General features: G+C 45.7%; 3 protein-coding genes across 5 annotated transcripts in view; 2 read left to right on the forward strand and 1 right to left on the reverse strand.

The window, feature by feature from the left end:
- The first annotated feature begins 427 nt into the window (after nt 1-427).
- On the forward strand, nt 428-38,699 carry gnmt (glycine N-methyltransferase). The gene is made up of 6 exons (XM_056296050.1): nt 428-826; nt 17,086-17,213; nt 24,230-24,343; nt 26,039-26,181; nt 35,244-35,365; nt 38,118-38,699. Exons 1-6 carry the CDS (start codon nt 618-620, stop codon nt 38,287-38,289), a joined length of 888 nt encoding a protein of 295 aa, XP_056152025.1. The 5' UTR covers nt 428-617; the 3' UTR covers nt 38,290-38,699.
- Nucleotides 38,700-52,149: 13,450 nt separating this feature from the next.
- syt14a (synaptotagmin XIVa) lies at nt 52,150-106,056 on the reverse strand. The gene is made up of 9 exons (XM_056295469.1): nt 106,029-106,056; nt 99,430-99,582; nt 93,945-94,172; nt 81,904-82,175; nt 71,524-71,973; nt 69,517-69,719; nt 65,170-65,174; nt 58,880-58,936; nt 52,150-52,562 (listed from the first exon to the last, which is right to left on the reverse strand). Exons 1-9 carry the CDS (start codon nt 106,054-106,056, stop codon nt 52,249-52,251), a joined length of 1,710 nt encoding a protein of 569 aa, XP_056151444.1. The 3' UTR covers nt 52,150-52,248.
- A 28,867-nt stretch (nt 106,057-134,923) lies between these two features.
- Nucleotides 134,924-144,179, forward strand: part of LOC130126329 (glucosamine-6-phosphate isomerase 2) — a 30,558-nt gene continuing 21,302 nt past the window's right edge. For all 3 annotated transcript variants that reach the window (XR_008811720.1, XM_056295796.1, XM_056295797.1), the window contains exons 1-4: nt 134,924-135,197; nt 135,319-135,420; nt 140,250-140,432; nt 142,606-142,790. Coding sequence is in view for 2 of the 3 variants with exons in the window: in XM_056295796.1 (XP_056151771.1) it covers nt 135,074-135,197; nt 135,319-135,420; nt 140,250-140,432; nt 142,606-142,790 (594 nt within the window). In the remaining variant the exon portion in view is untranslated. The remainder of the gene's footprint in view (nt 135,198-135,318; nt 135,421-140,249; nt 140,433-142,605; nt 142,791-144,179) is intronic.

A 144,179-nucleotide genomic window follows, 5' to 3' on the forward strand; every position in this document is an offset into this window, starting at 1 on the left:
TGGACGGCTGAGACCGGGTGGTACTACCGCAGCCTGGATAGCACCAGTTCAAGCTGACTTCACCTCCCCTCGGACGGATGTACCTCCGGCGACCGGCTGAGCCGGCCGGTCGCCGGAGGAGGTGCTGGTTGCGAGGAGGCCACGCATGTGAGCCGCCCATGAGGCGCAACGCCGACCCGAACCCCCACTTCTCACGCGAGACCCCTTATCCGGACGCACGCCATTAACTCGCGGCGTCGGCGTCGCCGCACCGAGTCGGCGCGGCTTCCGTAGGCGGGGCCACCGTGTTTCAGGGCGGGGCTTGCGGTGTCCCTTCGTGGCCACGCGGACGGTAAATCCGGCAGCGGGGGCGTCTGCCCAATCAGAAAGGAGGCGGATGAGTGTGCGACGCCGTGATTGGCTCGGAAGTTTGCCCCGGCCCCGTTCCCGGTATAAATAATAACAACTAAGGGTCCGGGACGTTCATGTCGAGACGCTCCTGCTCGTCCGCTCCCGCCGCGTCCGCATTCGCACGACGACGTTAGTCGCGCTTGAGGAAGTGGAGTTCGGGACTGCGCCGCCGCCGCCGCCGCCGCCGCCGCTGTGGAGAGTCGAGGCCAGCAGACAGACGTTGCATCATGTCGGTCGACAGCGTGTTCCGGACCCGGTCCCTCGGCGTGGCCGCCGTGGGGCTCCCCGATCAGTACGCGGACGGCAAGGCGGCCAAGGTGTGGCAGCTGTACATCGGGGACACGCAGGGCAGGACGGAGGAGTACCGGAGCTGGGTGGTGTCCCTGCTGAGGCAGCAGGGCGTGCGCGACGTGCTGGACGTGGCCTGCGGAACAGGGTAATGCCGCGCGGCAGCTGTCCGTCACACTAACTGACACGTCAGGCGGCCCCGCGCCGGGGTATCGGTTACCCCCCGCAGCGGGCTTTATTTCGGGTTGTGGTTTTGAACCAAAGAACACCGCCGGTTTCACCCACATTAGCTCCCCCCGCAGTTGCTCGAGTTTCCATTTATTTCGCCTTAGTCCAAATGGGGGGATTGCAGCGGTGTCTCTCGGCACGTGCAGGGGCAAATTTGGGTGGCTGAGAATGTTTTGCAGCGCGTGTTCACGCGGAGCTCCCTCACACGTCCCGTAGTCACGGGTGGAGGGAAAGTTGTGGCTTAGCACGAGGCCGCTTATCAGTAACGCTGCTCTGCTGGCACCGCCAGCACCACCGGCTACAGCACCCAAACTCAACATCAGTCTAACACCAACCCCACCCCCACCCCATGCGGCCTGCGCTCTTCCTAACCTTCTGCTGCCCCAAACTTCATCCACACGAGGTCCGGCTACCCCTCAGTGCAGGAGGAAGATGGTGTGGTGGATGGGTCGTGTTTAGATGGCGCCTCTCTAGCTGCAACAGCCACTCAAACGGCTTCGCCGCGATCACTGAACGCCTGACAGTCACACCCACGCACACTGGCGGCGCGTCACGCTGTCAGCCACGCACACTGGCGGCGCGTCAGCCACGCACACTGGCGGCGTATCAGCCACGCACACTGGCGGCGCGTCACGCTGTCAGCCACGCACACTGGCGGCGCGTCAGGCTGTCAGCCACGCACACTGGCGGCGCGTCACGCTGTCAGCCACGCACACTGGCGGCGTCAGGCTGTCAGCCACGCACACTGGCGGCGTGTCAGCCACGCACACTGGCGGCGCGTCACGCTGTCAGCCACGCACACTGGCGGCGCGTCAGGCTGTCAGCCACGCACACTGGCGGCGTGTCACGCTGTCAGCCACGCACACTGGCGGCGCGTCAGGCTGTCAGCCACGCACACTGGCGGCGTGTCACGCTGTCAGCCACGCACACTGGCGGCGCGTCAGCCACGCACACTGGCGGCGTATCAGCCACGCACCCTGGCGGCGCGTCAGGCTGTCAGCCACGCACACTGGCGGCGCGTCACGCTGTCAGCCACGCACACTGGCGGCGTGTCAGGCTGTCAGCCACGCACACTGGCGGCGCGTCAGCCACGCAAGGCACCAACCAGCTCATCAGGAGCAGTCGGGCGTTAAGCGTCTTGCTCAAGTACACATAGACATTTTTGCAAGGGGGAGCCGAGGATTGAAATGGCAACCCTCCCGTTACCGGACGACCCACTGCACCGCGTGAGCCACTGTCGCCCCCTTTGAGAAGCACGCTTCTGATCTCGTCCTTGTTGAGGTTTTGGAGTGTATAGCTACCTTGTGTATTTGGATGCTGGATTGATGTGACCTCGGCTCTTTGTGAACGTGTGTTACTCTGAGATTTGGTCACATAAGCTAACCATAGCTGGTCGTCAGGAGTATACCACGACCCAGATAGCACACACATTTGGGCCTAATCTGGGGCACTTTTGGTACGTAGGGCTCAGTTACGGCACTGACAACTGTTTTGTGGGCCAGATGTGGCCCAAATGTCATAAGCCGGGCCTGACTTGGGTTACGGCAAGTGTTATGTGGGCCAGACATGGCCCAAACGTAATGAACCGGGCTTGACTTGGGTTACAGCACATACTGGCCCAAATTTAATGTGGGCTGTGGCTGAGTTGAGGCAGCCACACTCACCCTGAGTCAACGCCGTCATTCAAGGCCAAATGTGGGCTGTAAGATAACTGCAGGTGTGGGCCATATTTGGGCCAAAGACTCTTTGCTATCTGGGAAGGCTGCTTTTTGCAAGTTTTAAATCCGCTGCTGCATCTTTGAAGGTATGCACATGATCCCCGAGGATCTCCGTAGTCCCGCCGGTGGAGTAAAATGTTAAGCCGGGGTGAAACAAGTGTTTGAATGCAGTATTTTGACAGCCTGTGCGGTGTGCAAGTGCAGCCAAGAGCGCCATCTTTGACCTCAAAATCACCAGCGCAGGCCAAGGTCACACATGTGGCTAACATCAGAATGCACAATATTGCCACGCATTCCACATGCTTAACAAAGATGAGACGAGAGACGCCGTTGTCAAATACCACCTTGTGCCTGTTCGTAGGGGAATTACAAAATATGACACCCAGTAACTTCTAACTAGCGGCTGGTCTCAGCAGTGAATAGGTGTAGAGACAGAAACAGTGTTGTGTGAAACTGACTTCTGTCAGCTGTTAACAGTCACTACATTAAAGGTGTAGTCTGTAATTTGTAATATTAAAAATGGCCTGTTTGATACCTTTCCCTGCTGGCATCATTGCAGCAGCAGCCATTCAGTGTATTAGCATGTGTGACCCGTCCTTTATTTGCTGTTTTTCACACCCAGGATGTGTTGAGTCTGCCGCAGAAGTAAAGGAGGAAGAAGGAACTTGCGTTTTGAGTGCAGAAGGGCAAGTGATAGGCGCGAAAATACAAAGCTCAACATAATCCAACTTTTAGCGAGGCTTAATAAGGCTGTAAATGTTTGATATGGCTCGACGTGTTGCTCAGTATTACCATGTCCTCTGACATTGTCGATCAGACTTCATCCTCCAAAATTGGCTAACTACAACTGGATGATCTTTGCAATGCACTTGTACTGCTATACCGCGCAGTCAAGCAAACCTTGCCAGCGTTGCCAAAATGTGGGACCATGGAATATTGTGACCCACATGTGAACATTTTCTGTGCGTTCAGGATCACGTTCGTTTCAGATGGAACTGTGGTGGTCCCCCAAATGTTGCCAAATCCACCAACGGTGAAGAAATTAAGGATTACCGATTTAAGGTTGATTATGATTAATACCAAGCATCAGTAAAGTGTGTCAGTGTATTTGCTGCCATTTCAACAAAGCAAATATTGGCCATTATATGGCTGTATTACACTGATGAGCCAAAACATTATGACACCTGCCTAATATGCCGTTGGTCCTCCATGTGCAGCCAAAACAATGCCGAACCGCAGAGGCATGGACTCTATGAGACCCCCGAAGGTGTCCTGTGGAATCTGGCACCAAAACATTAACAGCAGATCCTTCAAGTCCTGTAAGTTGTGAGGTGGAGCCACCGTGGATCAGACTTGTCGGTCCACCTCATCTCAAAGATGCTCAGTTGGACTGAGATCTGGAGAATTCAGGGCAACATCTTGAACACTTCATCATGTTCCTCAAACCATTCCCGAACAATGTGTGCAGTATGGCAGGGTGCATTATCCTGCTGAAAGAGGCCACTACCATCAGGGAATGCTGTTGCCATGAAGGGGCGTACCTGGTCTGCAGTGATGTTTAGGTGGCATGTGTCAAATTGATGTCCACATGAACGGCCGGACCCAGGGTTTCCCAGCAGAGCATTGCCCAGAGCATCACACTCCCTCCACCGGCTTGTCGTCTTCCCACGGTGAATCCAGGTGCCTTCACTCCCCCGGGTAAACGGTGTACACATACACTGCCATCCACGTGATCTAAAAGAGATCAGGACTCATCAGACCAGGTGACCTTCTTCCACTGCTCCAAGGTTGAGTTCCGACACTCGCCGGCCCACTGTAGGCATTTTCCATGGTACACAGGGGTCATCATGGGCACTCTGACCGGTCTGTGGCTACACAGTCCCATAGGCAGCAGGGTGCGATACACTGTGTTGTGACACATTCCTGCCGTGACATCATTAAAATGTTCTGTGACTTGTGCCACCGTAGACCTTCTGTCGGTTCGGACCAGACAGGACAGCCTTTGTTGCCCTCGCGCATCAACGATCCTTGAGCGCCCGACAGACACCCTGTTGCTGGTTTGTGGTTTGTCCCTCCTCGGACCACTGTCAGGAGGTACTCAACGTTGCTGACCGGGAACACCCCACAAGCCTTGCCGTTTCAGACATGCTCTGACCCGCTCGTCTGGCCATCACAGGGTGGCCCTTCTCAAAGTCTCTCGGGACTTTACTGCTGTTCAAGTCCCCTGCATCCAACACGGTGACTAGCAAACCGATTGCTCACTCACCATCTAGTCTACCCCGGCCTTGGCATGTGCCCTTGTTTGTAGATGACCAGCGTTATTCCGTTCAGCTGTGGGCGGTCATAATGTTGTGGCTCATCAGGTATGTCGCTAACTAGTATGCAAAACGTACCACTATCAGAGAAATATGAAGACTGCTAAATGCTACCGATTCCCACCACTCTCAGAAATCTAGGCAAGGCTAACCAAATAATGCTGTCTAGCTTCAACACCACTACACTACCTGGCCGATCACTTGCTGTGCTACGGGAAAATCAGAAATTACACAACAAAACTAATATGGTATGGCGGTAACGGAAATGTACACTAACAAATATTTCAAAATAGATACGTCCTAGCTAGATTAGTGTATACTGCTGTGCCTCACTCGGCACGGTAAAGGTCTTCTGACAGTTCTGCACACTGCTAGAAAGTTACCTATTGGTGAAAACACTAACCAGGGGAAAAGGGACTGCTAATTATTCTCAGCTGAAGAATTAATTAACCCACTGAAGTGTAATGAGCCAGGATGTAACCAACTGCAAATAACCAATCTAACAGCAAAATAACCCATGGAAAGGAGTGCTAGTTAGCTATATATACATGTCATGAGGATGATGATGATGATTATATATATTATATATGTTTTATAAATGAAAACATGGGGGGGAGGGAAGTAAGTTCTCTGATTCTTTACTCGCTGCCATGCAACGTAGCGTGAAATAACAACAGAAGCGTCCCTGTCTAATAGCACGTGCAGCGTGTTCCTGCAACAGAACGTATACTAGTCCCTTATTCCCCTGTAGGCTGTACACTACCCTCCTCCCTCTCATTTAACTAGCGCATCAACCTTTTATTTATTTTGTTTTTATGGGGCCCTGTACTTTAAAAGAAGCCCCCAGACGAAGTAGTTTACCCTTAACATACAATTACCTACTTACTAATAAGACCCATGTAGAACTCAGGTCTATGGGGAGGTCTTCTCTGCCTCTCTATTAGATATTGGAAATAAAATAATAATCCAGTGAGTCAAGGGAATTCTGTATGAGACACAGTACAAGCCTGTTTCATGCCATACGCATCATCAGCTGCTTTAGCTTTATTGACTCACTGGATTATTTTGCTCCTTATTTGTTGAGCACTTTCCCTACTTTTGAGTGTTTCTTTTAACAACGCTATATATATATATGTGTGTGTGTGTGTGTGTGTGTGTGGATGTAGATATAGATGTATAGATATAAAACTTCTCTGCCTCTGTGGGTGATATATATATATATATATACACACACACACACACACACACACACACACACATATATATATATATATGTATTATCCTTACCTAAATCTGACAGTGCAGAAAAAGGCAACAGTACACACTCCCATATGAATATTGAAACATACCTCAGTGACTTGACACCCACATGTGTAGCGATTTGTCCTCATGTACAACCGCTGCAGGCTTTGACTGCTGTTAACCAGTGAGTGACTTAACTTCCTGCTTTCAGCTGTCTCCAGAAATTCCTGCCTTACTTAGAAATGCTTAAGTACTTTTGCCATTAAAGCCCCAAGCATGCACTCTAATGCTGCACTGTAATGCTGCATTCTAATGCTGCACTCTAATGCTGCACTCTAATGTTGCACTCTAATGCTGCACTCTAATGCTGCAGTCTAGTTTTCCATCTGTGCTGCTCTGCCTTCACTTCTGGTTCAGAATACCCGAACACCTTCCCTGTTCATACCTTTTGTCTTTATACCTTGTGTTTTCCCGTGTTTCCACCACCGTGTTGCCCGTATCACCGTGATCTTAAGAGAACCCGCAGTGCAGCATGGCTCGATCAGAGCAGCAGGCCCAGTCTCAGACTTGCACCGACTAATACTTGTGGGACTGCCAGTTGTTTGATCAAATTCCTGTCCACTCTTGGCTGCCCTAAAATATGCTCCCCCCCAAAATTCTATAATCCTAATCCTTTGTCATTCGCCGCTACCAATGCTATTGGGCATCTGGGTGGTGTAGCGGTCTATTCCGTTGCCTACCAACACATGGCTCGCCAGTTTGAATCCCCACGTTACCTCCGGCTTGGTCGGGCATCCCTACAGACACCTGTCTGCAGGTGGGAAGCCGGATGTGGGTGTGTGTCCTACTCACTGTACTAGCGCCTCTTCTGGTCAAACAGGCTGCCTGTTTGGCGGGGGAGGGGGAACTGGGGGGGAATAGCGTGATCCTCCCACGTGCTGCGTCCCCCTGGTGAAACTCCTCACTGTCAGGTGAAAAGAAGCGGCTGGCGACTCCACATGTATGGGAGGAGGCATGTGGTAGTCTGCAGCCCTCCCTGGATCAGCAGAGGGGGTGGAGCAGCAACCAGGACGGCTCGGAAGAGAGGGGCAATTGGCCAAATACAATTGGGGAGAAAAAGGGGGGCAAAAATTACATTTAAAAAAAACCAATGCTACTGTGACGGTTCCTGTCAAGTATTAAATTCTTTTCCAGCAGCCTGCTCTCGACTAATGCTACAGCTAACACCCGGGCTTGCCAACGTGTGCATCTGCTATGGGCAAGACTCATAGAATGCCCTGGCAGAAACTGCCGAGGTCTAACTGGGCCTGTACACAGAATCTGCTGAGGTCTAACTGGGCCTGTACACAGAATCTGCTGAGGTCTAACTGGGCTTGTACGCTGAGGTGTAACTGGGCCTGTACACAGAATCTGCTGAGGTGTAACTGGGCCTGTACACAGAATCTGCCGAGGTGTAACTGGGCCTGTACACAGAATCTGCCGAGGTCTAACTGGGCCTGTACACAGAATCTGCCGAGGTGTAACTGGGCCTGTACACAGAATCTGCCGAGGTCTAACTGGGCCTGTACACAGAATCGGCTGAGGTGTAACTGGGCCTGTAAACAGAATCTGCTGAGGTCTAACTGGGCCTGTACACAGAGTCTGCTGATATGTAACTGGGCCTGTGCACAGAATCTGCTGAGGTCTAACTGGGCCTGTACACAGAATCTGCTGAGGTGTAACTGGGCCTGTACACAGAATCTGCTGAGGTGTAACTGGGCCTGTACACAGGAGTCACCCAGGGTCCTCATCTTCCCAGTATGTATGTTTTGAGGAAATGGTAAAACATCAAGGGTTGCGTCCCACAATGATCCAACATAGTTTGCATCCATTTCCTGCAGTTCTACAAAACTAAGTATTTCCCTCTCTACACTTTACAATTCTTCCACTAACCCCCCCCCCTTTTTTTTTTTTGACACCGACACTTCTTCTGTCAGTATCTTTGCTCCACGGCCACATTTGTATTGCTTGAAAGAGCTTCTCATCCCTGTAACAGCTGTAAAGTGTGTCTTGTATGCACTCCTGAAGCTCCCTGTAGGCTAAGATATCTAGCCTAAAATGTGACTCTGCCTGAGCGCTGACCCTGTCTGTTAAACCGCTTCTCCCAAGGTGCATTTCTTCCCTATTCATATAGTCACGGCCACTGACCTCACCGCCATGTCTGTACGATTGGGTTGGAGTGACACTTGGGTAGGTTGGTTGGTGCACCCGCCTGCTGCTGCACATTTAGTGTTTCTTCAGGCAGGTGGTAGGTGTCCACAGAGCCCCTTGTAATAAACACCGCACTACTAACACGACCGCATCTCTGGTGAGTGAGCCAACCAGCCTCGCTGCTTTCCCTGTTCCTGGTATTCCTGCTGGTGTTCCTGGTATTCCTGCTGGTGTTCCTGGTATTCCTGCTGGTGTTCCTGGTATTCCTGGTATTACTGCTGGTATTCCTGCTGGTATTCCTGGTATTACTGCTGGTGTTCCTGGTGTTACTGCTGGTATTCCTGGCATTACTGCTGGTGTTCCTGGTATTACTGCTGGTCTTCCTGGTATTCCTGCTGGTATTCCTGGTATTACTGCTGGTATTGCTGGTATTCCTGCTGGTATTCCTGGTATTACTGCTGATGTTCCTGGTATTACTGCTGGTGTTCCTGGTATTACTGCTGGTATTCCTGGCATTACTGCTGGTGTTCCTGGTATTACTGCTGGTATTCCTGGTATTCCTGCTGGTATTCCTGGTATTCATGCTGGTGTTCCTGGTATTCCTGCTGGTATTCCTGGTATTACTGCTGGTGTTCCTGGAATTACTGCTGGTGTTCCTGGAATTACTGCTGGTATTACTGCTGGTGGGAGAGGCACCAGTACACCATAACAAGTAGCATGCCAGTGAGTACCAGCCCAGTTCCAAACTAAAACTTAAACATGAAATCAATAATTTTGATTCTTTTCCAACAAGTCTACTACAACTATTACTACTAGTAGTAGTATCATTACATATAGTAGAGTATTATTACATATAGTATGGTAGTAGTAGTATTATTGTTTTGATACTTAATAATTAATTAATACTTAACAATTTCGTAGTAGTTCTATTTTCCAACAAGTCTACTACAACAGTTACTAGTAGTAGTAGTATTATTACATATAGTACAGTATTATTACATATATTAAAGTAGTAGTAGCAGTAGTAGGATTTTGATAATAATTAATTAGTAATGAATACTTGATAATTTAGTGGTAGTATTATGTTCCAGCAAGTCTAATGTTGGAACATAATACTACTTTGTTTGGTTTTTGAGCCCTTTGCAGCAGCTCTTTTACAGAACGCTGCACGTAAACCCTCCCAGACGGAGCAGTAAGAGGAGTGAAACCACAGGAGGTCAATCAGTTCATCTGGACACAACGATTACTGAGAGAAACTTTCTCTTCAGTCTCACCTGACCGCAGGTATCTCCACCCTTATGAACAATGTCCCCCTCTTACAATGCTGTGATCGCAACTATTCCCCAGCCCTCTGTGAATAGTACACATGGCCACGATAAGTCCAGTTAACGGTCGCGGTAATTTGCATTTGAAACTGGTCGTTGGTTTGGGTCGTTATGCCACTGTATTGTTTATAAGGGTGGGACACCTGCGGTCAGATGAGGTCACTTAGGGCCCTGAGCGTCTGTGACCCACACCGTCGGCACCAGTCGGACCCCTGTCGGACCCCTGTCAGCAGCTTTTCAGCCAATTCAGCATGTTGAATCGGCTGAGCCCGTCGGTGAAAGAGATCCCTCTGATTGGCTGTTCAGTGTAGTGAATCAGTGCAGAACATACATGCTAGTTGGCTGTTGGCTGTAGTCTTGGCGATGTGTTCAAGTGTTACTTTTTGGCCCAGATGGCAGGCGACATGAGGCGATGCAACGGTCGGCCTTTGTTACGGGTTTGGTGTGTCTGGGACCGTAGATGATGATGAAACATATCTGTCAATACACGTTGTGTCCAGATGAACTGATTCAGCTCTGTGGTTTCCTTACCTGGACTATTGGGCATGCATCAAGATGGTTCCAATCACAGCATTGTAGGACAGTGACAGATGTACTCTTAGCCCCCACCTCCCGGTTCAGGGATGGTCGTTTCCTCTTCACATAGTTGCCCTCTTTGACTCCTCGTTCAAACCAGCGTTCCTCCCGATCAAGGATGTGCACATCCTCATCCTGGAAAGAGTGGCCACTGGCCTGTAGATGGTTTCAAACTGCCTGTAGATGTTCACTGGCCTGTAGGTGGTGTAGATGGCCTGTAGATGGTTCCTCTCAATACAAGTTGTGCCCAGATGAACTGATTCAGCCTTCTGTGATTTCCCTACCTGGATCACTGAGCATGCGTCAAGACAAGGGGGGTGAAAACACAGAGTTGCAGGAGACTTACTCCACCAACTTCATGTTTCCACTATAATCAGTAGTGTTGAAATGTTATGAAAAACATCCCATTCTAAAATGTTATTTAAAAGCTTTGAAGCAGCAGTTACAAATGGCCTTTGTTACATCACTTTTTGCAATGTTATGCTCAGACAAAGCTCATGCAACCTGTAAAAGTGGTATTCTCTTCTTGTATTTATAATGAGTAATGATACAGGAGGAACACCGGTTAAGATAGGGCCATCCATCATCCAAGCTGCTTATCCCAATTGGGGTCACAGGGATGCTGGAGCCTATCCCAGCAATCACAGGGCGGCAGGCGAGGAGACACCCTGGACAGGCCACCAGTCCATCACAGGGCCAAGACAGGGCCACTGTGTGCTAAATATGCATTTATTACTCAAAAAACCTGACCCAAATCAATGGGTATCCCGTCCATAGGCATAGAGGATGCTGGATGAAGTAGTTAGCATGCTGTTCCCTAGTTGGCGGCATGGTGGCGCAGTGGTTAGCGCAGTCGCCTCACAACAAGAAGGTCCTGGGTTCGAGCCCCAGGGTAGTCCAACCCTTGGGGGTCGTCCCGGGTCGTCCTCTCTGTGGGGTTTGCATGATCTGCGCGTGTCTGCGTGGGTTTCCTCCGGGGGCCCCGGTTTCCTCCCACAGTCCAAAGACTTGTAGGTCAGGTGAATCAGCCGTACTACATTGTCCCTAGGTGTGAATGTGTTTGCGTGTGATGGCCTGGCGGCCTGTCCAGGGTGTCTCCCCACCTGCTGCCCAATGACTGCTGGGATAGGCTCCAGCATCCTGCGACCCTGAGAGCAGGATAAGAGGTTTGGATAATGGGTGGATGGATGGATGGATGTTCCTTAGTTCCGTTTGCCTCAGTTGTTAGCGTGCTTATTTTTTTCCTCACCCACATCAAGACTATAACCTGACGTGGGCAGATCATTGTGTTTTCCCAATTCAGCCCAGCGTTCAGCTGAACTCACTACAATATGTATAATAATAATAATAATAATAATAATAATAATAAGGGACACTCATGCTGATGTCCAACATTCAGTAATAAATGTAGACAATACACGTAACACTGAACACTACTACTACTACTACTACTACTACTACTACTTTCAGGCTGCTGCCGTTAGGGGGCGCCACAGCGGATCATCCGTTTCCATCTCTTCCTGTCCTCTGCATCTTCCTCCGTGACACCAGCCACCTGCATGTCCTCCCTCACCACATACATACACCTCCTCTTTGGCCTCCCTCTTCTCCTCTTCCCTGGCAGCTCCATATTCAGCATCCTTCTCCCAGTATACCCAGTATCTCTCCTCCACACATGTCCAAACCATCTCAATCTTGTCTCTCTTGCTTTGTCTCCAAACCGTCCAACCTGAGCTGTCCCTCTAATATACTCATTCCTAATCCTGTCCTTCTTCATCAATCCCAATGAAAATCTTATCATCTTCATCTCTGCCACCTCCAGCTCCACCTCCTGTCTTTTCATCAGTGCCACTGTCTCCAAACCATATAACATAGCTGGTCTCACTACCATCTTGTAAACCTTCCCTTTAACTCTTGCTGGTACCATTCTGTCACACATCACTCCTGATACTCTTCTCCACCCACTCCACCCTGCCTGCACTCTCTTCTCCACCTCTCTCCTACACTCCCCAATACTTTGGACAGTTGACCCCAAGTATTTAAACCTCATAACACTGAACAATTTGTTAGAAACCATTTTCACTTCAGTGGACAAAAAATAAAATAAAGAAACAGGATGTTTGGGATACTCAACATAAAAAGTGGTAGCATTTAGCGGTAATGTTTGACTAAATTATTTAGCATTACAAGCTGGACCCAGCAGGCCTCACACTGGGAGGTACTAGTTTGGCTTGAACGTTCATGTGCCTGTCAACCGAAGTGACTGCTGCCAAAAATCCCTTTTTACAATACAAGTTCACCGAATCTTTGGTGATTCTGAACTAAACCATAACGGACCAGTGAAATGTCACGCAGCATCTGAACAAGTGTAAAAAGAACTTAAGAGCTCTGGTCCCCGGTAAACACATGGCATCTCATCATGGAAACTTCTCTTTGTTCCAAACTGTTTTGTACAGACGGGTAATAATCATTTCCGGTCCAATACAAAAGTACTTTACTTTGCTGTCCCTTTTGGTTGATTCTGCAATCGTTCACATTTTAGAAGCGAAGTGGTGAAACCTGAAGCCACTGGCCACTAGGAGTCAGTGGTAGAACAAGGAGGTAGTGAGGAGTGGCCCTACTATTTTAGTTCTCTGAAAGCAACTGTCATAAGATCCAGTGACACCTTATGCAAGACCCTAAGAAGATCTGTCTCTCTCTCTCTGTCTCTCTCTCTCTGTCTGTCTCTGTCTCTCTCTCTCACACTCTCTCTCTCCATCTGTCTGTCTCTTTCTCTCTCTCTCTTCTTGTCTGTCTGTCTGTCTCTCTCTCTGTCTCTCAGTTCAATTCAACGATACTTTATTGGCATGACTGCATTAATTACAATGTTGCCAAAACAAAGAGGTCAACAGAGAAACAAAACAAAACAAAAACAAAACAAAACAAAAACAAAGGAAAAAGGACATTTAGAATCTGATTTTCAAATGTCTCCTGGTATTTTCTCTTGTGTTCTGGAATTTCTCACAATTTAGCAGGAAGTGCATATCTGTCTCGACCTCACCGTACAGTCACCACATATTCTTTACTCTTTTGGTAGCCAAGATTTTTGTGTGTCTGCCCTTTTCAGTGCTAGACTATGGTCAGTGAGCCTGTACTTGGTAAGGATGTGTCTCTGCTGACTGTCTCTGACAGTGGACAGTCAGCCAGTTTGTCTTCTCTTTTTAGGGCCCGGTAACATTCTCATTTGTGTTGTCATTTGGTTTCTGTGTCCCAGTGTTCCACATATGAGTTGTTGCATTGTGTGATGGTGTGGTTTACTCTAGTCTGTGGTTGGTTAGCAGTGCTGGTCTGAAACTCATCTGTGTCAGTGGTTACGGGGTCAGTTAGTTTCACAACCAGCTGACTGAGGGGACTCTTTCTTAGCTCTGTGGACTGCTTTAAACTGCAGTGTGTGGTGGGGACTTGATTTAAGGTGCATCCAGGATGTAAGTGATCTGTTTGGATATTTATTATCAATGGGAAACGGCCTAATTCTGCCCTGCATGCATCTGTTGGTGTTTTCCTTTGTACATTTAGCAATCTTCAACAGAATTCTGCTTGCAGGGCTTCTATTGGATGTTTGTCCCATCTAGTGTAGTCTTGCTGGCTGAGTGGACCCCATACTTCACTTTCATATACTGCAATGGGCAGGATGACACTGTCAAAGATTTTGGACCAGATTTTAATTGGGTTGTCTGTTTTATAGAATTTTCTTTTTGTTGCATAGAAAGCTCTTCGGGCTTTCACATTAAGTGCATGCACTGCCAGACCAAAGCCTCCCGAGGCACTGACCCTCAGTCCCAGGTCATCATAATTTAATGTGTGCTCTAGGGCGGTGTTACCTAGAGTAAATAAGTGTCTACTTTCCTGACACCTGGGCATCTTCTGAAAGATCATAATGTTTGTCTTTTTTAAGTTTACTGCCAGGGCCCAGTTCTGACAGTATTCCTCTAGCAGATCCAGATGCTGCTGTAGACCCTGTTCTGTGGGTGACAGCAGCACCAGTTCATCTGCATAGAGCAAAAATTTAACTTCTGTGTTGCTTAGGGTGAGGCCAGGGGCTGCAGATTGTTCCAGTAACACCGCTAACTCATTGATGTAGATATTGAACAGAGTTGGACTCAAACTGCAGCCCTGTCTCACCCCTCGCCCTTGAGTGAAGTAGTCTGTTCTTTTGCCACCAGGTTTACTCCGCACTTATTTTCCAAATATATAGATTTGATTATGTCAAATACTTCACCCCCTACGCCACTTTGGATGATTTTATGATATAAGCCATCGTGCCAGATAGAATCAAATGCTTTCTTAAAATCAATGAAGTATGCAAATAGGTTTCCTTTATTTTTTGGTGAACATGTTGATTAATTAGGGTGTGTAGGGTGTAGATGTGATCTGTAGTGCCGTGATTTGGTAGAAAGCCAATCTGACTCTTGCTCAAGACACTGCTCGGTAAGGACGGCCAGTATTCGGGCTTTAATAATACAGCAGAAGACCTTCCCCAGGTTACTGCTCACACAGATGCCTCGGTAGTTATTGGGGTCACATTTATTTCCACACCTGTATATTGGGGGTATAAGCCCCCTATTCCAGGTGTCAGGAAAGCAGCCAGCTTGTAGAACCAGGTCCATCCTGATGCTGTCAGGGCCACAGGCTTTTTTTAGTTTGAGACTTTGGAGTTTGTCTGTTAGTTCTTCTAGTGACATTCGGTAGTCAGTTGGGTTCTGATTGTTTTTATAGTTGAGGCCAGTATTTCCAGCTTTTCTTTTAGTATATGGTTTTGTTCAGATGAGATGCCTTCTGGCAGTATTTCTCTGTATAGAAAAGAAATACTCTCTCTGTCTCTGTATCTGTCTCTCTCTGTCTCTCGCTGTCCTCTCGCTCTCTCTGTCTCTCGCTGTCCTCTCTCTGTCTCTGTCTCTCTCTGTCTCTGTCTCTCGCTCTCTCTGTCTCTCGCTGTCCTCTCGCTCTCTCTGTCTCTCTCTGTCTCTGTCTCTCACTCTCTCTGTCTCTCGCTGTCCTCTCTCTGTCTCTGTCTCTCTCTGTCTCTGTCTCTCGCTCTCTCTGTCTCTGTCTCTCGCTGTCCTCTCGCTCTCTCTGTCTCTCTCTGTCTCTGTCTCTCGCTCTCTCTGTCTCTGTCTCTCTCTGTCTCTCGCTGTCCTCTCGCTGTCCTCTGTCTCTGTCTCTCGCTCTCTCTGTCTCTGTCTCTCTCTGTCTCTCTCTGTCTCTGTCTCTCGCTCTCTCTGTCTCTCGCTGTCCTCTCTCTGTCTCTGTCTCTCGCTCTCTCTGTCTGTCTCTGTCTCTCGCTCTCTCTGTCTCCCTCTCTCTCCCTCTCTATGGGTCTCTCTCTTGCTCTCTCTCTCTCTCTGAAAATATTGAGCTCCAGTTCATGGTAAGGGAGAAGGGTTTCACTCATTTAATTTTTTTCCCTTTTCAGTGTTTCTAGTCCGAAGTAGAAGATTTGGTACAGATTTACAGCTCAGTAAAGAGCAAGTTCAGTTCATCCGAGGTGTGAGGCACAACCAATAAAAGATTAAGGAAGCAAGCAGTCGAATAAAGGCTAATTACATATGTTTAAAACCCAGGTCTTACTTTCATAGTCTTTGCCATCATGCTTATAAGTTATGATATCATTTTGCTTCATTGTGCAGATTTAGGACAGGGAACACTGCTGGACACAGCTTTACAATGCTGTCTTATGGGGCAACTGAACATGAGCCGTACACCAGTGCCAACAACAACAACAACAACAATAACGACAATGACACCAACAACAACACCAACAACGACAACAACAGTGACAATGACAACGACGACAACTACAACTGTTGCCTCAGTTAGACTGTATATATGATTTCCCATTATCTTTTTTTATTTCATTTTTTTATTTTTCCTCCCCAATTAATTATACTTGGCCAATTACCCCACTCTTCCGAGTCATCCCGGTTGCTGCTCCACCCCCTCTGCCGATCCGGGGAGGGTTGCAGACTACCACATGCCTCCTCCGATAGACGTGGAGTCGCCAGCCGCTTCTTTTCACCTGACAGTGAGGAGTTTCACCAGGGAGACGTAGTGTGTGGGACGCTACCCCCCCCCAATCCCCCCCACACGAACAGGTGCACTGACCAACCAGAGGAGACGTTAGTGCAGCGACCAGGACACATACCCACATCCAGCTTCCCACCCACAGACACAGCCAATTGTGTCTGTAGGGACGCCCAACCAAGCCGGAGGTAACACTCGGATTCGAACCGGTGATCTCCGTGTTGGTAGGCAATAGAATAGACCACTATGCTACCCGGACACCCGATTTCCCATTATCTTTGGCTTCTAAATTGCACTAGCCAGGTAGATTATCATTGAGTAGTACTGCCTATAAGCTGGTCATTTGTGCATGAGCCAGGAAGTAGCTCAGCAGTTCGATCAAGCATTCATAATATTGGACATTTCAGGTAATAGCTTCAAACTGGCCCGTTCATCTTCTCTTTCACCTCCAAACGTGGTTTAGATAATTGCTTTAGACTGGACTTGTTGAACCATGTCCTACACTTGTGTTCCACTGCCCATAAGCTGTCACGGTAGAGCTGTGTCTAGCACCGAGCCTGTGCTGAAGATCTCTAACATGAGGCCGGTAAAACAGTGTCATAACCAACATGCACAATACCAAAAACTATGAAAATGAAATGTAGATTGTCAAAAAAGTGTTATTATCCTTCAAGTCATGCTGGTTTACCATGCTGCATACATGACCCGCTGAGCTCCGTATCTCACGCCTGATAAACCTGAATTGTTTTGTAGAGTTGACTCCATTATGTTGGTTGAGGAGGGATTCAAGATGGTGAGTGTGGATGCCAGTGACAAAATGCTCAAGTATGCGCTGAAGGCAAGGTGGGAGAAGAGAAAAGAACCAGCCTTCGACCAATGGGGTATGGGTTTTTCATTTGTTTCACTTGAAATGCCATTCATGAATGTCTCAATACACTTGAGTTGTACATATTGTTTTTTCCCCTCCATTGAATCGTATGTAAAGTTATTCAGCTGCATGCCAGGTCACTTCTCTTAAAGTTGTCCTTTTGAGACGTGAGTAAGAGAAAACAGTGTTGGATTTACAGAAAGATCATAACCACCCAAAATTGTTCTCATACATGTGCCTCGAATGTTGAATGGTACTCGCTTGTATGTAAATGGATACGGCATTGAACCTTCATACAGCATAGCTAACACCTCCAAAAACACGACTGTTGATTTTGAGTGTTCCATGCAATAAATAAACACATAAACAAACAAATAACTGATCAGGTGCCGCCTATACATCCAGACTTACTGCTGAAAAAAGAATCTGAAATGAAAGATAAAAAGGTTTGGAAATGTATATTGGAGTCAAACAGAAGTATTGATGCGTGTGTGCGTGTGTGTGTGTGTGTGTGTGTGTGTGTGTGTGTGTGTGTGTGTGTGTGTGTGTGTGTGTGTAAAATCTCTCGCCCCGTTTCAGGTGGTGTGTTTCTTCCTCATGCTCGGGTCCTCTACCAGAGGCCTGGGAGTTTGAGGGTTCTGTGCAGTGTCTTAGCTGCTCCACACTCTTCAGGATAGAGACCTCAGATGTTGTTCCTGGGATCTGCTGGAGCCACTTTCCCAGTTTGGGGTCACAGCCCATAGTGGTCCTGTTACCACTGGGGCTACTGTGGATTTCACCTTCCACGTCCGATCTAGTTCTTCCCTCAGCCCTTGGTATTTCTCTAGCTTCTCATGCTCTTTCTTCCTGCTGTTGCCGTTGCTTGGGATTGCTACATCGATCACTACTGCTGTCTTCTGTTCCTTGTCGACCACCACAATGTCTGGTTGGTTAGCCAGCACCCGCTTGTCAGTCTGGAACTTGGAAGTCCTGCAGGATCTTGGCTCTGCCATTCTCAACCACCTTTGGTGGTGTCTCCCATTTGGACTTGGGTACTTCCAGTCTGTATTCTGTACAGATGTTCCTGTACACTATCCCAGCCACTTGTTATGCCTTTCAGTGTACGCTTTCCTAGCTAGCATTTTATATCCTGCTACTAAGTGCTGGACTGTCTCAGGGGCATCTTTGCACTGCCTCCATCTTGGGTCTTGTCTGGTGTGGTAGACCCCTGCCTCAGTCTGGTCCTGAGTGCCTGTTCCTGTGCAGAGTCTCTGTGCTGGTCTTCAGTCCAGCCTTTTCTAGCCACTGGTAGGATTTCTCGACATCAGCCACATCTTCCATCCAATGGTACATCCCATGGAGGGGCTTAGTTTTCCATGACACCTCCTCTTTTTCTTCCTCCTCAGTCTCTGCTGCCTGAGGTACTCACTCAGCTGCTTGTCCTGGGGGGCTATCCTTCTGATATACTCATGGATTTTCCTTGTTTGATCCTGGATAGAGGCTCTGACAATCATTAACCCTTGGCCCCCATCTTTTTACTTATCGTGCTGGACTTCAGGTGAAACCTTTGTGCATTGTGAGGAGTGTCCATGTCCTGATACGTATCTGTGGCCTTTACCGCCTCCTTTGGCCAGCTTATTATTCCTGCTGGGTGTCTGATGACTGGTAGGGCATATGTGTTGATGGCTTGGATCTTATTCTTCCCATTCCCATCACATAAATCTGCTACCTACTGAATCTGTTGCTGACTATGATGCTGAATTAAGGAAACCAGCACAAGATTGTCGTTATGGAGAGAAACTTGGCTCAGATGTTACAAGACAGGCTGGTACGTGGAATAAATGATGACCGAATCCAGAGAAGATTACTGTCTGAGACTAATCTCACATTTGATAGTGCCCTGTCTCAAGCGCAAGCCATGGAGTCAGCAAACAAAAATGTGCAGGACTTACAGACAAGCGGGAGCTATGTCATGTAATGCAGTGAGGAGGAGTGGGCCAGAGAGCACTGGACAGAAGAGAGAGAGAGCCATACAAGTGAATGGTAATCACGACTGTTACCGCTGCAAAGGGAACATGCACCTACTGGCTGTCATTTCAAAAAGGGAAAATGTCATGCATGTGGAATGACTCAAGGTGAGTCAGTCTCACAGACTAGTCGGGACATGATCCATCTGATGAGGAACAAGCCTTTTCATTATACAGTGTCCGAGGTGAAGATGATGATGAGAAGGAGCCACCCTATAAAGTGTGCATGGGTATAAATGGGGAACCAGTGACATCTGAGGTTGATACTGGATGCTATTTCTCCATGCTAAATGAAAGTACTTCCAAAGAAGAGTAAAAAAGGCTCCTAAATTTAAAAAAAAACACCTTGATTTGACAACAGATACAAGAGAAACAATACCTGTGCTGGGGAAGACTTATGTGAAAGTGAAATACCACCAGCAGGAAAAGACACTGCCCATCATAGTAGTTAAAGGCTGAGGTCCAAACTTATTGGGAAGGCGGTGGTTGAAGCATGTTAAACTAGACTGGACAGAAATAATGCATATCACAGACCACCCACAGTCACTGACCCTGCAGCATGTGCTCTCAAAGCATGAGGGAGTATTTAAAAAGGAGCTGGGAACCTTAAAGCGTTTTAAAGCAACTATCCATGTCCCTGCTGATGCTACTCCCTGCTTCTATAGGCCAAGATCCGTTCCCTGTGCTATGAGGCCTAAAGTTGAGGCTGAGATTGACAGGTTGATAAAAGAGGACATTATCATGCCAGTTAAATACTGTGACGGGGCAGCTCCTGTCATGCCCTTGATCGAACCTGATGATGACTGTAGACTATTGTGGTGATTATAAGTTAAGCAGAGTCTCCACCCAGGAACAATACCCCATACCCAAAGTCGAGGATTTGATGGCTGTGTTAGCTGGAGGCCAACAGTTCACCATCTTGACATGAGCCATGCATGTCAGCAAATACAAATGGATGAACAGTCTAAGAAGTATCTTAGTGTGAACACATGCAGAGGAATGTTCACATACAACAGGCTTCCCTTTGGAGTATCCTCAGCCCCTGCAGTCTTCCAGATAACCATGGAGGGGGTTCCCCAGGAGATACTGGTTATCTGAATTATCTGGACGATATCCTGGTTACCGGGACAACCAGAAAGGTGCACCTCAGGATCTGGATGAGGTGTTGATCAGGTTGGAAGATGCTGATCTCAGACTAAAGAGAAGCAAATGCACATTGCTTGCTGGTGAGGTTCAGTACCTAGGACATAAAGTGGATGCTAAGGGAGTGCACACTGTGGAAGCCAAGGTAAAAGCTGTTGTTGATGCTTCAGCCCAACTAATGTGACAGAACTTAAGGCTTACATGGGCTTGTTGAATTATTACAATTGCTTCTTTCCCAACCTCGCCACATTGCGGGCCCCTTTACATTCATTTCCTGTTGAAGAAGGGTGTAGTCTGGAGATTGAGTGACTGTCAAGACAAAGCCTTCAGGAAGTCCAAAGACTTATTGAAGTCAGCAGGTGTTTTGGTGTACTACTCTGGAGATAAGGCTCTAATATTATCCTGCAATGCCTCACCATATGGCGTAAGAGCTGTACCATCCCACAAAATGGAAGATCTCAAACTTTGTCACCTGCAGAAAAGAAGTATTCACAACTTGACAAGGAACGTTTGGCTGTGATATCCGGAATAAAGAGGTTCCAAAAATATATCTATGGCAGGAACCTTACTATAGTAACTGATCACAAGCCCTTGATCTCGTTTAATGAGACTAAACCTGTACCTCAGATGGTCTCACCACGTGTATGGCATTGGGCTGTATGGCTCAGAGCTTATGAGTATAACATTGCATACAGGCGTGGAAAGCAGCATGCCAATGCAGATGCCCTCAGTAGGCTCCCCTTGCCCGAGTCCCTCCCTGCAGAAGGGGAGGATGATCAAGTTCGGATGCTGGATTTGATGGATGATACACCAGCGACTACAGAACAAGTGAAACATTGGACATCAAGAGATATGACGCTGTCACATGTGCATGAGTATTTACTATAATTATGGCCTTCTACAGTAGAGCCTCAGTTTATGTCTTACTTTACCCGACGCCTAGGACTAAGTGTTTGTGAAGGATGTGTTCTGTGGGATACTCAAGTAGTTTTTCCCCAAAAAGGATGAAAAATTATGCTAAAGTTGGTGCATCAGGCCCATCCAGGAACACCTAGGATGAAGGGACTAGCAAGGTCATATCTTCGGTGGCCACAGATGGATCAGGATGTAGAGAGGGAAGTAAACCAGTGTGATGCCTGTCAACAAAACAGCAAGTCTCCTCCTACAGCATGATTGCATCCCTGGGAATGGCCAGAGAAGCCATGGACTCAACTTCATTTGGATTATGCAGGTCCATTCTTAGGCAAGATGTTCCTTGTGTTGGCTGAGTCCCATTCTAAATGGATGGAGGTTTAACCAGTAAGTACAGCAACCAGTCATGGAACCATTGAAAAACTCAGAGTTTCAGTGTCCATGGTCTACCCCAGATGCTGGTGAGTGATAATGCTACTTGCTTTACAAGTGCTGAGTTTGCTGATTTCATGAGTAAAAATGGAATCAGACATGTGGCTTCTGCCCCTTTTCATCCTGCGTCCAATGGATTGGCTAAACAAGTGGTTCAGACCTTCAAAGAGGGAATGAAGAAGATGCAAGGAGGAAGGGAGAGCTTGGAAACAAGTGTCCAGATACCTGTTTAGTTACAGAATCACCCCTCACTCTACCACAGGCTTGTCCCCAGCAGAGATGCTGATGTCCCGGAGGCCTAGGTCCACATTTGACCTGTTGCTCCCAGACTTGAAATCCAAGATCAGAAAGAAATAGTGGACACAGAAAGTGAGTCATGACACATAGTAAGGTCAGAAGTTTTGTACCTGGTGATCAAGTTTTTACTAAAAACTATGGCTACGGTCCCAAATGGATGCCTGCAACCATTGAAAGCTGCACAGGTCCATTGTCCTACACTGTTCTTATTGGGAATGGACAGATTCTGAGGAGACACATTGATCAGATCAGGAGGTGTGAGCTCAGTGAGATTTCTGAAATAGATCTCAGTACACCGAAGGATGTGGGTTTAGCATCCCCTGTGGAACCAGAACAAGTGCTGTCCCCTGAGGCCAGTGTCTCTTGACTCTCCAACAAGCCCTGTGGATTACTCAGTGTCCAACCTAAGCTGAAGAGTGAGTTCCCACCTGTATTACAGGAAACACCACCGTTGAGGCGCTCTACCAGAGAGAGACACTCACCTGATTACTATGGGCCCTAACCTTTGGGGTCAAAATGATGAGTACTATTAAAAAACAATAAAATTAAAAAAAATTAAGTGTTGGCTGCAGAACTGAGTTAGGGGGGGGTTGTGTTCTATTCTGAGACTTTATCGCATTACTAACCTAGAGGGAGCTCTAGGCTCCAGGTGTTTTACCTGTACAGGTAGTCCATATAAAGAGGAGGAAGATGGGTGCGTCTGTTCTCTCTCGTTTTGTTTGTTGAAGCTGCTAAAGACAAGTAAAGCTAAAGAAAAGCAACTCCTGGAGTCCTGAATCCTCCCTTAGGTTTGCTTTGGATACACTAACATCTCTCTGTACTGCTGTGATCTTGGCTTCCAGCCTTACATGGAGGCTACTGTTAGTGACCTGCTTTCTTCATCTTGTACCCAAGCATCTCCAGGATTATGGGTGTAGTGGTATATATAAACTTGTTGGTCTCTGTTAAGGTGGCAGTCGAGATATTGCGTTAAGGCTATGTTCACATCCACAAGAACCTGGAACTGATGGAATGCTGCTATGTGTGTGTGTGTGTGTGTGTGTGTGTGTGTGTGTGTGTGTGTGTGTGTGTGTGTGTGTGTGTGTGTGTGTGTGTGTGTGTGTGTGCTTTGATATACATCAATCATTGAGAGTGTGAGTGTGTGTGTGTCGGTCAACTACTTCCGATGACCATAGATGTGGTTGACCAATGAGGTTGTTGTGGGTATTCATGTGCAGTGTCTGCTCCACTCTTACATTTTCATCTTACAAATTAACAAATCTACAAAGAGAAACTTGGTGAATGCTACAAGATTTCATTAAAAAAATGTACACAGGGTGTCTGGGTGGCGTAGTGGTCTATTCCATTGCCCACCAACACAGGACTCGCCGGTTTGAATCCCCGTGTTACCTCCGGCTTGGTCAGGCGTCCCAGCAGACACAATTGGCCATGTCTGTGGGCGAGTGGGAAGCCGGATGTGGGTATGTGTCCTGGTCGCTGCACTAGCGCCTCCTCTGGTCAGTCTGGGTGCCTGTTCAGGGGGGAGGGGAACTGGGGGGAATAGTGTGATCCTCCCATGCGCTACGTCCCCCCTGGCGAAACTCCTCACTGTCAGGTGAAAAGAAGTGGCTGGCGACTCCACCCCCCCCTTTCTTCTCCCCAATTGTATCCAATCTAGCCAGTCACCCCACTCTTCCAAGCCGTCCCGGTCACTGCTCCACCCCCTCTGCTGATGCGGGGAGGGCTGCAGACTACCACACGCCACCTCCGATACATGTGAAGTTGTCATTTGCTTCTGTTCATCCGACAGTGAGGACACAGCCAATTGTGTCTGTGGGGACACCCGACCAAGCCAGAGGTAACAGGGATTCGAACTGGGATCCCCATGTTGGTAGGCAATGAAATAGACCACCACGCTACCCGAACTGGCCACACCATAGAGTCAGAGGAAGCATGTGGTAATCTGCAGCCCTCCCAAGCTCGGCAGAGGGGCTGGAGCAACAACTAGGATGGCTCGGAAGAGTGGGGTAATTTGCCAGGTTCAATCTGGGAGAAAAAGGGGGAAAAATCCACACACAAAAAAATAAATACAAATCTTTTGCACAATTTTTGAAGAACGTATCTGTGTGTGAGCAGTTGTTGCAGGAGGCTATTTTTTTCTTAGAAGAAATAGCAATCATGGAGTGTCTTCTCAAAGTGACAATCTCATCCTTCCCTCTCCTTGCCCGTGTCATGAATCATTTTTTCTTTTTGTGCTCAGTGATTGAGGAGGCCAACTGGCTGACGTTATCCGAAGACATTCAGAAACCGGGAGATGGTTTTGATGCTGTCATCTGCCTTGGCAACTCATTTGCCCACCTACCAGACTTTAAAGGTGAGAGAGAGAGAGCGATGGGGACGTGTCATTTCTAAACTGAGGGTATTTAATTTACATGCTCATGCTGTTTTGAATTTGGTAGGCGGATGAAATGCTGTTTCTTGGGTCATAGAATTAACTCTGACGTTGGCATCTTGTCAAGACCTACATTTAACCCCTTTAAGAGCTGAAGTTGTGCTAACAGGAGCATGGAGTCAAGGAGTTATGCTTGCTCCTTCAGATGCCACATCTACTCCAACAGCCACACCATGACACAGTCTTTTTATGCCCTGGGTTGAATCCTGCTAGAGCGTTATCTCATGTGTGTACCCCTGTCAACTTTCCTGCTGTCTGAATATTTAAAGAATGCGGAAGGGTTGTACACTGCCCCCTCTCTTTTTAGAAATATTAAACAACAGTAGCCACAGACATCTGAGAATGTTCACTAAAACTCATCTTAACAATAGAAAGGCCAAATACCCTGCAACTTGTTGTGCGAAACTTGAAACTTAAATGTCCCCGACAATGTTTAATACAGTTTTATCCTTCCCTGACTTTTCTTAAATATTTGTCCTTTGACCCATGATCCTTGACCTCTGTCTTTGAAGATCTAAGAAATGCCCTTTATAGTGTATACACGGCATTTTTACCATTAAAAGATAACCCCCCTCCCGGGGCGTCCTGGTGCCTCACCTGGTAGAGTGGCACATAAGGCTGAGTCCTTACTGCAGCGGCCTGGGTTCTAATCCGGCCCGGGCCCTTTGCTGCACGTCATCCCCTCTCTCCCCTGCCTTTCCTGTCTCTCTCTACTATCGCTATCAAATAAAGGTGGAACAAATAAAGGTGGAAAATGCCAAATAAAAAAAAAGATACCCCCCCATTTTGTTTAACAACACACAGGTATTTAGCACAGGTACCCCAGTCTGAAAGCACCCCTTTCCTCCTTCAGTAAGCCGGTCCAAACCTGAAATGGATACTGCGGCTTGTTGATCAAATGAACACCATCTGAACCCCTGACTATTTAAAATCACTTGACGAGAAAGAATTACCACATACCTTTATCAGTGGTGTGAGAAGAATTACTTTCGTGACTGAGAAGGTAATTGTGGAGGTTGTACCCATATGTCCCAAATATATCCTGCTGGTTTACTTTCGTGTTTCAACTTGTTGAAAAAAGTTAAGTAAGTGGATTAATATGAGGCAAAAGACATGTGTGATCCAGTTGCAGACTCCAAGTCTAATTCTACACGACTGAAGGAGTAGCTTTCATTGTAAACCTTACCTAGCTGTTTTGTGCATGTGACCTGCTCGTAAAAAGTGGTCTTATTAAAAACCGATGAATGTGAGCGGGATTCCCAACGTTCCATGGGGTCAACTGACTTATTTGTAGATTGCATTTCTTAACTTTTGGTCATTCAGTTGAATTTTTTTTTTCAAATTTTGCACATTTACCTTTGCACTTTGCCAATGTGTGTATGAAATATAATACACACTAAGGTATACTATTTCCTATGTGCTTTTTAGATATAAACAAATTGACATCGATTTGGTGAACTGAAAAATGTAGAAAAAAAGCTAATCCAAAAATCTTCCAAGAATGTTGCAGCATCCTCTTCGTTCGACTATTCTGGAATGGTCACAGCCTAAAGAACATTTTGATTGTTGTTAAGTCCTGTGTGCTTGACACTTCTGGTGATTGTGTGTTGTTGCCAGGGGACCAGAGTGACCAGAGGCTGGCCCTTCAGAACATTGCCAGTATGGTCAGACCAGGGGGGATTCTTATCATTGACCACCGCAACTATGACTATATCCTGGAGACTGGCCGGGCACCCCAAGGCAAGAACATCTACTACAAGGTACTAACCCCAAAGAAGTAAGAGCCATGTGTTAAGGATACCACAGGGGGATGTGTGACAGTGAAGGAGTTCAAGTATCTTGGGGTCTTGTTCATGAGTGAGGGAGATTGACAGGAGGATTGGTGCAGCATCAGCAGTAATGCGGACGTTGTACCGGACCGTTGTGCTGAAGAAGGAGCTGAGCTGGAAGGCAAAGCTCTCAATTTACCAGTCAGTCTTCATTCCAACCCTCACCTATGGTCATGAGCTTTGGGTAGTGACTTAGTAGTGCTACAGGGTACACGATCGTAAGCCTTCTCCAAGTCCACAAAACACATGTAGACTGGCTGGTCAAACTCCCATGCCTCCCTCAGCACTTCTGCAAGGGTAAAGAGTAGGTCTGTTGTTCCATGGCCAGGAAGGAGTCCGCATTATTCCTCTTGGATCCGAGGTTCAACAATCGGTCAGAGCCTCCTTTCCAGCACCCTGGAGGAGACTTTCCCAGGGAGGCTGAGCAGTGTGATGGCCTGATAAGTGAAGCACACCATTCCAAACGAAAGATAATTCACAATACAGCTCCTGCAGCTAATGCTGTTCAGCACGTTTAAGATTATATGTGATGCAGCCCACATCGTCAGCAACGTGGACGCCAACTGGCCTGGGTCTGTGCATGACTCAGAATCAGAATCATTTATTGGCAAGCAGTTCAAGAACATACAAGGAACTTGACTTAGTATGAGTTGGTATGATGACTCGTGAATATTTTTTTAAATTTAATTTAATTTTTTATTTTAATTTTTTAAAAAGCTGTTTCAGGTCTGCGGCTTCATTAGGTTATACAGTAACGCCCACCACTGGGTTTATAATGAACTGCAATAAACTTGAGCTTATGTACTTTGATTACCTGCTATGAAACATGACCCTCTTCCATTTTATAATGCCTAGCCGTACTTCTGTGGTTACTTTGGTGAAAGTAACACAAGAGTAGTGTAGTCAATACCATATTACTCTACACAGATGTTAATATTGTAAAGTACCCTATTGATTTCAAATGAAAGTAACTAGTAATATGTAATTCATGACATTTTGAAAGTAACTTGGCCAATACTTACTATGAAATTGTAGGAGCTTGTGCAAACAAAATGCAAACTGCAACACCGTGCTTTTTAACTTAGCTGATCCACTTTACTTGTTGTGGCAGTAGCATTTCGATAACAGGCATTGTCCGATTACCTCATCAACTTATGCATCAACTTTACTCTTTAAAGGATCAGCCTTAACGAATACAACAATAACAGAATGTGATTCATATTAACCACACACATCCCCCCCCCCCTCAGAATTCATAAAAACTGGCATTGTTAGTTTGGCTGGAGCCCGGCTGACTCTCCTGGCCTGAGTTCTGAGCAGCCTGGCAGGCGCTGGAGGGAGCACTCACTCCTCGCACAGGGCCTCTGGTGACCCCAGTGGAATGATTACTGGGACAGCCTCGACGCGGGGGCACAGCCAGCTTGATGGCTGAACCAGATCCAAGCGAGCAGGTTTGAGCCGATCCACAGAGGTGTGGTCGGGCTTGCCCCCAACGTCGACTACAAGTCTTATCACCCATTTCCAAGACTTTAAAAGGTCTGTTGTGGGGTGGTTTGAGGGGGCTCCGGAGAGCATCATGCTGGATGAAAGCAAACTCTGCTGTGCATAGGCCGGTCAGAACTTGGAACCGGGGTAGGCCATGCAGGGAAGTAGGCACGGTGTGAACGCTCCCGCATTGTTCAGGTGAACAGACTATTATATATTATATGTTATTATATATTATTATAGATTAGGACTGTGCAATATGACAAAAATCTCATATCCCAATATAGTTCATGTCATATCCTGATAATGATACATATCACAATATAGTACATTTTCTGTAAATTCAATTAATAAATAGTTTCTGGTCCATGCCCCCCCCCCCAGCATGTGCACACACTGCATGTGTGTGTGGAGGGGCAGCCTCACCCTCACTGAACACAGAGAGCAGAGTAGCACGACTACACCTGATCTGACACCTGGCTACACCAAGCGCCATGCAGGTAGCTGACAGTGATGAACCCCCTGTAGCTCAGCAGGATAAGGGTTGCAATGTGGCCGAGCAATGGGACCCACCAGTTGATGTTGGCAGCAGAAAATTGTGAAAATGTTGCGAGAAGAGTCAGGAGCATTTGCACGAGACGATGATATGGGGTGTATAACCAGCTAGGAAATGTCTATCACACTCAATGACAATACCACAATTCAGAACTTGTACGCCTCCATCCCAAAACCCCCTTATAAGGAAGTAAAGAAGTACATTGAGGATCTTCTGGCAAAAGGGTGGATGGTGAAATCTAAATCCACTTACTCAGCGCCTGTCATCTGTGTACGCAAGAAAGACGGGACACTCAGGCCCTGTATCGATTACCACTTCCTGAACCAGCACACAGTTCCTGATTGCCACCCCTTGCCGAGAAGCCAAGCCCTCACAGACACCCTGGGTGGGTACAGTTGGTTCTCCCTTCTAGACCAAGGGAAGGCATACCACCAGGGGTCATCGAAGAGGGGTCACACCACCTTGGGGTCTTTACGAGTGGGTGCGTGTACCTTTTGGAATAAGGAATGCACCTGCTGCGTTTCAACACTATAGGAGAAATGCTCTCCCCCATACGAGATGAGTGTTGTATCCCATATTTGGATGACATACTGTGCTATGTCCAGACATTCAAGGACCACGTTGAATGACTGAGAAAGGTCCTAAGAGCCCTACAGAGCCATGGGGTCAAACTCAGGCCTACAAAATGCCACCTGTTCAAACATGAAGTCAGATATGTTGGTCGTTTGGTTTCAGCCAAGCATGTGCACGTTGACCCGTAGGACCTGGAGGCAGTGTACGCCTTGAGTGAGGAAAAACCTGCGGCAGTCAGAGAAGTGTGGAAGATCGTTGGCTTTTTGAGCTAACCGCTCATATATCCAAGATTTCTCCAGAATGGCCAACCCATCTATGAGCTCCTGCAAACAAAGAGGAACCAAGAACAGTCTCAGGGGAGGTGTGAGGGACAGAAAGGAAAGGGCACACAGTCACCATCCAGGACTCCAGTCCAATGGACTGAGACACATCAAGAGACACTGTGTAAGCTGATTGACATGCTGGTGAACCCCCCTGTTCATGCCTATCCAGACTTTGAGCTGCCATTTGTGCTCCACATGGATGCCTCTGATAGAGGACTTGGGGCAGTCCTTTATCAGAGCCAGAATGATGAACTCTTGAGTGATCTGATACGGCTCAAGAACTCTTACAACGGCTGAAAGAAGCTACAGGCTCCACTCAGGAAAACCTGAGTTTCTCGCCCTAAAGTGGGCCATTCGGGTTACGTGCTCTACGCCCCACATTTTACCATCTACACAGACAATAATCCTTTGACGTATGTCATGAGTATGGCTAAGTTGAATGCTGTTGTCTTTAGGTGGGTAACTGTCAGAGTTTAGATTTGACATATGGTACCAACCTGGCAAAGTAAATGTCGATGCAGATACTCTGTCAAGATGCCCACTCAACATCAGCAAATTTGTGACAGAGTGTACAGAGGAGCTGCCGAGGGAAGCTGTCACTGCTATATGGGAAGGTTGTAGGGCAGGAAAGGGTGGCGACATCGCCTGGGTTGCAGCCCTGGCTCTGTCACAAGGTGACCAGGCTGAACCAAGCAGCAGAGAACATGTGCAACCCATTGACCTCGCTGAACTGCAGAAAGCCCAGAGGACAGATCCTCCAGTGATAGGTGCGATTCTCAAAATGAAATACTAGCCAAACACTCACAGATGACATGAAATATAATATGAGGGGCACTGTCAGGAAAATGATGTATGAATGGAGTAGATTCCACCTTGAGGATGGGGTCCTGTACCATAGGACAGCAGAGAGGCATCAGCTAGTCTTACCTGCCAGCTTTAGGCTGCTGGTCCTCAAGCACTTACTTGATGACATGGGCGATGTCGGAACTGGAAGGGTCCTCAACTTGGCAAGGCAAAGGTTCTATTGGCCGTACATGAGGTGAGAGATCGAAGCCTATGTTACCAGGCAGTGCCCGTGCATAAAACAAAAGAAGCCAGTGACACATAAGAGCCCCAATGTCCAGCTTTAGCACAAGCTCACCACTGGAGCTTGTTTCCATTGACTATACACATCTAGAGCATAGTAGAGGAGGATATCAATATATCCTAGTTGTCATAGACCACTTTGCTAGGTACTTGCAGGCCTATCCAACCCGCAATAAGTCTGGGAGAACAGTGGCTGAGAAGATTTTCAGTGGCTATATTGCCAGGTTCAGCTACCCCTCAAAGCTGCACCATGATCAAGGGCATGCGTTTAAAAATGAACTCTTTCGAACCCTACAACAAATGAGCTGGGTGGGACACTCGCGAACAACCCCTTACCACCCCCAGGGTAACCCGGCTGAACAGTTAAACTGAACTGTGTTGCCAATGCTGCACACCCTAGGTGAAAAGGAAAAGGAAAGGTGGAAGTAGTACCTCTCTCAGATTGTACATGTGTACAATTGTACACGCCACGAAGCAACTGGGTACTCGCATTTCTTCCTGCTTTTCGGCCGACACCCTCATTTGCCCATAGACCCGTTGCTCAGACTGACCACAGACGAGGAACTCCAGACAGCAAGGAGTTATGCTGAGAAATGGGCAGAGCGGGTGACTGAGGCATACTGCATAGCTTCAGAAAACAGCGAAAAGTCAAGTGCACATGGCAAAAAGTATTATGACAAACATGCAAAAGGAGTAGTGCTGCAACCTGGAGATCGGATACTGGTATGAAACCTAAGCGAAAGAGGTGGATCTGGGAAGTTAAGGTCCTATTGGGAGACTGCTGGTTATGTTGTGAAAGAACAAATCAGTGACAGTCCAGTTTACAAGGTGGTCTCAGAGAGGGATGGGAACAAGTCACGAGTCCTGCATCGCAGCCAGCTGCATCTCATCAGTGACCTACCTGTTGATCTACCTGTAACAAAAGACAAAGCTAAGACATCACCAGAGAAGAGGAAAAGGGGAAAAAAACTGGTGAAAGAGAGACAGAACCGCAATAGAACAGTGAAACAAGTTCGGGTGAGGATGAAAATTCCACCTACTGTGAACTAAGATATAACCTAAGAACTTGGAACAGAAAGAATGTCACTCCTACCAGTGAAACTACCTGTGTTCCCTGGAGGGATTCAGCTCCTGCTGAAACAACCAGCTATGCACAGTCTGTAAAGAAAGAGGACCAATGCACATGGAGAGGACGCCTGTAAAACTGACAGGAGTACATAGCGAAAATGAAGAAGAGCAGTATGGTGAACAACCAAACAGTGAAACTAATAGTAACAGAGAAGAAGAGGCAAATGTGAGGGGTGCAGAGCCAGGGGTCATTCGCACACCTCTCACAGGGAGTGGAAGTGAAACTGTGCAGCCTGTTTCAGAGGAGACCTATGCTGGGCCTGGCCTGGCGCCTAGTACTGATGAGCAGACTCTCAGAAGGTCCACTAGAGATAGGTGGCCAGCAGCACTGTTCACTTACAATACGTTAGGCCAACCCTCACTCCAGGTACATCCATCAGTCAGTAGTGCTGAGGTTTATGAAGCACCACCCATGACACTTTGGGGCATGCAACCATACCCCCTGACACCTTACTCTATTCCAACACCATATCACATTCCAGCGTCTTATCTGCCACCCCATACACCTTGCCAGTGTTTCCCAACATGCCAATTTACATGTGTTAAGAGGTTAAGAAAGGGCAAGAATAGCACTTTTGCATTTTGGGTTATTTTGGGTAAGGTTGACTAAAGGAGTTGAAAGGTAAAATGTCAGGTGCCATTTTATTTTTTGCTGAGGAGTGTGACACTTAAAAATGTATGGCCACAATTGTTAAGTTGGAATTGTTATTGTATGTATTTCCTTGGCTTAAAAGGCCAGATTTAAATGTGTCTTTTCTATGGACTTAAAAGTTTGATTTGGTAAAGTGTAGTTCTCCAGCTCCGCCACAAGAGGAAGTATCCCAAAAATGAGCGCTAGTTGTATGTAGGCTGCGCAGGGATTCCGTTCATCAGAGAACAGCCTGCTGAACGAACACAGCTAACGTCTCCTGGCTCTGCTTTTCCTGCGTAAAATAGGCCAGTAATGTGCGTTAACTTATCACAGCTTATCCCTAAGGACTTTTAAAGCCTTGCAGATGTTTGTTTGGAGAAATGGCGTGTGGGGTTGGGTTAGAGGCTTTTAGTATTTTTCTACACGGTGACACAAAATGGCGGCCTTACTGTCGGTATTTTCCTTTGTTAGCAGCACTGTAGTTCCATGACATCTGTGCCTTACTACAACTGCTTAACCAAGGAGTTGGTATCAAATATAGTGAAGTAAATACTGTAAGTGGCTTCATGGTCAGTGTAAAGTTACGTAAATGTTACAGTTGCTCATTCAGGTAAAGGCACGATGTTAATGGTGTAAAATGGTTGAATGTGATATTTTTCTAATGTTAAGTGATAAAAGGATGTTTATATAATGAATGTATCTACTTGTAGAGTCGAAGGAACGGGGAAGACCGTTGGTTCACACTTTAGCCGTGTAGGCAACTTTCTATAATCAACGGTAAATCAGAGAGACCACAAAACCACAGCTCGACTGAGCGGAGGCGGCAAGAAGACCCAGAAAACTGGCTGGACAACCATAACTTAACCCTGCGTTAACCTGCCAGACAGGGCAACCCTGACTTAACCCTTAGTTCCTGGGGGGAATTCTATCCCCAATACGTGTCCACCACATACTCATATATTTTCGTAATGTGTGTGTGTGTGGTGTTAGTGTGTGTGTGTGTGTGGTGTTAGTTAGTGTAGATAGCGGGACTGAAAACTAAAGCACTTATGATCCTAATTCTTTTTGGAGGTGGTAGGTATTGTCTCAGAGAGTAAGGGAAACATCACAGGAAATTAAAATTATGCATAATTATGCATAAATATGCAAAATGTGCATATTTCTAAAAATGGCTAAAAACCACTTTTCTCTGCATTTCAGATGATTCTGAGCATCTTTGATTTTTTCACCTATATAAAAAAAATTTCTGGGACTTAGAAATGTTTTGGCATTATGCAAAATATATGCATTTTTGCAAAAATGCACTTATGATCCTAATTTGTTTTGGAGTTGGTAGGTATTGTTCCAGAGAGGACCAGAAAAATAGCAGAAAATTAAAATAATTACAATTATGCAAAATATGCATTTTCTAAAAATGGCTAAAAACCACTTTTCTCGGCATTTCAGATGATTCTGAGCATTTGGGGGGAGGGAGTTGGCGTGGGGGGGGTTTAGGGGCAGGGGGAAGGCGGTTAGCTGGCAGGATGAAGAGGAGGGAGGTTTAGACGGGTGGAGAACCAAACCGCTACACTGTAGCGGGGTTCTTCTAGTTTTGTTTATATTTTGTAGAATTGTTCATGTCTGCAGTAAAACAGAAAAAACAAAACACGCTTAAGAACAGTGTTGAAGTTACACGTATATTTTGAAAACTGGTTAAAGCAGCAGTAGAAGAATAAGAGAGTTTTAGTACATAAAGATTTTAAAGCATTATTTGGTAACTTAATCATTACTGGTAAAAGTAATAGCAAACTGGTGTGTAGGAGTTATGTGTTGCCAGCAGTAACAACTCATCATTTGTTGTACTGTGAGAGGGTGAATTGAGGCATTTGTCATGTGAAGATTATTGTGAACAAGAAATCTATGCTTTGCGTTTAAGAGAGAAGAAAGATAAATTCTGTTAATAAAGCTGGAGAACAGCCTGCTGAACGAACACAACTAACGTCTCCTATCTCTGCTTTTCCTGTATAAAACAGGACGCGTCTTCTTTGTTGTTCAGAAGCCTGGTTGCTTGGTGGAAAAAGCTGTTCTGGAGCCTACTGGTCCGGGCTTTGAGGCTGCGGTACTGCTTGCCTGATGGTAGCAGCTGGAACAGTCCATAGTTGGGGTGGCTGGGGTCTTTGGTAATCCAACGGGCTTTGCCGACACAGCATCCATTGTATAGGTCCTGAATGGAGGGAAGCTCGCGTCCATTGATGTCCTGGGCCTCTGCAGCATTTTGCGGTTGTGGGCAGTACAGTTCCCATGCAAGGCGGTGATGCATCCAGTCAGGATGCTCTCGGTTGTGCCTCTGTAGAGGGCCCGAGAATCCTGGGCCCCATGCTGAACTTCAGTCGCCTGAGGTGAAAGAGGCGTTGCTGTGCCTTTTTCATCCCAGGTGAGGTCCTCGGTAATGTGGACACCGAGGAACTTGAAGTTCTTGACCCTCCCTACAGTAGTCCTGTTGATGTTGATGGGGTCCATCCTGCCCCCTCTCTTCCTGTAGTCCACAATTAACTCCTTGGTTTTGTCGACACTGAGAGAGAGGTTATTCTCCTGGCACCACTTTGTTAGCTTGCTGATCTCTCTCTCCTGTATGCTGTCTCATCATCGTCGGTGATCAGGCGCCTCACCGTCATGTCATCAGCAAACTTTATCACTGTACACCCATGACTATGTGTGGCCACACAGTCATGGGTGTAGTGAGTAGAGGAGCGGACTCAGAATGTAGCCCTAGGGAGCTCCTGTGTTGAGGGACAGAGGTGTTGGAGTCCATCCTCACCACCTGGCGTTGGCTCGACAGGAAGTTCAGGATCCAGCCTTACAGGCTGGGGTTGACTCCTAAGTTCCTGAGCTTGGTGTAGTCTGGAGGGGACTATGGTGTTGACTGCTGAGCTGTAGTCTACAAACAGCATTCTCACATAGGAGTTCCTTTTCTCCAGGTGGTTGAGGGCGGTATGGAGTGTAGTGGCTATTGCATCCTCACTGGATCGATTTTGTGGGTAGGCAAATTGATGGGGGTCAAGGGTGGGTGGTAACATGCTATAGATTTGTACCATAACAAACTTCTCAAAGCAAGAAAGGGAGGAAAGGGAGCATTACTATGTTTACTTACATACTACTCATGTACTATGTGTATCTTCGCGGTTTTCACCTCCATATTGCGTAACTTCTATATTTTTGTGTTTTGTTGCAGAGTGACCTGACTCAGGATATCTCCACTTCAGTTCTGTGGGTCAATAACAAACCTCACATGATTACACTGGACTACACCATCCAGGTGCCACAGACCAATGTTCAGAATCCTCCTGAAGTCAGGTATACAGCATACACTTTTCAGCACTTGCCATGCAGTAGCTGTTATAACTGTCGGTCTCTAAAGTGTAAGACAAAAGGAATTGCCAGCTTTTAAAAATTATTTTTGGGCTTCAAAACTACACTTGAAAATGTGTTAGTCGCCTACAGAAAATGATGTCAATGCAGGGATTTCCATGCTTTTTATTTCAAGGGATTTTGTGTCATTAATGAGTTACACTACATGGCCAAAAGTATGTGGACACCCCTTGTCATTAGTGGGCTCAGCTATTTCACCCACACCCTTTGTGAACAGCAGCGTACAATCGAGCGTACAGCCACACAATCTCCATAGACAAACAATGGCAGTGGAATGGGTTGTATTGAAGAGCTCAGTGACTTTCAGTGTGGCATTATCGTAGGATTCCACCTTTCCAACAAGTAGGTTTGTCAAATTGATGCCCTGCTAGAGCTGCTCTGGTCAACTTTAAGTGCTGTTATTGTGAAGTGGAAATGCTTAGGACTCAGCTCAGCCACAAAGCGGTAGGCCACACGAGCTCCTAGAATGGGACCGCCGACTGCATAAGCACATAATGGGTAAAAATAATCTACCCTCAGCTGTATTACTCACTACCGAGTTCCAGACTTCCCCTGGAAGCAATGTGAGTGCAAGAACTGTTCAGCGGCAGCTTCATGAAATGTGTTTCTGTGGCCGAGCAACTGTGCAGAAACCTAAAATCACCGTGCGCGATGCCAAGTGTCGGCTGGAGTGGAGTAAAGCACACCATCAGTGGACTCTGGAGCAGTGGAAATGCACTCTCTGGAGTGATGAATTGTGCTTCACTATCTGGCAGTCTGATGGACAACACTGGGTTTAGCGGATGAGGAGTATTGGTCTGGGGCTGTTTTCGTGGTTAGTTAGGCCCGTTAGTTCCACTGAAGGGAAGTCTTAAATGCTACAACATACAATGACGTTCTAGAGAATTGTGTGCGTCCAACGTTGTGGCAAAAGTTTTGGGAAGGCCCCCCCCCTTTTTTTCAATTTTTTTCCCCTCCCTTTTTCTCCCCAATTGTATCCGGACAATTACCCCACTCTTCCAAGCCGTCCCGGTCTCTGCTCCACCCCCTCTGCTGATCCAGGGAGGGCCGCAGACTACCACATGCCTCCTCCGATACATGTGGCGTCACCAGCCGCTTCCTTTCACCTGACAGTGAGGAGTTTCACCAGGGGGATGTAGCATGTGGGAGGATCACGCTATTCCCCCCCAGTTCCCCCTCCCCCCCGTACAGGCGCCCTGACTGACCAGAGGAGGCGCTAGTGCAGCGACCTGGACACATATCCACATCTGGCTTCCCACCCTCAGACATGGCCAATCGTGTCTGTAGGGATGCCCGACCAAGCTGGAGGTAACGCAGGGATTCGAACTGGCGATCCCTGTGTTGGTAGGCAACGAAATAGACCGCTACGCTACCCGGATGCCCAGGGATGGCCCTTTCCTGTTTCAGCATGACAGTGCACTTGTGCACAAAGCGAGGTCCATAAAGACATGCTTAGCTGAGTTTGGTGAGGAAAAGTTGACTGGCCTCCTGCACAGAGCCCTGACCTCAACCCCATCCAGCACCTTTGGGATGAATTGGAACGCCGACTGCGAGCCGGGCCTTCTCACCCAATATCAGTACCCGACGCCGACATCCCCAGTGCTCTTATGGCTGAAGGAAATCCATGAATGAAAAAAGTCCACTAGATTATGGAACATGGATACTGCATCCATGTTCCATAATCTAGTGGAAAGCTTTCCCAGAGGACTGGAGGTTATTATAGCAGCAAAAGGGGGACCAGCTTCATATAAAGCCCATGGTTTTGGAATGAGGTGTTCAGCAAGCACAGATGGTTGTGATGTTGGGGTGTCCATTTACTTTCGAGTGTGTTATAAATAGCCGGCCCAGCTCCTTTAAAGAACCACCGAGGCTGTCATTTTGACGATTTTGGATTTTCAAAGTTTAATCGCTTTGCGAAAAAAAAGTTAGAGACCTGCCGCTCCCCGAATGCTGCTAAAATTGCATACATATTTGTATTAAAACGAGTTTAAATCAATTGCACAAAAAAAGAAAAAAGTTATGATAAGATCTACCTAAAACGACCACGAGTGGTCAAAATGACCATCTCATAATTTGTGCGTGATGGTACGCGTCATGTCAGTATTTATGACGTGTGTTGGTGGCGTCATTTCCTTCGTGAAGTTCATTGCTCTGTGCTAGAAACACACTAGCGCCCTCCAGTGGAGAGAAAGAGTCTCAACTTGACTTGTGATTATGTCCAACATGTCTGGTTACAGACGCCGCTACAGACGCACCATGACTACCGCCGAGCCGCTGCAGTATTTACAGCCGTTGGACAGCGGCCATTTTAAATTGTTTAAAAATAGTATTAAAATTGTTAAAATGTTAATGTTGGTGTCAGTTAGTTTCATAACAGACATGCTAACATCTGTAATGCATTAATGTATCAACTGGGTATTTATCTTGACACAAGAGTTGAAAAGCCGGGGGTCATTTTGACCGCCCACGGTCGTTTTAGGCAGGCGCGAAATCCCGGTGGTTCTAGTGTTGAGTCATGGTAATAGCTGAACTGTAGTACACTATTTGACACATAGTGTAGTACTAGGGCTACAGATACTATCTGTAGCCCTAGTACTACACTAGTACTGCTGCACTAGTACTTACTGAGTTGAGAGTGGGTTACTTATTCGTTTGTGTGTGCGTTTGTGTTCCCCAGTAAGTTCCGTCTGTCCTACTACCCTCACCGTCTGGAAAGCTTCAAAGCTCTTCTGCAGGACGCCTTCCAGGGCAAGATGGAGCACAGCGTCTATGGAGACTTCAAGACTTACACCCCCGGCCAGAGTCAAGCTCCGTGTTATTTTATCCACGTCTGCAAGAAGAAGGCTTAAGATGCACACTGTTTTTCTAAGAAATGCGTTCTCTCCACTGCGTCCCTGTTTCTTTTCCTACAGTTCCGGGTAACGCCACATCTGAACACGTTTTCAAAACACTTGTCGTGGTCTTTGTTGTGAAAATACAAATCATTTCAAGTTTTACTCAATTCTCATGTTCGTTAGGGATCCTAAAATAACTTGTTTAGCCTGAACATCACAATTTGGAATAGCAATTAAATTGTTTCCTGCAGGAATAACTTGAAAAAAAATGTATCCAATGCTGATTTGTGTTATTATTTAATGATCCAAAGATATTTTAATGTCTAATTAAATGGGTGAGGGGATTTTTCTGAAGTAAAAGGAAAAACCTTAAGTTTGTCAAAAGCTCCAGAGCAGTCAGCGGTCTCCAGAATAATGAAGCCGGTGGGTGGACTCAGATCGTACGCTTTGAGTGTTTTCCAGAGGGCCGGTTCCACTACGCTTTGATAACAAATCGGGAATGTCTTCGGCATCCAGACCGCATAACTGATTCCAGTGCTGGGATATTAAATGTCAGAGGACTGTTTCCCAAGCAAGACTGTATGAGGTATTGAAATTGTGTACTTTTCGTGTTCACGTAACACAAATAATTGTCACCCATTTGAGATCACAAGGTTACCAGTGTGGTAGAAACTGGGGCTACCTTTATATTGTCTCTAAACAAAAGTAAACAGTAAAACAGTTGCTCTGTAACAGAAACCTTTTTTCTGAGCCTTTAAAAAGCTTTGAAAATGTTTACATTGTTTATTTTTATTGGAGTTATTTTACCTGAAATACATGAGATTTAATTAAGTACTTGTCATTTCATTTTGTCTCTCGTTGTAGAGTGAGCAAGGGAAGAGTCTTAAGTTAGCATGTGTTTGGAGTCAGTGGCATGCTCAGTCCTCTCTGTAGTTAAGTAACATGTTTTTTTAGTTAAGTCATATATTTTTTTAATATTTTTGTTGGGTGCTCTTTGGTCCAAGGTTAGTAGTTTCAGATGAGAAAAAGAGAACAAATCTCTCTGACCAAGGCACTCCGTGTAATTAAAATGTCTATTGGAACTTGGACATATCCAAAAAGGACCTAAAAATGCCCACGCGTAGCGGCTCGGGCCTTCTTCAGGGCACCTTAAGTTAGCATCAGAAACATTCATGTGTCGTGTCATTCCATGCAGCTGCGCACATGAAATGAAACGGCACATCATTTCCCCGGCCCACACCGGTGCAACACAAACACTCGCAACTGCCGGCCTGCACAGGCTAGCGGTGAGCTTAGCCTGCCCCGCTTCCGCGTCCTGCCAGACCGCCCGAGGAGTTCCAGGCAGGGCCGTGGTCCCTGGGCCCACAGGACGCAGCAGACCAGGCTCACCCAGCCGATCCAACACCAGCTGTCCCAGCCAGACAACCTCGACACACTTCCCCGCTCTCCACACGACAACACTGAAAACACAGTCAAGGTTAGGCGAGGTCTGCGTGGGCCAGCAGTTAGCTTAGCCTGCCCCGCTTCCGTGTCCTGTCAGACTGCCCTCGGTGTTTCTTCTCTGGGCGCAGCTCCAGGCGGGGACATGGTCCCTGGGCCCACAGGACGCAGCATACCAAGGTGTCCCAGCTGATCCAGCGCCACCTCTCCCAGCCATCAAACAAAGACAAAAATGTAGATGTAGACATGGACAAAGACACTACATAGTTGTATCCCAATTGTATCCGGCCAATTACCCCAGTCTTCCGAATTGTCCCGGTCGCTGCCGCCCCCCCCCCCTTCCGAGCCGGGGTGGGCTGCAGACTACCACACGCCTCCTCCAATACATGTGGAGTCGCCAGCCACTTCTTTTCACCTGACAGTGAGGAGTTTCGCCAGGGGGACGTAGTGCGTGGGGGGATCACACTATTCCCCCCCAGTTCCACCTCCCCCCTGAACAGGTGCCCCAACCGACCAGAGGAGGCGCTAGTGCAGCGACCAGGACACATGCCCGTATTTGGCTTCCCACCCGCAGACATGGCCAACTGTGTTTGTAGGGATGCCCGACCAAGCCGGAGGCAACACAGGGATTCGTTCCAGCGATCCCTGTGTTGGTAGGCAACGGAATAGACCGCCACGCCACCCGGACGCCATTACTTAGAATTTTAACGGTTCCCACTTCCCATATACCCTGCGTGAATGCATGTCCCCAACAGAGTGGGGTGAGGTTCTAATATGATATATAACACATGCTAATATGTAATCATGATTCAGTATCGAGCTGTCTGGCTTTCAACAGGAGGAATCCCTAACGTTATTGTGGCCTTCAAATGATGTAGTTGTGTGGTCTATCGGTGGTCTATAAGTGGAGTAGAGAGGATTTCAGATACAATGTGGAATTAGAAATGCAGAAATCAACTCAAGAGGTGTAATGCTTACTACTCCATGTTCAACTCGTGGTGTGTGAATGGTGTTCTGCTTATGGCCACTGTGTCGTCCTCCTGTGAGTTTCCACTTAAGAGCTCAAAGGTGAAGCTTGGCCTGAAAGCCACGTAGCAAACCGCGTTATAACGCAGCATAGAAGTCTCCCCTGTCAACAGGAGCCCTAGGATGCTTGCTCGCCAGTCTCTGGGAAGATACAGCGGTGTCATTCTCAGGCCGGGAGACGAACCCAGAAATACTGCGAGTAATTAAAGCCAACTTGTTACAGGTTGTGATCGAACATCATGTCTTGCAGTGAAGTGTAGTGTGTTGTAGTGTGTAGTGTGTTGTAGTGTGTGTGTTGGGAACAACCAAAGTTCTCGGGGGCAAACAGTTAGACTAGTGCGAGGCATGTTGGACCTATAACACTACAGGTTACCTGTCTCCCGCTCCTCTAGCAGCAGCTACCCTCTTTAAGGGTGGGCGTTTTTGCTCTTTTTGTTTATGTGGTGGATCACTTCATGGAGACATTTCATGACTTTTTCAGTAAAAGTAAAACTGCTGACCCTCCATTTCATGAAGGGTACATGTTAAACATGTGAAAAAACAAGGTCAGGTTTTGTTCTATCCCTGATAGCAGAGTAGGACCAGGATTACACGTGAATAATCCTTAGAAAAACATCCCTTTTTGCCATTTCCGCCTATAATAAAATCTTATATAAAAGGCTTCTGATTTACTATAGAACCAAGTGTTGGCATCCTGGTTACTCTGGGATGTAGAGACACCACCTGTAGACCTTCTGAGCAAGTTCTATGTAAAAACAAGCATCAGGCAGAAAATGACAAAGGATTAACTTGGAACTCCCTCTTTTAGGGTAGGCGGGGTTTGTTTTGCACTCTTTTCCCTATGTGGTGAATCACTTCATGGAGACATTTCATGATGTTTGCAGTAAAAGTAAGACTGCTGACCATCCATTTCATGAAGGGGACACCTTAAAGTTATGAAAAAACAAGGTCAGCATTTGCTGTACCCCGGGTAGGGGTACCTCCAAATTGTGGGGGTTTTGTTCCTCCACTGAACGTTAACCAGTCGACTAAAGGCTCCGACCCGTCAGTCAAGGACCAACGTGTCTACGTATCCATGCACGTTACACTACCCCCCCCCTTCGGCATATCGACGCCCTCACGCCTCTGGGCGCACGCGCTTCCGATGACCTCACGGTGTCACCACCCCACTTCTGACAACAATGTAGCGAAGTCGGGGGGCAACCACAGGAACTGCCGCGGCCGAGACGCGAACCCGTATCGCCCGCACCGCAGAAGACGTCGCTAACCGCTCGACTGAAGGGTCAGACCCGCCAGCCAGCGGGCAGCGTGTCTACTTATCCATGCACGTTACAATACAATGGGAAAGGGAAATGGACCAATCACAACTTTTCTCCCGGCGGTATCTGGGCGAATCAGCGGCTCCCCCGTGCCAGGACCTTCGGCAGCTGTAACCAAATGCCCGTACAATTCAAGTCAACGTGGGCATGAATTTGATATTGACATTTGTCTTAGCCAAACACATTTTGTTGAGTTGTGGGCGGGACAATATCCCGACATTCACGAATAAGCGACCAGCGAAGGTGGTCAGTGGGTCAGCAAGGGGAGAAAGAGGCGACAGAACGACGAGGACGGATTTGGAGAGCAGCGAAATGGCGGGAGTTAGTGAAGAAGAAGAAGACCGTGTGGTTGAATTAATAGAAACTCCATTTTCTAGTTTGCCTTTTCAGGGAAAACTAGAAATAATCCAATAAAGGTCGACCAACCACCGCCTTACCAGGACGGGTGCAAGCTACCAAAAGCTACCAGAGGCATCAAGCTAGCGGCTACAGTCGCTATCGGTGGCTAACGGGCAGCCTGCGCACCAACATGCTGTACTGCTGGGACTGCTTGCTTTTCAATCCCGACAGGGGGCGCTGGTCCAGCACGGGATTTAATCACTTGAGTTGCTTAACTGAAGCAGCTCTGAAACACCAGTCCAGCCCTGGACGCCCGGGTGCCACTGTTTCTCTGAACACATTCGGAGACACACGTACTGACCTGCAGTTGAGGGAGCAACAGCGGAGAGACCGCTGCACACAACCAGAAGGTGAGCATGCGCAGAAATATGGCACTGTAGAGGAGCTCAATCAGGAGTCGTGACAACTTCCTCTTTCGGCTACACAACGTGCACCATTTATTCCCTCACCATAACAACAACAACAAAAACCCGCGCAGCGGAAGTGTGTCACTGTAAACAGGAGCCGAGAAAACAGCAGCTGTAAACCAACGTTCCTACCAGCTCAATAAGGGGAACTACTATGTACCCCTATAACCACTACACCACCACACCAACTGTTCCAGTTTGTCGCACCAGCATGTGAGCGGGAAAAGTTTTTTTTATCCCCTGAACATCCATTAACTGTGTAGTCGCACCGGTGCTACCTTAGGAGAAAAATAATCACTCGCATCTTGAAAAGAAATGGTTGCAAAATGTCTGGAGTCAGCCTTGATCCTCATCCTCACTGAAAATTCAACTCTCTTTTCAGTGAGGATCAAATGGTTTCAGAGCAAATGAATTCAGTTTCATCATATTAAATTCAGTTTCAAGATGGTTGGCATTCAGTTCCAAACTGATCAATTCAGTTTCAAATTATGCTATTCAGATTCAGTTTTTCAGTTCAAGTTAAACGATACAAATCAAATTATGCTATTCAGATTCAGTTTTTAACGTAATTATTCAAGTTGAGCAATTCACATTCAAATATAAATGATTCAAATTCAGTTCCTAGTGACACATATCTCCTCCCATAGGTGAAACAGAACAGGGAGATTTTGAAAACGGCTCATCCACACAGTGGTGTTTTTGGGGAAGCAGGAACTACCGTTCTGAGGACATGACGAGAGCAGAACATCTGTGAACAAGGGGGATTATTTGGAGTTGTTGGACTACTTAGCTGAATATGGCAGTGAGCTGAGAGGCCACCTGGCAACATCTAAGGTGTTTGCTAGTACGTCAAGCAAAATCCAGAATGACCTGATCAGTGCCACTGCCAAGGTGTTATGGGATGCAATGAAAGATGAGGTGAGGAACCCACCATTTGTAGCGGTCATGGTTGATGAGACAACCGACGTGGTTACTCAGCACAGATGTCACTTGTGTGACGTGACGTCACTGACAGTGGAGTGAAGGAGAGATGTTTAGGATTCGAGGATGTCACTGCGGACAAGCGGGCGGAGGCTGTTGCAGCTCGCATTATTGCCTTTCTTAACGAGGTCGGATGCACTTCAACAGTAGTTGCTCAGGGTTATGATGGAGCTGCGGTGATGGCCTCTGGTTTACATGGAGTTCAGGCCAGGGTAAAGGAAGCAATCCCACAGGCATTGTTCATTCACTGCGATGCGCACACACGGAATTTGGTCATGTCTCAAGGTTTGGAAAGATCAGGGAATGTAAAATCTTTTTTACCCATCTCAGTGATCTGGCTGCATTTTTCTCAAGATCACCCAAACGCACAAAATTACTGGATGACATATGCCAACGCCGACCGCCCATAGTTGCCTCAGCATGGTGGACATATTCATCTCACTTGGTCAACACAGTGTACGAGAGGAGAGAAGAGCTACGAGAGGTGTTTGACCACATTGTAGATCATTACGAGGACTTTTATGCTGACAGCGTTTGCTGTGCAGATGGGTATGTCAACCATAATGTCCAGCTTCGAGTTCCGTTTCCTTCTGGCTACCTTCAACTCCGTCTTTGTACACTCGGATGTACTGTTTGACATCCTGCAGACTAAAGTGATGGACATGCAGTTTTGTCTGAAGAAGATTAGCGACTTTTGTGACACCATTGAGAGGAAGTAGGTGAGCTTTCATGCCATCTATGAGGAAACAGTTGGTGAGACTGGAGTACCCAGAAGGCGGCAGGCTGGAGTGCCGTATGACATGCTCACTCATTACCAACAACAACACCGTGGGATGATGGACAACCTGGACACACAGGTCCAAAGACCATGAGAGACTCTTATTTCTTTCACTAACTGGACCCACAGCAGTTTACTGCTTATAGGCCGAGCTTCCCCAACACGGCTCTCTGCAGTCTGGAGGAACGTTATAGATGCCTCTTCGACATATTACGTCTGAAGACTGAGCTATGTCTGACTTTGAAGGATGGAGCCCTTCTGATCTCCTCCACTTTCTCCAGCAAAAGGGACTGATTGAAAGTATGCCCCAACTCCACCTTCTCACTTGCCTGGTTTTAACCATCCCTGTGTCCCCATCTTCCGGGGAGAGAACATTCTCAGCACTGAAAAGGATAAAAACGTACACAAGAAACAGCACTGGACAGGCTCGCCTGTCAGCCTTGGCTTTAATCCCAGTTGAGAAAGAACTTCTTATGGAGTTGAAGTCGAAGGACCAACTGTACGACCCAGAAATTGCACACTTTGTTAAAAAGGATCACAGGATGGACTTTGTTTTCAAGTGATCTTCATTTGGTGAGTACGCAGCTTTTTCAATAATCGGCTGGTTTTCTCCATTTTTATTCTATCTCGAAATTATGGAACTTTTGCTGACGTCTGCTGTTCTAATGAGGCATCTGTAAATTATTTTTTAGTGTGTTTGTAAACTATTGACCAGAGGGGTATACTAGAATCTGGATTATACGGTTTTCCAGAATCACCTTTGTGCGTTGTGAAGCCAGTTAGGACAAAGAAACCTTTAATATGCTGAACTTCCATTTGACAGGGCTGGCTATTACTTTTATTGCTATGTTTGATTTTTTTTAAAAATTTTCTTGCCACATGTGGTCCTACTGAAGGCCCAGGGGTCCAGGGCCACGTTTCACCACTGAAGCCTTCCATTGTCAGGCTAATTTGTAAAAGTCTTCTCCGTTATTGTCACAAACATTGAAACTCAATTCTATGATTATTTACTTGTTTTTCCCTCATCCCTCTGTTTTGGATTGTGTCTTGCACAAGCTTTGTTATACAAAACCCTGGTTAAAATCACTGTCTTTGTTGTGGTGTATTGGAGTCATTCAGAATAAGTTTTCAACATTTGGTTCCAAACAAGATTTCTGATTGGACAGACGACATGCCATGAGTAGCTTCAATATTAAAGGGAGTTATGAATATTACATTGCTTAGGAACACCAGCTAATTTTTGTTGGTGGCTGATGACATAATTCACCCCTTCACATAAATCATGTGGTCTTCATTCCCTATGTATTATACCATTAAAGATCGACAGGGGACATACTGAGAGAAAGAAACCGACTACAGAGATGACTCAAAAGTACCCATGTGCGAATGGTATGCACATGGCTGTAGGTGTCTCTGCATCATGAATAATTAAGTAACAACATGATATTTTATTTTTCGCATGCTGTAGAATAGAGTAGGGGCGTGTAATCCGGCGTGGCTGCATGCTTGCTCGAACCAAACAATTACACACGTGTCTGCTAATGAAGGTCGTGAAAAAAGGCCATTTCCATTTCTCAATAAATTTACTTGTCTGTAGGGGTAGAGATAGGGTTTCTCAGTACCACGCAGGGTACTCTGAGTATGAAGTGGCCTTCTTGAGCAGTATGTGCTTAACTTGGGAGTACAAACTTGACAAATCACAGCACATAGAAAACTCAGTGTAGTTCTAGGTGAGAGGGTCTATTCCATTCCTAACCTTAAATCTAACCGTAACCGTATCCTAATCCTAACTTTAACCTAATCCTAATCTAATCCTAACCTTAACCCTAACCTAATCCTAATTTTACCCCTAACACTAACCTAATCCTAACCTTAACCCTAACCTAATCCTAACCCTAACCCTAACCTGATCCTAACCCTAACCTAATCCTAACCTTAACCTTAGCCCTAATCTAATCCTAATTATAACCTAATCCTAATTTTAACCCTAACCTAATCCTAACCATAACCCTAACCTAATCCTAACCATAACCATAACCTTAACCCTAACCTAATCCTAACCCTAAATTTAACCCTAACGTAATCCCAGCCCTAACCTAATCCTGACTTTAACCCTAACCTAATCCTAACTCTAAACCCAAGTCCAAACCTCAAAATAGCCCTTAGAGGATATGAGGACTGGCCAAAATGACCTCACTTTGCAAAAATTTCCTAACTCTTATTGATAACAACTCAAATTGGTCCTCACAAGTACAGCTGAACAAGAACACACACACACACACACACACACACACACACACACACACACACACACACACACACTATGCTGAGAATCAGATTTGATGTGTTCAAAACGTCAACACCACCAGTTTTTTTTAAATCATTACATATCACATATTATATTTAAACCATTGTATATCACATATTATATTTAAACCATTATATATCACATAGTCTCTTCAGCACAAATCGTTGTCAAAAGATTTTACAAATCAAATTACAAATGACAGTTCAACATGTAGTACAGAGAAAAGGTACAATCACTGGCATATGAGCACAAAGACACATCTGCTGAGTGAAACTCTGTAAGGCAACAAATGCCACTGGTGACGGAGGCAGTTTATTTGAAATATACAATTATATTTTTTTTAAAACTGCCTATATACAAATATATAGTTCCACGAGCTATAAAATAGTTCACGGGAACACATTTGATGAACATTTTGAAAAATGCACTGGTTCCAAGAGAAAGTGATGATCGGAGTTATCATATGTCTCTGTGTCTTCTGGTATTCATTAAGATAATAATTAATAAATGAATTAAATGCTTGTGAGCACATGTTCAGCTGTGCTGTGCAGGATGTGCTTGTTGCATTATTGGAAAACCGTATCGTCGTGTGCTGCAGACAGTGTGAAGAGCAGTGGGTCTGCAGATGTTGGTTTAACTTGAAACCTTGCATGAATCTTGTGCGGTTGTCATACATTACTCACAATGCTTAAAGAAGACGATTTCAAACAGTCTAATGACTTGTTAAGGTTATAGATTAAAAGCTGCTATGAACTGGTCATTTATTAAAGAGTAACCTTTGTTCATATAGAGCGCTATGACAGCAGGCGTGGGACTGTGGGGTCAAATCCCAGAATCATTAAAGAAACATTGGAGGTTGAGGGGAACCTACAGTAACTGCTCGACTACTACCGTCATTGTTCTCTTCAGCGACCCCTGCATGACCCCTCTATTCTCATAATATTCACGACACTCAGCCCGAGTTCTCAACACAGCGCGCAGCTAACAGCGGAGATGACGTCGTGTCAGGAGGTGTCGGGGAGGGGCACCTCCGTAGCTGCATGGTTGGAGCGCATCTCACCTGGTCGCAACAGCTGGGCTTCGAATCCATCCGGGCACCTTTGTTGCACGTCATCCCCTCTCCCTCCGTCATTTCCTGTCTGCCTCTTTACTGTACTGTTACGGTGTTACAATGTTACAATTTCAAGCGACGTACATCTGAGAGTTAATACAACACAAGCAAGGATATAGTCAGGAAACAACAATGCAAGTAAGTGCTAAAAAAAGACTAGGTTCAAGTCCGATAGGCCATAGGTGTCAACAGGCAGTGCACAAAGCCAGTGCATAGAAGCAATTTTTTTTTGTATTTTTATTAATACCATCAGGTGTGGAGGTGTTCGTGAAAAAGCTGGGTCTTTCTTAAAGATGGAGAGGGAGTGTCTATTAAAGGTAAAATACCACAACATAACCTATAGAAAAAGTGTCTTTGTAATGTGCAGCCTTGCATGATCCTTTGGTTCTCTGTGTAGAGCATAAAGAATGTAGTCTGTTTCGGGTCCCGTGATAAAACATGTAACTATATCAATAATGTGTTACTTGTTAAGCCAATAAAACATCCAAACTTCTATTTTCTTTGTCTTTTTGCTAAGCATTGACTGACTTCTGAGCGAATTAAATGTCACTCAACATTTAACAAACTGCATTTCAATGAATTTCTCGCAATTGGGAGTTTACTGGAACATTTACTGTTGAGAAGTTTACATAACTCCAGGGCATTATTTGAAGGTAAGTAACAGATGAGTTTCATGACAATAATGTAAGGCAGGGTGTACATACTAGAGGAGAACTGCGATACATATCAAGGCATTGTGGTTTTCATTTTGCTGTTATAAAGCCTATCAGCTGATAAGTTGATCTGAAATTGGGTCCTCACATTTTTTATTTCTTTTGATATGGGATAGGGAAAAGGAAGTGTTTGTATTGTATATGTTCTACTCTTAGTGGTTTAATTCTTATTCCTCATGGTTCTTAATAGGTACAAAAAAAGACATCCTGTGATGTAGTGCACAGCTGCTTCAGAGGTTTTTCACAACATTCCACGAACACGTGACTACAGACAGAAGTACAAGCAATGGAATGAATCAGAGAAGTGTTCCCAAATCGTACTGCAGTTTTAAAGTTTGATTCCTTATTAATCTGTGGTGATGCAATACCTCCACTACTGATAGAAAAATAGACAGGAAAACATTTCAATAAATTATTCACTGTAGAGAGTGCCTTGCAAAAGTATTCAACCCCCTTGACAGTCATCAGTGATGTCTGGATTATAAAAGACACTCACACATCTGTTCCTGAACAACATAATTGTTTTGAAGCCATAAGCTCTAACACATGTTCCCACAGCCAAAACAAGTTATGTTTCACTGACTTTTTGTAAATAAATTAAAAACTAAAATATAGTGCTTACATAAGTATTCAGACCCCACATATCAGTACTTTGTAGAGTACCCTTTTGCTGCAACAACGGCCATGAATCTCTTGGGGTAAGTATGTACAAGCTCTGCACAGTCTTCTGGAGTAATTGTTGCCCATTCGTCTTGGCAGAACTTGGACAGGTCTTGCAGGTTGGTGGGATGGTGTCTCTGGACTGCGATTTTTAGTCTGTGCCACAGATTTGCAATGGGGTTGAGGTCCGGACTTTGACTTGGCCACTCCAAAACGTTCACCTTTTTGTTGCTGAGCCATGCCATTGTTGCTTTAGCCTTGTGCTTAGAATCATTGTCCTGCTGGAAGGTGAACCTTCTCCCAAGCTTCAGTTTTATGGTAGACTGCAACAGGTCTTCTTCCAATATCTCCCTGTATTTAGCTCCATCCATTCCTCCCTCAGTGTGAACAAGGTTCCCAGTGCCTGCAGATGAAAAGCAACCCCGTACCATTATGCTGCTTCACTGTAGGGAGGGTGTTTTTTAGGGCATGAGCAGTGTTAGGTTTGCACCACACACAACGCTTTGAGTTTAGGCCAAAGAGCTCAACTTTCATCACATCTGACCACAAAATCTTTACCCACATCCTAACTGGGTCTCTCTCATGCTCCAATTGTGCTTTTATATGCATACTTTTGAGCAACGGCTTCTTTCTCGCCACCCTCCCATACAAGCCAGATTTATGGAGAGCCATGATATAGTTGACTCATGCACATTTACTCCAGTTTCAGCCACTGGCCTCTGGAGCTCCTTCAGAGTGACTGCAGGATCATGTGGGGCTTTGCTCACCAGCCCACGTCTTGCTCGGACACTTAACTCTGAGGGACGGCCTGTCCTACAAAGCATCTGGGTGGTGTGATACAGCTTCCACTTCCTGACAATGGATCCAACAGTGTTCCTGGGACGTCCAAACACTTGGATATTGTTTTGTGTCCCTTTCCCACCTTCTGCGCTTTAATCACTTTGTCTCTTACTTCAGTATTCTGCTGCTTTGTCTTCATGTTCTGATGGAGTCCATGCCCGGCTAATGAACTTTACACAGAGCGCTTTTATACCCATAAACCAGACCAGTACTTAGGAATAATTTGTCATTTGTGTAAACTTGGAGCTTTCAGAGCACAAGGGGTTGAATACTTACGCAAGCACTGTATTTTAGTTTTTAAGTTATTAATAAAAAGACAGTGAAACATAACCTATGTTGGCCTTTGGAACATCTGTTAGAGCTTATGGGTTCACAACAATACTATTGTTCAGGAACAGATGTGTGAGTATCTTTTATAATCCAGACATTGCTGATGACTGTCAAGGGGGTTGGACACTTTTGCAAGGCGCTGTAGTTAACGAACAAGAAGTGTATTTGTTTGAAACTATTCAAACAAGTTTGTCACACCAAGCAAAAAAAAATACATTATCTACCGCTGTAACCCCCAGTCCTCTTTGAGACTTAAGCTCATAAGGTATGCACGCACGCACAAACTTCCACTTAGTAAGTGCTGCACAAAGATAGCTTCACCACCAAAACAGGCACAGTAGATAACACATTTCTTGCTGTCCATATAAGAAATAAAGAGCTTATGACTGAAGTTAAGACTACAACTTCCAACAGCTAGGTGGCTCAACCAGTCGATGCCTCCATAGACTAACGCTAACTGAAAAAGGTCTGGGTATGACCTTTCATTATCATCCACCCTTTCACATAAAGAATAAATTACCAAGGGGTGCCCCGGTGGCTCGCCTGGTAGGGTAGTACCACATAAGGCTGAGTCCTTACTGCAGCGGCCTGGGTTTGAATCCGGCCAAGGCCCTTTGCTGCATGTCATTCCCTGCCTTTCCTGTCTCTTTCTCGACTATCGCTGTCAAATAAAAGGCGGAAAATGCCAGAAAAAAAAAGATCCCAGAAGGGTACAATTTTGTGCAACAAGACATACTCAGGTTTGACCAGCATGTGGCTCTGCTGAACAGTTTTTAAACCATAATGTCAAGATCTTTTTACTAAGGTTGAGTGGTGCTGTACTGGATGTGCTTCCTGTAATGTGTTTGCAGGTGTATGTGCTCCGAGGTTGTCTATATCCATTGAACATTGCTTTGCTCTGGTATCAATCCTACTTCAAGTAATTTAACATCGGATAAATTCAGTAAAGTGAGATATTCTGTGAGGGCTACTACAAACGTTATCGCACCAGAGCAAGTTAAAGGGTGGAGAAGAAAAGTTGAAGCGTGTTCCCTTTTTGTTTCTTGGTTTAAATGCTTTGATACGTTACCAAGCTTGATTTTTCTTCTGAGGTCTACACACAAAGCTGTCTTTTGTGTAGTGGACAACAATGACGATCACACTGACTCTAGCTAGCTCACCTTTTAACACCTTAATCTGTCGAGACTCTTTAAATATATGAAAAAATGAAAAGCTTCTTGTCAGGGATCCCTTATTAACCATTACATTTCCAGTCATTCATATTTGTGTATCTGCCATCCTCAGCTGTCAGAAATGTCTGAAGTCTTGCCTACTTCTGTCGAATTGAGACTGAAGCAGTGGTGAGATGTTTTGATCTTGGCAGTGTCAACTGAATGGAATTCATGAAATTAAACCCATATTTAGCAAATTAATAATTTTCTGAGCTCTCAATACCTTACAATTGCTCTTAGAAAATCATTTCATGTGCCTCCATGTCCTGAGATGCCCTGAATGCCTAAGGGCAACAGACAAATTTGCACTAGACTCAATTGGATTATGGAAGGAGTGCTTTTCCGGCTTTAGTGGAGCAATTTGGGTGAATTTACTATTTGCGTCTGGGTTGGACTTTGATTTATGACCCTATCCCAGCTGCCTTTCATGACCTTCATTGTCCCGGATCTACTAGGACTCCAACAAACTGTGCCAGCGGCAGACCTGCTGTGCTTTGGACTCTTTCATCTGGGTCCAGTGGGTCAGCTCCTCCTCTCCAGAGCTGTTAAGGCCAAGTGAAATCCAGCCAATCATCTCTTTGCGCTTAATGCTGCGTTTGTTGTAAACAGAGAGGATCAACGTGACATCTGACAGTTGGAAAAGAGACACGTGGAAAACAAATGTCTCTTTGTAGATTGGGTTGGATTGACCACGACAGATGGATGTTTTACACTTGGACATCTCCTGGCCCATGGAATTAAGTAAGGTCATCTTAACGTAGGTATCTACAGAGAAAACAAGAGAGGGAAACCAACAGAGAAACATCTCATTTCCAAAGCCATGGTAAAAAAGTACACAATATCTACTTCTGTTTCTAGCCATTAAGAAAAGCCAGGCAATGGTCTCAAGAAGTGTGTCAGTAATGCAGAATCCTCTTTTATTTACTGTCTTTTTTGAGCAATACAATTACTTTGGGGATCAAAGACGTTCATCTGGATACAGCGTTTACTGACAGACACGTTTCATCACTCATCTAAGTGACTGAGAGGGCAATTAATATGTGATGTTTTCTCACTTTTAATCGTTGACCATGTGTGACCTATGCCATGTTTAACTTTATTTGACATTGCTTAGATAGATGCTGCTTAAAGCTCATGTGCAACAGAGCAAAGGTAGTCTCATTAAGCGTCTTCTCCAGGTGAACAAATAAAGGCCTAGTGTTGACTGTTGGTTGATAGCAGAGGAACGTATGAGAGACTGTGTAGTGTAGCAGGTCTGTACACAGTAATAGGAGAAACGGCCTTGGTGGGATGAGAGCTGGAAGACATGAGATAAGGAGGGGAAGAACAGACAGCTGCCCTATAAGACAGACTGTACTGGGGCGTCTGGTTGGTGTGGTGGTCTATTCCGTTGCCTACCAACACGGGGATCATGGGTTCGAATCCCTGTGTTACCTCCGGCTTGGTCGGGCATCCCTACGGGCACAATTGGCCGTGTCTGCAGGTGGGAAACCGGATGTGGGTAAATGTCCTGGGTGCTGCACTAGTGCCTCCTCTGGTCGATCAGTCGGTCGGTCGGGGTGCCTGTTTGGGGGGAGAGGGGGAACTGGGGGGGAGGTAGTGTGATCCTTCCCCGTGCTACGTTCCCTTGGCGAACAATTCTCGCCATTTTCCTTTGACCTCTCTGATCCACAAGCTGTTTTTGCCCATAGAATTGCCCATCACTGGAAATTTAACCACCACCCAGGATGGCAGCCATTTGGGTGATGCTAGAACTGGCTCGCCTAGTACCAACTATCGTGTTCAACGTTGCTAAGGACACTCGTTTCGCCCATTCTAACGCTCAGTTGAACACAAACTAGTTTGACTCACAGGAAGTAGGCTATAGGTGTAAGCCTGCCATTGGGTGCAGGGGTGGGAGCCTATTCAGGGGGGAGGGGGAACTGGGGAGAATAGCGTGATCCTTCCACGCGCTACGTCCCCCTGGTGAAACTCCTGACCGTCAGGCGAAAAGACACAGCTGGCAACGCCATGTGTTGGAAGAGCCATTTGGTGGTCTGTGGCCCTCCCCGGATTCGGCGCGGGAGGCGGGGTGGAGTGGCGACCAGGACGGCCCGGAAGAGTGGGGTAATTAGCCGGATCCAGTTGGGGAGAAAAAGGGGGGGGGGACTGTACTGTACTGATCAGTGCACATTCAAGAATCTGGGCTTTTGCGTCATGTTCATGAACATATTAAAGTGTGACGATACTGCAAGAGATTTTTGTCTCGCTCCTCATCCAATGTCAGAGTTGAATTAAATAACTGCCACGACAGCGACCTCTTCAGTCTCAACTGGCTGCAGGTGTCCCCACCCTTACAAACAATCCAGTGGCGTAACGACCGAAAACAACGATCGGTTTCCTATGCAAATCACCATGACCATTAACTGGACGTGCCCCGGTGCCGTGCTCTGTTCACAGAGGACTGGAGCAGGTTTGTAATCACAGCGCTGTCAGGTGGACATCACTTCGGGCCCTGGCACTCCAGGCCGACCCAATGTCGGGCCGTGGGTGAGCGTCTGTGACCCTAGTTCTTGCAGTGTGTCCTGCACCGTCGGCACTAGTTGGACCCCTGGCGGCAGCTTTCGGCTGATTCAGCATGTTGAATGGGCGGAGCCCGCCGGTGAGAAAGAGCACTCTGATTTGGCTGTTCAGTGCAGAACGTACATGCTAGTTGGCCGTCGGTTCAAGTGCTACTTTTGGCCCAGACGGCAGGCGGCCTTGGTCGCCGCTAGTGGGTTTGGTGAGTCTGGGCCCTTAGATGAGTGATGAAAGGTTTCCCTCTCTCTCAGTAAACGTTGTGTCCAGATGAAGTCAAGTCAACTTGCTGTGATTTTTCAGCCGGATTACTGAGCATGCATCAGGACAGTTACTTCGGTGGGTTCCTCACCAGCAACACGCTACATGTCCCACAAAGTGTGCGAGACTGAGCAAGATGTACATTTAATTCCTGTCAAGACCACACAACACAGTTCCCCTGGCAAAACTGCAAATACAATAATCATTTTAGGGGGACGATTAGTAAGTAATGAATTTATCATAAACCGGCAGACAGTGCAAAAACGGCTAGTTGTGGTTGTGTAGCAGTAACCCATGTCCATATTAGGCAGAGGTAAGAGTCTAAAGTCAGTGCACAACTGTGTTTACTTGAACGTTAGGGATAAAGGCCTGTAAGAACAAGAAACGTGACGTAGTGCTCGTCTACTTACCTCAGGAGCCTGACTAACACTAACCCATCCCTGTCCTCTGCAGCCTGTCCCACGGCCGGGTCTCTCGGTGTGCAGGAACAAGCCTGTCTACTTTTACACAATATTTTGCGATACACAGAAGTATTGGGGGGCGGCGTAGCTGAGCCGAGTGTTCATAAAGGGTCGCATGGCCTCGTTATTTTCCAGGATTGAGGGCCGTTTATTTTACGGACCCAGACAAACTGCAGAATTTGGGGTAAAACAACACGGCAAATAGTAAATTCATGACAGATGTTTACCCTTCCACCATGTCTTCACACCTACTGAGAGGACGGAAGGCACGAGGTGAAGGTCTTACACAGTATAATCCTGATTTTCCTAAAGTTTAATACGCAAAGGGTAAGAACGTATGTCTACTTCCTCTCACTGTTGCTGCAAAAATACAGAGGCATTTCCTTGGGCCTGTAATATACTATGTTCAAACTGCACATGTGGAAATACTATTGCAGTCGATCAACAAACAATAATTGCGAGCATCCGGGTGGCGTAGCGGTGTACTCCGTTGCCTACCAACACGGGGATCACCGGTTCGAATCCCCGTGTTACCTCCGCCTTGGTCGGGCGTCCCTGCAAACACAATTGGCCGTGTCTGCGGGTGGGAAGCCGGATGTGGGTATGTGTCACTGACCTAAAAAAGAAAGACTGGATCGTGCAGCCCATAATTCCGTGCCCCCACTTTATGAAGGCCAATTGAACTTGATCGGCGCCATCTTAGGTAGACCAAGAAACGATCAAACTGCATCAGAATTGCGGAGCATACCAGTGCTCTAACCGCACAGGGTCGAAAAAAAGTGGCAATTCAGATAATATAACATGTCACAAGTAAGCACCCTTTTTTATTGGACTCTTGCATTCAAGATGCCATAGCAACTGCTGATTTAAGAGGCCTTGATTTGTCAAAAAAAATCCCCGAGCCGGCTCCTCACATGTTCGACACTGCTGTCCAGTGGCGCCCTCAAGGGGTGGCCACGGCCACCCTGATACTATCCCTGGCCCCCCCGCTGGCCCCCCCAGCCACGAGTCGCATATGCAGAATATGCTTCTACCTGATATTTTCATTGTTCATTTTTGGACATATCCAACATAACAATGAATCGTCTAACACGTTACAATATATACAGACACATAACACATGAAAACAGAATTGGTGTGGAACTCAGAATGTTAACTGTACCAGTATTAGTCTATGCACATCAGATATTTAGTAACATTAACTGTAAAAATAAATAAATAAGGAAGCAACGTATTTCATAATGATTCCTTAACTCTCATATTGAGAGTTTTCAACCAGCCATTTCAGTATACTACAGCAGCATAACAGAATTCCTGCAATTCAGCCATGGCTTTTGGTTTTGGTGTGCCACCCCAAGATTTTCAGTGGCCCCATTTGGGCACCCCTATGAAACATTTCTGGGGGCACCACTGCTGCTGTCAGGGATAATCATGTTTTTAATCTTATAACAGTAATCTTGTAATTATTGCAAGATACGACTGCATCATCTTGGCAAAGGATGCACTGCAGAGCTAGCTGGCAAGAAGCTGCAGAAACAGCTGACACAACTTCTAGATGTAAATGTCAGATCATGATGCAGAACATGACAATATGAGACTCTGCTGTTTACACACAACAGACTCCTTGGAGAGTGTAATAGTCTTGCTTGCACATATAGGTGATCATAAAGTAGCCTAGTTACTAGGCTACTTACAGTATACTAGGGCCTAGCATACTGTCATTTTCTTAGATAGCGAGCTAGCATGTTGCAGCGATGGCGAGCCACGGCCTGATGAGGCCAGGACGCACCGCTCCCTCCCTCGCGAGCGGCACGCTCTGTGTCCTTCTGTCACGCGCTCGTCTGAGGAGCCAGCTCGGGGACAACATATTGACAAATCAAGGCATCTTAAAACAGCAGTTGCTATGGCATCTTAAATGCAAGACTCCAATAAAAAAGGGTACTTACTTGTGACATGTTAGATTATCTGAACTGCCACGTTGTTTCAACCCTGTGCGGTTGGAGCGCTGGTATGCTCCGCAACTCAACATTTTAGCTGGCAACTCTAATGCGACTTGATGGCTTCTTGGTCTACCTAAGATGGCCGCCAAGTGGCCCATGCCGGCTTCACTTCATATCGCGAGTTGCTCGATCCAGTCTTTTTTTTGAGATCAGTGGTGTGTGTCCTGGTCGCTGCACTAGCGCCTCCTCTGGTCGGTCGGGGCGCCTCTTCAGGGAGGAGGGGGAACTGGGGGGGGTAGCATGATCCTCCCATGCGCTACGTCCCCATGGGGAAACTCCTCACTGTCAGGTGAAAAGAAGCGGCTGGTGACTCCACATGTATGGGAGGAGGCATGTGGTAGTCTACAGCCCTCCCCGGATCAGCAGGGGGGGTGGAGCAGAGTGGGGTAATTGGCCAAGTACAATTGGGGAGAAAAAGACGGGGGGGGGGGGACCCGCAGACCCAGGCAATTGTGTCTGTAGGGACACCTGAGCAAGCTGGAGGTAACACAGGGATTCGAACCACCGACCCCCGTGTCGGTAGGCAACGGAATAGAGGGCTACGCTACCTGGACGCTCCGAGTGTGGGAAACCTTTGTACACAGCACAGCCTCAGCTGATCAGTCCTGAGACTGGAGCACAAGAACGAAACTGCTCAGGCTGGCAGTGTTTAGTTGAACGCTGGTTGATTTCCAGTGCCTTGCTCACCACCTGAGTCACATGTAGCCCTGCTCTTGCTCACACAAAAGGTACACGCCACAGGTCTGATGTCCTCTCCAGCGGTGGGGCATGAGGCACTGCAGAACTGGGCCGGAGGCCGTCGGTAGTGCCGAAGCACTGCACACAAGTCTGGTATCTGGATTTTGCGTTTGACTGATCTGATGAGTGGAACACTCGAGTCTTGTTTCTAGACCGGATTTAAATGTCAGTGCTCAGTCTGGGTTTCCTGTAGGCATGGCTGACAAATACAGCGTTACACTCAGAGTTACACTCAGCGTTACACTCAGCTCACAGACACACGCTTCCTTCCTCTTGACAACATGAACGCACATGGTTGGAAATATCCAACACGCAATCAAAGTTGAGAATGTGCAAAAAGTCCAGCTTTTGAATGCACACTTTCAACAATGACACGACTGTGGGGAAAAAAAACATTCACAATTTCTACACAATACAGATATCAACACAGCGGCACGAGGCGTGGCGTTACAGCAACAAGACAGACAAAGGACCGCATGCAAACAGAGGTGGAAGAAAGACGAAACCAAACACAGAGTACGTGGTCGTCACGGCAGCCAGCCGACAAGCCGCTTCATGGATGAGGGTGCCAGGAGCCAACCCATCAAATTAAAGGTCAAGTGGGCGTCCTTTTTCTCTACAAAATGAGAATTATTTTTTCTTTAAATTATCCATGTCTTTAATTTAGACCACCAACACTTCAAGCTGAAGTAAAGCTTTTTGTTTTTACTTCCTTTAGTTAAATGGTCAGTAAACCACAGGTACGGCTGAGGAAGTGGAAAAAACAGCAGCAGGCAAAACTGGGAATTTGGCCGAATAAGTTGTTGAAATTAAACGAAGTTAAACGTGACACGGCTTTTCTGTTCAGCGAGTACGCTACGTAGTTGTGAGCTTCTGACACATGGAGTCATTAGGGTGGAGAGGCATCACAGATGTCGGCCGGTGGCAGATGTTCCCTCACGGGCAACATGACGCACCACCTCCATGAAGATGCGTTGCCAAACTCTGCGTGTGCACCAGAGATACAGAGACAGTGCTGGACTGGAAACTGAGAGGACGTCAACGTCTCAGCCTGTAGAAGACTTACCTCTGATAATATACACCTGGCCACCTATCAAATGCTTTAGGCAACAGAACAAGCCGTCTGACCGCAGGGCAGGATCGGGGAGCAGTGAGGGAAATAACGCAGCAACATGTCAGTGGATGAGGGCTGAGAAGGTCAGAGAACAAGAGAAACAGGCTCAAAAGGCTCACAGCGGCGGCCAACGTTATGCAAGGGGCTGGTTTTCTTTTGTTTTGTTTTTTAAATTTGCTGGATCTCTAGAAATGAATGGAGAGGTGACGATGAAATGAGCTACACAAGTGCATCAACAAAGAGGGCACTTGAGCAAATAGTGCAGCAAATAGTGCAGCAAATAGTGCAGCAAATAGTGCAGCAAATAGTGCAGCAAATAGTGCAGCAGAGAGAAACCAAACTACTTGCTGGTGCCTGGAGTCACAAGCTGGGCATTGTTACTCTGACGCCCCTTTCCACCACATGGTAGCGGCTCCACGCCACTCCACTTTTCCGTTTTCCATTACGGGAAAGTACCGGCGTTTTGGTAACGCACCACTTTTCTGGTACCACCTTTGTTGAGGCTCCAAAAACACTGGAGCGGGCACCAAAATCAATGCAGGCCAGCTACACTGAGGGAGGGAGGACTGTTACGGTGATGGAAAACCACACTCTGCGAGGCGAGGCGAGTCGTGTCGAGTCGAGTCGAGTCGAGTCGGTACCATGCAGTGGAAAAGGGGCATTACAAGATAGCTATGGTTCAGTCATGTTTCAGCAGGCACTATGTGGGCAGAAGAATATAATCTTATATGTATCTGTGAATGTTCTCATTCATCCAGGTCAAGGTTATCCAAAGTAGTTGAATCAAGTGAAACTGGATATATATACCATATATACCGATATATATATATATATATATATATATATATATATATATATATATATATATATATATACACTACCGTTCAAAAGTTTGGGATCACCCAAACAATTTTGTGTTTTCCATGAAAAGTCACACTTATTCACCACCATATGTTGTGAAATGAATAGAAAATAGAGTCAAGACATTGACAAGGTTAGAAATAATGATTTGTATTTGAAATAAGATTTTTTTTACATCAAACTTTGCTTTCGTCAAAGAATCCTCCATTTGCAGCAATTACAGCATTGCAGACCTTTGGCATTCTAGCTGTTAATTTGTTGAGGTAATCTGGAGAAATTGCACCCCACGCTTCCAGAAGCAGCTCCCACAAGTTGGATTGGTTGGATGGGCACTTCTTTGAGCAGATTGAGTTTCTGGAGCATCACATTTGTGGGGTCAATTAAACGCTCAAAATGGCCAGAAAAAGAGAACTTTCATCTGAAACTCGACAGTCTATTCTTGTTCTTAGAAATGAAGGCTATTCCATGCGAGAAATTGCTAAGAAATTGAAGATTTCCTACACCGGTGTGTACTACTCCCTTCAGAGGACAGCACAAACAGGCTCTAACCAGAGTAGAAAAAGAAGTGGGAGGCCGCGTTGCACAACTGAGCAAGAAGATAAGTACATTAGAGTCTCTAGTTTGAGAAACAGACGCCTCACAGGTCCCCAACTGGCATCTTCATTAAATAGTACCCGCAAAACACCAGTGTCAACATCTACAGTGAAGAGGCGGCTGCGGGATTCTGGGCTTCAGGGCAGAGTGGCAAAGAAAAAGCCATATCTGAGACTGACCAATAAAAGAAAAAGATTAAGATGGGCAAAAGAACACAGACATTGGACAGAGGAAGACTGGAAAAAAGTGTTGTGGACGGATGAATCCAAGTTTGAGGTGTTTGGATCACAAAGAAGAACGTTTGTGAGACGCAGAACAAATGAAAAGATGCTGGAAGAATGCCTGACGCCATCTGTTAAGCATGGTGGAGGTAATGTGATGGTCTGGGGTTGCTTTGGTGCTGGTAAGGTGGGAGATTTGTACAGGGTAAAAGGGATTCTGAATAAGGAAGGCTATCACTCCATTTTGCAACGCCATGCCATACAGGCTCTAACAGGTACTATTTAATGAAGATGCCAGTTGGGGACCTGTGAGGCGTCTGTTTCTCAAACTAGAGACTCTAATGTACTTATCTTCTTGCTCAGTTGTGCAACGCGGCCTCCCACTTCTTTTTCTACTCTGGTTAGAGCCTGTTTGTGCTGTCCTCTGAAGGGAGTAGTACACACCGGTGTAGGAAATCTTCAATTTCTTAGCAATTTCTTGCATGGAATAGCCTTCATTTCTAAGAACAAGAATAGACTGTCGAGTTTCAGATGAAAGTTCTCTTTTTCTGGCCATTTTGAGCGTTTAATTGACCCCACAAATGTGATGCTCCAGAAACTCAATCTGCTCAAAGAAGTGCCCATCCAACCAATCCAACTTGTGGGAGCTGCTTCTGGAAGCGTGGGGTGCAATTTCTCCAGATTACCTCAACAAATTAACAGCTAGAATGCCAAAGGTCTGCAATGCTGTAATTGCTGCAAATGGAGGATTCTTTGACGAAAGCAAAGTTTGATGTAAAAAAAATCTTATTTCAAATACAAATCATTATTTCTAACCTTGTCAATGTCTTGACTCTATTTTCTATTCATTTCACAACATATGGTGGTGAATAAGTGTGACTTTTCATGGAAAACACAAAATTGTTTGGGTGATCCCAAACTTTTGAACGGTAGTGTATATACCAAGTCCAGTTGCACTTGATTCAACTCCTTTGGATAATCTTATATGTAGTAGGATCTCTACAGCAGACAGACTATGCACTCATGGCAATAACAATACATCTTGTTGTAGGTGGTGGCCTATAGATGCTTTATGGTAACAGTTATATAACTGGCAGGTAAGGGTGCAAATAACCTTCACTCTGACTTTTTGGATTTTTCATCAAAACACATTTTTTACCACACACACACACCTTTTTCCTCCTCAATTGTACTTGGCCAATTACCCCAGTCTTCCGAGCCATCCCGGTCACTGCTCCACCCCCTCTGCTGATCCAGGGAGGGCTGCAGACTACCACATGCCTCCTCCAATACATGTGGAGTCGCCAGCCGCTTCTTTTCACCTGACAGTGAGGAGTTTCACCAGGGGGACGTAGCACATGGGAGGATCACGCTACCCCCCCAGTTCCCCCTCCTCCCTGAACAAGCGCCCCGGCCGACCAGAGGAGGCGCTAGTGCAGCGACCAGGACACATACCCACATCCGGCTTCCCACCCACAGACATGGCCAGTTGTGTCTGGGGATGCTCGACCAAGCCGGAGGTAACGCGGGGATTCGAACTGGCGATCCCCATGTTGGCAGGCAATGGAATAGAGCACTACGCCACCTGGACGCCCTATCGAAACACATCTGTATTGTGAACTGACAAACTTAATCTGCACAGTGAATATGTACTTGAGTAAAGTTGGGTGGAGCGGTGAGTGTCGGTGAGCGTTATGGTTCGAGACCCAGCCTCGCCACCAGCTCAACCCAGTGTCACACGCGACTTGTAGGTCCCTTTGGATAAGAGGTGACAAATTACAGGAAGCACCTGAACGCTTGCCACGCTACAGTGAGGGGGTCTGGGGGCGCTGTTATGCTGTGGGGGCATTTTCCTGCCATGGTTTGGGTCCACTTTCTTAGAGGGAAGGGCCACTGCAAATCAATACCAGGTTATTCTGAGGGGTCACCTTCATCCTATGATGAGACATGTCTATCCTGACGGGAGCGGCCTCTTCCAGGACGACAACGCCCCCTTCCACAGAGCACTAGGGGTCACCGCATGGTTTGATGAGGAGGAAGGTGATGTAAATCCCATGCTATGGCCTTCACAGTCGCCAGACCTCAACCCAACTGAACAGCCATGGGAGATTTTAGACCAACGGGTTAGACAGCGCTCTCTACCACCATCCTCAAAACATCCAATGAGGGACTGTCTTTTATCTTTCAGAAGAATGGCCTTCATCCCTCCGATACACTTCCAGAAACTGATAGACTCTATGCCGAGGCGTACCGAGGCTGCCCTGGCAGCTCACGGTGGCCCAACATCTTACCAAGACATATTCTGTTGGTGATGCCTTTCATTTGTCACCCGTCTCTGTGTGTGTGTGTGTCTGTGTGTGTATATATACATATATATATATATATATATGTATTGAGATAAATGTAATTTTAACCACATTGGCAGCTGATCAGTACGTGATAAACGAAACAAGCCTGTTCTGCTATGTATTAGTTTTTCCCCTACATCTATCTATCTATCTATCTATCTATCTATCTATCTATCTATCTATCTATCTATCTATCTATCTATCTATCTATCTATCTATCTATCTATCTATCTATCTATCTATCTATCTATCTATCTGTCTGTCTATCTGTCTGTCTGTCTGTCTGTCTGTCTGTCTGTCTGTCTGTCTGTCTGTCTGTCTGTCTGTCTGTCTATCTATCTATCTATCTATCTATCTATATGTAGATAGTGTTTTTTCCCGAAACCGCCAATGGTGTTGAGTGCTCTACTAATGAGGAGTGGAATATCATCACGGATACAGGAAAAAAGATTTTAATACATAGCAGTAGGCTGATGAGTGCGAGACGCACGAAACGGGCCTGTACTGCTATGCATTAAAATCTATTTTCCTGTATCAGTGTTGATATATATATATATATATATATATATATATATATATATCCATCCATCCATCATCTTAATCGCTTATCCTGCTCTCTGGGTTGTGTTGTGGGGATGCTGGAGCCAGGGAGACACCCTGGACAGGCTGCCAGACCATCACAGGGCTGACACACACACACACACACACACACACACACACACACACACACACACACACACACACACACACACACACACACACACACACACACACACACAATCACACCTAGGGACAATTTTGTACAGTGATTCACCTGACCTACATGTCTTTGGACTGTGGGAGGAAACCGGAGCACCCGGAGGACACAGGGAGAACATGCAAACTCCACACAGACGACGACCCGGGATGACCCACTAAGGTTGGACTACCCCGGGGCTCGAACCCAGGACCTTCTTGCTGTGAGGTGACCGCGCTAACCACTGTGCCCCATATATATATATATATATATACACTACCGTTCAAAAGTTTGGGATCACCCAAACAATTTTGTGTTTTCCATGAAAAGTCACACTTATTCACCACCATATGTTGTGAAATGAATAGAAAATAGAGTCAAGACATTGACAAGGTTAGAAATAATGATTTGTATTTGAAATAAGATTTTTTTTACATCAAACTTTGCTTTCGTCAAAGAATCCTCCATTTGCAGCAATTACAGCATTGCAGACCTTTGGCATTCTAGCTGTTAATTTGTTGAGGTAATCTGGAGAAATTGCACCCCACGCTTCCAGAAGCAGCTCCCACAAGTTGGATTGGTTGGATGGGCACTTCTTTGAGCAGATTGAGTTTCTGGAGCATCACATTTGTGGGGTCAATTAAACGCTCAAAATGGCCAGAAAAAGAGAACTTTCATCTGAAACTCGACAGTCTATTCTTGTTCTTAGAAATGAAGGCTATTCCATGCGAGAAATTGCTAAGAAATTGAAGATTTCCTACACCGGTGTGTACTACTCCCTTCAGAGGACAGCACAAACAGGCTCTAACCAGAGTAGAAAAAGAAGTGGGAGGCCGCGTTGCACAACTGAGCAAGAAGATAAGTACATTAGAGTCTCTAGTTTGAGAAACAGACGCCTCACAGGTCCCCAACTGGCATCTTCATTAAATAGTACCCGCAAAACACCAGTGTCAACATCTACAGTGAAGAGGCGGCTGCGGGATTCTGGGCTTCAGGGCAGAGTGGCAAAGAAAAAGCCATATCTGAGACTGACCAATAAAAGAAAAAGATTAAGATGGGCAAAAGAACACAGACATTGGACAGAGGAAGACTGGAAAAAAGTGTTGTGGACGGATGAATCCAAGTTTGAGGTGTTTGGATCACAAAGAAGAACGTTTGTGAGACGCAGAACAAATGAAAAGATGCTGGAAGAATGCCTGACGCCATCTGTTAAGCATGGTGGAGGTAATGTGATGGTCTGGGGTTGCTTTGGTGCTGGTAAGGTGGGAGATTTGTACAGGGTAAAAGGGATTCTGAATAAGGAAGGCTATCACTCCATTTTGCAACGCCATGCCATACCCAGTGGACAGCGCTTGATTGGAGCCAATTTCATCCTACAACAGGACAATGACCCTAAACACACCTCCAAATTGTGCAAGAACTATTTAGAGCAGAAGCAGGCAGCTGGTATTCTATCGGTAATGGAGTGGCCAGCGCAGTCACCAGATCTGAACCCCATTGAGCTGTTGTGGGAGCAGCTTGACCGTATGGTACGCAAGAAGTGCCCATCCAACCAATCCAACTTGTGGGAGCTGCTTCTGGAAGCGTGGGGTGCAATTTCTCCAGATTACCTCAACAAATTAACAGCTAGAATGCCAAAGGTCTGCAATGCTGTAATTGCTGCAAATGGAGGATTCTTTGACGAAAGCAAAGTTTGATGTAAAAAAAATCTTATTTCAAATACAAATCATTATTTCTAACCTTGTCAATGTCTTGACTCTATTTTCTATTCATTTCACAACATATGGTGGTGAATAAGTGTGACTTTTCATGGAAAACACAAAATTGTTTGGGTGATCCCAAACTTTTGAACGGTAGTGTATATATATATATATATATATATATATATATATACTATATACACACACTATATATATGAATGAATTTATATATGACTTCCTCAAGCATGGGTCCTTTACCTGGGAGTTTGAGGGTTCTGTGCAGTGTCTTAGCTGTTCCTAGGACCACACTCTTCTGGACAGAGACCTCAGATGTTAATCCTGGGATCTGCTGAAGCCACTCTCCCAATTTGGGGGTCACAGCCCATAGTGGTCCTATTACCACTGGGACGACTATGGATTTCACTTTATACATCCGATCTAGATCTTCCCTCAGCCCTTGGTGTTTCTCTATCTTCTCATGCTCTTTCTTCCTGATGTTGCCGTCGCTCAGGATTGCTACATCGATCTCTAATGCTGTCTTCTGTTCCTTGTTGACCACCACAATGTCTGGTTGGTTAGCCAGCACCTGCTTGTCAGTCTGGAACTTGAAGTCCCACAGGATCTTAGCTCTACCATTCTCAACCACCTTTGGCAGTGTTTCCCATTTGGACTCGGGGACTTCCAGTCTGTATTCAGTACAGATGTTCCAGAACACTATCTCAGCCACTTGTTATGCCTTTCAGTGTACGCCTTCCCAGCTAGCATTTTACACCCTGTTCCTAAGTGCCGGACTGTCTCAGGGGCGTCTTTGCAGAGCCTGCATCTTAGGTCTTGTCTGGTGCGGTAGACCCCTGCCTCAAACAATCTGCTGCCGAGTGCCTGTTCTTGTGCTGTGATGATCAGAGCCTCTGTGCTGTCCTTCATTCCAGCATCTTCTACCCACTGGTAGGATTTCTCGATATCAGCCATGTCTTCTATCTGTACATCCCATGGAGGGACTTATTCTTCCATGATACCTCCTCCTCTTCTTCAAAGAAAGTTGAATCAGTTCATCTGGACACGTTTATTTATTTCTGATTTTTCTCCCAATTTAGTGGCCAGTCGATCCCGATTGTAGTTCAAACACCACCCTCATACTGCATGCGTTCGCCAACTGCATCTCTCCGGCCGGCAGTCTCGAAGGAGACACCTCGCCACTTTCGTGACAAGGTAAATCCAGGCCGAACCACTGCTTTTTCCCCACACACCCAGAGACGCATTCATGTGACGAACACAAGCCGACTCCGCCCCCCCCCCCCGAACACAGCGCTTCCAATTATTGCTGCTTCATCGAGGCTGGCCATAGTCGGATCTGATGAGACCGGGGCGCGAACCCCGGTCCCCAGTGGGCAAATCTGGACACGTTTATTGACAGAAACATTTCATCATCATCTAAGTGACCTCTTCAGTCTTGACTGACTGCAGGAATCCCACCCTTATAAACAATAGAGTGGCATAACAACTGAAACCAATGATTAGTTTCACATGCAAATATGGGCGTGACCATTAACTAGAGTTACAATGGCCATGTGTACTATTCACAGAGGATTTGGGAACGTTTGCAATCACAGAATTGTAAGATGGCGACAGGTGTACTCTTAGCCCCCCCCCCACTTCAGGGATGGTCATTCCCTCTTCACATAGATGGCCTCTTTGACTCCCCGTTCAAACCAGCGTTCCTGCCTATCAAGGATGTACACATCCTCATCCTTGAAAGAGTGGCCACTGGCCTGTAGATGGTGTAGACTATGTAATGGTGTAGACTGTGTAGATGGTGTAGACTGTGCAGTCCTGGCCTGACGTGTTAGCTCTCCTGTGTTGTGCCATCCTCTTGGCCAGCATCTGTTTAGTTTCCCCAATGTACAAGTCACAGTGTACACTATATTGCTCTGTTTGTGCCGGGGGACCAAATCCTTGGGGTGGACCAACTTCTGTCGCAGTGTGTTTTGGGGTTTATGATTGCAAACATTCCCAAATCCTCTGTAAATAGTACACGTGGCCATTGTAACTCTAGTTAATGTTCACGCCCATATTTGCATATGAAACTGATTGTTGGTTTGGGTCGTTATGCCACTGTATTGTTTATTAGGGTGGGACACCTGCAGTCAGTTGAGACTGAAGAGGTCACTTAGAGGAGTGCTGAAATGTATCTGTCAATAAACATTGTGTCCAGATGAACTGATTCAACTGTATTGATTTTCTTACCTGGATTATGAGCATGCATCAAGAGACATCCTGCGCTCCTTCCTCCCTACTGTCTTCTGTTGCTTGAGGTAGTACTCACTCAGCAGTTCGTCCTGGGGGGCCCTATTTCTAACAGCAGTGGAAAACAACACTAGAGGCAAATGTGATGACAATGACACAGGTAACCATCAAATGTGGCATATACCAAGGTGATGCACTATCCCTGCTACTGATCTGCATAGGCCTGAACCCCCTCAGTCAGGTCATCATAAAGAGTGGACATGGATACAGGTTCAGAAGTGGAGTTGCCAACAGCCATCTCCTATACATGGATGACATCAAGCTGTATGCCAGGAATGAGTGAGACATTCACTTGTTGATCGACCTAACAAGGATCTACAGTGATGACATCAGGATGTCATTCAGACTGGACAAGTGTGGTCAAATGGTGGCAAAAAGAGGAAAGGTGGTGAGTACTGAAGGGGTTGAATTACCAGACAGCAGGATAACAGACATATAGGACAGTTACAAGTACCTGGGTATTCCACAGGCAAATTGAAACCATGAGGAGGCAGCAAGGATGTCAGCTACAGCCAGAGAGTGAAGCAGGTTCTGAGGAGACAGCTCAACAGGAAGAATAAGATCCAAGCCATCAACATATGTGCCCTACCAGTCATCAGATACCCGGCTGGAATAATAAGCTGGCCCATGGAGGAGGTAAAAGCCAGAGATATCAGGACACAGAAACTCCTTACAATGCACGGAGGGTTCCACCCGAAGTCCAACAGCCTGAGAGTACGATAAGCAAAAAGATGGAGGCCGAGGGTTAGAGAGTGTCAGGGCCACTATCCGGGATGAAACAATCAATCAATCAATCAAGCTGCATTTTATGTACTGCTTTTCTAGCTGCAACAGCCACTCAAAGCGCTTTACATTTCTGGTCAAATCTGAATTTCAGACACCTGTTACAGTAGAGCATAAGCCGTTTTCTGTACAATCCCTACCTATTTCGTATGCGTAAGGCCACCGAAATGTGATTTACAACGATTAACCTATTCACACGTGTATTACATTAAACAAGGAACATCCATGAATACATCAGAAAGAGGCCCCCCCAGGATGAACTGCTGAGTGAGTACCTCAGAGAACAGAAGACAGAGATTGCGGAGGAAGAAGAAGAGGGAGTATCATGGAAGATCAAGCCCCTCAATGGGATCTACCATCACCAGACTGGAAGTCTCCGAGTCCAAATGGGAGACACCGCCAAAGGTGGTTGAGAATGGCAGAACTAAGAACTTGTGGGACTTCAAGTTCCAGACTGACAAGCGGGTGCCGGCTAACCAACCAGACATTGTGGTGGTCAACAAGGAACAGAAGACAGCAGTAGTGATCGATGTAGCAATCTCAAGCAATGGCAACATCAGGAAGAAAGAGCATGAGAAGCTAGAGAAATACCAAGGGCTGTGGGACGATCTAGATCAGATGTGGGTGGTGTAATCCACAGTAGTCCCAGTGGTAATAGAAGCACTATGGGCTGTGACCCCCAAACTGGGAGAGTAGCTCCAGGAGATTCCAGGAACAACATCTGAGGTCTCTGTCCAGAAGAGTCTGGTCCTAGGAACAGCTAAGATACTGCACAGAACCCTCAAACTCCCAGGCCTCTGGTAGAGGACCCAAGCTTGAGGAAGACGCACACCAATCGAAAAAGGGTGAGAGGGGGATTATATATATATATATATATATGTATATATATATATGTATATATATATATGTATATATATATATATATATATATATAAAATGCGGTACTACCATTAGTACATTGTAGTTAGACCAGTGGTCACCATAAAGTTGTCTTTTTTTCCACACTGAGCATCGTCATACTTTAGACAACTCATATAAGGACAAAAGGTACTTACTAGGCGGCTTGTTGGAAGCCAGGTTTTTGAAATGGCTGCCCTTGATAACCTCCACAGAGAGACTTCCTATTGTGGCATTGTACAATAGGCCCACGAGGATCTCAGGTGTGGAACTCTGACTGACTGACTGGAATGATGAGGCGCTTTCACTACATGACATCTCTGAGAGGCTGACCAGGGATTCCCCACCCTGCAGATTTGGGTAAAATTCACAAAAATATTCACTGAAAAGAATGCAGCTTCTAAACAATTCATCATCCCGCTGCAAATTTTGTCCATATAACAAGTTTCCCAAATTCATTGTGATGAATGAAAGTGACTATTTAATTCTTTAGTACTTATTACAATCTTTACAGTAGGGAATAAGGACAAAAAAAGAAGAAGACGTTCATTAAAAAAAATGACAAGTCATTTGAAGAAGCACAATGAAAGACCAACTATCAGCACATAGACCCTTTTACAGTCTGTGATGATGATGATGTACGTGAGTGTGCGCATGCAGTTTGGCGACGGAAGTATGGCGGAGTGCAATAGATTGTCAAGCTATGCAGGGGCATTAACCACCACCAAAGATCATGAATGGTGCCTAAACAAATGACTGACAAATGGTGACTGGCTTCAAGATCCATGTGCTATTAGTGAGTAGCTAGCCAACATTAGCAAGTGGCCCAATATTCAGTGGCCATATATATATATATATATATATATATATATATATATATATATATATATATATATATATAATGACTACATTATCTGTGGTCATGTATGTTCTCTGCACCATTGCACTTTATCATCTCTTATTTCACCTGTATAAGCCAGTCCTTGTGTATATAGGTGAAGATTGTTGTGTTGTAGTGTTGTTATTCTATGTACACTGAGAGAGCCACGAAACCAGAGTCACATTCCATGTAGTGCAAACCCACATGGCCAGTAAACATGGTTCTGGTTCTGATTCTGATGTACAGAACATCAGATACCATGACACAGACTCAGTTTTGTGCCTTGAAATCAGAAATCCTCCCTAGCCAGACAAGGACACAAGACCACAATGCATGAGGCCTGGGTGTAATTAACAGACTAGAACACTGTCCTAACAGGGACTACTAGCCTACATCTTAGATTTAAATAAACCAGGCTTCCAGAGAAATCAAGTGTTAATAGACAACTTGATATCAAATGGGTGCTACAAACACGAGCCTTATGATCGTGTCTTCAGTCCAGCGGTGGTCAAAACGTTTAGAAGCTTGCAGCCATGGACACCACTGGTTGCTCTCAACCGGTCATGATCCTGTCGAGATTCTGCAGAACTTGAGTCCGCTGTTGGAATATCGATTTTGACAACCGAACATGCAACAACCCAACATTTTGATGCCCGTAACGGCTTTAATTCCCTGTTTACAGCTTGATAACTCGTCTGCATGGCTGGGGCAAAACCCCACTTCCGTTGCCAACATGCACATGCATACCCCCCCCCTTTTTCTCCCTAATTGTACACGACCAATTACCCCACTCTTCCGAGCCGTCCCAGTCTCTGCTCCACCCCCTCTGCTGGTCCTGGGAGGGCTGCAGACTACCACATGCCTCCTCTGATACATGTGGAGTCATCAGACACTTCTTTTCACCTGACAGTGAGGAGTTTCACCAGGGGGACGTAGCACGTGGGAGGATCACGCTATTTCCCCCAGTTCCCCCTCCCCCCCAAACAGGTGCCCCGACTGACCAGAGGAGGCGCTAGTGCAGCGACCAGGACACATACCCACATCCGGTTTCCCATCCACAGACACAGCCAATTGTGTCTGTAGGGACGCCCGACCAAGCCGGAGGCAACACGGGGATTTGAACCGGCGATCCCCGGGGTGGTCGGCAACAGAATAAACCACCATGCCACCCGGACGACTGCACATGCATATTTTGATGACGTCAGCTGTAAAAGGATCTATCCAGCATTCTGAAATTCCTGCAGGCTCACCCCTACTATGAACCAAACTTACCGGCAGAACACAGCAAGGGTCCAGGATGACTGGTACAGACATTTTGCCTTGAAGGTTGAGCTTGGTGAGGTAGAACACCTTTTCTCCCAGCACCTTCTCTTTCTTCATCCGCCACATGTTATACAGGCGGAATCGTATGGCGTAATTGCCAATCATCTCTGACTCCACATGACTGAAGCGGAAGGTCTCTGTGAAGATGGGGAACGGGCCTTTCTGAATGCAGGTCTTTGCCCTCTGCTTTTTTGTGGGTAGTAGCACCAGGTGAACCTGCCAAGACATGTTGCCCGTGCGCTTGAGGGGAGGGAGGTCTGTTACAGCTGTGACAGTCACCGCCAGATACTGGTCCTCTGAGTCATAGTCAAACACCACATCCAAGGTGCCGTACTTGGCGATAGGATCCAGTTCGTAGCCCTTAGCAAGTTGTGCCACTGATCCACAGGCTGACATATCCTGCCGAAGAAATGCACAACTTAACAACGTGTACCTCTCATAAAACCTATTTCAAGAATGACATCTATACAAGACAAAATGTTTGCAGACCTTTTCTTAATGTACCGCATGTATGATCCTGTATCATGCACATATATTTGGGCTTCTGTCTGCAGACGCAAGGTCTCACATTTCCACCACACACACAGCTCACTTGGGACCGTGCAGGGTGTTATCACTCTAAAAACATTACATTATGATCTGCTCGCACAATTTTACCACAAAAACTGAAAGTACAAATTGACCTTTAATTTAAAGGCAAAGAAATCAGGCAGTATACTGTTGAGTATAACAAATTAGCAAAGTTGTGGGTTCAGATATCAGGAATATTAATCACTACAGAACCAATAGTCCAGAATTCCCCTTTCAAGAAGCTCACATTGGTAATCTCCAGTACAGGAAGGATCCTGCACCAGCTGTCCATTGTGCAGTCGCTCTTTGGGCAGCGGTGTGGCAGACTGTCGGATGAAGATGCAGTGTTGGCCTCCTGTGACCCTCTTCATCAATGAGCCACTTTCAACACTTAGTGGGCTATTCTGAGATGCCAAACCAACACGCCTTGCACCCACACCAAATATAAGCTTCACACTTTTGCGTGTTTTTTGAGTGTGCGTGACACGTGTGCATGTGTTTACAATCCATGTTGTGGGAACACATATAATCAGGAATCAGGGATAATTTATTGTCATTTCTTACACGTACTTGCATACAAAAAGAAACAAAACTTAATTTCTCCCAGCTCACAGCAGTGCAACACAAAAAACACACACATCCAAGCAGGGCAGGGCCCTGGTCCCTGGACCCACCGGACACAGCAGACCAGGCTCCACCAGCAGATCCAACGCCAGCTCTCCCAGCCAGCCACCTTCCACATGCCACCTCGCACTCACCACCACCACCATGACGCCAAAAATACAGTGAATGCCAGGCGAGGCTGCCGCCACCGCCCTCGGTGTTATCAGAACTAGCGGTCTGCATGAGCTAGCAGTTAGCTTCGCCTTCCCCGCTTCCGCGTCCTGTCAGTCCGCCCTCAGTTTCCTCTTTGGGCAGGGCCATGGTCCCCGGCCCACAGGATGCAGCAGACCAAGCTCCCCCAACAGATCCAGCGCCAGCTCTCCCAGCCGTCAGATGACGACACAAACCCAGACGCGGGCAAAGACACTGCATGGCCGGTACTGGGCGAGGCTGCCGCAAACGGGATTTGGCGCCGCCATGTTATGGTGTTATAATATGTTATAATCTGGACTTTGCAAACAACATCATTAGTTTGAAACACCCACTTTAACTTGTTTCCTGTTAGTTTCCTGCCTGAGCCCTCATAAAGGAGCAGAAGCATGGAGAAAAACAAATCATGGAGTGTCTGGAGACTCACTGCCTTGCAGCCTGTGGTCAGATGCCACTAGGGTATGTGAGCGGAATGGAGCAGCCTGAATTTGCGAGGAGGGAAGAGTGGCTTTTTTGAAAGTTGGGCGTGCCAGCGTTCGTCCTCTCTCTGACACCGCTCCATCCCGGCCCATAATGCACCTAAATTAATGTTGGTTAATAACATTTGTCACAATTAACCTGACTAACATTTTTTTTCTCCCTTTTTCTCCCTAATTGCACCCGGCCAATTAACCCCACCCTTCGGAGCCATCCCGGTCGCTGCTCCACCCCCTCTGCTGATCCGGGGAGGGCTGCAGACTAGCACATGCCTCCTCCCATACATATGGAGTCACCAGTCGCTTCTTTTCACCTGACAGTGAGGAGTTTCACCAGGGGGATGTAGCACGTGAGAGGATCACGCTATTCCCCCCAGTTCCCCCTCCCCAAACATGCACCCCGACCGACCAGAGGAGGCGCTACTGCAGCAACCAGGACACATACCCACATCCGGCTTCCCACCCGCAGACATGGCCAATTGTGTCCGCAGGGACACCCGACCAAGCCGGAGGTAACACAGGAATTCGAACCAGCGATCCCCATGTTGTTGACCACCACGCCACCCGGATGCTACTAAACTGACTAACATCCACTATAAGCTATTGTTTTGAGTCTTTACCACAGTCAAATATGATGCTGGTTAAGACCAGTTAAGTCCTCAGTTCACCGTAGCCATAACTTAAACCTGAAAAAGAAATAAAATCTTTACACTCAACCAATGAAATACTCATTCTGTCAAACATATGCTGACGTCTCTTCTACAATTTCAAATTGGCTCATTCACATTACACATTACTAAATGGCCCACTTAACTTCATTTCCTTCTGGACTGTAGGCAAATGAAATGTGTAGTTCATTATAGATGCAGACAGCAGGAATTGCATGAACATGGAGGGGCTTGCCCAGCACTAACATATAAACATGGAGGGGCTTGCCCAGCACTAACATATAAACATGGAGGGGCTTGCCCAGCACTAACATATAAACATGGAGGGGCTTGCCCAGCACTAACATATAAACATGGAGGGGCTTGCCCAGCACTAACATATAAACATGGAGGGGCTTGCCCTGCACTAATGTATAAACATGGAGGGGCTTGCCCAGCACTAACATATAAACATGGAGGGGCTTGCCTTGCACTAACATATAAACATGGAGGGGCTTGCCCAGCACTAACATATAAACATGGAGGGGCTTGCCCTGCACTAACATATAAACATGGAGGGGCTTGCCCAGCACTAATGCATAAACATGGAGGGGCTTGCCCAGCACTAACATATAAACATGGAGGGGCTTGCCCAGCACTAACATATAAACATGGAGGGGCTTGCCTTGCACTAACATATAAACATGGAGGGGCTTGCCCAGCACTAACATATAAACATGGAGGGGCTTGCCCAGCACTAATGCATAAACATGGAGGGGCTTGCCCAGCACTAACATATAAACATGGAGGGGCTTGCCCTGCACTAATGTATAAACATGGAGGGGCTTGCCCTGCACTAATGTATAAACATGGAGGGGCTTGCCCAGCACTAACATATAAACATGGAGGGGCTTGCCCAGCACTAACATATAAACATGGAGGGGCTTGCCCAGCACTAATGTATAAACATGGAGGGGCTTGCCCAGCACTAACATATAAACATGGAGGGGCTTGCCCAGCACTAACATATAAACATGGAGGGGCTTGCCCAGCACTAATGCATAAACATGGAGGGGCTTGCCCAGCACTAACATATAAACATGGAGGGGCTTGCCCAGCACTAACATATAAACATGGAGGGGCTTGCCCTGCACTAACATATAAACATGGAGGGGCTTGCCCAGCACTAACATATAAACATGGAGGGGCTTGCCCTGCACTAACATATAAACATGGAGTGGCTTGCCTTGCACTAACATATAAACATGGAGGGGCTTGCCCAGCACTAACATATAAACATGGAGGGGCTTGCCCAGCACTAAAATATAAACATGGAGGGGCTTGCCCTGCACTAATGTATAAACATGGAGGGGCTTGCCCAGCACTAACATATAAACATGGAGGGGCTTGCCCAGCACTAACATATAAACATGGAGGGGCTTGCCCAGCACTAACATATAAACATGGAGGGGCTTGCCCAGCACTAAAATATAAACATGGAGGGCTTTGCCCAGCACTAACATATAAACATGGAGGGGCTTGCCCAGCACTAACATATAAACATGGAGGGGCTTGCCCAGCACTAACATATAAACATGGAGGGGCTTGCCCTGCACTAACATATAAACATGGAGGGGCTTGCCCAGCACTAACATATAAACATGGAGGGGCTTGCCCTGCACTAACATATAAACATGGAGTGGCTTGCCTTGCACTAACATATAAACATGGAGGGGCTTGCCCAGCACTAACATATAAACATGGAGGGGCTTGCCCAGCACTAAAATATAAACATGGAGGGGCTTGCCCTGCACTAATGTATAAACATGGAGGGGCTTGCCCAGCACTAACATATAAACATGGAGGGGCTTGCCCAGCACTAACATATAAACATGGAGGGGCTTGCCCAGCACTAAAATATAAACATGGAGGGCTTTGCCCAGCACTAACATATAAACATGGAGGGGCTTGCCCAGCACTAACATATAAACATGGAGGGGCTTGCCCAGCACTAACATATAAACATGGAGGGGCTTGCCCAGCACTAAAATATAAACATGGAGGGCTTTGCCCAGCACTAACATATAAACATGGAGGGGCTTGCCCTGCACTAATGTATAAACATGGAGGGGCTTGCCCAGCACTAACATATAAACATGGAGGGGCTTGCCCAGCACTAACATATAAACATGGAGGGGCTTGCCCAGCACTAATGCATAAACATGGAGGGGCTTGCCCAGCACTAACATATAAACATGGAGGGGCTTGCCCAGCACTAACATATAAACATGGAGGGGCTTGCCCTGCACTAACATATAAACATGGAGGGGCTTGCCCTGCACTAACATATAAACATGGAGGGGCTTGCCCTGCACTAACATATAAACATGGAGTGGCTTGCCTTGCACTAACATATAAACATGGAGGGGCTTGCCCAGCACTAACATATAAACATGGAGGGGCTTGCCCAGCACTAAAATATAAACATGGAGGGGCTTGCCCTGCACTAATGTATAAACATGGAGGGGCTTGCCCAGCACTAACATATAAACATGGAGGGGCTTGCCCAGCACTAATGCATAAACATGGAGGGGCTTGCCCTGCACTAACATATAAACATGGAGGGGCTTGCCCAGCACTAACATATAAACATGGAGGGGCTTGCCCTGCACTAACATATAAACATGGAGTGGCTTGCCTTGCACTAACATATAAACATGGAGGGGCTTGCCCAGCACTAACATATAAACATGGAGGGGCTTGCCCAGCACTAAAATATAAACATGGAGGGGCTTGCCCTGCACTAATGTATAAACATGGAGGGGCTTGCCCAGCACTAACATATAAACATGGAGGGGCTTGCCCAGCACTAACATATAAACATGGAGGGGCTTGCCCAGCACTAACATATAAACATGGAGGGGCTTGCCCAGCACTAAAATATAAACATGGAGGGCTTTGCCCAGCACTAACATATAAACATGGAGGGGCTTGCCCAGCACTAACATATAAACATGGAGGGGCTTGCCCAGCACTAACATATAAACATGGAGGGGCTTGCCCAGCACTAAAATATAAACATGGAGGGCTTTGCCCAGCACTAACATATAAACATGGAGGGGCTTGCCCAGCACTAACATATAAACATGGAGGGGCTTGCCCTGCACTAATGTATAAACATGGAGGGGCTTGCCCAGCACTAACATATAAACATGGAGGGGCTTGCCCTGCACTAATGTATAAACATGGAGGGGCTTGCCCAGCACTAACATATAAACATGGAGGGGCTTGCCCTGCACTAATGTATAAACATGGAGGGGCTTGCCCTGCACTAATGTATAAAAATGGAGGGGCTTGCCCTGCACTGACATATAAACTTTCAAACACTGATCTCTAATAAGCATTGTTTATTATAAGCACAGGTTTCTATGTAAACCTTATTTATCTTATATGAGTGGTATCAAGTTGTGAAGCAGTCACGAGAAGTGGTTTCGTTCATGCGGGAGACAGGAACGAGCACAGAGCGGAGCACAGGAAAGCTGGGGTGGCGTGAGAGCAAAGTGACTACAGAATGCTTTGAGCATGGATTAAAGATTACTGCTGCTCCATTCCACTCCATTACTCCGGATGCCATTGTGCATTCCAAACTGGAACTTTCCTCCAGAAATAAACCCAGCCATTTTTTTATTCATTATAATAATGCCTGGGAAAAAATAAATCCAATTTCACATCTGACCAGAGAGTTCACATACGAGTGTCATGTGCAGCCACATCACACCACCTGAGCTTGGATCAGATCTGACAGTGTTGACGTGCCAGGTCGCATCGGAACGGCAGGTGTAACCATGGCCTTATTAACTTGCTCATCTATACACAATAATATCAAAATTAAACTTACAAGTTAAGGCTTTCCTGATCATAACAGAAGGAAACCTGGCAGCAATATAAGAGTCTCACACCACAAAGAGAAAACAAATTAATTCTGACTGAACTCTGAACTGCTCAATGCAAGATCTAAATTGATGAATAAGAGAAAATTCTTGATATGCAACCACAGGATGGCGGTAAAAAACAATGATAAACACAAATTACTTACCACTAATTCAAAAATGTATAGGATTTTAAACACAGCGTTTTCATATTTAAACATGTTCATGGAAGAAGCAAGGTGCAATCAAAGACCATGTAAAAAACGAATTAAAAATGCTAACCTTCAGTATAACAAACTGTAATTATATCATGCAACCAGCATAGGGCAAAGACCTTCATGAGTTTGACTTACATGAACTTCTGCTGAGTGGGAATAACATAAATCACTTGTTCAGTGGGACACGTCTAATGTATTTGATTTTAAGCACCACCCAAGTCAATATCCTGCAAGGCTACAGAGCGAGGGCCTTTTCTCCTGCTTTGTATTGTTTTTCTCAATTTCAATGGTCTGGATAAGTCTATGGATATGATTTGAACATATTCCTGTACTTTCTGTGGCATGAAAGCCATTCTAGCTTTAAATGGTAGCATACACATGTTCAGACTCATACATAATTATCATTTCATCTTCAGCCGCTTCTCTGGGGTCGGGTCACAGTGGCAGCAAGCTAAGTAGGGCACTCCAGATGTTCCTCTCCCCAGCAATGCCCTCCAGCTCCTCCTGGGGAATCCCAAGGCATTTCCAGGCCAAAATGGACATGTAGTCCCTCCAGCAAGTTCTGGGTCTACCCCGGGTCTCCTCCCAGTTGGACGTGCCCGGAAAACCTCCACAGGAAGGCACCCAGGAGGCATCCTAATCACATGCCTGAACGACCTCAACTGGCTCCTTTCGATGCGAAGGAGCAGTCGCTCTACTCCGAGCTCCCTCCAGATGTGCGAGCTCCTCACCCTATCTCTAAGGCTGAGCCCAGACACCCTACAGAAGAAACTAATTTCAGCCGCTTGTATCTGCAATCTCACCCTTTTGGTCACTACCCAAAAAGTCATGGCCACAGATGAGGGTTGGAACGAAGATTGACTGGTACATTGACATTTTTGCCTTCTGGCTCAGATCCCTCTTCACCACAACGGTCTGGTACAATGTCCACATTACTGCTGATGCTGCACCAATCCGCCTGTCAATCTCCCGCTCCATCCTACCCTCACTCGTGAACAAGACCCTGAGATACATTATCTCCTTCTCTTGAGGCAACAACTCATCCCCAACCGGGAGGGAGCAATCCACCATTTACCGAACCATGGCCTCAGACTTGGAGGTGCTGACTCTCATCCTGTCCATTTCACACTCAGCTGCAAACCCCCCCAGTGCACGCTGGAGGTCGGATTCTGATGAAGCCAACAAAACCACATCTGCCAAGAGCAGAGATGCAATTCTGGGGTTCCCAAAATGGACACATTCCGCACTTTGGCTGTGTCTTGAGATCCTGTCCATGAATATCACAAACAGAATCGGAGACAAGAGACAACCTTGGCGGAGTCTGACAACTACCGAAAACGTTTTTGACTTTGTGCCGAGAATACAGACACAGCTCTCTCTCTTTGTTTATACAAGGACTGGATGGCTTGTAGCAACTGCCCTGGTACCCCATACTCCCGCAGTACCCCTCACAGAGTGCCCCAGAGTGCCTTCAGAGTGCCCCAGAGTGCCTTCTCCAAATCCACAAAACACATGTAGACTGGCTGGTCAAACTCCCATGCCTCCCTCAGCACTTCTGCAAGGGTAAAGAGTTGGTCCGTTGTTCCACGGTCAGGACGGAATACGCATTGTTCCTCCTGGATTTGAGGTTCAACAATCAGTCGGAGCCTCCTTTCCAGCAACCCAGGGTAGACTCTCCCAGGGAGGCTGAGCAGTGTGATTCCCTGATAATTGGAGAAGACCCTCCGGTCCCCTTTTTTGAATATGGGAACCCCCCCCCCCAGTCTGCCACTCCACAGGTGCTGTCCCTGCAGCCAAAACAGTCCAGCAATGTCCAGAGCCTTCGGCATCTCAGGGCGAATCTCATTCACACCCATTGTCTTGTCACCGAGGACCTTCTTAACTTCCTCAGAGCCCTCTGCCAGGGTATGGGTGAGGCTTCCCCTCCACTGAGGATGTGTTAGCTAGGTTCAGTAGCTCCTCAGTGTTCTTTCCACCACCCGACAACATACTCAGTCCGGGTCAGTAGTTCCCCTCCCTGGCTGAACACAGCCTGAGTCAAGCCTTGCTTCCCCTTCCCGAGTTGCCGGATGGTTTGCCAGAACTTCCTTGAGGCCAACCAAAAGTCCTCCTACATAGCCTCACCGAACTCCTCCCACATCCTAGTTTTTGCTCCTGTGACCGCTGAAGCCACAGACCTTCTGGCCTCCTGGTACTTGTCTGCTGCTTCAGGAGACCCCTGGGTCAACCAAGCCCGAAAGGCCTCCTTCTTCAGCCTGACGGCTTCCCTCACCGCCGGTGTCCACCAGCGGTTTCTTAGGTTGCCACCTCGACAGGCACTGATGACCTTATGACCACAGCTCCTACCTGCCGCATCGGCAATCGAGGCTTTGAACATGGCCCACTCAGACTCCATGTCCCCAGCCTCCCTCGGGATACACGTGAACTTCTTCCAGATGTGGGAGTTGAAGACTTCATGGACAGGGGCCTCCGCTAGATGTTCCCAGTTGACCTTCACTACACGTTTGGGTTTACAAGGTCTGTCCCGCAGCCTTCCCTACCATCTGATCCAACTCACCACCAAGTGGTGATCAGTTGACAGCTCTGCTCCTCTCTTCACCCCAGTGTCCAAAACATATGGCTGCAGATCTGATGATACGACCACAAAGTCTATCATCAATCTTCAGCCTAAGGTGTTGGGTACCAAGTACACTTATGAACTACCTTATGTTTGAACATGGTGTTTGTTATGATCAATCTATGACTCGCACAGAAGTCCAATAACAAGGCACCACTCGGGTTCAGATCGGGGAGGCCGTTCCTCCCAATCACGCCCCTCCAGGTTTCTCCATTGTTGCCCATGTGAGCGTTGAAGTCCCCAAGCAGGACTATAGGGTCCCCAGGTAGAACACAATACAGGATACTACCGAGAGACTCCAAGAAGGCCGGATACTGCAAACTACTATTCAGTCCCATGTGTCCCAGTCCCAGTGACTCACAGTCGTATAGAGGTGACCCTATCATTCTTGGGGAGAACTCCAACACGGTGGCACTCAACGGGGGAATTGTGAGTATCTCCACACCCGCCCAGCACCTGTCACCTTGGCCAACTCCAGAAAAGTAATAAGGCCAGCCCCTCTCCAGGAGTTTGGTATCAAAGCCCATGCTATGTGTGGAGGTGAACCCAGCTATATCTAGTTGGTACCACTCCACCTCCCACACCAGCTCAGCCTCCGTCCCTGCCAGAGAGGTGACATTCCATGTCCTGAGGTCCAGTCTGCCATCCCGGAAGTTGGCATGCTCTGGTCCCCCCCTTTGCCTGCCATCTGGCCTGCATTGCACCCTACCCCAATGTCTTCGCAGATGGTGGGTCCACGGGCTGAACATAATGAACTTGCATCTTTTAAAAAAATTGTAATAATAATAATAATTTTTTCTTTTCAAAGTTAGCAGTTATATATGCACACACACACACACACACACACACACACACATTTAAAAATATAGATAACTATGTTAAAAGAAACACTCAACAGTAGGGAAACTTTCTTACTGTAGGGATACTTAACTCACTGGTTTTTTATAAATATATATATATATATATATATATATATAGTTTCAAAATAATGTGAGACTTTGAAAACCAGTTTCCTATCGCCATCACCACCTGATACCCTCAGCATACCACATCACATACCTCTGGGCTGAGAACAGCTGTGCTGTCACTGGGCACATCGTCCTCATAGCTCTTTATGAAGTAGCTCTCGGTCTGCTGGCCACTGCTATCCTCACTTGGGCACTTATCATACAAAAAGTGTGGACTGTCACTGGCGCTGGACAGGTCACTCTTGGCATCACCTAGGTCCGAGGGCGTGCAGGACATCCGTAAAGAGCCGTCCTCATCTTGGTAAGGTGGTGGCTGGAGCTCATCCAGGGGAGGAGGTCGTCGCATTCTCTGAATGGAGCTGGCTGGAAGATAAGAAGCCAGAATGACCACAGGGAATGACAGATGACTTCAACAGGCATGTCGATTCCAACATGTCTAATGAAAGAAAGGAAAAGACACTCGCAAAAAACCCTCTACTGACTGTTCAAAGGAGGAACTCAATTCACTGCACGTCCTAGAGAACCAACACTATGTCCGTTAACAGTGAGGAAGTAAATGATCTTATGGAGTGATATACGTAAATAAACTAAAAGACTTGGACTTCTTTTACGCACAATTCATTTCTATGGGAAATGTACTCACAATATTCAATTATATAGCCCAACAGTTATATGACGTCCCAAAATGTCCCCAAAGCAGCTTAACAGTTTGAGGTTTGAGTTCAGAGAGCGTGAGGAAGGCAATAAAGTTACAAGAGAAAAAACTGACATACAGTTATGAGTGGGAGATACCTGACAGAGGCCAGATATATTAGAATATATTACTTACTTACTCCACAATACAATCAAGCATTTTTATATCATAGTACTTAAGTGGGTTGTGTGTCTGTAGGAGTGACAGAGCTAGAGAGAGACAGGGATATGTAGTATATACACTACCGTTCAAAAGTTTGGGATCACCCAAACAATTTTGTGTTTTCCATGAAAAGTCACACTTATTCACCACCATATGTTGTGAAATGAATAGAAAATAGAGTCAAGACATTGACAAGGTTAGAAATAATGATTTGTATTTGAAATAAGATTTTTTTTACATCAAACTTTGCTTTCGTCAAAGAATCCTCCATTTGCAGCAATTACAGCATTGCAGACCTTTGGCATTCTAGCTGTTAATTTGTTGAGGTAATCTGGAGAAATTGCACCCCACGCTTCCAGAAGCAGCTCCCACAAGTTGGATTGGTTGGATGGGCACTTCTTTGAGCAGATTGAGTTTCTGGAGCATCACATTTGTGGGGTCAATTAAACGCTCAAAATGGCCAGAAAAAGAGAACTTTCATCTGAAACTCGACAGTCTATTCTTGTTCTTAGAAATGAAGGCTATTCCATGCGAAAAATTGCTAAGAAATTGAAGATTTCCTACACCGGTGTGTACTACTCCCTTCAGAGGACAGCACAAACAGGCTCTAACCAGAGTAGAAAAAGAAGTGGGAGGCCGCGTTGCACAACTGAGCAAGAAGATAAGTACATTAGAGTCTCTAGTTTGAGAAACAGACGCCTCACAGGTCCCCAACTGGCATCTTCATTAAATAGTACCTGTTAGAGCCTGTTTGTGCTGTCCTCTGAAGGGAGTAGTACACACCGGTGTAGGAAATCTTCAATTTCTTAGCAATTTCTCGCATGGAATAGCCTTCATTTCTAAGAACAAGAATAGACTGTCGAGTTTCAGATGAAAGTTCTCTTTTTCTGGCCATTTTGAGCGTTTAATTGACCCCACAAATGTGATGCTCCAGAAACTCAATCTGCTCAAAGAAGTGCCCATCCAACCAAACCAACTTGTGGGAGCTGCTTCTGGAAGCGTGGGGTGCAATTTCTCCAGATTACCTCAACAAATTAACAGCTAGAATGCCAAAGGTCTGCAATGCTGTAATTGCTGCAAATGGAGGATTCTTTGACGAAAGCAAAGTTTGATGTAAAAAAAATCTTATTTCAAATACAAATCATTATTTCTAACCTTGTCAATGTCTTGACTCTATTTTCTATTCATTTCACAACATATGGTGGTGAATAAGTGTGACTTTTCATGGAAAACACGAAATTGTTTGGGTGATCCCAAACTTTTGAACGGTAGTGTATATATATATATATATATATATATATATATATATATATATATATATATATATATATATATATATATATATATATCGGCCTTGTGATGGCCTGGCGGCCTGTTTGCTGCAGTGACTGCTGATTGTTCTCCACTTGTTTTGTTTTTTCAAATTTCCCCCTTTTTCTCCCCAACTGTACTTGGCCAATTACCCCACTCTTTCGAGCCATCCCGGCCACTGCTCCACCCCTCTGCTGACCCGAGGAGGCCTGCAGACTACCACAAGTCTCCTCCGACAGGTGGAGTCACCAGCCGCTTCTTTTCACCTGACAGTGAGGAGTTTCACCAGGGGGGGGTAGCACGCAGGAGGATCACGCTATTCCCCCCACTTCCCCCTCCCCCCCGAACAGGTGCCAGACTGACCAGAGGAGGCGCTAGTGCAGCGACCAGGACACACACCCACAGCCGGCTTCCCACCCGCAGACACGGCCTGCTGCTTGTTAGTTGGTGGTGGTGGTGTGTTTGTCTCTCATCTTTCAGGTGAGGGGGTCCTGGTAGTCCTGGTTTCTAGTTTTGCTGGTTAGTTGGTGGTGGAGATTTTTGATAGGTTAAGGTTGACCCAGAGGTTTCTCCCTCCTTAATTCCGTTGGGCTCCCCCAACTTTTTAGTGATTTAAGGATTTTTTTGTTTTTGTGTTTGTGGAAGGAACTCTGCTTTTTTGGGACCTGTATGTGATGGATAAGTGCCAAAGTACAAAACAAAGACAGTGGGGTCCAAAAGTCTTGGTCCACTACCAGGATCTACCTGTTTTCATTATCCGTCTACAAGTAAAATAAAAGTTATCCTCAGCTGACACACTGTGTCCAGGAGGATCCCGGCATGTTTTACCAACACAACTCAAAACAGTTGCATTTGTCCATATTTGCTACAAATGTCCCTGATAAGTAGTGGAGCTGGAGACTGACCTCCACCCACACCAGCAGGTAGATGTAAAATACTGTGTCCCTATCAGCTAGTAAAATACTGTGTCCCTATCAGCTAGTAAAATACTGTATCCCTATCAGCTAGTAAAATACTGTGTCCCTATCAGCTGGTAAAATACTGTGCCCCTATCAGCTAGTAAAATACTGTGCCCCTATCAGCTAGTAAAATACTGTGTCCCTATCAGCTGGTAAAATACTGTCCCTATCAGCTAGTAAAATACTGTCCCTATCAGCTAGTAAAATACTGTCCCTATCAGCTGGTAAAATACTGTCCCTATCAGCTAGTAAAATACTGTGTCCCTATCAGCTAGTAAAATACTGTATCCCTATCAGCTAGTAAAATACTGTGTCCCTATCAGCTGGTAAAATACTGTGCCCCTATCAGCTAGTAAAATACTGTGCCCCTATCAGCTAGTAAAATACTGTCCCTATCAGCTAGTAAAATACTGTGTCCCTATCAGCTAATAAGATACTGTGTCCTGATCAGCTAATAAAACACAGTGTCTCTATCAGCTAATAAAATACTGTGTCCCTATCAGCTAGTAAAATACTGTGTCCCTATCAGCTGGTAAAATACTGTGCCCCTATCAGCTAGTAAAATACTGTGCCCCTATCAGCTAGTAAAATACTGTCCCTATCAGCTGGTAAAATACTGTGTCCCTATCAGCTAGTAAAATACTGTGTCCCTATCAGCTGGTAAAATACTGTGCCCCTATCAGCTAGTAAAATACTGTGTCCCTATCAGCTAGTAAAATACTGTGCCCCTATCAGCTAGTAAAATACTGTCCCTATCAGCTAGTAAAATACTGTGTCCCTATCAGCTAATAAGATACTGTGTCCTGATCAGCTAATAAAACACAGTGTCTCTATCAGCTAATGAAATACTGTGTCCCTATCAGCTAGTAAAATACTGTGTCCCTATCAGCTGGTAAAATACTGTCCCTATCAGTTAATAAGATACTGTGTCCTGATCAGCTAATAAAATACGGTGTCTCTATCAGCTAATAAGATACTGTGTCCTGATAAGCTAATAAAATACTGTGTCCCTATCAGCTGGTAAAATACTGTCCCTATCAGCTAATAAGATACTGTGTCCTGATAAGCTAATAAAATACGGTGTCTCTATCAGCTAATAAAATACTGTGTCCCTATCAGCTAGTAAAATACTGTCTCCATCAGCTGATAAAATACTGTGTCTCTATCGGCTAATAAAATACTGTCTCCATCAGCTGATAAAATACTGTGTCTCTATCAGCTAATAAAATACTGTCTCCATCAGCTGATAAAATACTGTGTCTCTATCAGCTAATAAAATACTGTCTCTATCAGCTAATAAAATACTGTCCCTATCGGCTAATAAAATACTGTGTCTCTATCAGCTAATAAAATACTGTCCCTATCAGCTAATAAAATACTGTGTCTCTATCAGCTAATAAAATACTGTCCCTATCAGCTAATAAAATACTGTGCCCCTATCAGCTAATAAAATACTGTCCCTATCAGCTAATAAAATACTGTCCCTATCAGCTAATAAAATACTGTGTCTCTATCAGCTAATAAAATACTGTCCCTATCAGCTAATAAAATACTGTGTCCCTATCAGCTAATAAAATACTGTCCCTATCAGCTAATAAAATACTGTTTCCCTATCAGATAATAAAATACTGTGTCCCTATCAGCTAATAAAATACTGTCTCCATCAGCTGACAAAATACTGTGTCCCTATCAGCTAATAAAAGCATCAAACTGTCAAAACTCTCTGTATAGCCGAGTAGCCTTGTAAAAATCATTTTGTATCAGGTGTTGTCACACAGCACGTTTTGTGAACAGCACGTCCAACACGTTGTTACTGTAAATAGGACGTTGTCGAATGAGTATTCAGGCACTATGGAGTAGCAGTACGCAAGTATGTGTAGCACACTTTTTAAAATAGATGCTTTGGTTACTGAGTCATAGAACGCGAGACTAAGTTATAGAAGAAAATATGAACACTCGAGTATTGCAATAATACCCTTCACAATACTGTATCGACTTTCAAAAGCACTGTATCCATTCTTCAGATTACACAGAGAGACGCAGCAGCTGGACTACATCATTGTGTTGTTTGTATCTCTGTAAACTAGGGGGCGGAAGCATCATTGTGACAGGGCTGCACAAAACCACAGCAACAGCAGATGGGGCCAGTGCCACACGAGCTACGGCTCCGATTTGATGTATACCGGGTTTTATTTAATGTATACTGGGTGTTATTTGATTTACATTGGGCGTTATTTGATGTATACTGGGTGTTATTTAATGTATACTGGGTGTTATTTGATGTATATTGGGTTTTATTTAATGTATACTGGGTGCTCTTTGATGTATATTGGGTGTTATTTGATGTGTACTTGGTTTTATTTAATGTATACTGGGTGTTATTTGATGTATATTGGGCGTTATTTGATGTATTCTGGTTGTTATTTGATGTATATTGGGTGTTATTTGATGTGTACTTGGTTTTATTTAATGTATACTGGGTGTTATTTGATGTATACTGGGTGTTGTTTGATGTATACTGGGTTTTATTTAATGTATACTGGGTGTTATTCGATGTGTACTGGGTGTTATTTGATGTGTACTGGGTGTTATTTGATGTATACTGGGTTTTATTTAATGTATACTGGGTGTTATTTGATGTGTACTGGGTGTTATTTGATGTATACTGGGTTTTATTTAATGTATACTGGGTGTTATTTGATGTGTACTGGGTGTTATTTGATGTGTACTTGGTTTTATTTCATGTATACTGGGTGTTATTTGATGTATACTGGGTGTTGTTTGATGTATACTGGGTTTTATTTCATGTATACTGGGTGTTATTTGATGTATATTGGGTGTTATTTAAAGTATACTGGGTGTTATTTGATGTATATTGGGTGTTATATGATGTGTACTGGGCGTTATTTGATGTATACTGGGTGTTACTTGATGTGTACTGGGGTGTTATGTATACTGGGTGTTATTTGATGTATACTGGGCGTTATTTGATGTATACTGGGCGTTATTTGATGTATACTGGGTGTTATTTGATGTGTACTGGGTGTTATTTGATGTATACTGGGTGTTATTTGATGTGTACTGGGGTTTTATGTTTACTGGGTGTTATTTGATGTATATTGGGCGTTATTTGATGTATTCTGGGTGTTATTTGATATGTACTGGGTGTTATTTCATGTGTACTGCGTGTTATTTGATGTATACTGAGTGTTATTTGATGTGTATTGGGTGTTATTTGATGTATACTGAGTGTTATTTGATGTGTACTGGGTGTTATTTGATGTATTCAGTTTGATGCTTTTATTAGCTGATAGGGACAGTATTTTATCAGCTGATAGGGAAACAGTATTTTATTAGCAGATAGGGAAATAGTATTTTATCAGCTGATAGGGACACGGTATTTCATCAGCTGATAGGGACACAGTATTTTATCAGCAAATAGGGAAACAGTATTTTATCAGCTGATAGGGAACCAGTATTTTATCAGCTGATAGGGACACAGTATTTCATCAGCTGATAGGGACACAGTATTTCATCAGCTGATAGGGAAACAGTATTTTATCAGCTGATAGGGACACAGTATTTTATAAGCTGATAGGGACACAGTATTTCATCAGCTGATAGGGACACAGTATTTTATAAGCTGATAGGGACACAGTCTTTCATCAGCTGATAGGGACACAGTATTTTATCAGCTGATAGGGACACAGTATTTCATCAGCTGATAGGGACACAGTATTTTATAAGCTGATAGGGACACAGTATTTTATTAGCTGATAGAGACAGTATTTTATTAGCTGATAGGGACACAGTATTTTATCAGCTGATAGGGACACAGTATTTTATTAGCTGATAGACACAGTATTTTCTTAGCTGATAGGGACACAGTATTTTACTATCTGATAGGGAAACAGTGTTTTATTGGCTGATAGGGACACAGTATTTTATCAGCTGATAGGGACACAGTATTTTATCACCTTATAGGGACACAGTATTTTATCAGCTGATAGGGACACAGTATTTTATCACCTTATAGGGACACAGTATTTTATCAGCTGATAGGGACACAGTATTTTATCACCTTATAGGGACACAGTATTTTATCAGCTGATAGGGACACAGTATTTTATCACCTTATAGGGACACAGTATTTTATCAGCTGATAGGGACACAGTATTTTATCATCTTATAGGGACACAGTATTTTATCAGCTGATAGGGACACAGTATTTTATTAGCTGATAGAGACACAGTATTTTATTAGCTGATAGGGACACAGTATTTTATCACCTTATAGGGACACAGTATTTTATCAGCTGATAGGGACACAGTATTTTATTGGCTGATAGGGACACAGTATTTTATCAGTTGATAGGGACACAGTATTTTATCAGCTGATAGGGACACAGGTTTTTATTATCTGATAGGGTAACAGTATTTTATTAGCTGATAGGGACACAGTATTTCATGCTTGAGATAATCATGACGTATGGGGTCATTATGCTCGAGATAATAATGAGGTATGGGGTCATTGTGCTTGAGATAACAATGAGGTATGGGGTCATTATGCTCGAGATAACAATGAGATATGGGGTCATTATGCTTGAGATAATAATGAGGTATGGGGTCATTATGCTCGAGATAATAATGAGGTATGGGGTCATTGTGCTCGAGATAATAATGAGGTATGGGGTCATTGTGCTTGAGATAACAATGAGGTATGGGGTCATTGTGCTCGAGATAATAATGAGGTATGGGGTCATTGTGCTTGAGATAATAATGAGGTATGGGGTCATTGTGCTTGAGATAATAATGAGGTATGGGGTCATTGTGCTTGAGATAACAATGAGGTATGGGGTCATTATGCTCGAGATAATAATGAGGTATGGGGTCATTGTGCTCGAGATAATAATGAGTTATGGGGTCATTGTGCTTGAGATAATAATGAGGTATGGGGCCATTATGCTTGAGATAATAATGAGGTATGGGGTCATTGTGCTCGAGATAATAATGAGGTATGGGGTCATTGTGCTCGAGATAATAATGAGGTATGGGGTCATTGTGCTTGAGATAACAATGACGTATGGGGTCATTGTGCTTGAGATAATAATGAGGTATGGGGTCATTGTGCTCGAGATAATAATGAGGTATGGGGTCATTATGCTCGAGATAATAATGAGGTATGGGGTCATTGTGCTTGAGATAATAATGAGGTATGGGGTCATTGTGCTTGATATAACAATGAGTTATGGGGTCATTATGCCTGAGATAACAATGAGGTATGGGGTCATTATGCTTGAGATAATAATGAGGTATGGGGCCATTATGCTTGAGATAATAATGAGGTACGGGGTCATTGTGCTTGAGATAATAATGAGGTATGGGGTCATTGTGCTTGAGATAACAATGAGGTATGGGGTCATTATGCTCGAGATAATAATGAGGTATGGGGTCATTGTGCTCGAGATAATAATGAGTTATGGGGTCATTGTGCTTGAGATAATAATGAGGTATGGGGCCATTATGCTTGAGATAATAATGAGGTATGGGGTCATTGTGCTCGAGATAATAATGAGGTATGGGGTCATTGTGCTCGAGATAATAATGAGGTATGGGGTCATTGTGCTTGAGATAACAATGAGGTATGGGGTCATTATGCTCGAGATAATAATGAGGTATGGGGCCATTAAGCTTGAGATAATAATGAGGTATGGGGTCATTATGCTTGAGATAATCATGAGGTATGGGGTCATTATGCTTGAGATAATAATGAGGTATGGGGTCATTATGCTTGAGATAATCATGAGGTATGGGGTCATTATGCTTGAGATAATAATGAGGTATGGGGTCATTGTGCTTGAGATAATCATGAGGTATGGGGTCATTATGCTTGAGATAATAATGAGGTATGGGGTCATTATGCTTGAGATAATAATGAGGTATGGGGTCATTGTGCTTGAGATAATAATGAGGTATGGGGTCATTGTGCTTGATATAACAATGAGTTATGGGGTCATTATGCCTGAGATAACAATGAGTTATGGGGTCATTATGCCTGAGATAACAATGAGGTATGGGGTCATTGTGCTTGATATAACAATGAGTTATGGGGTCATTATGCCTGAGATAACAATGAGGTATGGGGCCATTATGCTTGAGATAATCATGAGGTATGGGGTCATTGTGCTTGAGATAATAATGAGGTATGGGGCCATTAAGCTTGAGATAATAATGAGGTATGGGGTCATTATACTTAAGATAATAATGAGGTATGGGGCCATTAAGCTTGAGATAACAATGAGGTATGGGGCCATTATGCCTGAGATAACAATGAGGTATGGGGTCATTATGCTTGAGATAATAATGAGGTATGGGGCCATTGTGCTTGAGATAACAATGAGGTATGGGGCCATTACGCTCGAGATAATAATGAGGTGTGGGGTCATTATGCTTGAGATAATAATGAGGTATGGGGCCATTAAGCTTGAGATAACAATGAGGTATGGGGCCATTAAGCTTGAGATAATAATGAGGTATGGGGTCATTATGCTTGAGATAATAATGAGGTATGGGGCAATTATGCTTGAGATAATAATGAGGTATGGGGTCATTGTGCTCGAGATAATAATGAGGTATGGGGTCATTGTGCTCGAGATAATAATGAGGTATGGGGTCATTGTGCTTGAGATAACAATGAGGTATGGGGTCATTGTGCTCGAGATAATAATGAGGTATGGGGTCATTGTGCTTGAGATAATAATGAGGTATGGGGTCATTATGCTCGAGATAATAATGAGGTATGGGGTCATTGTGCTTGAGATAATAATGAGGTATGGGGTCATTGTGCTCGAGATAATAATGAGGTATGGGGTCATTGTGCTTGAGATAACAATGAGGTATGGGGTCATTATGCTCGAGATAATAATGAGGTATGGGGTCATTGTGCTCGAGATAATAATGAGTTATGGGGTCATTGTGCTTGAGATAATCATGAGGTATGGGGCCATTATGCTTGAGATAATAATGAGGTATGGGGTCATTATGCTTGAGATAATCATGAGGTATGGGGTCATTATGCTTGAGATAATAATGAGGTATGGGGTCATTATGCTTGAGATAATCATGAGGTATGGGGTCATTATGCTTGAGATAATAATGAGGTATGGGGTCATTGTGCTTGAGATAATCATGAGGTATGGGGTCATTATGCTTGAGATAATAATGAGGTATGGGGTCATTATGCTTGAGATAATAATGAGGTATGGGGTCATTGTGCTTGAGATAATCATGAGGTATGGGGTCATTGTGCTTGAGATAATAATGAGGTATGGGGCCATTATGCTTGAGATAATAATGAGGTATAGGGTCATTGTGCTCGAGATAATAATGAGGTATGGGGTCATTGTGCTCGAGATAATAATGAGGTATGGGGTCATTGTGCTTGAGATAACAATGAGGTATGGGGTCATTATGCTCGAGATAATAATGAGGTATGGGGTCATTGTGCTCGAGATAATAATGAGTTATGGGGTCCTTGTGCTTGAGATAATAATGAGGTATGGGGCCATTACGCTTGAGATAATAATGAGGTATAGGGCCATTAAGCTTGAGATAATCATGAGGTATTGGGCCATTAATCTTGAGATAACAATGAGGTATGGGGCCATTAAGCTTGAGATAATAATGAGGTATGGGGTCATTATGCTTGAGATAATAATGAGGTATGGGGTCATTATGCTTGAGATAATAATGAGGTTTGAGGTCATTATGCCTGAGATAATAATGAGAGCAAGAGTGGTGTTTCCTTATTTTGCTGCTGCTGCAGAATCATGAGCGCCGCTGCTAAAACTTCACACGATCCTAAATATCAACCGGCCACTTGTGATGTTCACTCGCACACTGCATGAGCGCGATAACACCCTATGTTGTTGTGGAACTGTTTTGAGTCATCGACTAGGTCATCATATCATAGAATCCTCCCTCTCTTCAGTCTTCAAAGGACTTCTATGTGACAGATCAGAATCAGAACCATGTTTATGAACCATGTAGGTTTGCACACATAGATGCGGTTTGACTCCGGTTCCATTGCTCTCAGTGTACTTCATGTACCCTACAAAAGACCCACCGGCCGATCGCCAGGGGGTCAGCCCCCTTTAGCTGAGCGGTTGTCGCCTCGTGGTGCAGTACAATCTCAGATCAAATGCCGCAGCAGGTGGAAGTACGCTCAGTTACATTAATATAGAACAACAACACTACAACACAACGATCTTCAGATACATAAAGAATTGACTACATGCGAGCAAAATAAGAGGTGATGAAGGGCAAGTCTCGCTCCTTTAAGGATCAGGGCAGTGTGTAATGTGTGTGTGTAGCGAGTGTGTGTTCCTTCATTCTTCTTGGCAGAACAAGCAGTAAATGTGGTGAACCAAGTAAGATACCTGGGTCACATCATTAGGAATGATCTATGTGATGATGATGATGTGCAGCGCCAGTGTTGCAAAGTGTATGCACAAGCCAATATGCTGGCACGTAAATGTCACGTGTGTACATATGACATTAAAACTGCTCTTTTTAGGGCCTACTGTACTCCACTCTATACTGCCCACTTGTGGTGCGACTATAGCAAAGCAACACTGAAGAAGCTGCAGGTAGCATATAATGATGCATTCACAACCTTGCTGTGAAAACTGGTTAAGTACACGTGGTGAAGTGTAAGTCACACTTTTTACAGACAGGAAAGCGATCCATTTTTCTTTACTTTTGATTGTTCCAACCTGTTAAGCACAGAGCAGGCTTTGGACATGCCTGTGGCCTATTTGGCTATGCACCTCCACAGTCAAGGGCTTGAATGCACGACATTAACTTTGTCACATGGCAGCCTCACCCCTCTCATTAATCTGGCTCCTAACTACCAGAAATAGCATAATTAATATAGAGGTACTCTGTATGCTGAAGACAGGGAGGAACTATATTTCATGACTAGATTTCACTCAGACATAAGACCTACCATGTTCAGCGGAAGCTTCACTGCTGTAGCCATCATATTCAGCAGACAAAAGGCTGTACTTCTGCCTGCTCTTCCAGCTGAAGCCCCTTTGGTGCTGGACATCGGTCATCCCCGCTGTAGCCCCCCGCAGGCCTTGGGAGCGGCTTACAGCCTGTTGATACTGACCAATGACTTCATCCTCACTGTCTGATGAGGAACCATGCTGGTCAGCGTCTGAGCAGGACTTCTCTGTTAGGTGGGAGGAAGAGATAGCCTTGTTATTTTGGAAGCTCAGTAAACATCATAACTAGCTTTTTCCAAGTGCAAATTAGAAGACAGGACTATTCAGTGACGTTTGCCAGGGAAGTTCGATGAAGTCTGGCCAGGAAGGCAGTTCATCAAGCTGCATTGTTATTATACCCAATCCCTTTACCAACTGGCCAAGACTGGTCATTGTTAGTATATAATGTGTTTTACCAAACCTCTGCCACATTAAATCCAATTCCCAAATTACCGTGAAGAGGCACTGTTTCCCAGAGTAAACACGTGGTTGTTAAGTAATGATTATGTGGTAGTGCAAATAGGACTTGGGCTTTTTCTCCCCACTTATACTTGGCCAATCACCCCACTCTTCCGAGCCGTCCCGATCTCTGCTCCACCCCCTCTGCCGATCCGGGGAGGGCTGCAGACTACCACGTCTCCTCCGATACATGCGGAGTCACCAGCGGCTTCTTTTCACCTGACAGTGAGGAGTTTCACCAGGGGGACACAGCGTGTGGGAGGATCACGCTATTCCCCCCAGTCCCCCAATCCCCCGAAAACAGGCGCCCTGACCAACCAGAGGAGGCATTAGTGCAGCGACAAGGACAAATACCCTCATTCGGCTTCCCACCCGCAGACATGGCCAATTGTGTCTGTAGGGACGCCTAAGCAAGCCAGAAGTAACACAGAGATTCGAACCAGCAATCCCCGTGTTGGTAGGCAAAGGAATAGACCTCTACGCTACCCGGACACCCCTTCATCCATTATTTTAAGATAAGTCCAACATCATCACATGCTTTGTGTGATGTTCCTGCTACCACCATCACATACTTGTGATGTTTGTTTGGCTGCTAGATGCTGAGAAGTCAGACGGTTGCTCGTGTTCAGATGAAGGGTCATATGGCAGAAGTCAGACGGTTGCTGATGTTTAGATGAAGGGTCATACAGCAGAAGTCAGACGGTTGCTCGTGTTCAGATGAAGGGTCATACGGCAGAAGTCAGACGGTTGCTCGTGTTCAGATGAAGGGTCATACAGCAGAAGTCAGATGGTTGCTCATGTTTAGATGAAGGGTCATACAGCAGAAGTCAGACGGTTGCTTGTGTTCAGATGAAGGGTCATATGGCAGAAGTCAGACGGTTGCTTGTGTTCAGATGAAGGGTCATATGGCAGAAGTCAGACGGTTGCTTGTGTTCAGATGAAGGGTCATACAGCAGAAGTCAGACGGTTGCTTGTGTTCAGATGAAGGGTCATATGGCAGAAGTCAGACGGTTGCTCATGTTTAGATGAAGGGTCATACAGCAGAAGTCAGACGGTTGCTTGTGTTCAGATGAAGGGTCATATGGCAGAAGTCAGATGGTTGCTTGTGTTTAGATGAAGGGTCATATGGCAGAAGTCAGACGGTTGCTTGTGTTTAGATGAAGGGTCATATGGCAGAAGTCAGACGGTTGCTTGTGTTCAGATGAAGGGTCATATGGCAGAAGTCAGACGGTTGCTTGTGTTCAGATGAAGGGTCATACGGCAGAAGTCAGACGGTTGCTTGTGTTCAGATGAAGGGTCATACAGCAGAAGTCAGATGGTTGCTCATGTTTAGATGAAGGGTCATACAGCAGAAGTCAGATGGTTGCTTGTGTTTAGATGAAGGGTCATACAGCAGAAGTCAGATGGTTGCTCGTGTTCAGATGAAGGGTCATATGGCAGAAGTCAGATGGTTGCTCATGTTCAGATGAAGGGTCATACAGCAGAAGTCAGACGGTTGCTTATGTTCAGATGAAGGGTCATATGGCAGAAGTCAGACGGTTGCTCGTGTTCAGATGAAGGGTCATACGGCAGAAGTCAGATGGTTGCTTGTGTTCAGATGAAGGGTCATACAGCAGAAGTCAGATGGTTGCTCATGTTTAGATGAAGGGTCATATGGCAGAAGTCAGATGGTTGCTCGTGTTCAGATGAAGGGTCATACAGCAGAAGTCAGACGGTTGCTCATGTTCAGATGAAGGGTCATATGGCAGAAGTCAGATGGTTGCTTGTGTTTAGATGAAGGGTCATACAGCAGAAGTCAGATGGTTGCTCGTGTTCAGATGAAGGGTCATACAGCAGAAGTCAGATGGTTGCTCATGTTTAGATGAAGGGTCATATGGCAGAAGTCAGATGGTTGCTCGTGTTCAGATGAAGGGTCATACAGCAGAAGTCAGATGGTTGCTCATGTTTAGATGAAGGGTCATACAGCAGAAGTCAGATGGTTGCTCATGTTTAGATGAAGGGTCATACAGCAGAAGTCAGATGGTTGCTTGTGTTTAGATGAAGGGTCATACAGCAGAAGTCAGATGGTTGCTCGTGTTCAGATGAAGGGTCATATGGCAGAAGTCAGATGGTTGCTCATGTTCAGATGAAGGGTCATATGGCAGAAGTCAGACGGTTGCTCGTGTTCAGATGAAGGGTCATACAGCAGAAGTTGCTACGCTTGAGCAGGGTTTTATCCATCAAAAAAAGATTTCACAACCAAACAAACAAACGTGCAGTGCCAGGTCTTTTATCCAAACAGCACCGCCACACCAGCTGGTGTGCGATCACTAAACGTCACTACCGCTAGCATTTCAGTTGATGCCGCTATTTGTTTTATCTGTACACAGTTAATACCGTATTCATGAATATTTTCAATAAGATTAATCCCACAGCAGCCTCAGCACTCACATCTCTTTGTTCATTTTGCTGTGGTTTTAATAACTGGCTCTGTTTATTGTTTCATCATCTAAACCCCTCTACATTTTGCTGACTGTTCCAGCTGCCAGCTGCTGGCTCACTCAGGTCCTAATGGACAGTTTCCAGACTACCTTTTTTTCAAAGTGAAGAAACGGAGCTTGCAAAATTTACTCTGGCTTCGAAAGGGTGTATTTGTGTGTATATTTGTGTGTATTTGTGTTTATTTCAGCTAACTTAAGGCAGAAACTGATGAAGTGGGGACGCATCGGGTTCGGTAAAGAAACAGGGCTGAACCTTTTCACTTTGTAGTTTTACATATGTGCGTTTCGCAAGGTTAGTCTGGTCAGGGGGCGTCTGGGTAGCATAGCAGTCTATTCCGTTGCCTACCAACACGGGGATCACCTGTTCGAATCCCCGTGTTATACCACCGGCTTGGTCGGGCGTCCCTACAGACACAATTGGCTGTGTCTGCGGGTGGGAAGCCGGATGTGGATATGTGCCCTGGTCGCTGCACTAGCGCCTCCTCTGGTAGTTGGGTGGCCTGTTGGGGGGAGGGGGCTGGGGGGAATAGCGTGATCCTCTCACACGCTACGTCCCCCTGGTGAAACTCCTCACTCTCAGGTGAAAAGAAGTGGCTGGTGACTCAACATGTATCGGAGGAGGCATGTGGCAGTCTGGAGCCCTCCCCGGACCAGCAGAGGGGGTGGAGCAGCAACCAGGATGGCTCGGGAGAGTGGGATAATTGGCCAAGTACAATTGGGGGGAAAAGGGAGAGAAATCCCCCCCCCCCCAAAAAAATAATGGTCTGGTCATGGATTTCCAGTTTAACCATGACCAGCTTGGCATTTGAAATGTGGCAATAGCAGTACCTGCTTAATATTTGACTCTGTACAGGTTCTGCCTTTTGGTTTTATGGATTTGTGCCTACTGGTAAATTGAATTTATTGATTTAATTTACATGCACTTCAATTCAGACCAGAAAGTCAGCCATTTTAGTTCTCATTGTGCAGTTTTGGTCAGTGATCACAGAAATAATCTGCTTCAGTACTTCTTCTTGGCCTTCCAACCATCATCTATACTCATTTAGACACCAGGAGAAGTTGTGCTGTTGTTTTTGAATCAACCCATTATGTGTTTTTGAACTCAACTAATGAACCTCTGGCTGCAGTGGCGATGCTAGGGTCTGTTGGGGCCCTAGGCAAAAATTCTCAGGAGGGGCCCCCAACCAGCGTTCATCGCCATTATGTTATAAATAATCTGACACCAACAAAAAATACACAAAATATAAACTTTTTTTTATTATTCCAAATGTGCACATAATGTAACTTTCAAAATATAAAGAACAATAAAAACCAGAACATTGTCATACTATAAATACATAAATTATCAGGCTAGTGCAAATGCTGCCACTCACATCAAAAGAAAATAAGAAATAAGTTGGCACAGTATACATATATAGAACAATAAAACACAGTAAATAACTTAAAATAAAAACAATATAAACATATCTCCAAAATATATAAACCCACAGTCTAAGCTCAACAACCACCTTTAACCCTCATAGGGACATTTAGGAACATTTTTGTCCTCTAAGGAGCTGAGTGTAAAGAGACTAAAAATGCTGCTTACGGGCCTTGGCTAGGGCTAGGCTGCCACTATGTCTTCCAGATCCAAAGACCTTCGCACATTGTGCTCTACTGAAATAAGAGCCAGTCCTGAAAGTCTCTCCTGGGACATGGTTGACCTGAGGTAGGTTTTTATGAGTTTTAAAGCTGAGAAGCTTCTCTCTCCAGAGGCAACAGTGACCGGAAGAGTTAATAGCAGATGAAGGGCAATGCTGAGGTTTCCATAGAGACCAGAAGCTGTTCCCTGTAAATGTAACCAAGCGTCTCTCTTGGGGAGGAAGATACATTTTCAGGAAAGGTATGGACAGCAGCCCTGATCTCCAGAATCAAATCCTCACAATCTACATCATGTAGTGTTTTCTCCAGGTTCTTACAGTTGTCTGCAAGTTTGCAACTCTGAATAGCGTTTGACGTGTTTTCTTTTGAGAACAGAAAACCATAAAGGCCATAAACATCTTCCAGTTTTGAAAATCTGTCATTCAAGCTGTTGAGGGCTGTGTCCACTAGGGGGAGAACAAACTCTCTCTTATACTGCTCACCGAGCGTGAACGCTGGGAGTAACGTTCGCTTTCGAAGAGCGCAGGCAGTGCACGTGCAACGCGAATGACATAGGGGCCCCACAAGGGAGGGTTGCTACTGTGATGTCATGTCATTGCAAATCGTCCATTGGTTGTTTAAGACGGAGGGGGTTGCCGTCACTGCTTTGGAGTAAATTCTGTCAGCCCTTGGCGGCCCCCTACTGCATGGGGCTCCAAGCAGTTGCCTGGCTTGACTGTTCAGAAGCCTCGCCTCTGTCTGGCCGTCAACGTTGTCAGTGTACAACACACTACTATCAACAAAATAACACTTTTCTGTGAAAACAAAAAACAAACTTGAAACAGGCAGACCACAAATGCAAACACGTACACAAATACAGGCTCACCTTGTGTCTCCTTGTTTTTCCTGAGGTCTTCAAGGCACTGAAGGCTCTCTGCGTTCTCCAGCCCTAGCTTGTTGTTAAGGTACAAAAACAGGAGGATCATGACAATGATGAAGGCTCCAACGGCTGTCAAAAACCCCAGCGCTTCTGGAGAAACTGTGGGCACAACAGAGAGTGGGCAATGTCAGAGGAGAGAATCAACAGGGGAAGTCAAGTCCTTCCAAACTGAAGAAGACAGTATCACGGGAGTTCAAACTTTCACAGTATCATTTTAATTTCTTTTCTTTTTTTGTCTCCAAAAGGAAATGATGGGTCTGATGAGAGCTAAGAGTCCAGGCAGACTCAGTATCATGGTTACTGAAGCATGTTCAATGAGGACCATTCTGTATCGTGTGGAGACAGGACAGAATGAAACATAGTTTATATCATCACCATCATCATCATCAGTTCCGTAACCTATGGAGGTCATAGGAGCACAGCTGATGCCTCAACAGGTTGGGTCATCATTGTGTTTCAGTTGGGGGAGTACCTGGTGGTCCCTATCTCCTCTCCAGGTATGGATGGCCGCTGGTTCACAGAGGAACTCATCCGCCCTTTGACAGGTTTTGTTTTTAGCCTTGCTGGGTGTCCACACACCCTCCTCACAACAACCCAAGGGTGGAAGTGGGGGTGCTGGTTTAGTCGCCGATAACCCGACGGTTGCAGTTTAACGTCATACCCAGGACAATGAGGATACTCATCCTCATAATTGTGGACGTAACTTGATATGTACAGCTTGAAACCTTTCACCCATTTGCTGGTAGGTGCAGGTGAAAGTTTGTCGACAATTCTGTGCATGTCGTTGACATTTATCCATGGTAAATCTTGAAGGCATTGCGAAAGATATGCCATTGTCAACAGCACACGACAACAAACAGGAAACTGGTATGACCGCTGCAGTAGAAACCCGAAGTCGGTGGGCTACAGTTATGCACAGAGTCGATTGTGCTTCAAAATTGTGATTCCAGAAATGCTGCATTATTAAAATCGTCACAGCTCAGGATCACAATTTTGCACCACTGGTTACTCCCTCTTTTAACCCTCCTTAAAATAACGCATCTTATTCTTTTTTGTCGCTGTTAGAACTATTGCTGAATGTTTAAAATTATATTTATCTATTTTTATTATTTTTACTCGAGTCTAGCTGCAAGGAAACAGTTGCTATATAAGGCCTCTAAAAGCCCCAACCATCTCCAGCTCACAAAAGAAAACCTACACTGATGCCAAGAGACACCGAGCACCCTCAACTGCTCCTGCACTTTAACCCACATGTGTCAAGACAATGCTCAATGCATCACAAAGGACACACACAAAACGTGTTGATGCATGCAAGTAAACACCACTTAATTTATTCTCCACAAATGTTACCCAATTGCAATAATACAGCAAATGGGACCCAACTAAGTAAATGTTCACACTTACACAACCAGGCCATTTAGTGTGTAAATTATCTGTAACTATATGCTGGTTAGGGCCCTTTGTATCCACTTAAGGCATTTTAGTTGAGTTAACAGTACCATCTCCATCCAGCATTTTAGCATTTCTATACAAAGGACAGATGATTTACTGTTATTGCCATGGGAGTATCACTGAAAAGGCTTTTCCGTTTGATTGTACTGCTAATGACATGACACCTAAGAGTACAGACAGTAGAATGATGAAACAATAGACAAAAGTATAAAAATAAAATAAAAAAGACAAATACAGCAATTAAGGAAGATAAAATATAAAATCAAGCCGTTTCAGGAATCACGAATAGCAAGCACATGGTTTTTAAAACACTAAAACGACCATTTTGACCGTTTTGGATTTTCAAAGTTTAATAATTGCGAAAAAAAGAAGATACAGACCTGTCACCCCATGAATTCTCCTAAATTTGCATATATTTGCATTAAAATGAGTTTTAGATCAATCGCATAAAAAAGTTATGATAAGATCTACCTAAAATGACCAGGAGCGGTCAGCATGACCGTCGCGTAATTTGCACGTGATCGTACGCGTCATGCCACTATTATGAGGTGTGTTGGTCGCATCATTTCCTTTGCGAAGTTCAATGCTCTGTCCTAGAAAAGAAATGGCATTCTCCGTGTAGAGTAATAGTCTAAACTTGATTTTTGATAAGTAGGGGGGTTGCAACACATCTACAGTGGATCAAGAACGTACAATCTAGCTGTAATCAGTTTTGACCAGATCATCTCGCCCTATTACACGTTTTACAGTTCTCCTAATGTTGACCATAAAAGACTTGCGCATCCGCGGGACTGTCAAAGAGACGAGTCTGTCCTTGGAAGTGGACTCATAGGCAGGCGAGATAAAGCAGGCTGAAACGGACGTTCTTCTTGTACAGGTCTGCCTTCAACTTGATGAAAACCGCACGCTTCTTTGCTAGGCTGGGTAGATATAAATCTTGGGCCCTCGGCAGAACAGCTGTTCCCTTTTCCTGCGAGTGATGCATTCCTTGTCTTTGAAGCAGTGAAAAAGCACACAAATTTAGGTCTTGCCCCCCCGTTTCCGGAGGTCAGTGGATGCCCAAGCCTGTGTGCATGATTAAGGATGGACGGAGTGGGAAAAACGTCTTTTCTAAACGCTTCCACGAGAAACTCTTATATGAATTTCACCAGGTTGGCTCCTTCCATTTTTTTAAGGAATTCCAATAATTCTCAGGTTTGATCAGTGGGATCTATTTTTCAAGTTCATCGGTCTTAGCTTTAAGCTAGGTGTTCTCCAATTCGAGAGCAGCGCATTTTGTTTCCAGTGCCACCAGTCTGTTGCTGTGGTCTGATGGTGTGTGCTTGACCTCATTTAATATTTGACCATGAGAGTCGGTTGTGGCTCGAATCTTGTCCAAAGACACTGAGATGGGCGAAAGCGCACTTTCAGGTGCTTCTTTTAACAGTGTAGTTGATTGATGTAGTTCTTTCAGTAGAACAGCACGAAGTCTGTCTAGCTCGACGTTAGCTTCAGTATCAGACGCCATTACAGGACTCGTGGCTTCTTGTGGGGTTAGCATTGTCCCTTCACTTTTGTCTTTTCTATATTTCCTTGTCATTTTGTGGGACATTGCGGGGGATTTAGTCTTGCAGCCCAATGTAAAAGTCAAAAATAGGAGTAAAACTTACCAACAGAACTTGAAGGCTTAAAGAAACAAGTTGTTTTTAGCAGCCTCCCTCACATGTGTCTTGCTCGTTACATGCTTAACCTCACTGCAGTATTTTAAAAATGATTCTGTGATTCAATGGAAGCTATGAAGGGATCAGTGAACTGGAGTTATATGTATATTCAGTCCTCTTGGTCCTTGTCAGAACTCCAGCAGCAGCGTTCTGTACGAGTTGTAGCTGGTTAGTAGCTTTTTAGGGAGACCAGCAAAAAGATCATTACAATCGTATAATCTACTGGAAATAAAGGCATGGATAAATTTCTCTATGTCTTCTTCAGACATTAATCCTTTCATTCTTGGTATGTTTTTAAGATGGTAAGAAGCCAACTGTGTTACTGTCTTTATGTGGCTATCAAAATTTAGTTCTGAGTCTATAATTACATGAAGATTCCTAGCTTTGCTTGTAGTCTTGACTGACAGGGGCTAAAGGTGAGCAATAACTTTGAACCTCTCTCTCCTAATGTCTTCACACATGATCAGTAATCCAGGTAAGAACATCAAAGAAGGTTAAATCACTTCATCTGTATACAACATTTATTGACAGATACATTTCATCACTCAACTAAAGATAAAGACAACTGAAGATGTGTCTTAGTTGAGTGATGAAATGTATCTGTCAAGAAACGTTGTATACAGATGAAGTGATTCAACCTTCTTTGACTTTCTCCTAAGGCCAAATACATTCAGGCATTAATTTGTTCTAATCACCGACAAAGTGTTTCTAATCTCATCACAGGATTGGGTCGCGGTGGCAGCAAGCAGACGTCCCTCTCCTCAGCAACACCCTCCAGCTCCTCCTGGGGCGATCCCAAGGTGTTCCCAGGCCAGAGTGGATATGTAGTCCCTCCAGCGAGTTCTGGGTCTACCCCAGGGTCTCCTCCCGGTTGGAGGCACCCGGAAACCTCCAAAGGAAGGCATCCTAATCAGATGCCCGAACCACCTCAACTGGCTCCATTTGACGCGAAGAAGCAGCGGCTCTACTCCGACCTCCCTACAGATGTCCGAACTCTTTACCCTATCTTTAAGGCTAAGCCCAGACACCCTACGGAGGAAACTAATTTCAGCCGCTTGTATTTGAGATCTCACCTTTTCAGTCACTACCCAAACCTTATGACCTTAGATAGGTGAGAGTTGGAATGAAAATTCACTGGTAAATTGAGAGCTTTGCCTACTGGCTCTGCTCCCTCTTCACCAAAACGGTCCGGTACAACGTCCGCATTACTGCTGATGCTACACCAATCTGCCTGTCAATCTCCCGTTCCATCCTACCCTCACTTGTGAACAAGACCCTGACATACTTGAACTCCTTCACCTGAGGCAACAACTCATCCCCATCCCGGAGGGAGCAATCCACCATTTTCCGGTAGAGAACCATGGCCTCAGAATTGGAGGTGCTGACTCTCACCCCGGCCATTTCATACTCAGCTGCAAACTACCCCAGTGTGCGCTGAAGGTTGCATTATGATGAAGCCAACAAAACCACATCATCTGCGAAGAACAGAGATGCAATTCTGAGGTTCCCAAAACGGACACACTCCTCACCTTGGCTGCGTCTTGAGATCCTGTCCATGAATATCACAAACAGAATCAGAGACAAGGGACAACCTTGGCGGAGTACGCCACCCACCGAAAACGTGTTTGACTTTGTGCCAAGAATGCGGACACAGCTCTCACTTTGGTTATACAATGACTGGATGGCTTGTAGCAACTGCCCTGGTACCCCATACTCCCGCAGTATCTCCCACAGAGTGCCCCAGAGTACACGGTCATAAGCCTTTTCCAAGTCCATAGAACAAATGTAGACCGGTTGGTCAAACTCCCATGCCTCCCTCGGCACTCCCGCAAGGGTGAAGAGTTGGTCCGTTGTTCCATGACCAGGACGGAATCCACATTGTTTCTCCTGGATCCGAGGTTCGACAATCGGTCAGAGCCTCCTTTCCAGCACCCTAGAGTAGACTTTCCCAAGGAGGCTGAGCAGTGTGATGCCCTAATAATTGGAGCAGACCCTCTGGTCCCCTTTTTTAAATATGGGAACCACCATCCCAGTCTGCCACTCCACATGTACTGTCCCCGACCTCCACGCGACACTAAAGAGGTGTGTCAGTCAAGATAGCCCAACAATGTTCAGAGCCTTCACTATCTCAGGTTGAATCTCAGCCACATCTGGCGCCTTGCCACCGAGGAGCTTCTAAACTACCTCAGAGACCTCTGTCAGGGATATGGGTGGGGTTTCTGCCCAAGTCTTCAGACTCTACCTCCTCCACTGAGGACATGTTAGTCGGGTTCAGGAGTTCTTCAAAGTGTTCTTTCCACCGCCAGACAACATTCCCAGTCCGGGTCAGCAGTCCCCTTCCCCACCCCTGGCTGAACACAGCCTGAGTCAAGCCCTGAACACAGCCTGAGTCAAGCCCTGCTGAGTCACCGGATGGTTTGCCAGAACTTTCTTGAGGCCAATCGAAAGTCCTCCTCCATAGCCTCGCTGAACTCCTCCCATACCTGAGGTTTTGCTTCCATAACCATCGAAGCCGCAGCCCTTCTGGCCTCCCGGTACCTGTCTGCTGCTTCAAGAGACCCCAGGGCCAACCAAGTCCAAAAGGCCTCCTCCTTCAGACTGACGGCTTCCCTCACCACTGGCGTCCACCAGCGGGTTCTTAGGTTGCCACCTCGACAGGCACTAATGACCTTATGACCACAGCTCCTACCTGCCGCATCTACAATAGAGGCTTTGAACATTGGCCCACTCAGACTCCACGTCCCTAGTCTCCCTCTTGATACATGGGAACTTCTTCTGGAGGTGGGAGTTGAAGACCTCACGGACAAGGGCCTCCAACAGACGTTCCCAGTTCACCCTCACTACATGTTTGGGTTTGCCAGGTCTGTCCGGCAGCCTTCCCCGCCATCTGATCCAACTCAGCACCAGGTGGTGATCAGTTGACAGCTCTGCTCTTCTCTTCACCCGAGTGTCCAAAACATATGGCCGCAGATCTGATGATACGACCACAAAGTCTGTCAATGATCTTTGGCCTAAGGCGTTCCAAGTACACTTATGAACTACCTTATATTCGAACATGGTGTTTGTTATGGCCAATCTACGACTCGCACCGAAGTTAAATCACAAGGCATCCGGGGGGGGGGACGTTCCTCCCAATCATGCCCCTTCAGGTTTCTTCATCATAGCCCACATGAGTATTGAAGTCCCTCAGCAGAAGTATAGAGTCCCCAGGCAGAACCCTATCCAGGACACCACCCAGAGATCCCAAGAAGGCCGGATACTCCAAACTGCTATTCGGTGCATAAACACACACAGCAGTCAACTTGCAGTCGTATAGAGGCGAACCTCTCATTCCCTGGGGAGAACTCAACCGGGGACTTGTGAGTATCCTCACACCCACCTGGCGTCTGTCACCTTGTCTGGTGGCCAGGCCTTGGTCCATGGGGCCCGATCGGGCCCAGCCCAAAAAACAACATGGAGCCACCACCCCGTGGACCCACCACTCCCGGGGATGAGGATTGGGGTGGAGTGTAATCATACTTTGGCGGTATCCATATTTTCACACCGCCATACCGACCTTAAAATATACCGCGGTATGGGGTATACCGTATCAATAATAAGATATATAAATAAGGTCATAAAAAGTGTTTGCGTTCTGTGAACAGGTGTTACCGCACGGTGGCAGCACTGCGCTAAAACACTTACTTTACCTTACCAACCAAAAGCTAATTTATTATTGATATAATAACAACAAAAAAAAACAGTCAAAGTCAAGATGACCTTAAGAAGTGGGTGTCAAACACGGAAACTTTCGTTTTATTATACTTTTGTTATTCAACACAGTGACAACGGTCAAAATAAAGGGTCGACCTAAACATCATAGCAATGGCAACAATAAATTACAAATGAAAAGCCGAATTCTGACATAAAGCACACTAAGCCTAATTGTTTTTCATAAATATTTATATTTAACATTGAAACATTATTTTTTTTAAAACATAGTAAAAACGAAAATATTGCGTGTGTAGGCCTGAACAGAACAGTCGAAACGCAGCACAAAATTACAAAAATGTACATCTCTGGGAAGGCAGTCCGGGAAACATATTTCCTGCCTGGAAGTTCGCACTGCTTATCCGGTGTATTGACCAGGTTCATTATCCAGTGTATTGACCAGGTTCATTATCCAGTGTACTGGCCAGGTTCATTATCCGGTGTATTGACCAGGTTCATTATCCGGTGTATTGATCAGGTTCATTATGCAGTGTATTGACCAGGTTCACTATCCAGTGTATTGATCAGGTTCATTATCCGGTGTATTGACCGGGTTCATTATCCAGTGTATTGACCAGGTTCATTATCTGGTGTATTGACCAGGTTCATTATCCAGTGTATTGACCAGGTTTATTATCCGGTGTATTGACCAGGTTCATTATCCAGTGTATTGATCAGGTTCATTATCCGGTGTATTGACCAGGTTTATTATCCGGTGTATTGACCAGGTTCATTATCCGGTGTATTGACCAGGTTTATTATCCGGTGTATTGACCAGGTTCATTATCCAGTGTATTGGCCAGGTTCATTATCCAGTGTATTGACCAGGTTCATTATCCGGTGTATTGACCATGTTCATTATCCGGTGTATTGATCAGGTTCATTATCCGGTGTATTGACCAGGTTCATTATCCAGTGTATTGGCCAGAATCATTATCCAGTGTATTGATCAGGTTCATTATCCAGTGTGTTGATCAGGTTCATTATCCAGTGTATTGGCCAGAATCATTATCCAGTGTATTGATCAGGTTCATTATCCAGTGTATTGGCAAGAATCATTATCCAGTGTATTGATCAGGTTCATTATCCAGTGTATTGGCCAGGTTAACGAACAACTTCTTTTCCACTGTGCAGAACGACACCATTTCTTTTGCCAAGTAGCGTGTCACTGCATCTGTGCAATCTCTCCATCGTGCACTTTTTAAATATATTTTGTGGACCTTGAAAAAGCACCCATAATCGTTTGTGCTTGTTGCAGCAGGAATTGATGACAGTTGTGTGGGGGGCACAGGCCTACTCCTACTCAACTCCGCTGATTTGGCTGGGTGGTGATTGCTTAAGTGAGATCAGAGATTTGATGTGTTCCCCTCCTTTGCAGTGACTTGTTTCTGACAAAGTCGACATGTAGATATATCGACATCTTTTGGCTCCCCCCTTGTCATCTGGCTCAAAACCAAAACACTGCCACACAGGAGCCTTCATATTTTTTTTAGCAACCAAATTGCTACAGCTCTCCATCTTGTCACTTCAATTCTGTCTCTCAAAAATTGTTAACAACACCTCACATGATGCATAGCGCGGGAATTTAAGTGCACGTGTGCGAGAGTCATTCAGTTTCCTACATTTGTCGGTTACCCTTGACTGGCTTCTTGAGTCTCCTGGGTAGAGATGAAAGGACGGCATTGTAAGTGGGAGATAGGTGGTGTCGCAGACCTCCTCCTCTGTTGAGGGATGGTTTTTCCAGTTTCGCATAGATGGCTTCCTTCACCCCTCTTTCAAACCATCTATCTTCCCTGTCCAAAATGTGTACGTTGCTGTCCTGGAAGGAGTGTGTCTTCTCCTTTAGGTGCAGATAGACTGCTGAGTCTTGTCCTGAGCAGTTTGGCCTTCTGTGTTGGGCCATCCGTTTGTGTAGTGGTTGTTTGGTTTCTCCTATGTATAGGTCAGTGCAATCCTCATTGCATTGTACAGCATACACCAGATTGCTTCTCCGGGTGTGTGGTACACGGTCTTTGGGATGAACCAGTCTTTGTTGGAGTGTGTTGCTGGGTTTGAAGTATACCGGGATGCGGTGTTTGTTGAAAATTCTCCTGAGTTTCTCGGAGACCCCAGAAACATATGGGATGACTGTGCTATTCCTTCTGTTCCTTTTCTCCTCGTCGCTCATCTGGTTGGTCTTTCTGGAACGAGTTGCAGTTTTCACAAAGGTCCAACTGGGGTAGCCGCAGGTTTTTAAAGCTCCCCTCAGGTGTTTGTGTTCTTCCCGTTGGGCCTGAGTGCTGCTGGGCACATTGTCAGCTCTGTGTTGCAGAGTTCTGATGACGCTCAGTTTGTGTTCCAGAGGGTGGTGTGAGTCGAAAAGTAGATATTGGTCTGTGTCTGTAGGTTTCCTGTAAACCCCAATGTGGAGGCTCCTGTCTTCCCCAATGTGGATGTCACAGTCCAAGAAGGGCAAACTGTTGTTCTTTACGTCTTCCCTTGTGAACTTAATGTTCTTGTCCACTGAGTTGATGTGTTTGGTAAACACTTGAACCTCTTGTGTTTGGATTTTGACCCTTGTGTCGTCCACATATCTGAACCAGTGGCTCGGAGGTGTTCCTCTGAAGGAGCTCAGGGCCCTGTGTTCTACCTCTTCCATATATAAGTTGGCCACAATGGGTGATACTGGTGAGCCCATTGCACAGCCATGTTTCTGTCTGAAAAACTGGCCCCTGAATTGGAAATATGTAGTGTTCAGGCAAAGGTCCAGTAGTTGGCAAATCTGGTCTGGGCTGAGGTTGGTCCTATTGTGGAGGGTGTCGTCCCGTAGCAAACGTTGCCTCACAGTTTCCAAAGCCTCCGTGGTTGGGATGCAGGTGAATAATGAGGTCACGTCATAGGATACCATGGTTTCATCCGGTTCCAGTTTTACGCCTTGGACCTTGTTCACAAAGTCAATGGAGTTTTGGATATGGTGAGGTGTTTCGCCCACTAAAGGGGTCAAGATGTTGGCTATATGTTTGGCAATGTTGTAAGTGACCGAATTTATGCTCCTGACGATGCGCCTGAGGGGGGTTCCATCTTTATGGATCTTAGGGAGTCCATATATGCATGGAATGTTATCTTGTGGGTAGAGACGGTGGTATTGTATCCAACCAATGCCGTCCTTTCATCTCTACTCAGGAGACTCAAGAAGCTTAGCCTCCAACGACTCATGACCACTGAATGGAGCACTAACAAAGTCGAAACTAACACCCCCAATGACCGTCGCTGCCTAACATCGGAACACAAAAGAGCCACGCATATCAATACCTCTGTTAACGACGGGCGTTGCTAAACACCGGAACACAAAGAGCCACGGTCATCAATAGCTCTGATAACGACTCCAAAGAGGATAAATATCTGAGTCTCATCACCAGCCAGTCAGACTAGCTTGGTCTAGTCAGAAAGACACGAACTGAGGAAGCCTCTTGGATGAGAGGCGAAACGTCGTCACGGATATATAACCAAGTCCAGTTGCACTCGATTCAATTCCTTTGGATAACCATGACCTGGATGAATGAGAACATTCACAGCCATACTCTATTACACGTTCGCTGATCCAAATATCGCAGAGATGCGCAAGTGGAATGAGCACGCTTGCTTAACAGAAGAATTGGGCTTGGCGGTATGACTGTATGGGAAAATCATACCACGGTGTCAATTTAGTACCCCAGTATACAGTATTTTCGGTATACTGCCCAAGCCTAGGTGTAATGCAGGCCGGCCGGCAGGCAAAGGCAGCCACTGGGGTGTGCCGACTTCTGGCATCGCAGAATGGTCCTCGGGATGTGGACTGAACCTTCTCTGGCAGGGAAGGAGCCTGAGCTGGTGTGGGAGGTGGAGCGGTACCAACTAGATATAATTGGGCTCACCTCCACAGTCCATACATAGCATTGGCTCTGGTATCAAATTCCTGGAGAGAGGCTGGACTCTTTACTTTTCAAAGTGTATCTGAGGACCATAATCATTTGCCAAGACAGCTTTGTATATCTGACTGTCATCTGCATAGTTTTGGTAAGAGTCATTGTTGTGTCACAGAACTGGACCTAATGGGAGCATGTAAAGGTTAAATAGTACTGGCCCAGGGACTGAGCCTTGGGGGACCCTGCAAGTTATTTTCTTCCAATCATATACATAGCAGCCAATTGAAACAAAGTATTCCCTTTCTTGTAAGTAATACTTGAACCGATTTAGCATATTTTTGGAGAGCCCAACCCATTTCTCCAACCTGCCTAAAAGTAGCATATGGTCTACAGTATCAGAAGCAGCACTATGATCAAGAAGCATTAAGAAAGAGGTTTTGCTGGAGTCTGTGTTTAGACAAACGTCATTTAAAACCTTAAGTGCAGTTTTAGAAAGATAGAATTCTTCTTTCAGACACAAATAGGCTATCATGTTACTAAACAATAGGCAATTTTAGGGCTATCGATCGACTAAAAAAAAACTAAGTAATCGCACAATGATGTGATTAATCATAATCGCTTTTTTTCTTCTTACAACCGAAGCTTGTAATAATGAATATTTAAATCTAAAATCACAGAATTAATGTAGAATAAACACAAAGGATGTATATTTAAATGCAAATGTTATCGTTAAACACCATATTTTAATCTTTGAACACAGATTCTCACTTGTGAATTACAGATTTCCAATAATACCATCAAGGCCATCAAAATAGACTGTCAACTCGAAAGGCATATTTCTTATATGCACTAACAGCAATAATAATAAAACCCAGACCTATATATTAAAGTGCCAGTTGAATTTCAAAACCATCCCCTACCCTCTCCAACTCCCCACCCTTCTCCCTCCCATTACCACTCAGGCCCTGTCAAAGTTCTCCCGTGTCCCCAATAGAGCTGTCCAACTTTATGGTAGGAATGAGAAGCTCCACTCGTGTTTTTGACCCCATTCCATTCAATCTTGTGAAGGACAGCCCCCCAGCTATCTCCTCACTCATCACAGAAATCATTAACTCCATCTTTAGCTCTGGTTTAGTCCCCCATATACTTAAACTGGCTGCCGTCACCCCCACCCTAAAAAAATCTGGATTCAACCCTGATATGATGAGAAACTTTTGGCCTATCTCCAGTCTCCCCTTTCTGTCAAAAATACCGGAACGTGTTGTTGCCTCCCAACTCAAAGCTCATCTCATCTCCAACGACCTGTTCGAATCATTTCAATCTAGTTTCCGTTCACAGCACAGCACAGAAACGGTTCTTCTTAAAGTCACTAACAACCCCCCTCTCTCCACAGACTCTGGCCACCTCAGCATTCTCATCCCCCTCGACCTCAATGCAGGTTTTGACACCATTAGCCACACCATTCTTTTCTCCCAACTTGAATCCTTCCTCAACATCACTGGTACTGCCCTCTGCTGGCTAAAGTCGTATCTCATAAACACACACCAGTTCATCAGCATCAACAACTGCACCTCTATCCCCACTCCTCTGTCCCAAGCCATCCCCCAGGGTGTGGTGCTTGGTCCTCTCCTGTTCATTCTTTACATGCTCCCCCTTGGTAACATCATATGACGTCTGGTCTCCACTTCCACTGTTACGCTGATGACATCCAGCTCTACATCTGCACTACATTCAACACAACTACCACTTGTCCCAGTCTGACCAACTGCCTCACTGAAATCAAATCATGGATGCAAGCCAAGTTCCTCAATCTACATTGTGATGAATCTGACATGATCATCATCAGTCCCAAATCCCTTACCAAAACCATCCACAAGTTCTGCCTTACCATCGATAACTCCACTCAGTCCCCCTTCCCACACATCCACAACCTTGGCATCATTTGACAGCAACCTCTCCTTAGAACATCAAGTAAATCAAATCACTGCCTTTTTCTTCTCCTCACTCACGAAGCCCCTCATAACTAGGCCCCGTCTTACCACACTGACCTGCTCCACTACCATACTCCTTCCTGCAGCCTTCGCTCCTCCGACGCCAACCTCCTGTCTCCACCACACAGCACCAAGCACTGGACCTGGGGCGACAGGGCCTTCTCCATAGCTGCCCCCTCCCTCTGGAACTCCCTCCCCAAACACATCAGAGACCGCACCGATCTTTCTATATTCAAACCATTAATTAAAACTCACCTCTTTAGAATTGTTTTTAAAGTGTGATTAATGTTGTGGTGTTTTATGCTTTTGCTGTGTTTTTTATATTCATTTTTACACATGTAAAGCATCTTTGAAAAGCCCTGAATAAATAAAATGTATTATTATTACGACCTTGTAACAAGGTCTGATGAAACACAAGGCCAGATGAAACGTATGCCTCCTAAGCTGTTGTACATATATAATCAGAATATGCCAGAGTACGTGTGACGCAGTAAGGTAGATGATGACAAGGACCATACTAGCTAGCTGACTTCTTCACCATATCAGCAGCAAATGAGACAGCTACACTGGCATCAATGAGAACGGACTCTAAATTGAAACATACAAGCCACTGGGCTTGTGTCTTACTCAAGGGCTCAAGTGATAGCATTAATTTACTCGAGGAGAGATAGTCGTTTATAGTTTTTCAAATGTGATTTTGGCTCGTTATTTAATGGTTTACTAGCATAAAAAAAAACACCAGAACGCAGGAATAAAAGTCCCTGAATCTCAAATCTCCCCAGATCCCCCCAACTACCCATCCATCCATTACCAAACCGCTTCTCCTGCTCTCAGGGTTGTGGGGATGCTGGAGCCTATCCCAGCAGTCATTGGGCTCCACACAGAGGACGACCCGGGATGACCCCCAAGGTTGGACTACCCTGGGGCTCGAACCCAGGACCTTCTTCCTGTGAGGCGACCGCGCTAACCACTGCGCCACCGTGCCACTTTCACCCAAACCGATTCTTTGTTAGTGGGATTGGTTGGCCAGGGTCGAAGTGCTGGGCCGTTCTCTTTTCTTTTTTTGCCCCAGTCCACCCCGGTAGACACTGACGACATAAAGCAAAGCAAGTCCTTGATAAAGGGTGAACTGTCTGCTCTTTCCTGTCCTACCTTTTCTGACGCAAACCAGCTCATGCACTCCACAGTTGCGCTCACCACCTGAAAAACAAAGTATTTTTAACAAGGTACACTGATGACCTAAAGAAAACATGTATCTGTACATTACAGTACACCCCCCACCCCCACCCAACCTCCACCCCCCCAAAAAAGGCATGAAAAGCAAAGAGATGAACAGACATTGGACAGTGACAGTCTGATCGGGCAGGTTGGGGCAAGTCATTATGATGTTTCTGTTCCTTCACTGTGGAACTTAATTGAAGACTTTAATGATGATAAGACAAAGATTTTGATTAACAGAACGTTTCCTTAAAAAAACAAACTAGGAGGATTAGAAAAATGAAAACATAATGAAGTTTTCCTCTTGCCAACCAAATTCCAAAACCTGTTTGCTGAAGTGCTCTTTGTTATGTATTCTGCTCTTGAAAGGGGGTTATGTTAAATAAAAATAACAGTGTTCATTAGAAACCTCAAACAAGCTTTCTTTTTTTTGTCAATAATATTTTATTGGAAGGACCATTGGGTGTACAAATACAAATACAATGTAAATGTAAATGATTGTCCCTCCATATTTTGGTACACCCCCCCCCCTGCAGCCCCCTCCCACCAAACTCTCACCCATTGCCGATGCAAAAAATAAATAAATAAATAAATAAATAAATAAAATAAAAAACATTAATTAGAGTAACAACAATTACAAGATAAATCAAAAACTACAAAATACAAATAAAATAGATTAGACAGCTTTACATCAACAAGATGTGTTCAATCATCTCATAAGTACCAAGTTCAGGAAGGATAGAGCATCATGTACAAATGACCTACAAGAAGTCCTTTCTGTTTATATAAGTCGTGCTTTACGAGGTCTTACATTTTAGTGATTGGAGAAAAATACATCCCATGTACCATAAGTATGGTAGTCTTCACTGATACACAGCATTCAATTAAAATTAAGACTTAAAATACAAATAATATATGTGGTCTTAAACATAGGGAAGCACTGTCAGATGGTCCAAATAAGATAAGAGGGGCTGCCAGGTAGAGTACAATTTCTGGGCTGATCCGCGAATGTCAAATATAAATTTTTCTAGTTTAAGGAACATCATCATGTCCTATAACAGGGATGACAACAAAGAGGGTGCAGGGGACTTCCAAAGAAGGGAGGAACACAGGGTGACGTATAAGAATGGAGGAAAGTGCACACAGGTGGACTGTATCTTATGCAGGAGGTGCTATCTAAAAGGGATTGGAGACTGCAAGGTGGTGACAGGAAGAACGTAGCTAGGCAGCACTGGATGGTGGTCTGCAGGATGACTTTGGAGACCAAGAAGAGGAAGCGAGTGAAGGAAGAGCCGAAGATCAAATGGTGGAAGTTGAAGAAGGAAGACTGTTGTGTGGAGTTCAGGCAGGAGGTAAGACAGGCACTGGGTGGTAGTGAAGAGTTGCCGGATGACTGGACAACCACTGCCGAAATAGTGAGGGAGACAGCTAGGAAGGTATTTGGTGTGTCATCAGGACAGAGGAAGGAAGACAAGGAGACTTGGTGGTAGAATGAGGAAGTACAGCTAATCATACAGAGGAAGAGGTTGGCAAAGAAGTGGGATCATCAGAGATGAAGAAAGTAGACAGAAGTTCAAGGAGATGTAGTGTAAAGTGAAGAGAGAGGTGGTTAAGGCAAAGGAAAAGGTATATTGTGAGTTGTATGAGAGGTTAGACACGAAGGAAGGAGAAAAGGACTTGTACCAATAGAGAGATCGAGCTGGGAAGGATGTGCAGCAAGTTAGGGCGATCAAGGATAGAGATGGAAATGTGCTGACAAGCGAGGAGAGTGTGCTGAGAAGGTGGAAGGAATACTTTGAGGGGCTGGGGAATGAAGAAAATGAGAGAGAGAGAAGGTTGGATGATGTGGGGATAGTGAATCAGGAGGTTCGGCGGATTAGCAAGGAGGAAGTGAGGGCAGCTATGAAGAGGATGAAGAGTGGAAAGGCAGTTGGTCCTGATGACATACCTGTGGAGGTATGGAGGTGTTTAGGAGAGATGGCAGTGGGGTTTTTAACTAGATTGTTTAACACAATCTTGGAAAGTGAGAGGATGCCAGGGGAATGGAGAAGAAGCATACTGGTACCGATTTTCAAGAACAAGGGCGATGTGCAGAACTGCAGCACCTACAGAGGTATAAAGTTGATCAGCCACAGCATGAAGATGTGGGAAAGAGTAATAGAAGCTAGGTGAAGAGGAGAGGTGATGATCAGCGAGCAGCAGTATGGTTTCATGCCAGGAAAGAGCACCACAGATGTGATGTTTGCTTTGAGAATGTTGATGGAGAAGTATAGAGAAGGTCAGAAGGAGGTACATTGTGTCTTTGTGGATTTAGAGAAAGCATATGACAGGGTGCCGAGAGAGGAGGTGTGGTATTATATGAGGAAGTCGGGAGTTGCAGAGAAGTATGTAGGAGTGGTGCAGGATATGTATGAGGGCAGTGTGACAGTGGTGAGGTGTGTGGTTGGAATGACAGATGGGTTCAAGGTGGAGGTGGGATTACATCAAGGATCGGCTCTGAGCCCTTTCTTGTTTGATGGGCAGGTTGACGTACGAGATCAGGCAGGAGACTCCGTGGACTATGATGTTCGTGGATGACATTGTGATCTGTACCAAGAGTAGGGTGCAGGTTGATGAGAGCCTGGAGAGGTGGAGGTATGCACTGGAGAGAAGAGGAATGAATGTCAGTAGGAGCAAGACGGAATACATATGCATGAATGAGAGGGAGGACAATGGAAAGGTGAGGATGCAAGGAGTAGATGTGATGAAGGTGTATGAGTACTTGGGGTCAACTGTCCAAAGTAAAGGGGGTTGCAGAAGAGAGGTGAAGAAGAGAGTGCAGGCAGGGTGGAGTGGGTGGGGAAGCGTGTCAGGAGTGATTTGTGACAGAAGGGTACCAGCAAGAGTTAAAGGGAAGGTTTACAAGGTGGTTGTGAGACCAGCTATGTTGTATGGTTTGGAGACAGTGGCACTGATGAAAAGACAGGAGGTGGAGCTGGAGGTGGCAGAGATGAAGATGATAAGATTTTCACTGGGAGTGATGAAGAAGGACAGGATTAGGAACGAGTATATTAGAGGGACAGCTCAGGTTGGACGGTTTGGAGACAAAGCAAGAGAGACAAGATGGAGATGGTTTGGACATGTGTGGAGGAGAGATGCTGGGTATACTGGGAGAAGGATGCTGAATATGGAGCTGCCAGGGAAGAGGAGAAGAGGAAGGCCAAAGAGGAGGTTTATGGATGTGGTGAGGGAGGTGGCTGGTGTGACAGAGGAAGATGCAGAGGACAGGAAGAGATGGAAATGGATGATCCGCTATGGCAACCCCTAACGGGAGCAGTCGAAATTAGTGGTAGTGGTGGTAGTAGTAGTAGTAGTAGTATAAATTCACTTAAAGTTTACAAAGGCAGATGTGCTCGGATGGCAGGAATGCTCACATATCAACACAACAATATAATCAAGAGGAGTTTCAATAAGGTTTTTCGACATATTCTTAAATAAAAATCATAGGTCCTGTTCCATTTACTGAGTTTTGTTAGTCATGCAATGTCACTTTAGTAAAGTGACATTTTAAATAACAATTCAGTTGTGCCGATTTGCCCTGTACAACATCAAGAAAATTGGACCCTACCTGTCTGAGTATGCAGCACAACTTCTGGTACAGGCTCTTGTTATATCACACACTGACTACTGCAACTCCTTACTGGCAGGTCTCCCTGCATGCACTTTCAAACCTCTGCACATGATCCAGAACGCGGTGGCGCGTCTGGTCTTCAACCAAACCAAAACAACACGTCATTACACTGTTCATATCCCTCCACTGGCTCCGAGTTGGTGCCTGCATCGAACTCAAACTCTTGATGCTCGCTTACAAAACAGCAACTAAAACGGCTCTCGCCTACCTGAACTCCCTCATTCAGGTCTACACTCAGTCCCGCTCACTACGCTTTGCCAGTGAAGGGCGCCTGGCACTTCCACCACAACGGGGCCCTAAGTCACTAGCCAGACTCTTCTCTTCTGTAGTTCCCGGTGGTGGAACGAGTTACCAAACTCCATTCGATCCACTGAGTCCCTCTCCATCTTTAGAAGAAGCTAAAGACCAAGCTCTTTCTCAACACCTCCACACCTGATGGTAAATACGTACATACATTAAATTCTTTATGAGACAGTACAAGTCTGTTTCATGCCATAAGCATCATCAGCTGTCAATAAAGCTACTCAAGCTACAGCTGATGATTGTTTATGGCATGAAACAGGCCTGTACTGTCTCATACAGAATTTACTTGACTCACTGGATTATTTTGTTCCTTATTTGTTGAGCACTTTCCCTACCGTTCAGTGTTTCTTTTTAACAAAGTTATATATATATATATATGCACCCTGTGCATTGTCTTTGAGCACTGCCTGTTGACATCTATGTCCTATGGGACTTGAACCTGGTTTTTTGGCACTTACTCGCATTGTTGCCTCCTGAATAGATCCTTGCTTGTGTTGTGTTAACTCTCAGATGTACGTCACGTTGGAAAAAGGCGTCTGCTGAATGAAATTGTAACATCGTAACACTGTAAACGTCGTGTAGACAGCTTCATTAGGCTACTTATTTAAAGTAAGGAGCTTATTAACTGGGTTGCTGTACAAATGTACACACCGTCACTGACAGATTCCAGGGGAGCTGCATGCTGGAGCTTATGAGGCTGCCTTGAGTCTCAACATGATCAAGGCAAAAATGCCTTTCTATTCTGCACAAAACATAAGGGAGGGAGCACAAGGAGATACTTCTGCTTGTGCACACTGGAACCTGCTCACTGTTTCAGTGTAAGCTCCCATCCTAGCCTGACAGTTTGCTGGAGGAGGTCCTGATTTTCCTTCAAGATTCAAAGTCATCACTGCTCTGGCGCACGGAAGAAACACACTGGGTGGCTATGCTGGCTTCTCTTTATATTCTTATCAAATGAACATTGCCTGTCTCAGCCTGGCCTGCATTTCCTGAGGAGGCTGAGGAGCGCCCGTCTACCCCCCAAAATTCTCACCAACTTCTACCACTGCACCATAGAGAGCATCCTGACCATCTGCATCCCAGTGTGGTACGGCAACTGCACCAAGGCAGCCCAGCATATCACCGGTACCCAGCTCCCAGCCATAAAAGGCATTTATCACAAACGCTGCCTTCGAAGGGGTCTGAGCATCAGCAGAGATCCCACCCACCCCAACCATGGACTGTTCTCCCCCCTGTGCTCTGGGAGGCACTACAGGAGCCTCAGAGCCCACACTATCAGGCTCAAAAACAGCTTCTTTCCACAAGCTGTTGCCCACCTGAACCTGGCTACCCACTGAATGTCTGTAGATATTTTTAAATATTTTGTACTCCAGATCTTTTTAACTTATTTTTAGCTTTTGGTCTTCATGTGTGTATATCTTATACTGTGTTTGCTGTGTTTGTCTGTGTCTGTCTTGCACTGTTTGGTGAAGCCACAGCCCTCATTTCATTTTTAACATGTGCCTGCACATTGTTCTTAATGACATTAAATTGAATTGAATTGAATTGAAACATCTGAGGAAGCTGCTCAGATTATTTTGCAGAAAAGGCCATGAAAGGATGGTGAATTCTACATCCATTTCTATTTTGACCAGAGTCACGCAACCTACCCCCAAAACCAGTAGGTCGTAATAGTCCAACTAATGCAGACTCAAATAAACCAACAAACATCGTTAATAATTCCCTCATCTTCCACAAAGTCTCCAGCATGACCCCAATTGCGAGGGATTTCCACCCTACCTTTAAAAGAAGTGTGAATGTGCCCTTCGCTCTATCTCTGGTCAACTGGAAATCAAGATGCTGGAGCCCAGCCAGTGTATATTATTAACAGTATACGTGTGAGGTATACATGTGAGGAACAGTATACGACCAAAGTAAGCTGGAGAATTATTTTTCTTCGGTCAAAAAGAGGCTAATTTATGTTACAGGTTAGCTAATTCTAGAGATATTTTTGAATTCTCGTGCCACAATTTGCTGTGTCCTGCACTCAGTTTTTAAATTCACACATTTAGTAGGTTTGAATGTTTCTACATGCTTATATTATCTAAATAATATTTATACAAAGCAGAGTTGTTATCATGTCTGTGACTGTTCTCATGAGTTATCATGCTTGACTGACCAAGTGATGTTTAGCAGGGGCGGCTGGCCAGTAGAGGGCGCTGGGGCGCCGCCCCCTTCAAACATCAAAAGATGAAAATCTACCTAAATATGTTAAATATAATGTAGTTGTATAATACAAATAATGATGAAATAAAAGTGTTGTCAGTGTGTGAGCGCCTGTCAGCAGCATTAAATATTGGGTCAAATGGTATTTGGTTGGTTTCTGTCTGAATACATATACTTCCTGTCTGAATACATATACTTCCTGTCCGAATACATATACTTCCTGTCCGAATACATATACTTCCTGTCTGAATCATATACTTCCTGTCTGAATATATATACTTCCTGTCCGAATACATATACTTCCTGTCTGAATACATATACTTCCTGCCCGAATACATATACTTCCTGTCTGAATCATATACTTCCTGTCTGAATACATATACTTCCTGTCTGAGGGGCACCGGCCAAACCATACCTTATGTAAGCCCTCAAACTCGTGGTGAGCAGGTGACCTGAGGCTGCTGTCTGATTGGTTTCTTCAGGTTTTCCATGGGGCGCCCCAGACACGCCCACTTTTATTGGCAACGAATTGGTATTGTTTTAATGTTTTTTGATCTAATGTGATTGGACAGTTCTCGTGGCTGTCAATCATGTTCACACCCACCACCACGCCTCGTCTCGACTGTCAATCATCCACCGTCCACGAACCCTGATAAAATCTGTAGGCTACATTGTCCTTCCTAATAACTCTGTGACTGTGTGGAGCTTAAAGCAGCTGTCAGGTGTGCTGCGCCCAGGTACATTACGCCCCCCCCCCCCAATTTTTAGCACCAGCCGCCACTGACGCTTAGTCTTTATCATTAAATTCTAGTTTGTCATTGGCACGTTGTGTAAATAGCCGTGTCTTGCCTCTAATTCTATTGATCCTTATTGTTTACAAGAGCCGCGCGCGCGCACGCACGCACACACACACACACACACACACACACACACACACACACACACACACACACACACACACACACACACACACACACACACACACACACACTACTCTTGAAGAAGTATACTCTCACTTGAAAAGGCGAAAGATTTCTACGACCTGAAGAGCAACAACAGTGTCCTGTATACTCTCACGTTAGATGACGTCAACTCGTTGAAGGGGGAAATGTGCTGCATTTGGTACCCGGTTACCCTGGTAACAAGTGGACTGTTGGCGTGCGGTTTATCCAGAGCAGGTTTTGGTGGGACATGCTGTGTTCCGTGTTCCTTGTATGCTGTCTAACAAACATAAAGCTGCAACACGCCTGCACGTCAGGAGACGGCAACAGACTCCGACTTCTATGAAAGCGAGTCGGACGTCAGGTTGAACTCCTAGAAACACAATCAGCTGTGAAGCCGGTGCAGATGTTGGGGAGTGACGCTGACGAGCATGCTCAGAGACCTCCTGCAACCCAGAGACCTCCTGCAACCCAGAGACCTCCTGCAACCCAGGGATCTCCTGCAACCCAGAGACTTCCTGCAACCGAGAGACCTCCTGCAACCCAGAGACCTCCTGCAACCCAGAGACCTCCTGCAACCCAGGGATCTCCTGCAACCCAGAGACCTCCTGCAGCCCAGACACCTCCTGCAGCCCAGACACCTCCTGCAGCCCAGACACCTCCTGCAGCCCAGAGACCTCATGCAGCTCAGAGACCTCCTGCAGCCCAGAGACCTCCTGCAGCCCAGAGACCTCATGCAGCTCAGAGACGTCCTGCAGCCCAGAGACCTCATGCAGCTCAGAGACCTCCTGCAGCGGTCCGTTCAGCACCACGACAGAAACGCAAACAAGTCAAACTGAACCAACGCGTCCAGGTTCGCGATGCTGCTGCTGCGAGACTGTTTAGCGGTCGAGTCATGTACAACCCAAAGCGGGACAGTGTGCAGAGACGCCTCTGAAACAATCCCCGGTACGGAGCACGGTACTCGGCACCAAGCGTTCGCTTCTGTTCATGCCGGTGTTCAAGCACTGCGGCGGGCTCCCACCTGAAGGTAGAGAGCAGGTTTATTGGCCTACTTACCATCAATCGCCATGATGTTCCGGTTTGGGTTCAACCAAGCCGCGCGCTGAAGGAGGGGGTGTAGGTGGCGCTCACAAGTTGGAGGGAAGGGGGTTAAACCAACTTGGTACAGTCTAGACTGCCGCGCGGCGTGCGGGATCCTGGGCTAGACTTGTGTGTGTGTGTGTGTGTGTGTCGGTCTGAGATAAAGGAGCGTTTTTGTAGAAGTGGGCGCATTTCACTAAAATCCCAGGAGGTCCACACACTCAAATGCCCCTCCCCTCGGGGGGTGGGGGGGGGTCTGGAGCGTCACAGGTGTGCACAGCAACAATGCAGAAGCCGCACATCTTTGTGTGATGATTACAGCCTGATGTGGAGCCGCTATGTCAACAGCGTGTAACGCTGATCCTCACCGCGTCGTTATCTGCCATGCAGACGCGTCGTAACGAAAGCCAAAGTCCAGAGTGAAATCCAAAGTGTTGCATGACTATAACATGTACATCAGGGGTCCCCAATAGGCGGCCCGCGGGCCACGTCCGGCCCGTGACGGGTTGATTTATGGTCCGCGAGAATTTTTGGAGAAATGCCAGAAGGAAGAATTTTTTCTATTTCCCTACCAAAAAAAATAAATTTTTTCTTAGTAAAAGTAAGACTAGTAATATATCGAAAAATAGGTGAAAGATCTCTGTTTAAATTATAATACCTGCAACGTATCGACACCGAAACAAACTAACGAACAACATGCTGCTGGAGGTTGAGTGGCCCGTGGTTTTAAAAGTGGCCCTAAAAGTGGCCCGCTATGAAAAGCAATTGGGGACCCCTGATGTACATGGTCCTAATGTGGAGGCCGTGCCTATCATGGTGGATGCTCACTCCACATTTATAAAATGGCCCGTTTCCCCAAAGGTAAATAACACCATCCATCATCCAGCTGCAGGTTTTCTTAGGAAAAGGTTTACATTTCAAGTGGATCCCTGTACATGTTGTGATGCAACGGATGAAGCCAGAGCCCTAGAAAGAGAGTTGCGTCAAGGAGGGGTCAGACCGCGAGAGGGTCACGTGGTTCATGTAGCCGCCGAATAGTGCCAAACGAAGCTTGGCGGGACATTTAAATGAACCGCTTAGCCGCGACTTCTGGTAACTACTAACCAATATTTTCAGATTTTTACATTTATATGTAGATATAGATGTATTGATATGGACATATCTGCCAACGTAGTGTAACCGGTTATTTTCTTGCCCGGTGCGGGATTCGATACGAGGTGTACTGCGCCACAAGGCGACATCACTAACCGCTCGGCTAAAGGGTCAGACCCGTTAGCTAGGGGCTAACGTGTCTTATTAGTAGTTTACAGTCGTCACCCTCCCCGGAAGCGCGCTTTGTTATTCCCGCGCTCGAAGAGACTTCTGAGGATCTGCACACTTCCGGATCCCACCGCTGCCACCAGTGTAACCGGTTATTTTCTTGCCCGGTGCGGGATTCGATATGGGGTGTACTGCACCACAAGGCGGCGTCACTAACCGCTCGGCTAAAGGGTCAGACCCGTTAGTTAGGAGCTAACGTGTCTTATTAGTAGTTTACAGTAACATTAAAACTAATATTTGGTTTGAAATTGACGAGCTATCACGCTTTAAATTACATCGTTAATTTGATCCAAACCTGCTTGTGAAATGGTCGTCGTTAAAATGTCAACTGTAGCTTCTTACCTGTAAATTAACCTTTGATTAACGCGAGAAACAGACCTTCGCCATGGAAATCCTATTGCCCCGGGTCGCACTGCTTGGAACTATCCGGGGCTCCCGTGATCCGCCATTGCTGTCACATAATTGGCCCATTGACGTCTACGGAGTTGACGTAGCGCTCTCTTTCTAGGGCTCTGGATGAAACTTTAGAGCACATGTTCCTCTATTGCCCCGTGTCTAGAAGATTTGGGGTCGATTTAAAGAATTGGATATCACTTCAGGTAAACGACATTCCTTTCTTTGACATTTCTCATACTTTGTTTTACATGGAAAACCTAAACTCATCCATTTCTGATATGATTAATATGGTTATTGTTATGGGTAAATGCCATATTCATTGTAGTACATGGAGAAACAGTAAGCCCTCCATTGTTTGGTTCATAAAGGATTTCAAATTGTTTTTTCTCATCTCTTAAAAGAATGTATTCTAACAAAATGGCAAGAAAGATTTGTGGGGATATATCTCGTTTATTGTTGTTTTGATTTGTGTCCCCATGGTTTAAGCCTTTTGCTTCTTTGCCCAGGGATTTAGAAGTTAGTGTTGTTTATAAACCTGTATGTGTACCTTTGTAGATCCCCCTATTTTGTTTTGTTTGTGTATTCTGTCAACATTTATTTTGATGGTGGGAATATTGTGATGTGTCATATGGCTTATGTTTCCTCTGCGAGTTATTGTATGCTTTTTTGAACGTGTAAGTTGTGGTTTATACTGATGAGGAGACTGGCGGGTAGTCCTTTTTATGAACTTTATTCAGGAACAAAGAACAACAACCATGCATGCGTATCCTAACCGACTTCAGTTCTGCTTACGTACATCCGCCTGACAGCACGCCTACTGGCCTCTCATCGTATTACCTATAGTATAAGCTCACCACCGTATTACTCCGTGTATATGTTCAAACCCATATACTACAGTGTCAATAAAAAAGTAAGTAAAGTAAGGAAGTAAGTATTCCTTTTTATTCAAAAACAAAACAAAACAACAGACTCTGCAACCGAGTCAGACTCCTTCTCTGCACATGCACCAGAAGCTGGGCATGATCACTCAGACCACATGCTTCACCGACATGCTACGGTCATGTACAGTGTGTCCAAGTGGCTGCACGTCCTCTGCTCGTCCTCTCAGTCCCTCTCCTTGCTCCTGCACCTGGCAGTCACGCAGCTCATCTTTTGTTGTGCCATAAACACACATTTCATCGATTAATTCATGCGCAACATGACCTTTCCTCCGTCAGAACATGGCTTTATGTCTTGAAGAATTTGGAGAATTTGTCTCAGGCCTTGTTACTCACTCTGATGACATTCTAATTCTAGGTGATTTCAATATTCATCTGAATAAGGCTGCTGATCCTCTAAGTAAAGCCTTTCTGGCACTAGTTGATACTTTTGGGTTCACTCAGTTTGTTCAAGAGTCCACTCATTGCAGTGGTAACACCCTTGATTTGGTTTTATCTAAAGGAATAGCTGTTTCTGATCTGAATGTCTTACCAACCACATCTGCTGTGTCAGATAATTTTCTCATCAAATTTGAAGCATTATTGGCCTGTCCAGTTAATGTCAGCACAGATGTAATTGCCACTCGCCATATCGGCCCCTCCACTGTAGCTGCATTTGGCCAGCAGCTGCCTGAAGTCTTGGCTCCTTTCACTGTGGTAAATGACTCTGTTGAACATTTCACTAGTGACTTAAATGTGGCCCTCTCTAGTCTCCTCGATTCAGTTGCACCTCTCAGTACCAGAGCTAGGTGACTAAAGACGCCTACACCCTGGTTTAATGATGAGACACGTGCTCTTAAGCGGACCTGCAGGACACTGGAACGTAAATGGCGAAAATCAAAATTGGAAGCTTTTTACCTATCGTGGCACGAGTGTTGAAATACAAGCGTGCTTTATCTGCTGCAAAAACATCGTATCTCTCTCACTTGATAAATATTAATAAACATAACCCCAGATTTCTCTTTGACACTGTATCTAAACTTACTAAAAAGCAGCCGTCTATTAGCTGCTCACCTTTCACAGCCCATGAATTTCTAGATGTTTTTCTGCAATAAGGTTGATGAGATCTTAAACAAAATTAGTTCTTCAACTCCATCTACTCCTGCAGATCCTGTCGTACTAAATTCATATCTACACAATGAGTCACTGACAGTTCCAGTTATTACAGCTTTTCAGACTATCTCACTTGATATTTTGACTAAGTTCGTGTCAGCTTCTAAACCAACTGCTTGCCTACTTGATCCCTTACCAGCAAAACTTTTTAAAGACGTCTGGCCTTTTCTTGGACCTACAATGCAAGACATCGTTAATTTATCTCTTACTACTGGCATTGTTCCCAGCAGTTTTAAGACAGCTGTGGTTAAACATCTACTTAAAAAACCACACCTTGATCCAGGGTCTCTTAATAACTATCAGCCAGTCTCTAATCTTCCATTCTTCTCTAAAGTACTAGAGAGAGTTGTGTATCAGCAACTTTTGACCCATATAAAAGAAAACGATCTATATGAACCTTTTCAGTCGGCTTTCGGGCCCTGTCACTCCACTGAAACTGCTCTGACCAGAGTGGTAAATTATCTTCTACTGGCTATCGACTCTGATTCCACTTCTGTGCTTCTACTACTGGACCTCAGTGCAGCCTTTGACACCATTGATCACTGTATACTTTTAGATAGATTAAATTGTAATTTTGGTGTCTCTGGTTTAGCTCTCTCTTGGCTTAAGTCCTACTTATCTGGAAGAACACATTGTGTCTGCTATAATAATATTATATCAAAATTTTCTGACATCAAATATGGTTTGCCTCAGGGCTCAGTACTTGGCCCTCTACGTTTCTCTCTTTACATTACACCTCTTGGCCAAATTATACGCAGTTATGGAATAAATTTCCATTGCTATGCTGATGATACTCAGTTGTATGTGCCTACAAGGGCTGATGATCATACTCAAATCACTAACTTAGAGGCCTGCTTGGCTACTGTGAAAAAATGGATGTCACTTAACTTTCTGCTTTTAAATTCAGATAAAACCGAGATGCTACTCATTGGCCCTGCTAGACACAGACACCAATTTGATCAAGTAACGATAACAATCTTGGTGTTACGTTCGATCCCAGCCTTTCCTTTGATAAGCACATTAAAGAAATCCCCAAGGCCGCCTTTTTTCACTTACGTAACATAGCTAAAATTCTGTCTTTTCTCTCCATGGCTGACGCAGAGACTCTAATACATGCATTTGTTTCATCCAGACTTGATTACTGTAATGTTCTGTTCTCAGGTCTGCCACATTCTAGTACTAAAAGTCTTCAGATGGTTCAGAATGCTGTTGCTAGAATCCTAACTACAACTAGGAAATTTGACCATATTACACCAATTCTTGCCTCCCTTCATTGGCTTCCTATCCACGTTAGATCAGAATACAAGGTGCTTCTGCTGACTTATAAAATCCTAAATGGGCTGGCCCCATCCTACCTGTCTGATCTCCTTAAACCTTACATGCCATCTCGAGCACTTGGTTCTCAAAATACAGGGCTCCTGTGCGTACCCAAAGTTAAAAAGAAGTCAGCTGGTGGCAGCAGGGCCTTTTCCTATCGGGCTCCATTTTTGTGGAATAACCTGCCTGCTGCCATCAGACAATCAGAGTCTGTTGAGTCCTTTAAATCCAAACTTAAAACTCATCTTTTTGCCTTAGCTTACAAGTTGAGTGCTTCACAACATGTTCTGGATGGCGGGTTGGTTTTCTGTCTCAATGAATTTACCAACCACTGTTCTGCTGACCAGATTATAGAGTATAGATTACAGAGTATAGATTATGACGAAATGATGACTTAATTGATTATGGCTAATGACTATTGCAAACTGTTCTCTTCTCTAACATGTCTTTTCTGTCTCTCTGAATGATGTCTTCCCCTTTCTCTGTTTCTGTGTTTGAATGGTGTCATGTGAGTCTCTCTTAGATGCATGTGCAGTCGGTTCTCCTCCCTGGTCTCCGTGGTGACGGTGGTCGCCATTTGGATGCTGCCTGCCCTTGCTCTCCTCACATAAGTTTTTCTTTTATTACATGATGATGCTGGTCGCGTGGCTTGGGTCCTGGACTGCTCCGTTGGCATGTGGACACTGCTTGGCATCCTGTGCATCATGTTCTTCATAAATTGTATGTCCATTATAATTCTGTTTATCCTCTTTCAATGTTGTGTTATGTAAATTGCGTGAACACAACATCCATTGCACGCTGTCTGTCTTAGGAGAGAGCTCCCTCCTCTGGTGCTCTCCCTGAGGTTTCTTCCTATTTTTTCTCCCTGTTAAAGGGTTTTTTTTAGGGAGTTTTTCCTTATCCGATGAGAGGGTCTAAGGACAGGATGTTGTGTTGCTGTTAAGCCCACTGAGGCAAATTTGTAATTTGTAATATTGGGCTATACAAATAAAATTGATTTGATTTGATTTATGTTGCTCCATATCCATGATCACCCATTAACAGACTACTGCTACTGAGCCCCGAGCTCGTCATGTGCTGCTCGGTTTCTGCACGGGGGCGGTGCCCCCTGCAGGCGGCGATCAGAGCATCAGAGGGTCATCAGAGGACGGTTGGAGGCACAGGGAGCGAGGCAGCAGAGGGGTGGACATAGGGAGGATTCTCAACAACCGTCAGCAGTGCCGGAAGTGGGCAGTTTCTCCCCGGTGCCCTGTGTGGTTTTCCTTTTGTGTTTGGTGACCTTTCTGCGAATTCACGCTCACGAGCCGAGCTGCTCCTCCCACGACACAAATGAGCACGAGTTTTAGATATCAAACCAACTGCAACGCCTCGGTGGTAGTCATGGTGCGTCTGTAACCAGACATGTTGGACATAATCAAAAATCAAGTTTAGACTGTTTCTCTGCACTGGAGGGCGCTAGTGTGTTTCTAGCACAGAGCAGTGAACTTCACGAATGACATGACGCGACCAACACACGTCATAAATACTGACATCACGCGCAAATTATGAGCGGTCATGATTACCGCCCATGGTCGTTTTAGGTAGATCTCATCATAAATGTTTTTGTGCAATTGATCTAAAACTCATTTTAAATGCAAATATATGCAATTTTAGGAGAATTCAAGGAGCAGCAGGTCTGTATTATTTTTTTCCCAAACAGTTATTAAACTTTGAAAATCCCAAACGGTCATAATTACATTACATTACATTCCATTACAGTCATCTAGCCGACGCTTTTATGTGGCTTACAATAAGTACATTTAACATAGGAAATCAGAACTACTAGTCATCAGAGGTCATAAGTGCATCTTCTCTCTAAACAAGCATCTAAGAGCAAAACCAGTGCTAGAGTAAAAGAGCAAGAAAGATTTTATTTTTTTAAATGAGTGAATACAATAAGTGCTACGAGCAAGTAACAGGGTATTGGTTCATGAAGAGGTGAGTTTTCAACTTGCTGTCCTGACATCAGTGGGGAGTTCAGTCCACCACTGTGGGGCCAGGACAGAACAGAGCCGTGACCGGTTCGATCGGCAGCAGGCGCCTCTGAGCGACGGGGCAACTAGGCGTCCCGAGGCAGCAGAGTGAAGTGGTTGGGCGGGGGGGTAGGGCTTGACCATGGCCTGGAGACAGGAAGCAGCTGTTCCTTTCACTGCCCTGTTGGCTAGCACCAGAGTCTTAAACTGGATGCGAGCAGCTACTGGGAGCCAGTGTAGGGACATGAGAAGGGGAGTTGTGTGGGAGAACTTAGGGCGGTTGAACACCAGACCAGCTGCAGCTTTCTGAACAAGCTCCAGAGGTCTGATGGCCGACGCCGGGGCGCCAGCAAGGAGGGAGTTGTCGTAGTCCAGCTGGGAGATGACCAGAGCCTGGATGAGGACCTGTGACGTCTCGTCGGTGTGGAATGGGCGAATCCTCCTGATGTTATAGAGGAGAAATCTGCAAGAGCAAGCAACCGATGCAACATTTGCAGCAAATGACAGTTGGTCGTCCAGAATCACACCCAGATTCCTCGCAGTCCGAGTTTGCGTCACCATGGTGTTGTCAATGGTGATGGCCAGGTCTTGGTGCAGTCAACCTTTCCCCAGGAGTAACATCAGCTCTGTCTTGTCCAGATTGAGCTTCAGGTGGTGTGACGCCATCCACTCCGGGATGCCAGTCAAGCACGCAGCAATGCGAGTCTCTACTTGTGTGTCAGAGGGAGGAAAGGACGAGATCAGCTGGGTGTCAACGGCATAATAATGATAAGAGAAGTCATGCGAGTGAATAACAGAACCCAGGGATGTCGCATACAGGGAGAACAGGAGAGGACCCAGAACCGAACCTTGTGGAACGCCTGTAGTCAGTCTGCAGGGCTCTGATACAGATCCCTTCCATGTCACCTGGTTGGAGCGACCCGTCAGGTAGGACGCAAACATTGAGAGTGCAGAGCCTGTGACACCCAGCCGCTCGAGGGTAGAGAGGAGGATCTGGTGGTTCACTGTGTCGAACGCAGCTGACAGGTCCAGGAGTATCAGGACAGACGAGAGAGACTTTGCTCTCGCAGAGTGCAGCGATTCTGTGACTGCAAGGAGGGCCGTCTCTGTTGAGTTACCCACCTTGAACCCAGACTGGTTGGGGTCCAGGAGGTTGTTCTGGGGGAGGTACAAAGAAAGTTGGTTAAAGACAGCACGTTCGAGAGTTTTGGATAGAAAGGGTAGAAGGGAAACCGGTCTGTAGTTTTTGACGTCAGAGGGGTTAAGTGATGGTATCTTGAGAAGGGGGGCGACTCTAGTAGTCTTGAAGGCAGATGGAAAGCATCCTGCCTGGAGGGAGGTGTTGATGAGGTGGGTTAGAAAGGGAAGGAGTTCAGGTGCTATAGACTGAAGAAGAGGGGAGGGGACCGGGTCAAGGCAGCATGTGGTAGGGCGACTGGATGTGATGAGATTGAGGACCTCATCGGGGGAGAGAGGAGCAAGGTGGGATAGGGTGGGATGTGGAGAGGTGAGGGGGGGTGCAGAGGGTGGGCGTACGTACGTCTTGGTCGTAAAAGATAAAACACTCTGCCTGGGGGGGCGCTTGTCTCAAAGAGAGGACTGACTCCTGTTGTAAAGAAACATTCAAAGCAGCTAGCTTGTAGGCCTACTTGCTTTATGTCAGCACAGCGTTAGTGCGCCGCCACGCTTCGTTGGTGATGGCAAGAATAGCATGCGTGCCGGTATCCTTATTAAAGTGGGTTAGTGATGAATCACCCTCATGCATGAATCATGCATCAATAACAGCCTAATTTTCCACGTGATCCATGATGATGAAGATACAGAAGAATAGAAATGCATGGCAAAAATAGCAAATTGTCAATATTCACAAATCATGTTTTCAGGGGACCTCATGTCTTATTAAGAGGAGCCAAGTCCCCCCCCCCCCATCCCCTGTAGTTTGGACCCTGGTGCAGACTGGTTTTATATTATTCTTAAAGATTTTACACAAACCAGAAAAAAATGAAACAATATGTCTCATGAATAAGTTGTGGTTTATTTCGGTAGCATTTTGTTGTGCGACTGATTTTACTAATGGCATTAGTGCTATACACAGTTAGAGGTGCGCTATATGATAGATTCTTCTGCCCCCTACCGTGGGCTTCCAGTGGGGACACCTGAGGTCAGCCTACCCCCACCCCCCTCCCCATCTCGTACTTCTGTACGGGAGACGCTCCCAGACAATAGCCTGCCTATCTCACAAAGTAGAATCGGCGCGCCCACGCCGACAAGGTTAACTGACCCACACGGTGACGTGTATCATTGACGTGATGTGCAAATGAACAACTGAAAACTGACGCGCAAACGTCACCATTCCGGATGTTTTTGTGCGGGGGCTGCCTCACGCTGCCTCCGGCAAGATGCCGCCATGGGGGGGGGGGCGGGGGGTGCCATGTCGCCCGTACGTAAATTCGCCGGTACGTGAGAGCCAAACATATTCGAGGAGCATACGGGCCTGCATCCCTACCTTGTCTGTAGACCACAAGCACAGTGAAGAGAAGGGCACTACCCCAAGTCCATACGACACACCAGCGCTACACAGGACCCACAAGCATGAATCTTCACAGTCAATAAAAACCGACTTGACCGGACCAAAGCCACGTCTGCACAGCAGTCCTCTCTCAAGCCCCCTGGCGTGTTCTACTTCCTGCCGGACGCCAAGCGCATTTCCGCCTCGCTTTACGGGCGCGAGTTCGATCACGGGATCGTGATCGGGTGTTTTTATTCGCTCAACAGGACGCCAGGGCGTCAGTGACGTCAGGAGAAGCTCGGCGCTGATAGGCTTTGCGACATAGCGTCAGCGAATTTTATCGGGGGAAAAAAACTGCGCGAATATCATTCGCGTATTATGCACGCGTATTATTCATTGTTCACGTCTTTGCGTTGACTTTCTACGAATCTCATGGCGAACTCAACATGGTGCCGTTGGCCTGGAGCTTGCTAAAGCAAAGAAGCCCGTGTCCGATGGGGCAAAGGAGAGCTGCTGAAGCTTTTGGAGATGGTGATGTAAGGTAGTAATGTAAATCCGCCACAGGGTGGCACTGTTACGCTGTATGTTCCCCTGGGAATGCCGCAAATGGCGATGTTTGTCTCTCTTGCAGCACCGTACCCCTAGTTCTTGTCCCGGGCAAAAGGCCACGTTGATCACATGCTTTTGTTTCTTCTGCCGGAAGGTGAGCAGTGTTACTGGCGGTCTGCATTATCATAAAAATATTGATTTATATCCCACATATTGTCTAACTGTTTATTCTGTGGTGTTAATAGACATGTTTGCTTATAACCTAGTTAAAGTTTGATGTCGAACATTGTATTTGGCAAGAGAAATGTGACAGAAAGTGTTGGCTAGCCTGTTGAGCATTAGCATGGCATATAACGCAGGATGCAGTATTATTTGAGCAGATTATCCATGGTTTTTTTGTTTAATTTTATGGGTAATAAGTGCCTTATTTAATTTATAATGGATGACATTTGCTTTGGTTTTGCCGTAAGGTAGCATTTTGATATGAGATGTGTTTATTTTCACATTTGCACTTTTTATTTTAATTTTATTGAGAAAGAAAAATGTTTTGTTGTTTCTTCTGCCGGAAGCTGTGAGTATGATGAGGCCAGCGGCCAGCTGATAGATGAGAGGTGAAGTGTAAGCGAGTGCCAATAAAGTGTCCAGGTCTCAGCCACGATCCCAAGCCTCCGCCTCCTTCCTTTTCCACGCAAACATCATACCACAACAAACACAACGCAGAGTCCCAGGGCGTGTAGGGAGACGACGGCCCAACGCAAAGTGCGGGTTACAGTAACATGGCTGAGAACTTTGAAACGGCCTCTCTGCCTCTTGGCACAGTGACGCCAAGAATGTTTGACATTCAAAATCATGTGGCGGGAAAGCTAACACCAGCCATGCGGCTGCAAGTACTTCCGCTTAGTGCTGGACGAGAGTCCCGACGTGGTGGATGTTAGCCAGCTTCTCATTTACACGAGAGCCACTGGCAGCACATTTGATGTGCACCAGGAGTTAGTGAGGGGTCGGGTTAAAAATGAAAGGCCACATAGTATCTAACATTGAACATTTTTGCTAATTTTGTTAATAATGCATATTTATTGCCAAATATGCATTTGACACATGTACATTCAAAATCAAGACGATAACTGTATCGTAGATCATCATGTTTATGCTAACAATGTGTGCTTGAACGAAAAGTTAAAATGCATTTGTGGAAATGCATTTGCATTTGCATCTGAATGAAGTTACCCGTCCTACACAAAGCAGTCACAGGCCAGGGCTTATTCTGACTGATACTGTATTCTCTGAAACTTTAGTTTCATAGTGACGACATCATTGGCCTTATCCGGGATGGTGACGAGTCGGCATATAGATGGCAGGTTGATCAGCTGGTCCTCTTGTGTGACCATAACAACCTGGAGCTGAACACACTAAAAACTGTGGAGATGACAGTGGACTTCAGGAGGAGTCCCTAACACTGCCCCCCCCCTCCCAACCATACTAAGCAGCACTGTGTTTGCTGTGGAAACCTTCAGGTTTCTGGGCTCCACAATCTCCCAGGACTTAAGGTGGGCATCCAACACACACACACACAATCATCAAAAAGGCCCAGCTCAGGAAGTTCAACCTGCTGTACGAACTGTTGATTCAGTTCTACACCGCAATAGTCCAGTCTGTCCTCTGCACATCCATCACTGTCTGGTTTGGATCAGCCCCCAAACAGGACAGGGACAGACTACAACAGACAGTTAGGTCTGCAGAGAAAATCATTGGTGCCAACCTGCCCTCCATTCAGGACTTGTACACCTCCAGACTCGGGAAACGAGCAGGCAACATCACTGCACACCCTGGTCACAACTCGTTTCAACTCATCCCCTCTGGTAGGCGCTACAGAGCACTGTACCCCAAAACAACCAGATATGAAAACAGTTTCCGCGGGCTGTCATTCAAATGAACACTTAACACAGTCAAATAAATCAACCATGTTGTATATACTGTACTGTACATGTTGTATATACTGTACTGTACATGTTGAATATACTGTACTACTGTACATTGTACGTATACCGGTACACTCTTTCATGTCTACCTCAAGCATGTATGTAAGTAACCTGCTAACATCTATTTCAGCATCTCTGAATAGAATAGAATAGAATACACTTTATTTGTCATTTGTGCATACATACAATGAAATTCACTCTCTGCGTTTAACCCATCCTAGCTGTGTAGCTAGGAGCAGTGGGCAGCCGCCGTGCAGCGCCCGGGGAATGATTTACCCTTGTTTTACCCTTTCCAGGTACTGATAGCTGGGTAGACCGTGCCCGGGGATTTGAATTCAGAGTTACTATCTCCTAGCCTTTGCCTAAACAGGCATCAACCCACAAGGCAGCAGGTGGATTTGAAACCAGAGTTCCCTTCTACCTATCCCAACGTGTTGGCTGGACTGGGCACCATGGGAAGTACCATACAGGCATGCAGGAGGACCAGGTCTATCAGTAGGGACGTCGTCCTTAGCCAAAGGGCCCTTGCTGAGGTAAGGTGCTACCCCTCTGACGTGATCCTGATTCTGGTGTATTCTCTGCACCATTGCACTTCATCACCTCTTATTTCACCTGTGTAAACCAGTCCTTGTGTATATAGGTGAAGATTGTTGTGTTGTAGTGTTGTTATTCTATGTTCAGTACACCGAGAGAGCCACGACACCAGAGTCACATTCCCTGTAGTGCAAACCCACATGGCCAACAAACATGATGCTGATTCTGATATTTTTGGTAAAAATGTATTTCTGTAACGGTTTTTCGTGGTTCTTATGATTATTTTTGCTTCGTTTGAAACGACCTCATCCATCAAGAATGACTACAACGAAATTTAACAAGCATCTATTTTATAATTGTACTTTTACTGGAGATTTAATCTAACACTTGAATAGTTTGACGAGATTTTGACCCTCAAAACAAACAAATACATAATAACCCCGTTGTTCCTTTAAGCGAGACTCTTATTTTGAAGGCGGCATCGCTGCGTGTCCGGTGTGCTTCTCCCCACCTGCCTGCCTGCCTGGTGACGCGGCGCCGGCGTGTCGGGCGGTCATGTGGGCGGCAGTAGACGAGCTGGCCACTGGTCCCTCAAGCCAAGCGAGCCCAGCTGCCTAGAACCGGGACTATCTATCCCGTCCCCGACTCAGAGGCGGTGGTCGTGTCCTCTCAGGACCAACAACAGATATGAGGCTGGTCATCCTTGAAGACTACGACTCGGCCAGCGAGTGGGCGGCCAAGTACATCCGCAACAAAATCCTCCAGTTCCGGCCGACCGCTGAGCGACACTTCACCCTGGGCCTGCCCACCGGTACGCACGCAGCACTCCCGCGCCACCCAGCCAGCTCACCGGGTGGCCGGGTGGGGGTGGAGGGTGTAGCCGGTCCTGAGCTAGCTAACCTCCTCACACCGCTTCTCTCTCCTTTCTTTAGGGAGCACCCCGTCTGGCTGCTACAAGAAGCTGATCGAGTACCACAAAAGTGGGGATCTGTCTTTTAAGTACGTGAAGACCTTCAACATGGACGAGTACGTAGGTGAGTGGCAGGCGGAGGTTTGTTGTGGGAGACCCCAGAAAGTGGAGTCGGTCCGTCTGCAGTGCAGGCAGGCGTCCACACCTGCTAAAGCAAGCAGTGGCCTAGCCACCCTGCTGCTAAAGCAAGCAGTGGCCTAGCCACCCTGCTGCTAAGCTTTGTGAAATCTCTGTTCTTATGTTCAACCCTGATAAGGCACACATCTGTATTTGCTGATAACAGTGTTCCTTGTTAACGGAGGATACAAAGGAAGTGACGTTGTATACAGGGATGTGACGTTAGACTGATAAATAAGGGATCACACTTCAGAAGACAAGACAAATGATGTAACGATAGTATTGTTATGTGGCGCTTGTTTCCACACGGGCTGTTTTAGAGTGGAACACTTGTGAGGAGTAGCTGGCTGTTTCCATGGTTACCGATGACACGTTGTATAGATGGCGGGGTTTGGTATGCCATTTATGTGAAGCGGTTACGGAATTAATACGTAGTGTAAGCAGCTAAAAATGCTTTAATCGTCCATTCTGTACCGTGGGGAGACAGGACGGAATGAAACGCATAGTTTATGTCATCATCATCATCATCATCATCATCAGTTCCATAACCTGTGCAGGTCGTAGGAGCACAGCTGGCGCCTCAACAGTTTGGTTGGGTCGTCATTGTGTTTCAGTAGGGGAGTACCTGGTGGTCCCTATCTCCTCTCCAGGTATGGATGGCCGTTGGGTCACAGAGGAACTCATCCGCCCTTTGACAGATTTAGTTTTTAGTCCTGCTGGGTGTCCACACACCCTCCTCACAACAACCCAAGGGTTGAAGTGGGGGTGCCGGTTTAGTCGCCGACCACCCAGCGGTTGCAGTTTAACGTCGTACCCAGGACACATATATGTTATACAGTGGCCTAACGACCGAAAACAACAATCGGTCAGGCCGGGACTCCACGGTCCACACCATCTACAGGCCAGTGGCCACTCTTTCATTATGAGGATGTGACCGTCCTTGATAGGGAGGAACGCTGGTTTGAACGGGGAGTCAAAGAGGCCATCTATGTGAAGAGGGAACGACCATCCCTGAACTGAGGGACAGTACACATGGCCATTGTAACTCTAGTTAATGGTCACGACAATTTGCATATGAAGCCAATTGTTGGTTTGGGTGGTTGTGTCACTGTATTGTTTATAAGGGTGGGATACCTGCAGTCAGTCGAGACTGAAGAGGTCACTTAGATGATGAGGAAACGTTGCTCTCAATAAATGTTGCATCCAGATGAACTGATTCACCTTGCTGGGATTTCCTTACCTGAATTATTGAGCATGCATGAAGACAAGTTTTATTGGAAAATGTGGAAAATATGACAAAATTTTAACAGTACTTTTCTTTTCCATGTGTGCTTTGTTTTCAGCATTTTGAATCTTAAATAGTAATTCATTGTGATTGTTTTCTAACTTTTTTCTTTTTAACGAGGGACAAATTATAAAGTCAGAAGAATTGTTAGAACCAGTGTACACGGTTTAACGCTGATGTTATACAAAGGTTAAGACTCATCTGATTATGTGATGCTGCTCTTGGCTGCGTTCAAGACAACTTGGAACTGGTATATTTCACATTGGACATTTCTGATTTATGATGTCACGTGTTCATGCTGTGAACACAAAATCTACCATTACTGCTTTCAGCTTCTCCCGTTAGGGGGCGCTACAGTGGATCATCCGTTTCCATGTCTTCCTGTCCTCTGCATCTTCCTCTGTCACACCAGCCACCTGCATGTCCTCCCTCACCACATCCATAAACCTCCTCTTTGGCCTTCCTCTTCTCCTCTTCCCTGGCAGCTCCATATTCAGCATCCTTCTCCCAGTATACCCAGCATCTCTCCTCCACACATGTCCACACCATCTCAATCTTGTCTCTCTTGCTTTGTCTCCAAACCGTCCAACCTGAGCTGTCCCTCTAATATACTCCTTCCTAATCCTGTCCTTCTTCATCACTCCCAATGAAAATCTTATCATCTTCACCTCTGCCACCTCCAGCTCCACCTCCTGTCTTTTCATCAGTGCCACTGTCTCCAACCCATACAACATAGCTGGTCTCACTACCATCTTGTAAACCTTCCCTTTAACTCTTGCTGGTACCCTTCTGTCACACATCACTCATGACACTCTTCTCCACCCACTCCACCCTGCCTGCACTCTCTTCTTCACCTCTCTCCTGCACTCCCCGTTACTTTGTGCAGTTGATCCCAAGTGTCAAACTCAAATGCCTTCGTCACCTCCACTCCTTGCATCCCCACCATTCCACTGTCCTCCCTCTCATTCACACATATGTATTCTGTCTTGCTCCTACTGACTTTCATTCCTCTTCTCTCCAGTGCATACCTCCACCTCTCCAGGCTCTCCTCCACCTGCACCCTACTCTCACTATAGATCACAAAGTCATCCGCAAACATCATAGTCCACGGAGACTCCTGCCTGATCTCGTCCGTCACCTGCACCTTGAACCCATCTGTCATTCCAACCACACACCTCACCACTGTCACACTGCCCTCATAAATATCCTGCACCACTCCTACATACTAATCTGCAACTCCTGACTTCCTCATACAATACCGCACCTCCTCTCTCGGCACCCTGTCGTATGCTTTCTCTAAATCGACAAAGACACAATGCAACTCAAAGACACAATGTACCTCCTTCTGACCTTCTCTATACTTCTCCATCAACATTCTCAAAGCAAACATGAAACCATACTGCTGCTGCTGATCATCACCTCTCCTCCTCTTAACCTAGCTTCTATTACTCTTTCCCAAATCTTCATGCTGTGGCTGATCCACTTTATACCTCTGTAGTTGCTACAGTTCTGCACATCGCCCTTGTTCTTGAAAATCGATACCAGTATGCTTCTTCTCCACTCCTCAGGCATCCTCTCACTTTCCAGGATTGTGTTAAAACCCCACTGCCATCTCTCTTCTTTCGCTTCCATCTCACACCCAACTTGCGGGGCATATGCGTTGATAACATTCATCATCACACCTTCAGTTTCCAGCTTCATACTCATCACTCTGTCTGACATTCTTTTCACCCCCAGCACGCTCTTGACATACTCTTCCTTCAGAATTACCCCTACCCCATTACTCCTCCCATTCACACCATGGTAGAAGAGTTTGAAGCCACCTCCGATACTCCTGGCCTTACTCCCCTTCCACCTGGTCTCTTGCACACACAGTGTGCCTACCTTTCTTCTTTCCATCATGTCAGCCAGCTCTCTCCCTTTACCAGTCATAGTGCCAACATTCAAAGTTCTGACTCTCACCTCCACACTCCTACCTTTCCTCCTCTCTCGCTGCCTGTGGACATACCTTCCCCCTCTCCTTCTCCTTCGCCCAACAGTAGCATAGTTTCCATGCTGTGAACACAAAGTGACAACACGTATGTGATAAGACAGACAGAAACAGGCACCGACGTGTTTGACAAAACATACTTAAATCATTCTTCCCTATCAGTTTAGGGTAACAGTGACATAGCGATAAAGAAAGAGACACGTAAAATAGGAAAGAAGAGGGAGAAAGGACGAGGAAGGATATAATCAGGAGAGTGTTCCAGGGAGTGTGTGAGGCAGATGCTAGCAGTGTGTATGTGCATGTGATGTGTCCACCTGTGAGTGCACCGGATTAATCCCAATAAATTCTGGTATCTGAGATCAGCCCACACCTGCTGCCCCGACCCGAGCCCTGAACCCACGAACACACCCCGTACACACACCCATAAGCCGGCTACAGGTGCCCCCTGATGCAGACCCTTCCTGTGCCTCAGCTGGCCCTGCCCAGGAGTGGGAGCTGACCCCCTTTCCCTGGCCCACAGCCTCCTTCTATAGACCCGGGATCCCCCCGTAGCCACAGCATCCAGCTCCCAGGACAACCCCCATAGCCGCAGGACACCCACCCAACCATAAGGACCTGGCGCTGCCCAAAAGCCCCACTAATTACATATACTACAGTCTGCCAAAAAGTTTGGATGGTTTCAACTTTTGATGTACAATGCTTATCAACCCTCTGTAAAATGATGGAAATCCATCCATCCTGTCAGTCATCTATTGCGGTGTCAGCCCCATAGAGATTAAATCGGCTCAGTCAACGGGTGCAAAATCTCTGTCTGGCCACCCCCTAATTCAGAGTTCGACAAATGTTCAGTTCATCTATTCACAAGGCGGATGTTTCTTTTTATTAGCTCTGAGTTGTGTTATTCAAAACAACTGTACAGGCAGCACGGTGGCCCAGTGGTTAGCACTGTTGCCTCACAGCAAGAAGGTCCTGGGTTCGAACCCCAGGCCGTCCCAGGTCCTTTCTGTGTGGAGTTTGCATGTTCTCCCCGTGTCTGTGGTGGGTTTCCTGCGGGTGCTCCGTTTTTCCTCCCACCATCAAAAAGACATGCATGTTAGGGTTAATACTCCTGCCTGTGCCCCTGAGCAAGGCAATGGAAAGAACAACTGGAGTTGGTCCCCGGGTGCTGCAGCTGCCCACTGCTCCTATACAATAGGATGGGTTGAATGCAGAAGGCAAATTACAGTTGTAACCTGGACAATGACAAGAATAAAGTGGCCTTCTTTCTTCTCAAAACACGTACTTCACCCAGGACATGGCAAGCAGATACAGTTAAGTTAGGCATGAGTCCGAGATCGTTGTTTAGATGTCAGGTGGGCGATTATATATACATCTACCTATCTATCTAGATGTGGGCTTGGTGTGGTTAAGATTAGTATTGATTTGGCACGTTTTAGGGGCAGGGTCATGTAATCTGACGGGCAGCAGGTTTTGATATACTAAATCTGGCTCTCTGTTGTAGGTCTGCTGCGTGCACATCCGGAGAGCTATCACTCTTACATGTGGAACAACTTCTTCAAGCACATCGACATCGATCCAGCTAATGCACACATTCTAGACGGCAACGCACAGGACCTGGAAGCAGAATGCCAGGCCTTTGAGCAGAGGATTACGGAGGCTGGAGGAATCGAGTTGTTTGTAGGAGGTTGGTCACATTGCATTGTTATTTTTAACGTTTTTGTGTAGATGGTTTTGTTGACCGGGGGGAGCCATACTGTCAAGGGTCGATGTGATGGGGGATGTAAGGGGATGCCATATACAAACGGACATAAACAGCCCTTTGTAAAACTGCCGGTCCCCCTTTCCATCCTCTTTGGGTTTATGGTGCTATGTGATGTACTATCCCCATGGATACGTCTTAATCCAGGACAGTTTGGTCTGTGTAAAGAAATATATTATTTACAGTTTAATTCTCCTCACAGAGTTGTTATTGTTCGCTAACGTACGGTAAATATCCTGGGTCTTCCGGTTTCAAATTTTGAATGAGGAATATAGACTACCGCCACCTGCTGGCATGGAGGGTTATTTCCTCTCAGCAGGCGCAGAACGTACATGCTAGTTGGCGGTTGGCTGTAGTCTTTGTGGTGTGTTCAAGTGCTACTTTTGGTCCGGACGCAGGCGATGTGAGGTGACGCAACAGTCGGCCTTCGTTGCCGCTAGTTCTCTGATGCCGGTTTGGTGTGTCTGGGCCCTAAGGATTGAGGGCATCTGGGTAGCATAGTGGTCTGTTCTGTTGCCTGCCAACACGGGGCTCGCCGGTTTGAATCCCCATGTTGCCTCCGCCTTGGTCGGGCGTCCCTACAGACACAATTGGTCACGTTTGCGGGTGTGAAGCCGGATGTGGGTATGTGTCCTGGTTGCTGCACTAGCGCCTCCTCTGGTCAGTCTGTTCAAGGGGGAGGGGGAGCTGGGGAAATAGCGTGATCCTCCCACGCGCTACGTCCCCCTGGTGAAACTCCTCACTGTCAGGTGAAAAGAAGCGACTGGTGACTCCATATGTATGGGAGGAGGCATCTGGTAGTTGCAGCCCTCCCCAGGTCAGCAGAGGGGGTGGAGCAGCGACTGGGATGGCTCAGAAAATAGGGTAATTGGCCAAGTACAATTGGGGAGAAAAAGGGGGGAAAATAAAAAAGTACAAGGATTGTAGAATTACTAAAAAAAAGTGTCAACATAAATAAAAGTAGAGTCTAATCACAAAACTGAAACATAGGAGCAGAGATGTGGTTTCCTGTCTGAGCTCTGAAACAGCTTTCACATATTCTTGATTGAAAAAAAATCTTCATTGATTAAAGGGAAACTTTGCTTTCCTCACCTTTTACCTCCTAACAGAAAGTACTAAGTACCTAGACTGCATAAGCTAATGGACGTAGACACTGTGATGTCACCCACTGGTTTATGGACTACCATTTTGAAGCCTTGAATTTGGCATTTTCCTGTCGCCATCTTGTTTTTTTTGTTTTGTTTTTTGAAACCGGACGTGGCCATATTTGGATGAGAAGGTGGAGTTAGGTAGGAGCGAGGGGTGGATCTGACTAAGAAACTGAGGACACTGCGCTCGCCCACAACCCTATCAGCAACCTGACTGTACCTGGCTCCACCGTACGAAGTCCCATTCCAGATTTATTGCACGCTAGGGCAGAAAGACCAACTTGAAATGACTGCCTCATATTAGTGTAACAGTGAGATTTGCTGACCCCCCCCCCCCGCTCTTCGCCCCAATTGTACTTGGCCAAATATCCTATTTTCCGAGCCATCCCGGTCGCTGCTCCACCCCCTCTGCTGATCCGGGAGGGCTGCAGACTACCACCTCTCCTCCCATACATGTGGAGTCACCAGCCGCTTCTTTTCACCTGACAGTGAGGAGTTTCACCAGGGAGACGTAGCGCGTGGGAGTAGCACCCTGAGAGCAGGCTAAGCGGTTAAGACAATGGCTGGATGGATGGATGGATAGTTTGAGTATGTGTGTTCTTGTAGTTGTTGGATGTGTTGTTGTCTTTGTGTTGTACTGCTGTGGGAAACAGCATTTCGTTTCATTTCATGTACACAAGTGCATGAAGTGAAATGACAAAGCGTTCCTGATTCCTGATCTGTTGCCAACTCATTCATATCTGTTTCCCCAGTCATGTGAAATTCAGAAGTACGTTTCAATGATTTACTTTCAATGACTGACTTCCTCATACAATATAAATACAATATAAACTGTGACTAATTCTGTTTTTGTGAAGTGTAGCTGAGCTTTCCAAAGTTGAAACCATTGTCTACAACAGTTTCTCGTTACATCTTGACCTATCTCTTCTACTCTTGGTCTGTCTTTCAAGGTATTGGCCCTGACGGCCACATTGCTTTTAATGAGCCAGGCTCCAGCCTCGTTTCCAGGACCAGAGTGAAGACACTAGCCAAGGACACCATTGTTGCAAATGCCCGCTATTTTGGCAACAACCTCTCCAAGGTTCCCACCATGGCCCTGACTGTGGGTGTAGGAACTGTCATGGATGCCAGAGAGGTAAGCACTGATGCCAGTCAAATAACTGATCCACCACTGGCAAGGAAGTATTTCTTCTGAAAAGACCATTTCACTATCAGCATGTCATAAAGCCAAATTGATTTTCAGTTGAAACTACTTGTTACAGTACATAAATATTTTACAGGGACCACATGACCTTGCGTGTAGCACAGTAGGACAGTGCAGTATTTGCGGTACACAACTGAATACATATCTACAAACCACTGAATCACGTTTTGCATGCAGTTAGTATTGCTTGCATACAATACTGCTGTGTTGACTGTTTCAGTAAGGTCTTTTTAAAGTTAAAGTTTCAAAGATTCACTTAATTGGTGGCCTTGAATATTCTAAGACTTAAAAAACTAGCTTTACAACAAGCGTTATCATCAGAGCTCGGGGTAATAGTTGGTCTTTAGACAGTTATGGCAGCAGTGACAAGTCCAGAGATTATCAGGAGCAGTTGTGCCGTATGAGGTGCAGTACAGGGAAGAGTGACTGGAAACTTTTGAAGGAGGATGACATACAAGAAAAACCAGGAGCTGGATCCTTGATACATATACCACTTTCACACTGAATTGAAATCCTGGGTTTTTACTGGGTTTGGTGGCGGTCTGTCCAGGGTGTCTCCCCGCCTGCCGCTCAATGAAAGCTGGGATAGGCTCCAGCATCCCCGTGACCCTGATAGCAGGATAAGCAGTTTGGATAATGGATGGATGGATGGTTTGAAAGGGTGTGCGGCTCAAAATTAGAGGACATTAGTCCTGGGCTCTGGACAGCAGTTATCACAACATTGGAATAGCATCTATCTGAGTGGAATAACATCTGTCTGAGTGGAATAACATCTGTCTGAATGGAATAGCATCTGTCTGAGTGGAATAGCATCTTTCTGAGTGGAATAACATCTGTCTGAATGGAATAGCATCTGTCTGAATGGAATAACATCTGTCTGAGTGGAATAACATCTGTCTGAATGGAATAGCATCTGTCTGAGTGGAATAACATCTGTCTGAATGGAATAGCATCTGTCTGAGTGGAATAACATCTGTCTGAGTGGAATAGCATCTGTCTGAGTGGAATAACATCTGTCTGAATGGAATAGCATCTGTCTGAATGGAATAGCATCTGTCTGAGTGGAATAGCATCTGTCTTAGTGGAATAGCATCTGTCTGAGTGGAATAGCATCTGTCTGAGTGGAATAACATCTGTCTGAATGGAATAGCATCTGTCTTAGTGGAATAACATCTGCCTGAATGGAATAACAACTGTCTGAGTGGAATAGCATCTGTCTGAGTGGAATAACATCTGTCTGAGTGGAATAGCATCTGTCTGAATGGACTAATCAGAATCAGAATTCCTTATTCATCCCCGAGGGGAAATTGGGTATTTGCC

This window comes from Lampris incognitus, chromosome 16 (genome assembly GCF_029633865.1).
Source record: "Lampris incognitus isolate fLamInc1 chromosome 16, fLamInc1.hap2, whole genome shotgun sequence".
Classification (NCBI taxonomy): Eukaryota; Metazoa; Chordata; class Actinopteri; order Lampriformes; family Lampridae; genus Lampris; species Lampris incognitus.

What these genes read in the sequence shown, in the direction of transcription:
- gnmt (XM_056296050.1), top strand. Translation starts at nt 618, where the DNA reads ATGTCGGTCGACAGCGTGTTCCGGACCCGGTCCCTCGGCGTGGCCGCC. An exon ending in GACGTGGCCTGCGGAACAGG is followed by an intron (nt 827 to 17,085) that starts GTAATGCCGCGC and finishes ATTGTTTTGTAG; the next exon opens with AGTTGACTCCATTATGTTGG. An exon ending in CAGAATCCTCCTGAAGTCAG is followed by an intron (nt 35,366 to 38,117) that starts GTATACAGCATA and finishes TGTGTTCCCCAG; the next exon opens with TAAGTTCCGTCTGTCCTACT.
- syt14a (XM_056295469.1), bottom strand. Translation starts at nt 106,056, where the DNA reads ATGGACCAAGGCCTGGCCACCAGACAAG. An exon ending in TGAAGCTTCCGCTGAACATG is followed by an intron (nt 82,176 to 93,944) that starts GTAGGTCTTATG and finishes CTTATCTTCCAG; the next exon opens with CCAGCTCCATTCAGAGAATG. An exon ending in CCAGGTGTATATTATCAGAG is followed by an intron (nt 52,563 to 58,879) that starts GTAAGTCTTCTA and finishes TTTTCTCTGTAG; the next exon opens with ATACCTACGTTAAGATGACC.